Raw genomic sequence first — 144,179 nt, 5'->3', positions numbered from 1 at the left:
GGCGAGAATATCCAGTCAGGGGAATTAATGGGCCGGAGACCCGCCGAGGCGGGAATCGAACCCTGGTCCCTGGCCAGAGCTCTGCATCAAGGTCTGCCTGCTCTAACCATTGAGCCACACTTCTCCAATGTTAAAACCAACTTCACTAAAAGATGTATGTTATCATTCTGAGTTCAGGCATACAAAACTCGAATTTATACCATGTTCCCTGAGTCAGTTAGGATTATAGGATGCTATACTCAAACTGCCCACTCTGGCCTATGGGGAACAAGTAGCCTTGCAATAGTGAAAAACAAACTAGGCTGTAATTCACTATCAGGACATGCCACACACACCAGGGCATGTCCTACCTTTCACATATAATGCACCCTGCCCATGGGGGTATCTTGGGCCTACCTTAGGGATGACTCAGATGTAGAAAAGGGTAGGTATAGGGACTTGCAAGTGTATGCACTTGCCAAGTCGACATGGCAGCCCAGTCTGCGCACAGGCTCTGCAATGGCAGGCCAGAGTTACACTTTATGGGCTGTTTGCGTGGGTGGCACAATCCAGTGCTGCAGCCCACTAACAGCATTTGATGTATAGGCCCTGGCATTCCTCGCAGTGCACTTTACTATGGACTGACACATAAATCAAATAGGCCAATCATGGAAACATCAATCCATAACACATTTATACAGGAGCTTATGCACTTTACCACTAGACAGCAGTGAGGAAAGTGCGCAGTATCCTTACACCAGCAAAAACAGAGTCAAAAGTCAGGGGAAACACGCCAAAAGATTCCAAGTCTGACAATGAGTATGATTTGCATCCATCGTTCTTGTTATGAAATGTAGACTGTCAAGTACATGCAAGTTACTATGCTCAACAACATCACAGGAAAGATGCATACATTTGTCATTTGGGGATTGGAAGGATTAAGCAGGGCTTAAAGCCACTCCTCCTTCTCCCTGTCAATTATTTCAGCTTTTTATGGATAAAACTATAGCACTGAGCAACATACAGCTGAAAATAGCTATCACAGAACTCCTGTTTCAGTAACCCACTTCAGTGATACTAAAGCCCTGATTCTGAGTATTACGGAACAGTGGGTCCTATGTCCCACATCCAAGAAATAATAATAATACCCCTTGAGGGTGATGATCAAAATTAGGCATAACATGTAGATTCACTATTGTTTGAATGGAAATCCACATCTTTAATCAATCAATCAGGGTTTATAAAGCACAACTACTCTCACATAAGGGTCTCAAGTTGCTGAGGAAGATCTGGGGGGATGGACTGCTTGTCCGTTGAAGGCACTGTGGTTCAGTCGAAGAGCCAGGTCGTGAGGTCCTTCCTGAATTGAGGCAGTGACAGTGATTGCCTGAGGTGGCTAGGCAGGGTGTACCAAGTCTTTGCGGCAAGGTAAGAGCAGGATCTTCCTCCGGCCGTGGTCTTGCGGATATGCGGGACGGTAGCCAGGACGAGTTGGGCGGAGTGGAGGTCTCTGGTGAGTACGTGGTATGCGAATATGTGGTTGAGGTACACGGGTCAGGTGTTGTGTAAACTTTGTAGGCGTGTGGGCGTGTGTGAGGAGCTTGAAGGTAATCCTTTTGTTGACTGGGAGCCAGAGGAGGTCGCTCAGGTGGCTGATGATGTGGCTGTGGATGTTGAGGATGAGTCTGCCAGAGGTCTTCTGAACATTCTGGGTGATGCCGGCATAGAGTGATTTGCTGTAGCGATTCTGCTGCTGATGAGTGCGTGGGTGACATCTTTAGCTTTTTTACCTCACATGTTCCCCTGGTAAATTTTGTCAGGCTGGATTTGCACAAATCTGTTGTATGAAATAAGCCTAGATGTGGCAATCACATTCAGTCATGTACTTCAGTATGAAGGGGTTTTATAGGCATAAAACACAAGCTGTAGTATTTATTGATCACTGTTAAATCAAAGACTCCAATTATAAGCTGGTCCGTTGCGGTGAGGTATTTACCTCATTAGGAAAATACCTTTATGAAGGCCTGAATTTCAAACAATGGGTTAAATATCAACTCTGCACGGGGATCAGAATTCAACTTATGTTATATTCATCACAACTCTCACTGTTTTCCATGAGAGAATTTGGCTGGTGGGAAAAGGCACAGAAAAAGTGGCGAACCATACATAATTTGGTATGCTAAATAACGATTCTGCATGTTTCCACATTTAAAACTCAGGAGGTATTTATATAGGTAAGAACTACATCCTAGACTGTATTTACCAGGTGTGGTAAATACCCAATCTTCATCCATATATCATGTAACCAGGGGGTGAACTGCCATTTTCCAGGACTTATCCTCTGATAAAATTTACGAAGTTTCACATATTGAAATCCATGAGGTAAAAACAGTGGGAGCAAGGATCGAAATGTATTTAAACCCCCAAATATAGGGGCCGATTAGGATGCAGGATTTTCCGCCTCCTCCGGGCCGGCGGAAGCCACCTCCGGCCCGGAGGAGGCGGAAAATCCTCTGCGGAGTCACCAAAGACCCACCGCCGCATTACGATGGCTGGTGGGTCTTGGTTTCTGTCCGCCGCAAATGAGAGCTTTTCCGCCGCGGTTGTAATCCGACCGCGGCGGAAAAGCTCTCATTTGGCTGGCAGTGTCTATCAGACACCGCCAGCCAAATTAGGATGCATTTGTAAACATGCTTTTCCGCGGCGGTTTTTCCGCCGTGGAAAAGCATGTGTACTTTTGATTTTGGGGCCCGTTGCGGGCCCCCAGGGTGTAGGCGGGTGGGGGGTGCACATGGGGGGTACCTATGGTACCCCCCAGTATTTACATGCACAAAGCGGCAGGCACCGCGCGGTGCCTGCCGCTTTGTGCATGTAAATGTTAAACATGCACTTTTAACATTGCGGCGGGTCCTGCTTGAAGCAGCACCCGCCGCAATGTTAAATATCCAGGATGTGACCGCCAGGGTGGCGGTCACATCCTAATTTGCACGGAGGGACCGCCGCAGCCCATGCGGACGGTCCCTCCACCTCTGGGATGGCGGACGGACGCAAGTCCGTCCGCCATCCTAATCGGCCCCATAATCTGGATTTAAGAGAAATATTTCAGGTAATAAATAAAGCACACTTGTCAACTCTCTGTCTGAAAATCTCTATAAACACTTCTAAATCTGAGACAAATGTATTTTCGAATTAGCACCTGGAAATAAAATTGAATTCTTCATTAAAAAAATGTAATGAGTACCTGTTAATTTGATTATGATAAAGAACTTGCCTGAACCACGCTTCTGCCTTAACCACGCATATGTGTCTAGGGGCCAGATGTAGGTGGCCGTTTCAGGCCATTTACCGACCGGTAACAGCCGATTTTGGCCGTTACCGATCGGTAAATGGGTGACAGGTAGGTAGGGGGCATTTTTTTACCGATTCGGTAAAATTACCGAATCGGTAATTTTACCGATTCGGTAAAATAAAAATTCGGTAAATTTACCGAATCTGAGGCACACAGATGTAGGTGGGACTCTTCTGAGTCCCAGAGGCCTTACCGAATCGGTATTTTACCATCAAATCCAATTTGATGGTAAAATACCGATTCCGGTGTGCATGCACATGTGTGCATGCACACCTATGCCATGTGACAGGCAGACCTGCCCTTAGGGCATGTATGCCTGCCACATGGCACCCGAGCCTGTTTTGGGGGGACCAGAGGGTGTCAAAGTGACACCCCCTGCACCCTTGTGAAAATCGGTATTTACCGATTCGGTAAATACCGAATCGGTAATGCCCATTCATTCCTATGGGCTTCAATGCCCTTAAGAATGAATGGGCATTACCGATTCGGTATTTACAGAATCGGTAAATACCGAATATTTCCGAATCGTTATTCCAGCACATCTGCAATACCTACATATCCACCCCTCAGATTTACCGATTCTTAATTACCGAATCGGTAAAATTCGGTAATTTTCGGTAATTAAGAATCGGTAAATCTATTCTACCTACATCTGGCCCTAGATGTCCGGATGGGCAGGGAGAGGAAGAGCAAATGTCGGGACAGAAAGCTATAGACGGGGACAGGTAAGTGGGGCTGGGGCCGAGTTGGGGGGGTAATTTTTAGGGGTGGAGGTCAGTTTTAGGGTGAGGGGGGTCAGGGGGTGGGTTAGCTTTTTTAGAAGGGACAGGGTTTTAGGGCTCATGTAGTTTTAAGGGCTGGGGTTGGGTTTTAAGGCTCAGGGCAGGAGGGAGAGACAGTTTCCAGGGGAAGGGGATCAGTTTTAGGGCTCAGGGCAGGGGGCTGGGGTCGTTTTTGGCAGTTGGCAGGGTTTTAGGCCTCAGGACAGGGGCAATGGAAGGGGTAGGTTTAAGGGCAGGGTGGGGATCTGTTTTAGGGTTCAGGGCAGGGGGGCTGGGACCGGAGTAGTTTTGGCAGGGATTTAGGCCACAGAGCAGGGAAAGGGGTAGTTTTGAGGGCAGGATGGAGTTGGTTTTAGGGCAGGGGCCCAGGGTAAGGGCATGATTTTAGGGCTCATGGCAGGAGTGGTCTGGGTAGTGGTAAATTACCCAGCATATCCCTTTAGCAATCATGCTTTTACAAAAAAAATTGTTGTACAAGCATGCACTGTAAAGGTATATGTGATAACGAAATGCATTGTTAAGATGCATTAGTTGTTGGGAGCGCGTTGTTGAAGCACGCATGGTTTAGCTATGCATGCTTCTGTTATACAACCAGGCAACAGTCTCATAACAGGACAGAGGGAAGGGTCTTGCTACATAATAGGAACACAGCAAAAGTCTTGTAACGGGACAGGTCAAAAAGTAAGAACACTACCGTTGTCATTTAGAAGAGGAAGAAGTAAAGCAGTTTCTGAACCCCACCATCACCATAATGATGAGTGCATGGAGTTGATTGAAGTACGACGATCACCAGGGAAGAATCTCTGATGAGGATCAGTAGTGAGGACTGGGTGTCCTAGAGGAATGGGAACAATAAAATGACAAATAATATCTAGCATTGGCATAGCCTATAGGTCGTGCCTTTGGGAACTGGTCTTTTAACGTTTGTTGTGTTCTACTTTTGACCCAGTTTATTTCTGTTGAATTTTTCGTTTTAAGTGGTGCTTAAGTCTGGGTTATTTACATCTACTCTGCCGCCCCTACCTTTTTGATTTTACTTTGCAGGAATTAGTCTGAGCATCTGAGTCCATCTGCTCAGCAACCTTGTTACGCTTACACGCTTGGCTCACCTATTTGTTCCCTCGGGCATAGCTCCCCCTTCACTGCCGGTGCCTCTTCGACACAGCCCGATCCGATGCCGGGTTTTCCCGTTCGAGCGGAGGGCCTGTGAAGAAACGAGTCACCTGATCTTTTGCCACCTGATCCAGGGGGGTGGAGCCTTACCTGAGGCGTCACGCTTGTGGACTACAAAGCCCACATGTCACACAGGCCGCGCGCGAAAGGCAAGCCTGTCTGCGCTCGTCCGCGGCCGACCGGGGCAAGGGGCATGTGATGCTACCTAAAATTCCACCTATTCCTCCTCTGAATTATTGGTGTGTCAAGGAAACTGGTCCATTTCTAAACAAACACAGGCTAAGCTTGTTTCACTGGGTCTTTTTTCTTCTCTTGGCCCCCTCTTTCTGGTACCTGCAGCTGAGGCGGCTTCAGTCTTTAATGACAGTGGGACTCTAAGAACAGTCCCTTCCTCGGTTTGCCCTCCAGGGGTATTTTCGGCATGCCTGCTCAATACTCGATCACTAGCTAAACATCAGCTAGAGACTTTTTGTTTTCTTGACCAAGTTCAGCCTGATTGTTTATTTTTAACCGAAACTTGGCTTACTCCTGCATCCTCTCCTGATATTTTAGCGGCCATTCCCGAAAATTATTATCTTTTGCACTCAGATCGTGCGTCTGGTAAAAGTGGGGGTGGGGTGGCTGCCATTATTCACTCGAGATGGTCTTTTTCTTAAATGTCCTCTCTGACGATTCCGACGGTAGACTACTTGGTCATGAAGACCATGTCTGTCTCTCCTCTGCTGGTTTGCGTCTTGTTTTATCGCCCTCCCCAGTCCATGCCCGCTTTTTCTACCTTAGTAGGGGAGATTCTCGCCAATCTGACAGATAACAATTCGCGTATAGTGATTCTTGGCGACTTTAACTACTGGACTGGCGATTCTTCAGAGGACTCTTATTCTAAGGAGTTTTCTGATTTACTTACCCACTTGAATCTAACACAATTGGTTAAGTCACCTACCCATAAGTCTGGCCATATTTTGGACCGAATTTGGTCAGCTAACTTGGATATTTCTCTACTCTCGGTTCTTCCCTGTTTGTGGTCTGACCATTTTTGGTTTCTTTTTCTTTGTCACTAAAACCTATGGTTATTACTCCTTTACCATCTAACATTAAAGTGCGTAATTGGGGGGCGAGTCAACATCAATTCCTTGTGTGCCTCGCTCTCCTCCTCTAGTCTGATTAATGAGGATTACTCAGATTTGTCCCGCCATGCCCAGGCTTTGGCTATTAATTCCTGGCTCACCTCATCCTGTGACGAGTTGGTGCCCTGGAGATCGATTCGATTTAAGCATCCATATGATACGCAAAGATGGTTTTTTCCCTGCTTACAAGCTAAGAAACTTCAGCTCAGACAGGCAGAGCGTAAGTGGCGTCGGCGCTACGATCTTGCCGATAATATGAGCTATTCCACTATTCTTAGGGGATATAAAAATGATATCCTCACTGCAAAAACTTAATACTATTCTGCAATGATCTTATCTTCTCCTAATAAACCCAAGGAAATCTTTTCCATTCTAAACAGTCTGTCTAAACTTGAGCGAGTCACTGCTAAACTTCTCCCCTCTCAGGACCTCTGTGACTCCCTTCATGACTACTTCTTTACTAAAATTTCCACTATTAAATCCCACATAACTTCTCCTTCTTTTCATTTTGATCCTTCTTTACCTCCCTCTAGCACTCATGTTATCACATATTTTTCACCTATTTCGACAGAGAACTTTCTCAGTTTGGTGAGTTCCACGAAATCTGGTTCTCCCACTGACAGTTGCCCCTCACACATTCTTCGAGAGATCTTCTCGGTTTGTACCGATCTACCTCTTGCCCTTCTTAACAAATCTCTAGCTTTGGGTGTCGTTCCTGATCTTTTCAAATCAGCCAAGATCGTTCCTGTTTTGAAAAAGGTGGGGGCGGACCCGTCTATCCCTTCTAATTTCCGCCCTATCTCCCTGCTTCCCTTCCTGGCGAAGGTGTTGGAGAGACATGTCACCCATTGCTTTAGTTCTTTTATTGAGGCCTCCAATTACTTGGACCCCTATCAGGCTGGGTTTCGTCCTACCCACTCTACAGAATCAGTTATCCTCTCGGTCTTGGATGAACTGAGAGTGAGTGCCGATCACGGATCCACTCAGGCCCTTGTTCTTCTAGATCTATCTGCAGCCTTTGACACGGTCGACCATCATCTTTTGGTCGACCGTGTCCAATGTGCTGGCATTTCGGGTGTGGCCTTGAGTTGGGTCTCTGCCTTTCTGGAGAACCGCCAACAGGCGGTACAGCTCTCCTCTTTCTCTTCCACCTCCCGAGCGGTAACTTGTGGTGTTCCCCAAGGCTCTGCTCTTTCCCCTCTTCTTTTCAATCTTTATATCTTTCCTCTTATTTTTGTCTTACGTCACCGGGGAGGTCACAGTGTTTAATTACGCTGATGACCTTCAACTTATATTCACTTTCTCGTCTCCCCCTGATTCTATTTCCTATTTTCAGAACACTATGATTTTTATCAAGGATTGGATGAGCATGAACCATCTGAAGTTAAATCCCGATAAGACGGAGCTAGTCCTGTTCGGAGGCTCATCCAACCCCTGGTCTCCTACTTTCTGGCCTTCCTCTCTTGGACCAGCCCCTTCTCCGGCTAAAGCTGTGAAAAGTTTGGGCATAAAGATCAGTGATGACCTTTCAATGCACTCGCAGATTAGCATGACGGTCTCTTCCTGTTTTTTGTGTCTCCGCACTATTCGTAGGGTTTCCCCTTTTTTTACCACTGATGCTCTTAAGTTCATACTCCTTGCCCTTGTCATTTCTCGGGTCGATTATGCTAATTCTCTTTATATTGGCATCCCTGCTTATGAACTTTGCCGACTACAGCTTATTCAAAATCAGGCTGCTAGGCTGATTTACAGTCGGTCTAGATTCCACCATGCTCTTCCGCTTCTCAGGCAACTGCATTGGTTGCCGGTTGCCCACAGATGCCAATTTAAACTGGGGTGTCTTATTTTTAAATCATTGGCGGGCTTAGCTCCCCTGTATGTTGCATCTAGGCTCATAACCTATACTCCTTCTAGAAATTTACGGTCCTCTTCCAAGAACCTTTTAGTGGTTCCACGTTTTGTCAGGAAGAAACATGGGGGTTCGAGTTTTTCTTTTTTGGCCCCTCGATTTTGGAACATTCTCCCTGACAATCTTCGAAGAGGGAAGAGGTGTGGCGCCGCGGCCAGGGCGACTGACTCCGGAATCTGGGGATCACGGTTCGATCCCCAGCACCGGCGGCAGATTAGCCCAGCACCATGTAACTCTGGGCAATAGCTTGCTTAATCTTCCTGACGGTCCCCAGCGCCTAGAGACCCTTACGGGTGATTGTGCGCTTTACAAATGTGGATTTACTTCGATTTTCTCAATCATATCCTGAGATCCGCAAAGGTTTGAAGACCTGGTTATTCACCAGAGCTTTTGAGGTCTAATTGTTGCCTACTTCTGTGCCGGACTGCATTAGCGCCATGAAACCTTTTTGGTATACGCGCGCTCTATAAATTTCCCCAACTTCAACTTCAATTTATAAGTGTTTAGCCATGCAGCACATTATTCTGGGTGCTGCAACATTTATTGCTGGGTCATGTGCCAATAGTGAACGGCCACACACACCCAACGTCAGGCTTTCATGCTATTTAATGAACACTGGAAATGCAATTCGTGCCCAGATAGCGCAAGGCTGCAACATAAAGGAATTTAAACAATGAATGAAAATAATCTAAGAAAAAGCTGAGGAAATGCAGAGCTTAAACAAAAGCAGTTTATTTGCAAAAATTTGAACTATTGGAAACAAAAGCTCCCTGTGAGAGAAAGAACACAAGCTTTCAAAAAATAGTCACACTCACAATGTCTGTTTTTTTAATAAATTATACCTGATAGTTACATCATTTATTTTGGGAGTGAAAACATATTACAGATAATTCTGGAATATGGCCTGAATGGCTTGCAGGCTAACTTTCGCAGCCACGCGTCTTTTTTTTTTTTTTTTTAATCATTTAATTTCAAACCTGTACCCATGTTCTGCTTTGTAGCTATGCTAGTGCATAGATATAATAAATAAGAAGATTTCTTTCCCTTTATTTTAGAATCCCATGCTCTTGGATGAAGTAACTCAGTCCATATGTGAAAGGGAGGAAATAGATGTGTGGAATTGGATCGAACATAGAAGGGGGAGTTCTCTATGACAAGCAGAACAAGCATTTACAATGCAATGGTTTCGCCTTTGGAAAAGTTAGAGCTATTGGCATTGTAAATGACAAAATTTGTATTTATGTGTTGGTTTTGAAAACAGATAAATAAATGGCATTGTCATTTACATTGCCATTAGCTTAATCTCTCGCAAATGTGAGACCTATTGTACCCTACGGACGAGCTCAGCAGACATCAATTACTACCACACACACACCCAGAGCCACACACACACACACCCAGAGCCACACACACACACACACACACACACACCCAGAGCCACACACACACACACACACACACCCAGAGCCAGACACACACACACACATACACACACCTAGAGCCACACACACACACACACACCCAGAGCCACACACACACACACACACACAGAGCTACACACACACACACACACACCCAGAGCCACACACACACACACCCAGAGCCACACACACACACACCCAGAGCCACACACACACCCAGAGCCACACACACACCCAGAGCCACACACACACACCCAGAGCCACACACACACACACCCAGAGCCACACACACACACACACCCAGAGCCACACACACACACACAGAGCCACACACACACCCAGAGCCACACACACACACACCCAGAGCCACACACACCCAGAGCCACACACACACACACCCAGAGCCCCACACACACACACCCAGAGCCCCACACACACACACACCCAGAGCCATATATATATATGTAAAGTAATTATCCAAATGTGGGCAATACAAGCACCTACGCTCAACAAGAGCTTTATCAAAGGGCTGGTTGGTGGTTGACCGTTTTGCATGAAGCACAAGAAATGTGCTTTATGGCTCACAGGCACTCATAAATGTCCTCTGAAGGGTAGACAGGCGCAAAGTTTCCTGGGAAGTAATGGAAGAGGAAAGGAAGAGAGGAAATGGCAGGATGAAGATTGAAGCGAGGGAAGGAAGAAAGGGTCAGGGAAGAATAAAAAGAGGAGACGTGAAAAGAGAAAGAATGAGGGTGAACACAGTGGTATAAACGTAGAACACAGCTAAGTATGGTGGCCAGATTTTGAGAAGCAAAAACTGGGACAGGCCAGACATAAAAGTAGGACTAGCCGCCTTTAGTGTTACTTTTATGTTTGGTCTGTCCCGATTTCGCATATCTATCTATCTATCTACACACAAATACAGTGTGTGTGTGTGTATATAAGCACACATTTACAAGACAGCCTTCACATAGCATTATCTTCAGACTTTACAGGCACGTTCTCTGAAAGCCGGGACTGTTCAGAGAAATCTGGGGCGTCTACTTACCGCCGAGGGAAAAGCTGGGAGGGGTGTAAAAAGAGCAACACAGTCGAGACATAACGAAAAGGAGCCATAATTGAAGAAAATAGGGATAGGGGCTGAAGGGAAGGAAGGACCGGTGAAGGTATGAGCAGAGGAAAACAAACAACGAGGAAAGAGAAGAGAAAAGTAGAGAATCCCTGAGGGAGGAAAGAAGCTAGAGGTCCCGAGGAAAAGGAAAGAGCGGAGAATAGAGAAGAATAGGAAGAGGTCCTGAGGGAATGAAAAGCGCTCGGAGGATAGAAGTGCTTACGAAATAATTCTTGCTTGAAAAATATTTTACCATAAATTATCCTCCAGTGCTAACCCAAAATAGTTTGTGAAAGATCATGATGGGGTCGCTCTCCTGCACCGGCTGGCTCGCTGGTTCCCTTGTCGTCTCCGTTCCTGTGCCTCTTCGGTGTCGGCCGAGGGTGGTGACCACCCCTGGGCAGTGGGAAGGAGGTCCCTTCGTGGTCCTTGGAACATGAGGGTCCATGGGCTCCGTTGCGTGGTGCAGTGGGGGGTGCCCCGGTACTCCCACAAGAACTCGTGTAGTCTCTGCTCTGGGTCGGCCTGTTCCACCACTGCTATCCGGAATACCTTGTTGAGGGTCCGCATGAATCTCTCAACGTCCCCATTTGCCTGGGGCCACTGTGGTGTGATGCGACGGTGTTGAATCCCTCTGGTCTGGAGGAATGTGGCAAATTCGGCTCCTTGGAAAGGCGGTCCATTGTCACTCCTTATTTCGGATGGGTATCCGAACATGGAGAATATTTTCTCCAATGCCGGCCCTACGTGTGTGAACGCAGTGGAGGCAACCTTCTCCACTAACGGGTACTTAGAGTATGAGTCGATGGCCACTAGCGTGTGTCCTTCCCCCGGGAAGCTTCCAAAATCTATGCTGATCTTGGTCCAGGGAGACGTGCAGGCTTCTTCCCGTGATTAACGGTGCGGGTCTCTCAGGGTCGCTCGTCAGCTGGCAGGACATGCAGCTCCTCACATATTCCTCCACCATGTTCTCTAGCTCCGGGAACCATACCTTTTTCCTTATGCGCGCCTTCATCTTTGTCGCACCTTGGTGGCCCCCATGGGCGAGTTGTACTGCCCGATGTCTTAGGCTCTGTGGTATTACCAGCCGTGATCTTCTTAGTAGTACTCCTTCTTCCGTAGCACTTAATTCATGCCGGATTCTCCAGACTTTTGTAAGTGACTCTTTATCTTCCGCAGACCATGAATTGGGTGGACGTAGGTAGTCGGCCCATGAGCCCTCTCGAATTGCCTGAAGCGACCTCAAGTAGATATTATCAGCAGCCGCTGCTTCCTTGATGTCTTCTATTGTCATGCATTTCGGACATGATGTGAGCGCCACCCACTGGGCGTATTCCTCACAGTCGTCGTCCACTGATTCCGGGTCCTGTGGTGAGGGATGACGCGACAGATAGTCTGCGGGATTTTTGGCTCCTGGGCGATAGGTTACTTCCATCTCGTATGACTGTAATTGAATTACCCATCGTTCAATGCGAGGTGGCGGGTGTGGGGCAGTCCCCTTGAAGAGGGACACTAGAGGTTGATGGTCCGTGACTATAACAAAAGAATGTCCTTGTAGATATAGATGGAAATGGCTACAGGCCCATTTAATGGCGAGGGCCTCCCTCTCGATCTGGGCGTACCTGGTTTCAGTTGGGGTTAGGGCCTTGCTGGCAAAGGCTAAAGCCGTCCACTGGCCGGGTTCGTGTTCCTGGGTCAGGACCGCACCGAGGCCCACCGGGCTGGCATCGACGATCACCTCCGTACGTTTCGTGGGGTCGTAGTAGGAAAGAGTGGCTTTCTCCAGGAGAGCATCCTTGATTCCCTGGAATGCTTCCTCTTCTTTCAGGCCCCACTGCCACGTGGCATCCGCCTTGGTCAGCGCTCGTAGCGGCTCGCTCCGAGTGGCTAGGCCCGGTATGAACCGGCCACAGTATGTGGCCATACCAAGGAAGCTTCTTACTTCCGTCGGAGACTTCGGCGCTAGGGCTTCCTTGATGGCCTTGGACTTCTTCGGGTCTATCTGGATGCCCTCCTGGTTAAAGACTTAACCGAAGAACTCAATGGAGGGCTGAAAGAATTGACACTTTTCTCTGTGGAGTGTCGCTCCGTGGGTGCTCAGTCGCTTCAGGACATCCCGAAGGTGCTTGTGGTGTTCCGACGCGGTGGCGGAGTGTATCAAAATGTCGTCGCTGACATTTATTACCCCCGGCAGTCCAGATAGGAGCTCCCTGATGGTGTTCGGAAACACCTCCGCCGCCGATGAGATGCCGAAATTTAAACGTTTATAGCGTCGGAGGCCAAGATGGGTACTAAAAGTGGTGATGAATCGGCTTTCCTCCGCTAGTGGTAGTTGATGGTATCCAGCGTTTAAGTCTATTTTTGAAAACCACTTTGACCCGTTCACATCAGCCACTATGTCATCCATCGTGGGGGTCAGATGTCTCTCCCTCCGGATCGCGGTATTCGGTAGCCGCATGTCGATGCATAGGCGAATTTCGCCGGGTTGCTTGGGCTTTTCCACAATGACCATTGGTGATACCCACGGGGTGGGCCCCGTGACCTTTTCTATGACGCCTAGGCCCTCCAATTTTTCAAGTTCTTTCTCCACCAATGGGCGCAGGTGAAATGGTATCCGGCGGTGACGCAGGGCGGTGGGAGCGACAGATCTATCAATGTGCAGTTTGACAGGTTCACATTTTATGCAACCCAGGCCTCTGAATAATTCGGGGAATCGTCCCAGCAGTTCGTCTACTTGGTGTGCTCTGATGCGATTGGCAAACGCTATTAGTTTCAGGTCCTTCGCTGTGTGGCTACTTATCAGAGTGTCAGCCTCTCGGTTGATTATGTGGACTGTCGCCATTACCTCTGACTCGTCGGCTTGAATAGGTATTGTGATTTTTCCTTTGAGGGGTAGCGGTGTATCCGCTCCGTAGGCGAATATCCTCGTCTTGGACGGCAGCACCTGGGGCCGTGGGTGTAGTTTGTTGAACTGTTGCAGACCCATTACATTGACGGTGGCGCCAGTGTCGATTATGGCCTTGACCTTGTTTCCCGCCATCTGCAGGATGCACGTTGGTTGTGGCCGCCGTCGTTGCTTGAGCTCTCGTGCAAATGAGACGATGTAGGCCTCTTCATCCTCCGACTCCGAGTCATCGTACACCGTGGGTAGGTGTTTCTCTGCCTTCGCTGGCGGTGGGTCGGCCAGCGATAGTTGACGGAATGGACTTGGTAGGCGTCCGTGATTTTTTAAATGTCTTTGACGTGTTTCTCCTGCGGCAAACAGATGCGAAGTGGTTCGGGATTCCACAATTTGCACATGTCTTTCCCTGGGCCGAGCAGTCCTTGGCCACGTGGGGCTCATGCCCACAGTACCCTCACCGCGCTCGGGGCGGGTCTCTCCGATATTCTTTCTGGGGCGGTCCACGTGGTTGGGACCGTACCGCATCCGCCCGTTCAGTCTTGATGGTCTCTACCTTGTTTGAGGTTTGTGTAGTGCTTGTTCCATGGCGGTGGCCCTGACATTCGAGAGGTCGTGAGATCTGGCCAGGATTAATATGTCTTCCAATGAGATTCCCGGTTTACGTAGAATCAATCCCCTGAGTGTCTTGTCTCGGCATCCTTGAATGATCTGCCTCCTTATGGCTTTCGGTTGGTCCTCGTCGGTACAAGAACTGGCTAGTTCCCTGACGCGGGCATAGAATTGGTCCATCGTCTCACCTTCCCTCTGGCGAGCCTGACCCAATTTGAAAACTTCAAAGTCTAGGGTCAGCTGAGGGTCAAAATGGCCGTTGAGTGCGGCAACCGCCGCATCGTAATCGTCCGCCGCCCCTGTGTTGGGCAGGTGCTTGAATAGTCTGAATATTTCATCCCCTGCGTAGTGTGGTAGAAGTGACCTCTTCACTGTTTTATCCGTCTCTCTTGCAACCACAAAATAATTTTCCAGTCGTTCGAGCCATATTTTCCACCTTGGTGAGGCTGTCGATGGGTCTTCTGTTTCATTGAACGGTGGCAGCACCCCCGTGGCGGCGTGTTGAAACGGAATGTTAACCGTGGCGGCTGGCGCGTCTTCATCCCCCATAGTGTCGGTGCGTTGGGACAACCTTCTTTCCTTGCATCCTCGCTCTCCGAGATGTTTGGGGTTGGGTTTGTGCTCCAGCTAACGGTCCCGCCCCGTCGTGCCGATCGCTGCAGACCCCACGTGGGAGCTGCTCAGCTCCGCCGAGCGTCGTATTGGCATCCGTCAGCGTATGGCGCTGGGGCACTTGTGGGAGTCCTTCTTATAGTTGCCTGTCAGCATACATTCCCTCCAGGGCGCAGAGAGGTGCTTCCCCGGTCTTCTTCCACCACTCACGCGAGATGCGTGAGCATCGGCAGGGCCTTTTCCCGCGCCTCACGCGTAATGCGTGAGCATCTGCAGGGCATTCCGCGGCTCACGCGAGATGTGTGGGAGACGGCAATCAGTCGCGTCTCAGGCCCAGCGCGGCACACCACAGCGCCGCGTCCTCGCAGCAGCGGCAGGAACGTCCAATCCCCCCACTGGATGGAGGTAGGGGAGGGCAGGCAGGCCCAGGGTGGGTCAGTACTGCAGTCGTCACGTTGCACGGCGGGCACCGCGTGGGGAGCAGGCAGCTCCGATCGTGTCCTCAGTGCACGGGCGAGGGTTGGCCCCCTCCGCTCATCGCCAATGTTGTGGGCAGGTTGCACAGGCATTCCTGACCTCGGATTAGGGGTGCGCTGCAGCGCGGGGGCAGGAGGCGTTCAGCGCAAGGACTCAGACCGACAACTTGCTCACTGTCGGAAGTGACGTGCACGAGCGCCCGTCCTCCTTTTATTTAACGCCGCAGGCCACGCCTGGCCTGCGGATGTAGGGATGCGTGGGTGCGTGCGGCAACTAGACCGCTGACAGCATTACAAAAGGGAACACGGATAACGGGAGGGTTTTGGAAGACAGACAACACAACCTACGGCTAGAGGGGAGCAGGGACAAAGGGAACACGGATATCTGGAGGGTGTGGGAAGAAAGGCAACACAAACAACTGCAGGAAGGGGGCGGGAACAAAAGGAACACTGGCAACGGGAGGGGCGGGAACATTTACAAACCCTGTAGGTCTACAGAGGCAGACACAACATTCAATATACATCACTTTATCAACAAAACATTAAAAACTACTTTATTAACGCAATCAATGTACACTTACTATCAATACTACTACTGTAGAATGGAGAAAACAAAAATAGAATCTAAATAGAAAAGGCGACCTTTGCTAATGATTGTTCTTGCTTACAAGTGCTTCCATGCACATTTACGTATTAACTCTCTAGTCATGTCTTGTATTGTATAAACAATAATTTGCAAAGAATGCAGCACTCACCAGGAAGTCACACTTTAAAAGGTTTGGAAACAGGAAGTTTGATTGGGTCTTCGTTCTATGACAGCATTTTATTGAAAACGTTTGACAATTTGTGGTCGAGTTGTTGTGGGGCCATAGGGTGTCGTGGGTCCACTGGAAAATGACTGAGTGTTATGTGGTATTACCTCATTCCTGTAAATCTGTAGTGTAGCAGTGATTCAATGTGCAGTGATAAATGTGCCACACCTTTTATGATTCCTCTGGCTCTGTAAATCAGGGCAGCTCCGATGGAAGCTTTTTGGGAATTCCATGCAAAACTACTTTTCTCAGTTTTGGTGTTCTGCCTCTCTTAGCCACTGGGTCATATTTGAGTATCTTAGTTGCAATCTATCATCACCTTGTGGTATCTAGGGGTGGATGGAGTTGGCAGAATGTCACTCTGCGGTATTCCGTGATGTTGCATAAAAACTCAGCAAGATTCAACGGAGTTCTGCCAAAGGGCGGAAAAAATGAATCTCACGCTGTGATTTAGCACCAGTAGTGCATTCCGTGAACGGCAGCATGTGATGCACAAGAACGTGTGGCCATTTAAGTTCATTTTCCTGCTGCTCGAGTAGAAAATCTACTCGAGAAGCAGATATCTGACCACGATCGCCGGCGTACGAAAATCGCATCTGAAGGCTTCCTAGAGACTGGAAATCCCGCTAGGGGCTGCCAAATCTTGCTTGCTGGAGCCTCTCATTGTTTTCATTGTCATTACATTGCTCGAATGGGAAAACAAATTCCTCCTCACTATGATTGGCGTAATTTGGCTGGAAGCCGCGTTAAAAGAGTAACGTAGAGATGCCAAATTCCTCTAATTTCACCCAGGCCTACAGGTGTCCTAAGGTGGCAGCCTAGTATGACCTTAATGTACTGCAAGCCCTGTATAAACAGTAAGAAGATAGGAATTTAATTGAAACGTGCGGGTGTAATCTGTGACCAGTGGCGTAACAAACCTTGAGGGGGCCCCCAGCAGAAGTGCGTAGCTGACGGGGCCCTCTGGAGGGTGAGGGCCCCCCCCGCACCGCGGGGGCTGCAGGGGCCTGTGTTACGCCTCTGTCTGTGACCTGGAACGCAAATATAAGTCTATTAGATTCAAATAAAAATGCATGTCAATCTTAAGCCTTTCTTAGCACAAGTTTAATTGAAGTGCCAAATTTGTTCAAAGCGTATTAGCTCCATGTGGAGCAAAGGCTTATAGAAACCTTGTCAAGTGCAATGCTATGAATGTCAGGCAACAAATCAAGGCTGAGCTTCAGGGATGAAAGTTCTACACAGTACAGGGCTTCACAAATCACTGCTGTGAGGCAGGGTTGAATCATGTAACATCAAAGACCTCACTAGTCTTTCACTAAAGCCAGAATCATCTTCATTCAGAGTTGACTCCCTTTTCGGTTGGAAGCACAAACAGCATTGGACAGATCAAATAAAGTAAGCCCCGGAAATACAATTTTTCTAATTTAAGTCATGACCACTGCCACAGCACTGGACTGGCTGGCATCTTAAATAGCTGAAGAGTTGGAGCTGTAGTGTGTTATTTAGGCAGTGATACATTTTGTTTCTCATTGGAACTTTAAAGAAATGTGTTGCTCGTGGAAACGTAGCAGCGTTTGTAAGACTATAGAAAGTAACTACAGAGCAAAATGCAACACAATGACACAATACAAGGGAAAATAACAACACACCAAAAACATAACAGATCACAATAGAAAAAAAATATCAAAACAAAAAGGATTACAACAACCACAGTATAACACAACAATACAATGCAATAATGCAACACAAAAACAAACAACATAAAAAACAACCACAGAAAAATGAATCAAAGTAACAGACATTGACAATACACCCAACACCACACCAAATTGGTCTAAATCATGCAACACAAAACACAATACAAAACTGAAGTAAAAAACACCACAATAACACAAACTAAAATAACAAAGTAACACATATAAATAACACAATAATGATACAGTAGAACACAGAAACATACAAACAGCACAATTCACCACAATAAGACATAAACCTACTTTTAAAAACAGCGCAAGAAGCTGCCACCAAGTAACACAATGGAACTAAAAACATAACCACAACACCAGTAATACTTAACGCAACCCAGCATAGTTGCAAATTTGTGATAATCTGTTTTTTGTGTTGATTCAAGTTTGTGCTGGTGTGTTATACTGAATATTCTGTTATTATATTCATGAGTTGTGTCTTAGCGTTGTCAATGTATTTTGCCTTTGTTTTCTTGTACAGTGTTGTGTTAATGATGGGTGTTACGTTTTATTGTGCTGTAATGCTGTTATTCGAATGTATTTATATATGCACTAATAGTCTTGTCACACATTATCTTTTTTTTTTTTTTTTTTTTTTTTTTTTATAAACCTTTATTTGAGTATGCAATAAAATACAAGGATGGGCCTACAACCACACGGGCCAGCCGCTAAAGAGGAGAAAATACACAATATACACTTCCGTAGCGGTAACGATCAATCGTCAATGCAATACTCCATATAATATACAGAACAAAAACAGATTTTGTTTTATAAAAAAGAACAGACACACAAAAAAGGCGAAAGTGTATTACTGAAGGTCAGCCCAAAGGACGGGAGGGGACAGCAACAAAAATGGAATCAAAGCTATAAGCTCCAAAGAGCCCGGATGGGGGGGGGGACGGGGCACGAAGGAGAAAAAGAAGGGGGGGGGGGGAGCCGGAAAACCAGCACAACCCCTATATGCAAGGTTCCAAGAACGCTCGCCTAAGGAGACCGGGAAAGCTCAATGTCATCCACAAGGGGAGGAGTACAGATGGCACCACGATATTCATTCCATTGACCCCACACCCTAGTCCATGCCCTGGGTCTGCCCCTAGCCACGTAGACAGTCTTCTCACGGAACATAGACCAATCCATGTTGTCTTCCCATTTCGATAGTTCAGGGGGCTTGGAGGCCCCCCAAAGTTGAGCAATATCTCGCTTCGCAACCATATAACCCAGGGTGGCCCACCTAGTCTGGGCCACCGAGCAGTCAGTGGGCTCCCAAACATTCAAAAGACAACGACGAGGTTCCGGACACAAGGACACCCCTGTCACCACAGCCATAACCTCAAGCACAGCCGTCCAGTAAGCAACCACCATCGGGCATTCCCAAAGAATATGTAGGAAAGTCGCACTCAAACCACATCCACGCTTACACAACCCATCGGAAGAAAAACCCATCACAAGCAAACGAGGTCCCGTAACATACACCCGATGAAGGATCTTCAATTGGACCAAACGGAGACGAGCCGGGATAGCCACCTCTTTAGGAGAAGAGAGGGCCGACTGCCAATCCTCGTCATCAAGCTCCAAACCATCACGAACCCACGCCTCCCGAAGTCGGACCAACAGATCAGTCCGATTATTAATCAGTTTCTTATAAATCAGGGAGATAGTGCTGTCAGGAAGATGTCCGTCAAGGACACGGTCTTCAAGGGGGGAAGAATCAGGCGGAATCTCACCAGGAGCAAATACAGCGGTCAAGGCGTGCCTAACCTGTAGGTATCGAAAGAATTCCCGACCACTCAAGCCATATTCAGCCTGGAGGGCCTGAAATGTTCGCACAGAGCCCTTGGAATACACATCTCCCACTTTAGAAATTCCAATCATGTCCCAGCGATCGAAACCCTTGGTAGACCAAAGACCGCCCAGACGTTCGGAAGCATAAAGCGGCGTGGCTAACGTCAAGCGATCCTCCCAGCCCAGGCTCCGAGTCGCGGCCCGCCACACCGCCAAAGCAATCGACGTAGGACCCACAAGATGGCGCCCAGCAGGGCGAGAGTAAAGCACTCTGTTAAAGTCACCTCCCGGAAGCTGAAGTCTATCCATCTCAAACGCCGGATTACTACCCGGCGAGAACATGATGTGGTTGATAGCGGACAAGTGTGAGGCCCAATAATACCTCTTAATATCGGGGAGTGCAATGCCACCGTCATACCAAGGAATGGAAAGCTTAGCAAGAGCAATACGCGGGCGTCCATCCCAGACAAGTTGTCTCTGAAGGGTCTCAATCTCCCGAAAATAGGACTGAGGGACAGGATCATAATAATTCTGGAGAGCGTAAAGAAACCTCGGTAACGACATCATCTTAAACAGGGCTGCCCGACCAAGGGGAGACAAGGGAAGCCTGCGCCAACGAGCAACGTCCAAACGCAGTCGAAGCAACGGAGGAAGGAGATTACGATCAAAGCGAAGAGACGAGTCCAGAGTAACGAAAACTCCCAAGTATTTGAAACCATCCCGGGCCACCTGAAGAGGGAGCCTGCTCGGTAATGGAGGCAAGACACCAGACAAAACATACACACAGGACTTGGTCCAATTGATTACGAGGCCCGAGTTAGCACCAAAGGACACAAGAACGTCAAATAAAACAGATAAAGACTTACGAGGGGAGGTAAGATACAAGAGGATATCGTCCGCATAGAGCGAGACTCGGTCCTCGAAGTCCGGGGCCCAACGGATCCCTTTAAGGGACGGTTCCCAGCGGAGCCAGGCCGCCAACGGCTCAAGGGCGAGCGCAAACAGTAGCGGGGACAAGGGGCAACCCTGGCGGGTGCCCCTGCCCAGGGGGAAGGGAGCAGACACCCTACCATTCACAACAACCTGCGCCAAAGGTTCCGCATACAATAACTTAATCCAGCTAATAAACTCGCACCCGAAACCGAATTTCTCAAGAGTCGCCCATAAATAAGGCCACTCCACAGTATCAAAGGCCATGGAGGCATCCAAGGACGCCAAAATGGCCGGTTCAGTCAGTAGCCCCGCCCTCGCTATCACGCCGTGAAGACGACGTAGATTCAAAGCAGTGTTGCGATGCGGGATGAAACCAGATTGATCCGGATGAACTAAGTCCCCAAGAACCGATAGGAGTCGGGTCGCCAAAAGTTTCGCCAGAACCTTGGGTTCAACATTTAACAGGGAGATGGGTCTATATGAGGAACAAAGGTCGCGAGGTTTACCGTCTTTAGGGATGACGACTATCGTCGCCAAACGCTGATCATAGGGAAGGAGGTTACGCTCACGTGATTCCAAAAACATATCGCGGAGATATGGCGCCATTTTATCGGGTCGCAACTTGTACAACTCAATAGGCAAACCATTTGGACCCAACGCCTTGCCCGAACGGAGCGAACGAATGGCAGTAGCTATTTCATCAACCGTAAAGGGGGAGTCCAAAGCGATACGGTCCAAATCAGAGACACAGGGCAATGCAATATCACGCAAAAGGAGGCGAGAGTCAGCCACATCCCTCACAGACACAGGAGCATACACAACACGGAAATGTTCCGCAAAACGATCTACAATGGCGATCGGATCAATCACATTCTCACCACTCGCAGACTGAATCACAGGCACCACACGATTAGCTCTTTCTTTCTTGTCCAACCACGCCAGGAGTTTACCCGCCTTATCACCAACATCATACAATCTGCCTTGTTGCTCACGAAACATCACTTTTGCAGCGTCAGTAACTAGGGATTTATATGCAAACTGTTTTAGACCCAGGGCATGAAGTTTCTCAGGCGTGACACCAGATCCCAACTCGTCCTCCAAGGCAGAAATTTCCCCCTCGAGGTCCACTACCTCCCTCTTCCCGGCTTTCTTAGCTTCAACAATCAAAGAAAGGGCCTGTCCACGAATCACAGTTTTGAAGGCTTCCCACAGGGACACCGCCGAAGGGACCGACCCCTCGTTTTCCAGGAAATAAGCATCTATGGACTTGAGCAAGAGGGCACGAGTCTCAGGGGAGGAGAGATACCATGGGTTAATGGGAGCCACTCGGCCCACTGCCTCTATCCCAACCTCAAAACGAAGCCAGAGCGGCGAGTGGTCAGAGATGCCCCTTGGCAAATGTATAATCTCACGGACCGCCGACGACTGGGCAGCGGGCATCAGGAAACAATCTAGCCGAGATAGGCTACCATGGGCACCAGAGTGAAAAGTGTATTGAAGCTGAGTAGGATGTAACAATCGCCAGCAGTCCACAAGGCCAAAAGTATCCAAAAACCCACCCAACCAACGCTGGGCATGCGGGGTATCCCTGGGGGGATGGCGATCGTGAAGGCCAGAAAGCACTGAATTAAAGTCACCGGCAAGAAAGAGTACACTATCAGGAAGGTCCAACAAGACACGGCCTAAATCAGTGAAAGTAGCAGTTTGCAAGCCTGGGGGGACATAAACATTAAAGAGGGACAGGGTGCGGCCCTCATATCTACCCACCAGAACAATATATCTCCCACGATCATCCCGAATCACCTCATCTATCGCCAGAGGGAGGGAGTTACGAACAAGGATACCCACACCCCTGGATCCTGAAGTAAACCCCGAGTGTGCCACAAGGCTGTAGCCCCATCTATTCATTGCATTACATACATTCCCAATCAAATGGGTCTCTTGCAGGAAAACAATGTCCGGTGACAAACGTCTTATATAGTTCAACACCACACTGCGCTTGATGCGATCTCCCAGGCCATTAACGTTCCAGGAAACAAATTTCAACCCCCTACCCCCCATCCCACCCACCCGAGCCAGGACCCCCCATCCAAGAGCTAGACATCAGAAACATCAGTAAAGACAGAAGCAATTCGCCTTGAAAACAACACACAAAAAAATAAGAACTTCCCATCCCCCCTCCCCCAAGCTGAAAGGAAACACCCCCCACCCTGCACCCCTGCAAAAAGCTAAAGAGCCACCCCAACCTGCAGTGTGCCTGTCGCCCCATAACCCCTAGTCTACACAAAGACCCCGGAGGAGGAAAGGTCTCCGTTCCACCCGCCCCCAGACTACAGTAAGAGCAAGAATCAACACACAAAAAATAAATAATCACATTGCAGAGGTACGCCGGCCACCACTCCTGGGAACGTATTCAAAACGAGACATCAGAGTCAAACAATCAGATCTCCACACCACCTTCGGCACCACCAGGGTGAGCGGCAGACTCAGTCTCAGGAGGACGGTCAGGCAAGGAGTCCAGCCAGTCATTAACAGCATCCGGTCTATCAAAGAACAGAGTGCGCTCATTATACTCGACACGAATTCTGGTGGGGAAAAGCATAGCATAGCGTAGACCCCGATCTCGAAGACGTTTCTTAGCACCACGAAACTCCATCCGTTGTCTTTGAACCTGTTGGGAGAAGTCCGGGTAGAAGTTCACTGTGGCATTCTCGAAGGCCACCGGGCCCTTCACCCGTGAGGCCTGCAGGATAGCGTCCCGATCCCTATAATGAAACAGTTTAGCCACAATAGGCCTTGGCGGAGCACCCGGCTTAACTTTGCCCCCCGGGACACGATGTGCGCGTTCAACCGTGAAAAATTTGGTAAGCCCGGAGGGGGCAAGATGGTTTAAAATCAGACCCTCAACCAGGAGATCAACAGAGTGGGGTTCAGGGTTTTCCGGTACACCAACCAGGCGAACATTGCAGCGACGTGCCCTGTTTTCAAAATCCTCCAGGCGTCGGGTCATGAAGTCGTTCACCCGACGAAGATTCCCAACCTCTGTCTGGAGCTCCGAGACGTCTTTCGTGAGGCTAGATGATTTAATATCCAATGACTGCACCCTCTCATTCGTCTTGCCGAGATCAGCACGAATCAGATTCACCTCAATGGCCACGGTGTCAAGTTTGTGGGCCAAGGCCTCGTACTGAAGGCCGGTGGATTCCCTCACTCCCGAGATGGCGCCCATGATATCCTGTAGGGAAGGCTCCGCCGACTCTTCCAAAATTCGTTCAGACGCCGTACTGTGGCCAGGTAGGGCAGCTCCGGGGGACCCCTTAGATTGAGTATAACGGTCCATGACGTTCGTCTGAACCGGCGCTCCGCGCAGAGGTGTTTTCGTCTTGCGCGTTTCTCTGTCCCCTCTGCCCGCCATTTTGAAGATGCGTAACGGGACAAGCCACCAGGGTCGACGGGCCAAACACCCAAAACTCAGGATCAAAAGTACACCAAAAAGAAGGGCTCAACTCGGGAGGAGGCCACCAAACCAGCAAATAGACAAGAGGAAAGCCCCGTGTCCGAACTGTCTCCAAGTCTCAGCCAAGCGCGATACGCACACTCGTGGCACAGGTCGAGACAGAATCGAAACCGAAACTCAGGAAGGGGGTCTCACAAGGCCAGATCTCCTGCCGTTGTTGTTCAATTCCAGGACGGCCACAGATCTGCACCCCGTCCCGGGCGCACCTCAAGGGCGGAGCCCAAAAGTTCAGACCACCGTAGCTCAGGAGTACGAGATCCAAAGCAAATTCCGAAAAGTGCCAGGGTAATCAGCCAAACGTCCTCTACTTGAATTCTTACAAGAAATCAGGATCTAGTCAGGATAAATCGCCGGGAGCGGCGAGGGTCCGGAGAGCGCTGTGCTCAAGCGGCCATCACGGATGCCCGCCAAGCTCCTCCCCTCTTGTCACACATTATCATTTTCACAAATCAGCTTTCCTAAATTGTGGTAAAAGGTGTTTGCACCAAGCACTACCTTTGTTCCAACCACTGACATTTAACAGTACCAGCCTAAACATCTTTTGGGATCCAGGCCATGGCGTGTGACCAACAGTTTGTAGAAAACCAAGGAATCTTCTTTGATATCTTCAGCTTATGCATGAACAACTTGAACCATTGAAGAGACTTTTTATATTCCTTTAATTCTTAAGTAATAATGTAACCCTTTTTTTGAAGACATTTCATTTTCTAATTTTTTCACAATTTCTTTAAATCTGAGAGTTATTTTAGCATCTGCAACCATTTGGGGCTTGAAATCATCACTCGTAAATAACCTATCTTAAAATGAATATTCAACCTCGAATTGTATATCTTTGTCATATACAATTTCATCAGAACACTCTTTTAGCTCTACGTATACAAGATCCTGATTGGGCGAAGGTCTGTTACTTTAAGTGTAAAGATGTGTGAACACAGTTCAGTTTGGGAATTAAATCAACTCATAGCACCTGGTACAGCATTAAAAACAATGGGGCTTATTGAAGCCCCTTGCGCCACCGGTGCGTACCAGCGGCACAACCTGCTGCCCTATATTTACAAGGACACGTAAAGCCATCCTGCGTGTCTTTTCATGTCCTTGTAAATATGGTACATTTACACGCAACACTTTGTGTGAAAGGGGTGTGCCATGGGTGTTGCTGTAGGTGTTCCCATGCAACACCATTGGCTTCTGCTGCATTTCGAGATTTACGAGAAATCATAAGCGTAGAAATGTGTCTGAATGATACGCCTCAGGCATAGGTAGGAGCAACAAGGAGAAATGTTTTCATTTCTCCTAGTTTTTTTCCTCTTTGCTCATTCAGCAGCACGGATAGGAAGCAGAAAAACAACTCTTGTGATTGTTTTTGTGCAGGAAGGTGACCCTTCCCGCACAAAAAAATCATCCCAGCAGCTAACTGTGCACCAGCGCAGTGGAGAGCAAAGGGATCCTTCATTATCGTTGAAGATATGACACATCCCTTTGCTTTGGAATTAACGCAAAGTGGCGCAGCCAATTGGCTTGCGGCATCGAGCTGCGTTAATTCCTTGTAAATAGGGCCCTATGGGCCAGATGTAGGTACTTCTAATTTACCGATTCTTAAATACCGAATTTTACCGATTTGGTATTTATGAATCGGTAAATTTGAAGGTGGGAGATGTAGGTAAATTTTAAATTTGATTTACCGAATCGGTAACAATCGGTATTTACCGATTCGGTAAATACCGAATCGGTATTTCCCATTGATTCCTATGGGTTGTGAAGCCCATAGGAATCAATGGGAAATACCGATTTGGTATTTACCGAATCGGTAAATACCGAATCCTGCAAGGGTGCAGGGGGTGTCTCTTTGACACCCTCTAGCACCCGAAATACAGGCATGTGTGACATGTGGCACACATACATGCCCTAAGGGCATGTCTGTGTGTCACATGGCACAGGTGTGCATGCACACCTGAATTCGGTATTTTACCACCCAATAGGATTGGGTGGTAAAATACCGACTCTTAAGGGCCTGTGGCACTCTTAGGAGTGTCACCTACATGTGGATTTACCGAATCGGTAATATTACCGATTCGGTATTTTACAGAATCGGTAAATTTACCGATTCGGTAAATTTACCGATTCTGTAAAATGATGGCCCCTACATGTCAAACACCAAATACCGGTCGGTAACGGCCGAAATCGGCCGTTACCGACCGGTATTTGCTCTCCTACATCTGGCCCTATGTTTCTTTCAACTGTTACCACTAAAAAAGACATAGAAAACAAGTGGGTACCCACCAACCATAAACGTACAACATATCAAAACAGACGACCCAAAAATTACATTTCTTCCGAAAAATAGGACAGGCCACTAGACCTACTAGGAAGTGACGAAAAAGGTATTCATTCTTAAATATATCAGCAGCTATATTAAAAAGAAGCTCAAACAGTTCAACTATCAGTCTACTCCCATCCCCCACCACAAGTTGTTGCAGTATGCCATCACTTTGGCTCAAGGGATTGGTAACGGATTTTGCGAGTACATTTGAAGGTTTTGGCCCTGCAAAATAAGCTCAAATGTTTCAGCCGATATTTCACATGTACTTATTTGCTAAGTATTCATATATGTTATAAACCACGCAGCCCCCTATCTGACTGGAATCATTTTCCGGCAATGGCTTCCAATTTAGGAATCTGCACACCTCGACTCCGCTCATTTGTCAATGGACAAATATTCAGATAGGTAATCGATTCATCGTGAATTGAGCGATGCTGACGCATCCCTGGAATTGATGATTTGTAATTATGCAGGCGCTCAAAGGAAAAGGTGGAAAGTATGGCGGCCTGTTAAGAGACAGCAAAAGAACCACACCGCATATGATTTTCTGCAGATTAGCAGTCTGCACTGTGCAATTGTATGCAAATGGAGCATAACGCTGCACTACGTCGAGGATTTCAAAATTAAAATTCATTTTTGTAATAAGTGTGCAACAAACCGGTTCAGCATCAATTGCACTGCATCCCTTTGAGCTCCACTGATTGGACCCGGTCTTCCTTGTTCAAGCTGAGAGGAGAGTCAGTTGAGTAATCCCCCCCCCCCCAAACCCTCCCACAGCCAAAATATTCATTAATATCAATTCTTTTTTAGAAATGGTTGTCTGGTAAATTGTGATTGCAACAAACCTTGCCATCCGTGTCTTGGGATGAGTCTAATTTCAATATTAATGGGACAGATTTGAATAAACGGAGGTAAAACGGTACTGTCACCTTGGAAATATAATACAATACCCACCATGAAAAAGGGGATTCCATGTGATTTTAAACAGCCGAATTACTGAACCCAATCATCCATGCAAGCTCATCGTTACTGTAGTTATGCATAAATGCTGCAGGCAAAAAAAGCACAAGACGTGTTTGTCACAGAGAATATTTTTTTTCACATATATTTTCAGCATTCGTTTAAAATCCAATAGTCATTTGCAACCTTGCCACAGGGCATTATTACCCTCCTCCCAAAAGCAGTAACATTTCTAAAAGACAATGGTAAGATGTATTTTTAAATACATTAAAACCAATCTAGGACAGAGGTGGAAAGCATGGCTGTTCCTAACAGGCATTTCGTAAAAGGCACAGCACACCACACAACATGTTATTTTAAATTAAACGCAGGTTAACACATTGCGTTTGTGATTGTCATTCACTAATTGTCACAATCTGGTTTTAAAAGAGACTGTGTCCTGCAGTCCCATGCTTGCTTCCTGCTCTATGAAAGAGAGTGGAATTTAACAGTTGTTATCTCATTTGCCCAAATAAAGGTGTGTTTTCCTGATTATCTGAGCATGTTTTACTGTCATTAAACACAGGAAATTGTATTTAAATTGTGTGAAATGCAATTCAAGAATCATTTTCAATGCAAATAAAACCAGCAGTGCTAATATCACTTTGTTGGACTTTACTTTTTCTACAGGGTCACCCCAAAACTTTTTACCATCACCCTTCTGTTTTCTGAACCCGTTTCTGTTGGCTTTTAGGACTCTGCACACTTTACCACGGCTAACCGGCACTAAAGTGCTTGTGCTCTCTCCTTAAACATGGTAAACTTGGCTTACACCCAATTGGTACACTTAAATTACTTATAAGTCCTTAATAAAGTGGTACAACGTGTACCCAGGGCCTGTAAATGAAATGCTACTAGTGAGCCTGCATCACTACTCAAGCCACCCACCTAAGTAGGCTTGAAAACATGTCTCAGACTTGCCATCGCAGCTTTGGTATGTAATTTGAACAGCAAATCCAAACTTGAAAACTAAACCTTTTGCCAGGCCTGAACCTTCCTCTTTCATACATATAAGTCACTCTTAGGGTAGGCCCTACATGGACCACATGGCAGTGTGCTGTGTACTTAACAAGTGGGGCATGTACTTTAAAGTTTTACATGTCCTGTTAGTGATAAATACTTATATTCGTTTTTCGCTACTGCAAGGCCTACCTCTCCCATTGGATAACTTTGGGTTGCCTTATTACATTTAATAAGTGCTAACTGTTTGAAGAATTGTAACTCAAAAACACTCTTCAATTGTAAAGTCGAATTTTAAATCACAGTCCTGAAAATGCCACTTTTAGAAAGTTGACATTTTTTTCCTAACCATTTGATGCCCTGGAGCACATGGCTAGGTTTAGCGGGCAGTTGATCTTTGTGTATTGCTCGCAGACAGTGACACAAAGGAAAATAGTTGTTGGCAGGATGGGTAATCTCTGACTTAAGGAGGGGGAGGAGCTGCCACCTACCACACTTTTACATCACAAAGGTTCTGCCTGAGCACATGCACAAAGGGGTTGACACTAGTCTTGTGTGACCCCAGACAAGGTGGGACCAGGGCAGGAAGGCAGGAAATTCCAAGCACCTCTATGGATAGAAACCTCCAGAACCTTCTCCTCTTAAAAGTGGGGCAACAGGTGTAAATAATGGACCCTTAGACCCAACTCTTCAGTACACCTCATGGACAGAAAAGGCTCCAAACATCTTGAACCTGGACTATGTCTGCTATGAGTCCTACCCCTGAGTGGTATCACCCCAGTTGATGCATCCCCCAACTCTGAAACTCGCACTGCAACCCGTATCCTCCTCAGAACTGTCGTTGTGTGATGCATCCTCGATACAGTCCTCGACATCCCAAGCCCCTCGCCCATGGCATTCTCATTGAGGGCACAAGACTCCACTTCGTAGTCAAGCAGCCTCTTCGGAACCGCCGCTGCGGATTGCATCCTTGATGCGAGATCTTGCAATGCTCCACAACTAGGATTTAATGAACTTTGTTCAGTGGGCTTAACTTGGTCCCTGTATCTGGCCCACACTGTATCGTGGTCAGCCTAAACTTGTGACTTGGTCCCAGTCTGGCACAGCTTGATAACTACAGTAGGTACTTTGTGCTTCTAGGCACGAAATTTTACTTAAAGCTTTAAAATGTCATATCTCGGATTACTGATTGGATTTTTGTTGCTTTGGTCTCAAATGGTTTACTAAATCTTACTCTGTTTTTTCTAAAATTGGTGTGATATTTTTCTTCTGGTGTGTTTTCACTTTATTACTATTTAAAGTGCTGCATACATACTTTACTCATTGCCTCTAAGATAAGCCTGCTTGCTTTGTGCCAAGCTACCAGAGTTAAGCACATGCTAATTTGGGGTTTGCTTATGTTTCACCCTGACAGAGTTTGTGGTTGCTGCTTGAGTAGAGTTTCACCCACCTCAACCAGAATTCCAATTTCCTACACAATTGTATAGCAGTTTGGTTCGAAAAAAGATTTTCTGACGCTATGCTGATACACATAACACAATGGGCAACAGCAGGGGAAGCTTCCTCAACACACCAAACTGGAATGGCACATCGGCAGAAGTGTGCCCCTGATACACAGAAAAAGGTAACACACAGACAAAAACAGTGAAAGCTTCAGTTGCAGAGCAAGTGTGGCACAAGCTGCAGAAGTCCAAGCTTTGTGGTAAATAAATAAATTACCGGTACTATTTTTCTATGCATTAACGGAAAAAGGATAGCTCAATAAATGAGAGGCAGAGTCCGTGGTATCTGAGTCATACGGGCTTTAATTAAGTGGCTCGAGCCAATGGACATCGGGTTCCATCACCTGCTAAGGTTCAGGAAGGGACAGACAATCTCTTATTAACGTCATACAGTATATATAGTAAAACAGTACAGTTGCATTGAATACAGTAGGCGTAACAAGTGACAAACGAAAGATAAGAACATATGGGCGTGAAAAGAAGGCGTGCACAGGGCGTACACGGAGGTGTGTGATGTAGACGTCACAGAAGTGTCATAAGTGGGTGGACACATGGAGGGGGCTTCATGGGCAGCTGGAACCTTTAACCTACTGGTGCGCGCAAACGGGTCATGACGTGTAACTGGGGAGAGCTGGGGGCGCTGACTTCTAGCACTAGAAGAGGAGACTGTAGAGGAGACTGAAGTCTGGAATGTCAGAACGACCTGTACCTATAGCGTATCTGATATCTTGTGTTTAAAGTACATGTTGCTTGATTCTAAAAGTCATCAGGGCAAAGGCTACTTGTCACTAAAGGCTAGTGCATGCATATAATTCTTCATGTATTACGTGAACTATGGATCTTCTATGGATACTAATTCAGGAAATCACTTGCATGGAGACAGGAAGACTAGACGGTAGATGGATATGTTTATGCAGTTCGTTAGCTAGGAATGGGAAGCCGGGGAGCTGAACAGATAACTGTGGGCATAACATATTCTTGGCAGGCAGGCCAGGCCGAGCCGGGCACCGCGCTGCTTGGCAGGAAGTAAGTGAAGGGTCAGGGATGCGGGCGGGGCTGCATCTCTCGGAGTGGTTCAGGAGGCTTGAGGCCTGGATCTCGTGTCCGGGCCCTGCAGAGCCCTAGAAACGGGTGCAACTCGATGATTTAACGTGCACCATTAAAAGACATTGGCAACATAGGCCTAAAAGCCTAATTCATGTTGCTTTCAGGATGACTGAATAACTGACATACTAACTTTGGACGCAACTGTAAATGCGTCTTTATTCTCGACCATGGAAGGAAAATGCATATTAATCATGCACATATATTACATGTTGGGGAATACGTAGGGACACATAACAGGACATTAATTCAATTTTCCTCATTCCCTCCTTGTTCCCTACGTTCCCTTCAGGAAACATCAATATTCATGATGCCATCTATCTGTTCATACAGCATCATTTGCTCGTCTTTTATCTTTTGGGAATGGGACTTAGGACGTGGAATACAAGATGTAGCGCACAAGCCGCAAATCGCTGGGCCACATTGTAAACAGAGACAACAACTGAATATGATCATTACTACTACTCCCAGGAAGGACAGTACTTTCCATCCCCAGGCAGATATTACACTCCAGAGCCAGCCGGACCAAGTCCAGGTGCCTGAATTTTGGTGTAGCTGATGGGCTATTTTATGAAGTCTAGTTATTGCTGAATACACGGACGGTGCGTTATTAGGAATGAAAACGCAACAACTAGATCCGATGACTCTACAAGCTCCGCCCCTATCGGCCAGTATGACGTTAAGAACAAGGCGGTTCTGAAGAACAACAAATCTCATAGCAGATTGTTCTTCTGTTAAGTTACCTAGAGCAGAAGTAGTCTCATTTACTACTGCTTCAAGGGTTCTGGTTAACCTGCGTATTAGTTTACTATTCTGGACAGGACCTATGAAGAAAAAGAAACCTTTATTGAAATCCGTATACTGTTCTAATGCAGTTTCAGTCTGATCGACAATTGGGGACTCGATCTCCCTTCTATGTCTGACGTGTACTTGATGTGTATTTCGGTGATAATCGGATGGGGCTAGGAAAACTGGTGGCAGTAGGATGGCAATGTAACATGTTCCATCCCAATCTAGGGGCAAACGTATATAAGCGGTCTGACCACATATAAAATAGGAATGACGTGAGGTTTTGAAAGTAGACTTCCCACTGTCACTGTACTCGACCACAGTAGTACAATCACTGTGTCCTAGGTGTACTGAACCATTCTTTCTAACACATAATTCGCCTTTCACTGGTAGAACTGTTATAGAAGGCAAGTCTGAATTAGTCTCGGACTGAACATTCAAAACCATGAGGTTAGAGGAAAAATTACCTAGATCATATACTTCATTTTCTAGATCTATCCCTGTCCTATGGGAAAGACCGTCCTTGTCTGGGAAACAGCTTTCATTCATAGCTGTATTCAGAAGGGAAACTGTGGACTTGTCGTCTAAAGATGACGTCAATGTAAACCATGCTCCACACGAACCATTGTGTGAAAACGGATAGGGAAAGAGTGGCAGAGCTCCCTTCACAGTCTGGAAAGGGGGGAGTCGACCACATACCCAGCAATTAGTGGCATTGCTGGTCTGGTGCGAATAGTGTAACATACGAATAAAAGTATTGTTGCGCATTTGCAAGTCGATAGGATAACTCGTGAGGTGGTAGTTCACTAAATGTGTGCTCTACAGTATCATTAGAGGAAAGGTGTACATGGGAACCAAGAGGAGGAAAGAATACGTGTAACAAACAACTTATACATGTGATCGTAAGACTCAGAAAAAACATAAACAATAACGTAACGATACATCTACTTCGGAGACTCTTACAATATTTCATTTTCTTGAAGTTTCGTCTATCTCTCTCACTATGGGGGTCTATCTCATACATGTCAGAAACCTGTCTAACCGCTTCACCCGAGGGGGACTTAAACAATCAAACGCTGTCTGACTTACTAGACCTTAGTTTAAGTTTATACTCCTGCTGCGGAGTTTTCTCTAACAGGGGAAGTTTAGAGTCAGTATCGGGGCAGTCCTTGAAAAAAGTCTTTGGACGCAGTCCATGGAAACGCTTGATGTGACTGGAATGGAGCCAGCCTTTTCTTCCTTCTAGCTTTATGGCGGTCCTTGTGGTCATCAGAACGAGTTTTGGCTCCTTCCAGCGGGGCTCCAGAGGGCTTGAGCGATCAAAATTTCGGACCAGAACGAGATCACCTGGAACGACCTCGTGCGGTTTCACCTGGGTGTTGTCCGGGAAGGCAGCCGCGACCTGTGAACGACAAGAGAGTAGTGCAGACATCAAGGAAGCTAGGTAATCTGTCAGCATGTTACTGTCAATATCGGTGATTTTACGAGGCATAGGTGTACCCCACATGTTCGGGGGACGACCGAAAACGACTTCATAGGGTGACAAACCCGATCTGGAGTGAGCGACCATTCGCATATAGAAGAGGGCAACCGGCAGGGCTACCATCCAATCTACACCTTTTTCGGCACAAACCTTCGCTAATAGTGTTTTCAGAGTTTGATTATGTCGTTCGATGAGGCCAGCTGCCTCGGGGTGTCGTACGCAGTGGAATTTCCACTGGTACCCTAACAGAAGTGATACCTGTTTCATGAGTTCGGATGAGAATGGCTGTCCGTTATCTGAATACACGACACGGGGTAAACCGTATCGAGGGAAAAACTCACGTACCAGCTGCTTGGCAGTGGTCACGGCAGTATAATCTGGGACTGGATATGCTTCTGTCCATCTGGACAAAGCGCATACAACCACGAGGACATACTTGAATCCTCGACATCGATCCATCTGGATATAATCCATCTGGAGGACTTCAAAAGGGTGGTCAGGAGGATGAAATCCACCTTGTTCCACGGGAACACCTTTACCTGGATTGAACTGACAACAGATCATGCAGGTACGCACTTTCTGCTTCGCTGCTGCTCGTAAATGCTTATTAAACCAGAGGTTCTGGATGCTGTCTAACATGGCTTTTTCTCCTAAGTGTGCTGGACTGTGTGCTGTATTAATGATGGCTTGAACCATAGAGTCGGGGAGAAACCATGTGGCTTTTCCCTTTGTCAACCATCCCTGATTTGTCTGGACCCCTCCTTGTTCAGACCATTTCTTGATTTCGTCTGGAGTAGCGTGTGTCTGTATGTCTAGTACGTCTTGTGTAGGATCCTTGACTGTCATGCAAGTCGTCTGGACTGGAACGTCTGTCTTTGATGTGTCAGCTGGAATGTCTGGAGTCTGAGCTGTAAGCTTGGCTGTTCGATCTGCCAGGTCATTACCCTGGGAAATGGTGTCAGTAACTCTCGTATGTGCTTTGCACTTCATAATCGCTATAGCTGTAGGTAAATGTATTGCTTCTAACAGAGCTTGAATGAGGGGGCCATGCTGAATCTTGGCTCCATGAGAGGTCATAAAACCTCTTTCTTGCCAGAGGACTCCAAAGTCGTGAACGACTCCGAATGCATAACGTGAATCTGTATATATGTTTACTTTCAGGTTCTTGGCTCGTATGCAGGCTTGGGTCAGAGCGATGAGCTCTGCTGCTTGAGCAGACAAGGTGTCAATACGATGTGTTTCTATAACTTCAGTTTCAGTAGTCACTGCATATGCTGCTACTAACTCTCCTGTACTTGTCCTCATACATGAACTGTCCACATAAAGTGTCAGGTCTGGGTCTGGTAGTGCAATGTCGGTCAAGTCTTGTCTTGGCTTCGTCATGGTGTTAATAACTTCCACACAGTCATGTGCTGCAGGGTTTGGGGTAATCGAGGGTAACAGTGTAGCAGGATTTAATATGTTACAACGTCTGATCTCTATGTGTGGCTGAAACAGTGTCAGTTCATATCCTGTCAACCGTGCAATTGTCAAGTGCTGAGTCTGTGTTCGGTTTAAAAGAACTTCCACGGAGTGTGGGACCTGTACTGTCAGGGAGTGTCCTAACACTATGGAATCACTTTGTCTGATAGCTAAAGCTGTGGCGGCAACTGATTTAAGGCACACAGGCAAAGCCTGGGCTACTGGATCTAATGTGCTAGAAAAATAAGCACAAGGCTTGTGTTGTCCTGCTTGATCTTGTGTGAGAACAGACAATGCTGTACCATCACGTTCAGTGACAAAAAGTGTAAAAGGTTTGCTGTAGTTTGGTGTCGCTAAAACAGGTGCTTGACATAAAGCTTTCTTTAATTCTTCGAAAACAAGTGTATGTTCCTGGGTCCAAGGGAGGACAGTCGATGTCGCTGCTTCCTGTGTTGTCAACTGTATCAGTGGCTTGGCTAGATATGCGTACTGAGGGATCCATTGTCTGCAGTAAGAAGTGAGGCCGATAAAAGCTCGTACCTCCTTCTGTGTCTTGGGCTGTGGAAGATGTGCAATTAACTGGATACGGTCAGGTGTCAACTGTCTACCCCTCTTGGACAGCAAGTGTCCAAGGTATACTACTTGCTGGACACAGAATTGCAGTTTCAAAGGGGACACCTTGTGCCCCATTTCTGCCAGAAAATACAAGACTGTCAGTGACGCACATTCGCAGTCACGTTCTGTACGGGCAGTGATCAATAGGTCATCAACGTACTGGAGCAGGGCAGTGTCAGTTGGCATGTGAATACTGTCTAGTTGTCGTTTCAGTGCTTGACTGTAAATACTAGGACTTTCTGTGAACCCTTGAGGTGCACGTGTGAATTTATAGCTTCTTCCATTTAAACAGAATCCGAAAAGGAACTGGCTGTCTGGATGGATGGGGACACTAAAGAAGGCGTTCTTGAGATCGATAACAGTAAAGAACGCTGCTTCGGAATCAATAGCAGTCAATAGGGAAGAAATATCTGGAACTACTGGGGTATGATACATTTATTAAGTTCTCGAAGGTCAATTACTAGTCGATAAACTGGAGGTGCATTTGGATCTGTACGTTTAAGAATCGGAATGATCGGAGAATTACATACATTGGAGTCAGTTTCTACAACCACTCCTTGAGCAATGAGCTCGTCAATAATTTTAGATAAGGCTGCTACAGCCTCAGGTGGCAACTTGTATTGCCGGATTCGTGGTAGTACAACTCCTTGTTTCAGGGTGACACGATATGGTGTAATGTGCATACAACCTACATCAGTCGGACCTTGCGCCCATAAATGTTGTGGTACATTCAGTAATCTTGGATCAAAATCTCTTAATACATAATGTCCTTTAAAATCACGTAAAAACAATCTCACTCCTTCCGGAGAACAACAAATTACTGCACCTAATTCTTTCAATGTTTTAATACCAAGTACGTTTTCTGGACATGATTTCGTAAGTAACAAGTCTGTAGTTCGGGACAATGGACCAACTTCTAGGGAAACTGGTTTCGATATTTCATTAACAATAGGCTTTCCTGAAAATCCCAGGGAAACATTTCTAGAGCCTGAGAGAGGAGCCCCTGGAACCTCGTCATGACTGATGGTAGTCCTACTTGCCCCTGTATCAATCAGAAATTTTCTGTCTTTCCCTAATACTTGGCTGTGTACATAGGGACCCTCTTGATCTACAGGAACCTCGATGAGAGGCAAGCCAACCTCCCTCTCTAGGCTGTTTCATGAATACTGCTGATATTCTGGATAATCTGACTGTGCGTACTGGTACATCTGCTGTGTAACGTGTTGTGTGGCAGCTATAGGCTGCGGTACTGTAACTGTCTGTTGTGCGTTCTGCGGTGGTTGCGTATTTTGTGGAACATGTTCCTGTCTAGGAGGACGCGGTCTCTCTTTCGTCTTACCAGTAGCTATGTTGTGTTTCAGAACTGCACATTAGTTTATATAGTGACCTGGCTGTTTACAGTAATTGCATGTCCCTTTAACGGGAGCTGCAGAATGACTAGTCTGAGTCGTACCCCTCTTCTGACTATCTATCGGAACAGACTGTGCAACTAGTACTTTCATTTTCGTGTCTTTCATACGTCTCCTTTCGTGTTCTTGCTCTTCTCTGATTCGGTTCTGGTGGTACTGTAACATTTGTAACATTTGGGACGGAGCATTAGCTTGCCAGGTACTCTCGACTTTCAGTACTCGATTTTTAACTTGTGGTAAAGAATTCTCTACTAGTTTGGTAACAAAAAGATGTGGATACGACTCACTACTTGTTTTCAAGCCGCTATTAATAATGAAACATTTTTCAAATCTGGAATAAAAATCACTAGTGTCTTCGTCTTGTTTCTGTTTACAGGCTGAGATGGCATCCCAGTCTTCCTTTTTCGTGGTTAGTAATCTTGGCAAGACTTGTATTAACAATTCGGGCAATGCTTTGGCTTTTTCCCCGAGACCGGTACCAGGAACTCGTGTATTATCTTCGTTCTCTAATTCGGCCCAGTCAATCTTTTTCTCTCCCACCTCCCATTCTTTCTCTTTAAGTTTTTCATATATGCCCGCAGGCAACAGGACCTTTAGCATTTTAATGATATCGGGATATGTGTATTCTCCCATACGGAGCATGTCTTTTAATTCACGGTGGAAACCTGCTGGATCTTTATCGTGACAGGGCACTAACTTTTTCATTTCTAGTAGTTCTATTTTCGTTAAAGGGGTGTAAACAAATACTCGTTCGAGTGCACCTCCCGTTCCCTTAACAGGATGCACTTCTCGCAAAGGATTCTGTCTATCTATGTAAAATGTCTTCCTTACTGGGGGTGGAACAGGAACAAAATGTGGAGTCAGGAACGTTCTGTATTTGTGACGTTGTTCTAAAATGACATTAATCAAATCGGTACCTAGGCCTTTCCATCGGTTTAGGGTTAACTCGTCCAATACATTATATAGGGGACCTGGATCAGAATGCTGATTTTCGTACAGTGTAATGAGGTGCTGGATCATGTACATACCCACCAGTCGCTGTTCGTCTTGTGAAAGATTCAGAAACGTATGAGCCACTACTTCGTCTCTAAATGCGCTAGAATCACTAGTCCATTGGACTGCTGATCGGGCTAGTTCTTGTTCATGCATGGTACTAAGCTCACTGTAACCTATACGTTGTCTCAGGATTCTATCGGTAGCTTGGAATAAATGCTCAAGAGAACACTGTTCTGGTACGGGAGGAAGAAAAGTTTTCTTACATTCTAGGCGGGTGTGTCTGTCAAAAGGTCTTGTCCTACCTACGTACGCTATTCTATCTGGGCTGTCTGTGTCTGCATCTTCGTCTGAAGTGTCATTCTCTTTCTCGGGTTGTCTTGTTGCTTTCTCCCTTTCGTGTATGCCTAGGATTTCTTTACGAATCTTTCTATACATGGTTTCTATACAACTTTGTTTCCTGTGTTTTCCGTCTGCTATATTGTCACTCCATCTTGTCAGGACTTTCATCTCGTCTTTGTCTTTACCAGGCTGGTCTTGTTCTCTTATTAAACAATTTATTAAAAACTGCAAGAGTATATTTTGAGTCTCGACTTTCCTGTGTGCCATAGCCTCGTGAATACTTTCTGGTCCTTCCCCTGTTCGGATGAAATGATATATTCTGTCTAGATGTTCCCCCATTTCTGGTATGATAGTCAAATAGCTTGCAACTCGTCGTAGACGCACAGAATATAATATCATGTGATCTTCGCCTGGCACTGGATCATATCTACAATCAGTAAGATACTTTTTGAGGGCTGCGTAAGTAGCCACTTTTGGCGTGCGCTGTAATGCTATGTCTCTTAGCGTCATTCGTTTTGTTTGAGGCGGGGTAATAGGGATACCTCCCCCTGCTCCTCCTGAACTAGAATCGTCAACTAATACTGGATGTGCGGTCGTTGGTAGTGTGACTGGTAAAATAGGCAAGCGTAATGTGGGTTGGTCCTGGGTTACTGGTAGATTAAAAGGATTCCCGGGACCAGTGGCTGGAGGAACAGTAATTGCGTTATCAACAGGGTTTTGAGGTTGACCAGGCGGGCGCGGATTTGTATATTCTGGAACAGTGTCGTCTAAATAGGAAGAAAGAAAAATTTCAGCTGCGGTCGGTTTATGACGTAGCTTAGTCGGGACCAATGGTGGCGGTAAATTACAGGGTGCTTCCGGGGTCGCCTTAGGCAGGCCCTTGGCGAGAAGGGGATACATGCCTTTAATAAGGGCATTTCTTTGTCTGTCTGACTGTTCGGTTCTAACTCGTTCACCTTCTTCTAGTAATTCCCTTTTTTGGGCTTTTTCTGATGATTCCCTACTTAGTTCTGCTTTTCTGATTTCTTTTTCCGTTCTTTTATGCGATTCTTTGCGCCACAATTCTATGGCATCTTTCTGGGATTGTCTGGCTTTCTTTTTCCATAATGCTTCCTCTACTCTCATGATGCACTCAGCATCCCAAGTTCCTGAAACAGGCCATCTATATTTCTCTTCCAGATCCTTGGTATAGTCTACCCATAAATCTAAGTACAGTATGGCATCTAAGCCATGTTTATGATACATTAAATGTCCGGGACTGTCCCTAGGTGGGACAGGAACTGATTCTTTGAGTAGCCCTTTTCTGGTTTTTATCTGACGTAACTTTGAAAACAGCGGCATATTTGAACGTACTTGAACTTGAACACAATGAACACAGTAAACACAGTAATGAAATAGCAAACAAATCACTCATACCACGACATCAAAACATATTAAAACTGTTCGAACAGATACTACCTAGTACATCGAAAACATAATACATCGAAAACATAATACTGGAAATCTCGAGAGACTATACTAGAAAACAGAATTACTGGATGCACTGCTAAAACAGTACAGAACATACCGGTCTCATAAAGAGACACGTCATACCGTATCCACCTAGGTGAATACGTCGGACCGGATCTGTGTACCCAAACCCGTCTGGACCGGGCACAAATTAATGAACCCGTCTAGATGCGTCCCCAGCAACGGTACTCACCGGGAAGCAAAACTGAAGGCCTCGGACTGGACTGGACTGGACTGCTACGACGTCTGGTTACTGCTACGCACTACGCATGCGCCTCGGGCTTCGGAAACAGGTGGGCCTCCGGATACCTCGGACCTTGCTCTCTCGGCTTGGGCTCTGGTCGGGACTCTCCGCCTTCCTCACCGCCTCGTCTGGATGCTGGACCGCAGTCTCCGTCTCCTCCGTGGGCCTGAGGGAGTTTTTAGCAGGAAAACCTGCAGGTGCACAGTAGGGGTCCGTCACGGCTGTAGAAGGGGTCAGGGGGCCTGCATTACATCGCCGGCGCGTGGGGAAGGGGCTGGTCCCTGTTCGGGCGCCATTATGTGGTAAATAAATAAATTACCGGTACTATTTTTCTATGCATTAACGGAAAAAGGATAGCTCAATAAATGAGAGGCAGAGTCCGTGGTATCTGAGTCATACGGGCTTTAATTAAGTGGCTCGAGCCAATGGACATCGGGTTCCATCACCTGCTAAGGTTCAGGAAGGGACAGACAATCTCTTATTAACGTCATACAGTATATATAGTAAAACAGTACAGTTGCATTGAATACAGTAGGCGTAACAAGTGACAAACGAAAGATAAGAACATATGGGCGTGAAAAGAAGGCGTGCACAGGGCGTACACGGAGGTGTGTGATGTAGACGTCACAGAAGTGTCATAAGTGGGTGGACACATGGAGGGGGCTTCATGGGCAGCTGGAACCTTTAACCTACTGGTGCGCGCAAACGGGTCATGACGTGTAACTGGGGAGAGCTGGGGGCGCTGACTTCTAGCACTAGGAGAGGAGACTGTAGAGGAGACTGAAGTCTGGGATGTCAGAACGACCTGTACCTATAGCGTATCTGATATCTTGTGTTTAAAGTACATGTTGCTTGATTCTAAAAGTCATCAGGGCAAAGGCTACTTGTCACTAAAGGCTAGTGCATGCATATAATTCTTCATGTATTACGTGAACTATGGATCTTCTATGGATACTAATTCAGGAAATCACTTGCATGGAGACAGGAAGACTAGACGGTAGATGGATATGTTTATGCAGTTCGTTAGCTAGGAATGGGAAGCCGGGGAGCTGAACAGATAACTGTGGGCATAACATATTCTTGGCAGGCAGGCCAGGCCGAGCCGGGCACCGCGCTGCTTGGCAGGAAGTAAGTGAAGGGTCAGGGATGCGGGCGGGGCTGCATCTCTCGGAGTGGTTCAGGAGGCTTGAGGCCTGGATCTCGTGTCCGGGCCCTGCAGAGCCCTAGAAACGGGTGCAACTCGATGATTTAACGTGCACCATTAAAAGACATTGGCAACATAGGCCTAAAAGCCTAATTCATGTTGCTTTCAGGATGACTGAATAACTGACATACTAACGTTGGACGCAACTGTAAATGCGTCTTTATTCTCGACCATGGAAGGAAAATGCATATTAATCATGCACATATATTACATGTTGGGGAATACGTAGGGACACATAACAGGACATTAATTCAATTTTCCTCAGCTTCCCTGAGAGAGTGACACTGATCGAATGTCCATCAGGCGAACCCATTTAACTGTTCCATACACACATACACTGTATATAAGATACAGAGAAAGACACTTTCACAGACCAGGCAGGGCATTCTCTGAGAACCAAAGTGAATACTCAATGCCAACAAGACAAGTGATTAGGTGTGGGGGTTAGTATTGGAGTCAAAAAGGTTGACATTGAAAATAACGTGTATAAACTTTCAGGCACCCGTACTGACCTGGTGGGATAGCTGTTGCCCAGTGCTGTGCAGGAAATCTCTTCGAGTGCCAGAGTTAGCTGTCTGTCCCCCTCTCGCCGCCGCCTTCTACATCAACGCGGCTGCCGAGCAGAGGGGGGCATTGAACTACAGATCCCGCCAGCCCTTGCGGCGGGAATCTCGGCCCCAGAGCGCGCCAGGCGGCGCAGATAAGTCGCGTCATCCCCGCGTCGCGGGAGCGCGCGGGAACGCCCGGGGCGAAGCCCGGGCAAAGGGGGGGCCCTCTGTGGCCCTCGGTGGCTGAGGTAGGCTGGGCTGGGCCCGGTTATTTACTTTTATATAAGTACTAGCATACCGGTGGATATCGAAGTGACAGTTGAGAAGGCAAAGCGTACTTTCATGTTTCCATAGACCTTGTCTGCGGGCCGATTGTTCTCGCCTCTCCATTTTCCCTTTTCTATATCCATTTTTATAGCTCATTTATACATATTTCTATTATTATAACATTACTGGACATACCCTTTTCTTTTCTTTTTGTTTTTTTTTACGGCGTCAATCCTTTTGGAAACACTTGAGGATGACTAAGAAACTCCGCTCTGGGAGATTAGTGGGGGGAAGGACCTGTGCAAAAACAAAATCCAATCCCTTAAGAAATAAATCTGTGATTAACTACTCGCTAAAGGGACAGTGTCAGCTCTTCGACCTTTGGGAAAAAGCTGTGGATAAGAAAGCAGCTGTGGATGCAAAGGATGGTTTCTTACCTATTTTGCAGGCGGGTCCATCTCAAGCGGTTGATAATATGGTCTCTCCTCCAACATTGATAGACCCATTTCACATAGAAATTATTGCAGGGAACAGCCCTGCTCTAGTTATTGATAATGGTCCTATTGGGTCTTTTGTGCACTCCACGGAAGGAAAACATACTAACAACTCTCCGGCGCCACAGGCTCGTAATGTACGTGTCAGGTCAGAGGGAGATCTTTCTCTGTCATCCATTGACCTCGAACTTTGTGGCCGTTATGTGAGCGCAGGAAGTCCAAAACCCTCTGAAATTTCTAAGCCGTTAGTGGGTGCGACTCCATCTGGCCTATTGTTGTATAGCAGTACTCCTTCCATAAATGTGCAGGATATGTCCGCGCTGTTAAATGTTTCTATGTCTCCTGAGCTTCATCTATCAGGTATCTGTCCTCCTCTTGCTACTGGCAAAAAACCAATATCGGAATCTTTTGATTGCCCTTGAAAATCTGCTCTCCTCCATACTATGTCTTTTGGGCAAATTTGTGGGCAGCTCGGACTGTATCTTAGATTCAGTCACTAAAATATTGAATGCAATGCTGCACAAGGTGCCGGAAGTGAGGAGTGCTTCCTGGAATGTGACTGATACCAACCATGCAACGGGGAACACAAAAGTACCCTCGGAGAAGCTTGATATAAAGCCGTCAGCTTTGGTTCAAGAAAATATCTTTACGGCTACGTCAGTCTCTGTGGCAAACAACTGTGTAAAAAACTCCGACTTTGAAATTGAAGAAGAAATGCAGTCTGGTGTATTAAGTTCAGCACAGGAATTATTCCCGATTTTCTAAACCGGTAAAATAGAACTACAAGATGATGATGATCAAGAAATCACCAAAAAAAGCCGGAAACACAGAAACGACAAAGGGAAAAAAAGGAAACCTTTACGTAAATACAGGAAGAAAAGACAAAGGCGGATAATCTTTCAAAGACTCTATTGTTTCAATTAACAACGAGGAGAACACCATTAATCCCAACTTGGGGATCATCAAAATGGCAAGTGAATCCTATCATGTACACTTAGGTTTAGAGACTAATGGTAATACTTTGCCTTTGCCTTTAGAAGAGTTGTCCCAGAAGGGTGGTCATGACCCCATTACCCCGCAGGTGGTTGAGACAGGGAGCACTACCCCGGTGGTACTGGGGGACCTTAATCCTCTGGCTCCCTCTTTTGCCCCAACGGTCAGGGCTGATACAGGCCCGCTCCATTTCCCCCAGGCAAAAAAATCAATGAACTATGTGGACACTTTTGTTTTGGACTTTGTTCCTCTATTTGATGTAAATTTGCCTCTAAATAGATCATGGTTGCTTAAATGTCTTAGTGATCAGGAAAGTCTTCACCTTATTCAATCAAGGGATATTGAGCTAGTGTCTCTGCTTGGTGAAGATAGTGTAACCAGTATAAGAGTCAAATTTTACTCTAAATTTATTGTTAATCTGATATTACAGCAAGTGGAGAGTTTTCAATGCAGAGGTATTGATGTTCTGCCTATTTTCAGTTCTGATGTGACCCTTTCTCCCCACGGGATGACCCGTAAGAGCGACAAGTTAGATAGGGCATCCTCTCCGTTTGAGGATCTAAAGATCTGGGTTTCAAAGGGGAAACAGTCAGTCTCTAAAGCACTGCTTCTTCCACCAATCCAGAACTCCACACCATTAGATGAGACTCACCGATGGAATTGGCTGCATGGTGCTCTCGCAACTAAGAGCACAGATAATTCCAAATTATTCCATCATCTTTAATAATCAATTAAAAATAATCTCTTGGAACGCAGCCGGGATACACAGTAGCCCCGAGAAGCTTGATTTTTTATTCTCTCTAGGAGCAAGTGTGATCTGCATCCAAGAAACATGGTGCATTGATAATATCTATGGAGGGAAGGAATACTATGTGTTGGAAGCACCTGCCGCCCCTTCTAGGAAAGGTCACGCTAAAGGGGGAATAGTTTGCTTGTTAAAATACTAATAAACTGTGCTGGAGATTTTCGCATTACATTGATTCTAGTAATCTCTTCCAAGCCATAAGAATTTCGAATCTCCCAAATTTTCCAAATAAATCGGGCGTTGTAATTATTAATGTGTATGTCCCCCCTGAAGAGTGTTATAATATTTTATTGAAGCAGGTATTTCAGTATATTGGACAGATTAAGAATGTTTCTTCTCCACCTGATGTTATTCTAGTTGGAGATTTGAATTGTAAAATCTCGAACGCTAGCTTAAACTTATTTAGAAATATACCCAAAGAAGAGGCTTATTTCATCCCACAATCGATTTTCCCCGATAAAATAATAACAAACAAAAGAGGGAAGATTCTCCTGGAGGAACTATTTGCTGTTGAGGGGCTTATCTTAAATGGGAGATTTCCCTCTGATGTGCCTGCGAAATTTACTCATAAGTCCCCATTCAGCTCCTCTATCCTTGACTATGTGATCTCTGACTTTGACATTTTCCCTTATGTTCAGGACCTAATGATAGCTCCCACCTCTTTCAGTGATCACAGTATAGTTTCCATAACGCTTTCTTTTAAACCTCCACCCACTGAGTCTTGGTCGCTTGGTAACAATGAGGTCACCTTCCAGGGATCTTCGGGTAGGTGCTGTTGGAACAGCACTTCAATAAGAGGTGTACATGAAATTTTATGCAAAACTATACTAGAATTAAATAGCTGGTGTGGTTCCGAAATTGCTAATTTCGAAAAATTTGTGAGAAAGATCACTCTAGATGTAAAAAAGGTCAGTGGTCCCGGAAAAAAGCCTTTTGTCCCCAGTGCATTGCGCATCCTGAATAAGGAAATAAATAAATTAGTGCGAATGCAATTTATAGGAAGATCAGGGGAACTAGCTAAGGAAATATCGAGGTTAAAAAGAAGGAGAACCAGATTAAGAAGGAGTCTAAAAAAGGAGAAGGAAGACTTAGTATGGATAAACTTGCGGGAGGCAGTTGTGCATGGCAAAACTAGAGAATTCTGGTCCATAGTCGGGAGGGGCTGTGGTACCAGAAGCAGTCCTCTTCCTATACCCATCTCTGAAGAGGTATGGTCCTCTTATGTTAGGAAGCTGTATGCAGGGAACGAAGATACGGCTTTAGATAGTGTACCTGAACTCCTATCTGAGGATCCGATCGACTATCCAACTGTGAAAACAATAGAAATGGCCATAAAGAATATGCATTTGTCGGGCGCAATGGGACCTGACGAACTACCCATGACGGTTTTAAAGCAGGAACTTTACTCTGGAGCAAGATTCTTTACCCAGTGTTTAAATCCTGCTTTGTTACTAAAACTGTCCCAGCCTCCTGGAAGGGAAGTATATTGATCCCTATTTTTAAGAAGGGATCTAGGGATTGTCCCATGAACTACCGTTTGATCGCTCTCCTAGACTCAGTTGGAAAGGTCTTTGCTAAATGTATTTTGGGCTTGCTTGAGAATTGGGTCGAGGAGAATAATATTCTACCATGTGAACAGACTGGTTTCCGTAAGGAACACGGTACATTGGACAATCTCACAACCCTCCATGTGATCACTGATAAATACTCACGTGTAAGAGGAGGAGTGGTGTTCGCAGCGTTTATTGATTTCTCCACAGCGTTCGATAAAGCCGATCGTCGAACGCTGTGGAGAAAACTGGCCGCCCTTGGTTTACCATTATATCTACTAGAGCTGTTACGAGCTCTTCATTCTGAAACATGGTGCAGTGTTCTCCAGGGGGGTGAGAGGGGACTTTCACACAAGATTCCCTCCCAGAATGGCCTTAAACAAGGATGTCTCCTGGCACCTCTATTGTTCTCACTTTACACTGCAGACCTTCCAGCTCATCTATAAGCGTGTGTGGGTATTGCTCCAGTGATAGGTGGGACCCCGATTTCGTGTCTCATGTACGCTGACGACATTCTTGTTTTAGATCTAACTCCCATAGGTCTTGCTAATCGGCTGGAAGCCTTACACGTTTTTGCTGATGCACACTGTATGAAGATTAATATATCTAAAAGCAAGATCATGTGTATTGCTGGAAAAAAGAAATGCCGTTCTGTAAATTTTGGATGGTTTATTGGTGGCCAAAAACTAGAGGTTGTTAAAACCTACACTTTTTTGGGTAAAATTATTGCCGCCAATCTGAGTGAGAGGCCCCATATCGAGCACTGCTTACGTAAAGCACTTGCCCACGGCAAAGGCTTAAATTCCCTTTATGCCGCTACTGGAAAGAGACACTTCGTTTGTCTTCTGGAAGTGTTTAGGGCTAAGATTCCTCCTACGTTACTGTATGGTATAGAACTTTTAGAGTTGAAGCATTGGGAGTTTTGTAATAAAATTGAGGGGAAACTCCTAAGATCCCTATCCAGCTTTAATACCTCCTGCTCTTTGGCAGCATGTAGGCTGGATTTCGGCCTTAGGAGCAGCTGGGTTCAGGGACTATGTGCCCTGGTAAGATGGGTGGCCTGCTTGGCTAGAGCCGAATCAGGGACGATGAGGGCCCTTCTTAAAAAGGAATTGTTGGGCAACTTTAACGAGTTCTCACGTTTGGTAAGGAATTTCAGAAGAGCTGTGTCACTTTTAAAGTTGGATGAAAGTGTGTTATTCCTGTATTCATCGTCACAGCTAAAACTTGTGTTAAAACAGGCATCGTGGGAACTTTGCTATCAAATGGATAGGAACACAATACAAGGGAAAGGGGGTAGTAATCTTCTCCTTAATTCCTATACTATGAAGTTGGCCCAACCTTATGCCACATGGAATTTACCCCATGGTATTCGTCGATTATGGTTCTTGTTACGATACGATTTATTGCCCTTAAATTCACTTCTTTCTAAATGGCCTGGAACCTCTCCCACGTGTAACTTCTGTAGCTTGAGTACTCAGAATTGTATCCATGTTATGTTAATCTGCCCTGCACTTCGTCCATTGCGTTTTAAATGGTTAAAATCGATATGTCTCCAATTGGGTATCTATGATGTTAATGCTTTTCTACGATTTCTATACTGTCCCCCAAATGAAATGTTTTGCTTCTATATTTTTAATTTTTTTAAAGGTTTTTAGCTATTTATTAAGGCAATTTGGAGAGGTCTGACTTTGTGCCCTCATGTCATTGATTCTATGGATAAAATCAGTTTTGTATGTGTGATGTATTTTATTTTTTCTGTTTGTATTTGTTCTGAATTTTATGTGGCCCTTAACCAGAGCCAAACATAATAAAATAAATTGAAATTGAAATTGAATATATATATAGTCAGCCAAATTGATGGTGAGATGTTCTTTTTCTCCTTTGAAAGCTCAAATGAGTTGGGGCCAAAGGCCAGGCTCCGGAAGTGAAAAAAAAACAGTGTGCAAATTGCTTGTGCATAAAGAAAGAAGGTGCAAAAGACATAATTCAAATATGATTGCACAATTCATCATATGATGCCTAAAAAAGAGACAGTCCATCTTTTGAGTGATGTCAGAACCGCCACTACTAAGTAGGAGGAGTAATCATACCTCGAGCACTTAATTAATATGATGGTTTGGGAAGAGGACATTATGCCTTTGGGTCTTTGACTCCATATTGTGAAAGGAAGCCCATGTTTTCCAAAGAGTTTAAAACGGGCCCCTTGAAATAAAACAGTTGTCACAAATGGAGAAAACTAAAAAGTGATGGGTGGATTACTTGAATTAATCTCAGACTCTAGTATTTACTATTGGCCACAACCCAGTCTGTGTTGTTTTTGCCCACCATTACATATCAGACACAAACTAGCCATATGCAGATCAGCCTTATTTGTGCTCCGAAATTTACAATCCATTTCAAACTCCCAGATCATATCCCTGCTGAGCAGGACCACAAGCAACTCCAAACGTGAGCCATATGACACAGGGAGCATGAGGCCCATGTCTGGCCCTAACCATTGTTCTTAGGATTTCACAATGAATAAAAGAAAATTATTGGTGGATTGCCTGACTTATTCTCAGCCCTAATAATTACTCGGGGCAGCAATCCAGTACATTGTATTTTTATCCACTATGCCACCAAAGACAGGAACCAGCCCTATGCAAATAAGCCTTGATGCTGTTTGAATAGGAAAGGTCCAGCTCAAACTGGCAGGTCAGGTCCCTCTGAACAAGAGTACATGCACCCTGAGACCGGTTTCAGCCTATTTGAGCTTCACCATTAGAGAGCAGCTTTGGTCCTAAGGTACTGTGAGCACAGGAACCATATTTGGGCATACCTTTCACACATGGAGTGCAATACTGATGAAAATGAAAATGAGTTGGGTGGGTTGCTTGAACGAATCTCCGGTGCTGGTACTTACTCTAGCCCACATTTCAGCCCTCTGTTTTTTGCCCAATCTTTCTCCTCAGACAGGACCCAGCCATATGCAAATCAGCCTTGATCCAACATGACCTGGACCAGTTTCATACCATTTTAAATAATGTAGAATTTCCAGTACCAGTTACTGTCAGTTTTCGGCTGGGGCAGAGGTCTTTATGAGGAGTTTGTCCAGGTAGTGATTGACGTATTGCTAATGTTTGCTGGCAAAGGTATCAGAACATTTATAAACACATGGGGTGCCTGATTTAAACCAAAGTGGACGGTTCAATTGTATTCTGAAAACATCAGATTGGTATATAATGAAGGCAATAAGTAGGCTTAGTATCTAAAGGTAGTCTTTTTCGAGAACTGAGGTTCTTTCCACAGTTATGCATCTGAAGTAAAGCCTGGCTCTAAATTCAAACTGTGGTCTATGTTGTTTGGCGATCTTTGAAAGTGGCATAGCATAATACCTGTACGAAAAGCAGCATGCGAGAGAGGTGAATGAGCCTTACTTCATCATTGATGGTTCTTGGGGTTCTCGCCTCTCCCCTAAGATAATTTTTTTTAAATGGTCACATAGTGATTTTTACAGAACTATGTTCACATGAATTTGATCAAATCTAAAGGCTCATAAAATCCAAGTGCATACCTGCTACAAACGTCCTGATTTTAAACCAACATAACCTCCTTGTCTTCCTCCAACAGGCATTCTAATCGTACCACTCCCAACTTAACGGTTTTTAACCTCGCACACCCTCGATAATCCATGAAGAATGCGGGGGGTGAGACGATCATGGCATTGTTGGTTTGTTTTTACTGATTCGAGGGATTTAGTGGTTGGGTGTACTTTAAGAATAGAGGTGAGGCACAGATAGCACGTGATAGTCTTTGAACACAGGTGGGTGTACGAGGTTAAAAACCGTTAAGTTGGGAGTGGTACGATTAGAATTGCTGTGTCCTGCTAGGACACAGTCTAGTTGTTCTGTGTGTAACCCTACACTAAACACCCACCCACCACAGACGTCACTGGGTCAGGTGACGCTGGTAATAAAAGAGCCAGAGCGCACGTGCTCGTGGCCAGATCTGCTATCCCCTAACTGGTGTCCTGTGTCATGCTTTCCTACACCATGTGGGCCTAAGGCCCAACACTACATTGGCGACGAGGCCGGTAGTGAAGCCACGCGTGCCACTGCCAAAACATCCTGAGATAAGGGGGAGAGAGCTGCCCGCCTGCAGGGCACCCCCTGTAGCAGGGCGCAGCAGCGCCGAGAAGCCGGTGGGCACGTCGGAGCCCCGCAGCCTGCAGCGACCGTGAGGCCCACCGCACCAGCCTTCAAGGCCGAGCCGACCGGAGCCCACCCGCGTCGGCCGCCACCATCCAGCGCCACCAGAGAAAGAGCGGACCGCCCAGTGCCCACCTGAGACGGCCGCGAGGCAGAGACCCCCACCGGAAAGGTGTACCGGTCGGGCGGAGCCCACCCACCGCGACAGAGCATCAGGCCCGCCGGCCGGAGGTGAGCGGAGGGGGCCACGAATGCCAGGAGCGACCCCCTCTTATCCTGCACAACTGCGGTGCCCACCCGCATGGCCTGCGTGCAACGCGGCCGAAAAATAAACTGTGAATAAGGCAAGACCGGCGGTGCCCACCCGCGGCCTGCCTACAGCGCCCCCCGCCCCGTGTGTGAAATACAGCGCCCCCCCGCCTCGTGTGTGAAATGCGGCAGAGGGGTGAAAGACTGTGAAATAAGCGGAGCCTACCCGCGTTGTCCAGCGCGCCTTGCCGGGCGTATGTGCAGCCTCATTGAGTTCCCGGTGACGCAGCACCAGCGGAGCCCACCGGGAGCGGCCGCAAGTGACCCCAATCGATTCAGGGCCAATCCGTTCTTATGGCCAACAGCATTGCCCAAGCACAAAGGGAGTGCACAAGCGGAGCCCAGCCGCGACGCCAGCCAGAGCCAAGGTGAGCCCGCAGACCGCCCCAGGAGCTGTGACCGCCCCAAGAATGCCTAGCTGAAAGCGGAGCCCACCCGCAGCGAAGCAGAGCGGCGCGGACACCCCCTCTGCGCAGCCTGCAGCGTGGGAAGGTCTGCTGCATGGGGCGGGTGACCTTCATGGTCGATGGCTGGCCGCCACGCTGAACATTAGGTGGCGCATACCCCCAAGACTCACCGACAGGCGCCATACCCTCCTGCATGGTCCGAGTGCAGGACTTCACCAAGAGCAAAGACGGCCGTCCCCAGCAGCTAAGCCGACTCTCCCTCGCCCAGCGCCGCGTTTAAACCGAGAGGCTGCTGCGGGCGGGGAGAGCGAGGAACAAGGGAAATAAAGCAGCCTGCCTGAGGACATTCCGAGCAGTGCCTAACCCCGCGGCCCCCGCGCAGCAGGTGGACACAGAAGGTGCAGCGGACGGGGAGAGCTAAGGGGCAAATGACAAGTGACTGAATGCGGCCTGCGCCGCTGTGCAATCAGCTGGGAGACCATCCCACCCCCCTCCCTGCGCAAACAGCAGTGCACCATAAACACTGGTGTGCCCCATAGCCCCAAACCCTAAGAGAAGTGACTTACCTGGGGTCAGCAGTGGCTCCAGCCCCCCTTCTGCATACTCCTGGCATCAACAGGTCCTGCAAGCAAACTCGGGACTCCAAGCCCAAACAACATGGGAAGGAAAGTCACCAAGAGGAGGCAAGCTGTTGCTGAAGGGAATCCAGCCCACACTGCCATCTAGTGGTCACTAGGTGGTATTGCACCCAAAAGAAGCCACAAGAACAAACAAGCACAAGTAAGCACAAGGGACAGCCTACAGAGGTAAAGCAAGCAGCTGCAGCAAGGGGCAACAGACTGAATAGCGCCCCCAAGGAAAGCATCTAAACTCCCGCAGCAAGTAAGTGCGCAATCACGCAGAAGACACCCACACACACCAGCAAAGGGTCTGCAGATGCCACTTCCAGCGCGACGTGGGAAAGAGGCACGAACGCCTCACCAAGCATCCAAGCACTGACAGAACGTCTGGAGGGAAACGCCTGCCAAGCACTAGAAGAACGTCCAGGGAAACGACTACCGAGATCAAACGACGGAGAGAGCAGCGACGCCTTGTGGCCACAGGTGTTCACCGCAGCATCAACCACTCCCGCCAACGGTCCAAAGCAGCAAGTCCCTGACAACAGCCAAAGCAGCAAGTACCCAACGACTCGCAACAAGCGTCCAAGAATTCCACACCCGCACGACAGGACTGCGCAGCACTGCGCCGGAACGTGCCAGGAATCAAGAGCGCCAAAGTGACGCTGCACAGCGACACGCCAACGCCACAGGACCGCACACAAAGGTCCCCAACAGAGACAGCGATGTCTCGCAGCAACCGGAGCGCCATCGTTAGCACGCATAGCAGCATGCACCAGAGTTGCACCAGGAGCGGTGACGCAACCCTCCTCCGCGCAGACAAAGCACGCCAACGCCAAAACACCGTGACGGTGAATAGCGACCACAAAGAAAATAGCACAGCATGACAACTCATGCCCAAGATGAAAACCGACCGCCCAGTCTGGTCACCAAGGAAAGGAAAGCAACAACAGAGAAGATACGACGACAGGTCTAGTCACCAAGCCAAGTGAAGACAGTGTCCTACCACATGGACAAGACCACGTAGACGACATGTAGAGGGCCCGCTATATGGAGAATCCTGGTTAGCATGAGAAAGCAAGAAAGAAGACCGGACCGCGTCGAGGAAGAGAACGAAGAGGAAGAACGGAGTAACACAACATCACTCCACGGAGGAGGAGAACCACAGCACACAGGAACATCGGTGCTGTCCAAGGAGCATCGCAACATCCGTGTGGATCCCAGTAATCCCTACAACCTGCATTCGAGGAGACCAACCACTGAAGAACTGCATGGGTGCCCCGTGAACCTGAAGCTTACCGAAGCAGAGCATACCCGAGCACTAGACAATCCACCCTTGTGGACTACACAAGACTCGACTGTGGCCATGTCCGAAGTTCGGCAGCGACCCGCACAGCCCGCGCGATCAAGTGGCGGTCCAGGGGACAAGGGCCTCGGCCGCATATCCTGTGAGAAAGGAATCCGGATGGGAGAGGTGCAGCAGCGGCAGCTCCACGACAGGCGACAGGAAGCATGAAGGCCCCAGGTAATCACCTGCACCGAGAAACGGTCTGTTGAAGACACTGAACCCATGTCCTAACGGCAAGACCATCCTGGCGGATGACATCAACAACCCCGAGGACATCATGAGAGACTTGGCGGTGAGTCCGTTGGCAGTTCGGCAGCGACGCCTTTGCGCGGCTCATGCGAAGCCCGCACGGCCCACCCGGTCCCGTCGTGTCCGGCAAGAGGGTCCTCCCAGCGTCTCTAGTGAGAGAAGAGTCCAAGCAGGAGAGGCCAGTCTTCGAGGCTCCAGTGAGAGAGGAGTCTGGCAAGGAAGGCAAGTCGGAAGTTACTTGGCCGGACGGAGATGTGAAGGCATCAAGATCAGCAAATCCAAAGAAAGACCCCTCGTGACATAGTCGTCTCCTACAACCAACAAGCGTTGTCATCTACTGGACTTGGAACACCTGCGAGACCCCTCAAGGGTCACACCCATCCTGCTCCCAATGCTCCAAGTGATGAACACTGTATATAAGCGTCAACACAGCAAGACACGGATGATCTGAAGTACACCGCCGAGGTGAAGCTCATCTGACTGACTTTGTAGTTTTGGAACTTTCAACATTCTCCTAGCTGATCGCCTGAAGAAGATCTGTTGGGGCTATCAAATGTTATTGTTCTGTTTTTCTTGCAGGTCGGACATTCGCTTTTCCTTTCATTAAAGTTTGGGAGGAATGTAGTGTCCTGCTAGGACACAGTCTAGTTGTTCTGTGTGTAACCCTACACTAAACACCCACCCACCACAGACGTCACTGGGTCAGGTGACGCTGGTAATAAAAGAGCCAGAGCGCACGTGCTCGTGGCCAGATCTGCTATCCCCTAACTGGTGTCCTGTGTCATGCTTTCCTACACCATGTGGGCCTAAGGCCCAACACTACAGAGGAAGACAAGGAAGTTATGTCGGTTTAAAATCAGGACGTTTGTAGCAGGTATGCACTGGGATTTAATGTTTGTTTAGCGTGTTATTACCATGGGTGGAGATTTGACAGGATATTTGTTGGGGAGCAGAGGTTAATTTTCACATGGAACTTAGTAGTTTTTATTATTAATTTTGAAAGGGTCTCGAGCGCGATGTTCACTAGGAGGGCACATCGAGTGATGTGTCATGAGAAATGGGGCAGTTTCAGTGGGGAGTGTAAAGATTACTGGATGGGGCAGTGTTTAGGAGCCACACATATGATAATATTATACATTCAATGGGTACAAAGGGGAGTTGGGGCTAACTGCTTATTGTAAAATTAACGTGTATATGAACTGTTAGTGGACACATTCATTGAAATATGTTTTTAACATCACAGATACCTCCGAAGAAGGTCGTGAGGACCGAAATGCATTGGGTAGAATCAAGTGGTCGGGAATCATGACGTATCAGTATTTGCCTGTGAATAAGCCTGGATTGGCAATCTCAGTGTATAAAAACGCATGAAACATAGAAACTTTGGGCCTCATTTATGAGGCCGTGAGTCACTTTGACGCTGCCGGCGCGTCACTTTTTGTGACGCACCAGTGGCGTAAAAAATGCGCCTTGTTGCGCCATATTTACAAAGTGACGCATCTAGGTAGATGCCTCACTTTGTAAACCCCTGTGCCACATTATACTTGCGACAGGTATAATGTATGCAAAGGGGCGTATTGACGCAAGAAAGGGTCGTAGAAGTGACACAGTGAAATCTATGTGATTTCACTGCGCCACTTCTAGGACACAAATGCGTCAGTTTCTTTCGCCTGCCTCACAGCAGGCATAAGACTGACGCAGGCCCTTTCACATGGGGCTTGCCCTGTGTGAAAGGATACATTGCTGGAGTTGCGTCACTTTTGTGACACACTCCAGCAATGCGCCTCTTTTGCGCCATACAGAGACGTCAGAAATACTGACGTATCTGTAACTCCTTGCGCAATGATGCGTCATACTGTAAATATGACGCATCATTGGTGGTACAAGGAGGGCGCAGTGAAAAGTGACGCATCGCTGTTTTCACGCAGCGATGCGTCACTTTTCATAAATGATTCCCTTTATGTCTTTGATGTGATGGCTGAAAAACTGACTAAATTCTGGAATAAAATTGGATGATCTTGGTTAAATTATGGTATGCTTGTGAATATTGTTTACCTATGTGCATATTGCTGTGCAACTCCTTCGTGACACAGACTTTGCTGTGCCTCCTTAGGGCACCACACAGCACAAGACATAATCAAATCAACCCTTTCAGGGCATTATGGGGTGCTCCAGGCTCTCAGCTCCCCAAGTTAGCTCCCTGCAAGACATTGTCCCATGCCAGCGTGAGAGCATCCTTGTGGGTATGTGGCTACTTCGGCTGGGCCTTCTTGCTCCCCCCAGTCATGGGCACAGGTAGCAGAAGCAGCCCCAGCTACTTGTTGGAGCATGGTGGCACTCCCCTTCTCATTATTGGAATCTCAACATCTTCTCCATGACTCCCAGTCCGGGTTTAGAGCTGGCTATAGTACTGAGACGGCCCTCCTTGAGGTCTCGGAGACTATCCGGGAATGCCTGGATTCGGGCAAAGCCGCCATGCTAGTGCTTCTCGACCTATCAGTGGCATTCGACGCGGTCACTCATTCCATCATTCTAGAGAGACTCCACAATGTCGGGATCCAGGGCACTGCACTGTCTTGGATTCAGTCCTACCTTTGCTGCTGGACTCAACAAGTCACTCTGTATCCTTTTGTCTCTTAAGAGAAATCCTTGAGTTGTGGGGTGCCTCAGGGATCTGCTCTGAGCCGCCTCCTTTTTAATGTCTACCTTTCCCCCCTGGCGGCACTCGTAGGATCCTGTGGGGTGAGAGTGATCTCTTACGCCGACACACCCAATTGGTGTTTTCTTTTAAAGATCACTCCGAGGCGGCATTCGCTAATTTTTGACACGGCATGAGCAACATCTCTTCATAGATGTCTTTGAATACTCTCAAGCTCAACTCGGACAAAACATAAGTTCTCTTTTTTAACCAAATGTGCCCCCTTCCCTGGCATTGTGGTGACCTTCAGTGCTTAATCTTCCTCCCATCCCTGCGAACTAAGCCAGGAACCCTGGGTTCCGGTTTGATAATGAGCTGTCTTGTAAATCCCAAATCAGTCCGGTGTCCTCTTCCTGCTTTGCTAAACCTCATAAGCTCTGTAAAATTCTCCATCTTCTCGCCATGGAGTCCCCCCGGACTGTCATCCATGACTTGACTGCCTCTCATCTTGACTACGCAAATAGTCTCTATCTCGGGGCACCAGCCTACTTAATCTGATGCCTATGATCATTCAGAACGCAGCAGCCAGACTGATTTTTAAAATTCCTTTTCGTCACTCGATCTCTCCCCACTTGAGGAAAGTCCACTGGCCTTCCGTGCTCAAACGTATTCAATTCAAGGCTCTTGTTCTGGCTTTTAAGGCTTTCCAAGGACATGGACCTGCCTACCTTTGAGCTCGACTCAAGCACTCGCAACACAGTTGTACCCTTAGGTCTAACTAATTTTGCCTTCTGGCGACCTCCCGCTTTCGCCATTCTAGAATGGGTGGCAGAGCCTTTGCAGTGATTACTGCCAAACTTTGCAACAGCCTGCCACTCTCCCTTCATACTGCTGAGTCCGAAACCATTTTCCGACGAATCCCAAAGACCTGGTTGTTTTCCACCACCTAGACCCCTCCTGGTTCCCACTTTTGCCGTCTGTTATAGTGCCAGGACACCCCCGTTGGGGGTAGCTGTGCTCTCTATAAACTTCTTAATAAATAAATACAAATCAGAGTGGGACCTCCTTTATACCTTAGGGTCCGGGGATTGGGTCCTGGGCCTCATTCAATGTGCTCCGGACCTCAATGTTCGCATGGACGTCCGAGGATGGGGTTCCGGACCACAAAAATTGTTGGGAAATGATGGATGCCCCCGGGGTTAGTAGAAGGCTCAAAGACGGGACCCACGCAAGCCCCCTCCCAAAAGGGGAAAAATAAATAAAGATGCGCTGAGTCTCAGGTGCCTTGTCTTACTCAGGGCAATAGTGGAAACAGTGTCGGATCTCCACACACTAACAACATTTTTTAGGGTTAAAGGTCAAAACTTTATAGAAGCATAACTTGGGCCTGCTGTTCCGATTTCATTGATCTTTGGCCTGTTTTGCTCATTGTGGTGAGCTGCAGCCCCCAGGAGCATGTTCGGCAGGGTTCCTGCCCTCCAAATGATGCACTTTTATGGGAGCTGTTTTTACTGTCTCCGTATGCCAGTCTGCTTTCCTCCTGTGACCTTGTGTTCCTCCACTGCTGGTGGGGGCCTATGCTCCCTGCCAGCAAAGTACTTCCATGCCCACACTTCCAAGCCTCAGCCTTCTGGCTGTCTTGCAAGGAACTTGGATTAGCAATGGTCTCCAGATCTTTCCCCAACTGGCCCTCAGGGGCAGCACCACTGGCCCTGGAGAGACCCATCCAATCCAGGGGGTCAGCTGAAGACAAAATCCTTAGCAGGGCATCAGGTGGGTTCTCCTTCCAGCTGCCCATGATGCTGATATAATTGCTATCCAGGTATTGGGTCTTGTTCTAGGTCTCTCTGCGTTCAGGGATTTATAAGTGGGGTGTGCAGTTCTTGACCCTAGGCACCCCTTGTGGATCCTAGGATGCACATCATCCTTTCACACCTGTCCTAACCCTCCTCACAGCCTCCTGGGACAATTCAAAATGGAGATGTCAAGTTTTCTCTGTGAACAGCTCCTCTGAGGGCCTCAGCTTCAGCCTTAGCTGATATCATTGCCAGATACATTCTAACCAAACTCCAAAAAGGGAGCTCATCCTGTGTTGGCTGTAGATGTGTGGGCTTCCTCCTCTGCACAGTGAGCTTGGGCTGATTTATGCGGGCTGCTGCCCAGGAATACTCACACAAGTTGGTATGTGCTCTAAGAAAGTTTATTCCAGCATTTATTGTTCATCATCAACTGCCCACATCCTAACAGCTTTCCTTCTCAGTTCATTCTCCACACCTCTCAGCACATTGCAGAATGGAACCCATAGGGGAGAAGTGTGGCTCACTGGTTAAAGGAGGCAGACCTGGAAGCAGAGGTCAGCCCGGGACGAGGGTTCAATTCCCGGCTCGGCGGGGTCTTGAGTCCTAAAATGTCCATGGACTCGACAATTCTCGCTCCAGTGCCTACTCGATTCACGGGTTCACACGCTGCGACTCTGGGCAATAGCTTGCTTAATCTCCACAATGGCCCCTCGCGGCGGGATGCCTGGCTTTCACCTTGCGGATACCCTGCCGGGGTTATCTCACAGGGGAATACCAGGACGGGTTCCCTAAGCAAGCGCTTAGAAACCGCTTGGTGATTTTGCGCTATATAAATTCCTGTACATTTACATTTACATTTACATTTACATCATATAATTCCCCACTAATCAGATAACACAGACCAACCCAGGTGACAGCTAATTATCAGATGCAGATTTTGCCCACACCCTCTCCCTCTCCCAGGAACTGTGTAATTCATTGATAATTGTTCTCTTTGTGGGAGTCAGCCTTTGTTCCCTCTGCTGGGGAGTAGAATAATTAACTTGGCCCAGCAGCTGGTACAAAGGCCTGGAATCTGGTTATGAGTTGAGCAAGAGAAATATGACAATCCTCAATGTCCCTTAAGGTGTTTATATATGTTATTGGAACCTGTAAAATCAAATTTGGTGTGCATTTTTTGCCCCAATTGACATGTTGCTGGACTGTCAAGGCTTAAGTGGCGAGAAACTGCAGACTAAGGTAGAGTTCAACTGTATGTACTATACAGTGAAAGGACTACAGATTTTCTAGTAAACCCTACTGACCTATCTAAGAATGCTGAATAATATTATAGGGCCTACCACAGGTCAACACCTATTCTTTCCGAGTCTCATTTGTGCCAGGCTACCTGTGTGAGACCACCAGGATGTGCATAACAGTAGTCTCTCACCTGGGCACACGTATTCATGTGTTCCCATGTAACCGACCCACTGCAGCCTACCGTAGCTAAGGCCTTATCCTAAATGGCCTACACTGGCGGTAAGCACACTTAGTCCAATTACTGTGAAATTAACATGACTGATACTCAGGTAGTCAGACTCACCCACAGTAAAGGTCCAAAAACCAGGTGATTAAAACTGAAAAATCCTAGTGAACGAAACAGACTGAACCCAGTTGCAACACAAAATTGAATGTTGAGGTGGATAAAAGATACTTTTTTATCACTGTTGGGTTGTATATTAGATCTAAGCCAAGACTGCAAAATATTTAAGCTCAGTCAAAGCTAGCAGACATTGGGCAAATGATAGCTTATTCAGCGCTTGTCTTGGGGCCAAGAGCGCTGCTGCAGCAACAGTACCTTCCGGTAGCTGCAGTTTCTTTCACCATCCTCTGCTTTCCTGCCACTTTCTGTGGCTCAACAGTATGCTGTGGCATGTATTCCCCGGGAAGGGCTGCACACAGATGGTCGGAGAGGTGATCCAGCACTGCCAATAAATTCTAGGCAGCTCCCTCAGGACAGTGTTAAGGAGCCGAGAACAGGGCATCACAAAGTCATCGTCGGGTGGGAGCGAGCAGTGTGTGGGAGGTGATGTCTCACAGAAGCTGCAGGCCTCCTGACACAATGTTTAGTATGCAAGCCGCCATATTGCCCCAAGTTCCAGTAAGCTGTAAGTTAGCACACCAGAAGCATTGTTTGGGGAGCTGGTGTATGCCCTAAAAAATAAAAAATAAAATAAACAAGCATTTACAATGCAATGGTTTCGCCTTTGGAAAAGTTAGAGTTATTGGCATTGTAAATGACAAAATTTGTATTGATGTGTTGGTTTTGAAAACAGATAAATACATGGCATTGTCATTTTACATTGCCATTAGCTTAATCTCTGCAGTCACTCTGCACTCTCTAGCACTCCCTACTCACTCTGCACTCCCTAGCACTCCCTACTCACTCTGCACTCTCTAGCACTCCCTAGCACTCCCTACTCACTCTGCACTCTCTAGCACTCCCTAGCATTCCCTACTCACTCTGCACTCTCTAGCACTCCCTACTCACTCTGCACTCTGCATTCCCTATGCACTCCCTATGCACTCTCCACTCCCTATGCACTCTCCACTCCCTATGCACTCTCCACTCCCTAAGCACTTTCCACTCCCTATGCACCCTCCACTCCCTATGCACTCTCCACTCTCCACTCCCTATGCACTCTCCACTCCCTCTGCACTCTCCACTCCCTCTGCACTCTCCACTCTCCACTCCCTATGCACTCTCCACTCCCTATGCACTCTCCACTCCCTATGCACTCTCCACTCCCTATGCACTCTCCACTCCCTATGCACTCTCCACTCCCTATGCACTCTCCACTCCCTATGCACTCTCCACTCCCTATGCACTCTCCACTCCCCATGCACTCTCCACTCCCCATGCACTCTCCACTCCCTATGCACTCTCCACTCCCTATGCACTCTCCACTCCCTATGCACTCTCCACTCCCTATGCACTCTCCACTTTCCACTCCCTATGCACTCTGCACTCTCCACTCTCCACTCCCTATGCACTCTCCACTCCCTATGCACTCTCCACTCCCCATGCACTCTCCACTCCCCATGCACTCTCCACTCCCCATGCACTCTCCACTCCCCATGCACTCTCCACTCCCCATGCACTCTCCACTCCCCATGCACTCTCCACTCCCCATGCACTCTCCACTCCCTATGCACTCTCCACTCCCTATGCACTCTCCACTCCCTATGCACTCTCCACTCCCTATGCATTCCCTACTCCCTATGCACTCCCTACTATTAAAAGTTATTTCTTCCAATGCAGTTTGGGTGCAGTGTGCGCTGCACTCTATACAAAGGTGGCGTCTAATCCTGCTCTACTCAAGTCACATTTTCCAACGTCATCTTTTCAAAAAATATTTAAAAATGTAAAAAAATATGTCAGAACCCCAAAATCACATGAAAATGTACTACTGGCGATGCTCTACCGAGCTGTGCTGTTTAAGAAGGGGTCAGAGCAAGGGGTCCCCCCGATCTGAAAGGCCCTTGGGTGCCCCCCAGGTCCCTGCCGAAAGCATGCGACATTTGCAAGGAAGGAGCTCGCCGAAGTTTCAAAAATTAATAAAAAATATTTAGAAGTCAGAAATAGTCACATCCGACCCATCAAAATGTACCCCTGAGTGTGGAGCTCAAACTGAGCCGGGTCCAAGAGTCGGATCCTCAAAAGAGCTCCTCATTTGGAACTTCTTTGGACTTGCGACCTTGCAAGTTTAGTCCAAACAAGCATGTTCTGCTTGTAAGGACTGAGAACACAGCCTTCAACAAGGGAAAGTCCCCTTGAAGTGGGGCACAGGCTGTTCTAACCTAGGGCCACATAGGGAGGACCCTCACACCCCAATGCAACCCCCCCCCCCCCCAAAAAACCCACATGTATCCACTTTTACAGAATTGGGAGCAAACTTTTGCTTGGAAACAAGAAGTCATCAAAGATGGCGTGTAATACTGGCACGGGGAGCGCTGCATACGTGTACATGGTATTACATTAAAAACTACATTCATAGTATTTCCAGACCCGGTTACTGGAGGGTGAGACTGCGGGGCACTGGGTGTAGTCTCTGCTTCCAAAGCAGGTTTGACCGGCACTCTTCATAAAGGGGACCAGGCTCTACAGAGCGGCGGATAGGGGTTGCCCCACATGTATGCAAGTTCGGTGCGCCCCTAGTATAAGTGTGTGTTTATAATGTTACTCTGCTGGGTTGTGGGGGGCAGGGGTGATTCGACCTGGGTGGCAGTCATGTGGCACGTGCACTCCTTGCTCCACAAACCTCCAGCATCCAGGTGGCCACGATCTTCCACATGTAGGGTTGCACTTCACGCTGCACGCACTTAAAGTAGGAAGCGGACGGCGGGCGGGAGCGCTGCATACGTGTACATGGTATTACATTAAAAACTACATTCATAGTATTTCCAGACCCGGTTACTGGGGGGTGAGACTGCGGGGCACTGGGTGTAGTCCCGGCTTCCAAAGCAGGTTTGACCGGCACTCTTCATAAAGGGGGCCAGGCTCTACAGAGCGGCGGATAGGGGTTGCCCCACATGTATGCAAGTTCGGTGCGCCCCTAGCATAAGTGTGTGTTTATAATGTTACTCTGCTGGGTTGTGGGGGGCAGGGGTGATTCGACCTGGGTGGCAGTCATGTGGCACGTGCACTCCTTGCTCCACAAACCTCCAGCATCCAGGTGGCCACGATCTTCCGCATGTAGGGTTGCACTTCACGCTGCACGCACTTAAAGTAGGAAGCGGACGGCGGGCGGGAGCGCTGCATACGTGTACATGGTATTACATTAAAAACTACATTCATAGTATTTCCAGACCCGGTTACTGGGGGGTGAGACTGCGGGGCACTGGGTGTAGTCCCGGCTTCCAAAGCAGGTTTGACCGGCACTCTTCATAAAGGGGGCCAGGCTCTACAGAGCGGCGGATAGGGGTTGCCCCACATGTATGCAAGTTCGGTGCGCCCCTAACATAAGTGTGTGTTTATAATGTTACTCTGCTGGGTTGTGGGGGGCAGGGGTGATTCGACCTGGGTGGCAGTCATGTGGCACGTGCACTCCTTGCTCCACAAACCTCCAGCATCCAGGTGGCCACGGTCTTCCGCATGTAGGGTTGCACTTCACGCTGCACGCACTTAAAGTAGGAAGCGGACGGCGGGCAGTTCTCCTCCGCCTTCAGCATGGGGTTTCCACCTCGCAGCACAGCAGCTGATGTTCCATGTCTCCCCCGGCGCGCGGTGCCTGCTCTTGAGAGGGGGTGCGGGGTGCCCGTGCTGTCCTGTGAGTGAGAGAGCTCCGTTCAGTGCTTGCTGCTGCTTCCGCTGCTGGAGCTCTCTGGAGGCTCCGGCTCTGCCCAGCTCTCAGCTCAAGTCTCCTCCTGCGGCAGGCCCACACGGCCCTCCAGTGCTCACATCAAAGCCGGCGCCGACTTAAGGAGGGGGCGGATTCAGCAAGCAAATATGTGTGTCATTGTGAGAATTAGTGAGTGGTTAAGCGTGTGGCTTACTCTGAGTAAGGGAGTGAGTGCACGATTTGGAGGAGACACCAAGAGAGACTGGGGGGGGCAGGAACGGTTAGACGGACAGCGGGAGGGCGGGAACGGACAGCGGGAGGGGAGGGGGGTCGGGAACGGGATAAAAACAAACAAAGTAAAAACACATTTATAAACAAAATGCTCCTTACCTGATTGCCTCGTGGGAACTCGAATCTTGCAGCCAACTCCAACAACAAACACTTGTAAAAAGACGAAAACAGGCCGACTCAAAAAAAAAAAAACACACACCCACCGCCGCGATGACGATCCGAAGTGGGTGGAGAGCGAAAAAATCGCGGGAACGCCCCCGAATCTGGTCTGGCCTTGACGGACAGATCCGGCACCCAATGGCTAGCCTCCATTTATGGAGCTAGCCAATGGGAGCCGGGGGACGTTCCTGAAGTCCTTATTGTAATCAATGGATTTCACCTGCGCCGAAAAGCTGCGCAGAGCGCAGCCTTCGGCAGGCGAAACACAAAAAAGCACCGGCATTGTTTGTGCTGATTGCTGTCTGGATGACTGATTGCCAAGTGCTGTAACGATCGCAAAGGAATTGTGGAGCGGTGCAGGGGCTTTTTGGCAGGGTACAGAACTATTGAAAACTTCATGTTGGTCTTCAGAGAGCAAGATGAACAGCCATAGCACCTCATTGATTCTGCAGTGACTTCGCAAGGGGCACAAAACGTTACATAAGTCATGCAATGGACTAGAGCTTGAAAGAGAAAAACTTGGGGCCATATTATCAAGCAAGGGTGATACATTATCGCCGCTTTTATCGGCAGGAAACTGCCGCTAAAGCGGCGATAATGGGCTTGATAATATGCCCTTGTGAATTCCCATAGAAGCCCAGGTTAAACCCAGAACCTGGGCTTCTATGGGAATTCACAAGGGCATATTATCAAGCCCATTATCGCCGCTTTAGCGGCAGATTCCTGCCGATAAAAGCAGCGATAATGTATCGCCCTTGCTTGATAATATGGCCCTTAGTTTTTTTCCCTTTATTTGGTTTTACACCTACACCAATTTGAGAAGTCACCTGCATGATGACTGGTGTTAAATCCAGGGCTGGCAGCTCTAGAAGCCCTATTACCCTTAAAATAGACTCGCACAAACCTAACAAACTAAGCAGCAGCAGAGGCAGGGAACAACACGAAAGGCATCGACTTTCCCCAGGGCCTGCCACATTTTCAAATTGATGTAGATAAGCAGAAAAGGCTGAACATACCTTCCCTGGCCTCTACAAACTTTAACTAACCTTTTCCCAAGGGTGAGCAACAGGACAGTAATACAAGTTGTGGCAATCAGCCTTGTGTCGCAGAAGCAATGACTCCCATAAATACATTACATAGAGCAGTACAAGGGAGACAGAGAGTCATGGTGACTGTGCCTGAAATATTTAATTCCACAGATGCAGATCCTGTGGTTGTGAAAAACAGAGTCAGCTTAAAGGCTACCGACTCACCTGCAATGCCAACTCCATTTTCTGCCGTTGTGGTATCCGATCTTCTCCTATTATCTTCCTTACCTCTGAGCCCAGGTCTCGATGGCTCAAAGAGGGGCTTTACTGTGCTTGAGAAATCAATGCTCTCTCTCAAGATCCTACAAATCAGCCTATCACTGCTCCTAATTTATTTACCACGGCAATGGCAGGAGAGGCAGAAGCTATAGATGCTACAGTTAAATCCTCCACAGCAAGCACCACTAATGATAAGGATGATGAGCTGCTGATCCCAGAGGCTTGTGCTGGGGCCCCCTTGATTGAAAGGCCAATAGAGCCCTTGCGTTCCTCAGCTAGATAATTATATAAGCTAATGTTCGCAGCTAACCCAAATTTGTAAGGAACTGCTGCTTTGTATGGACCCCAAGATACTGGCAACGACAGACAAACTAAGATTCTAATACCAAGACGCAGCCTGCCAAATGCACTGAGCCATACTGTCGACGGGACAGACAACTCCAATGCATCCAATTTAAGCCAAGGCGCAGGAGATAGTGATTAAGCTGCGTCAGTCCCAGGATGCTCAACCTAACACCAACACGTCGTTAAGATATGCTGCCTATGCCCTACAAACAGGATTCCCTGACAAAAGAGAAGAAGTCAGGCCACTGCTCCCTGTTTTATCTGATGAAGAAAAAAGACTAGAGCCTGCTCAGGATAAGATCATCCTCCTGGCCACTATACGGACTCCTCTCATTTCTGAAGCAGAGAAGGCAGAGGCAACCTCTTCTTGCTCTTCAACCTTAACAACTGCTAAATCCCTGTTGAAAAATATTCTGAAAGAAATGCGCTCTGTTAAAAATAGCCAAGCAGCACAAGCCAATAGATTCAAGAGTCTGCTGCTCAAAGTGTCTTCTATGGAACTACAATGTAGCGAATTTGAAAACTCACATAAAGTGATTGACACAAAGATACAGAGTTTGGAAACACAAACAACCCAGGTGGAGAAGAAACAGGAAGTAATGATTGAGCAAATTAAGTTCCTCAAGTGCAAATGCAAAGGCCTAGAGGACTGAAGGGCGCCACTGTGGTAGCGGTCTAGTTGTTCCGGAGACGGAACAGGAAGCAGCTAGACCGGAAGCGGAAGGCGGCCATGTTGTTTTGCTGGCGCCGACCGTAATAGGAGTCACGCAGCCCCGGCGCTCCCGAATAAATACTTTAAATTAATATATATGGAGTGTAGCGTCATCATTACAATGGCGACGAGTCGGGATCTCTAAAGACCCGCGAAAGCACACGCTACCTCGGCGATTACACCCGCATTGTGCGTGAGGCACAGAATAAGCTCCGGAGCGCGGCAGAGGAGCTGGGACCAGGGACATTGTGGCGCGAAGGCACACCACCACGTCCCCATGCCAAGCAACCAACAGCCAGCCAGCCAAGCATAGTGCACCACCCTACCAAGCTGGGAAAACGCCCAGAAAAACGTCCAGACAGCAGAGAGCACCAAAGGACAGTGAGGGACCACTGCTGACAACCAGGAGGGCACGGCTGTGTGCTGCACTGCGGAGGAACATCGCCTGGTGACCAGGTACCCGGGCAGGGTGACACACGCTGGCGCAAAAAGCAGGCCCGTCACGTCCAAGGGCGGTAGGGGCAAGGCAGGCGACATCCGACACCACTAGGGGCACGCTAGTGGAGGAGAGTGAAGAGGAGACAGGGGGAGACGAAGGAGTGGAGCAGGACGCTCCAGGCAGTCCGACCAGGCAGGCAAACGCCGCTTCCACTGGAAGGAGGAACGCACCAACCATGGCGAACCCGAGCAATTCCCTCACGCAGCTGGTGCCATTTCTCACGAAGAGCGGTGAACCTGAGAGAAAATGGGAGGACTGGAAGAGGTACTTCCTAAATTACCTGGAGGCATTAGAAGAGGAAAGCGACACCCCATTCTCAAGCAAAAGAAAAAAGAAAATTTTGCTCCACAATTTGGGCCCAGAAGGGCTAAGGATCTACGACACCATTGTGAAAGGTGAGAGGACGGCGGGGGACGCGGAAGTGTTTGATCACGCCATTGAGGATCTAGACGCACATTACAGGCCAGTGGTGTGTGTCGCGATTGACAGGTTCAATTTCTTTCAGAGAAAGCAGAGAAATGGAGAATCAGTGGACGAATACGTGGTTGCACTGAAGAAGTTGGCCATCACCTGCAAGTTTGGAGCCCTACATGATGAACTCGTCAGGGACCAAATAATAATGCATACCACCAGCTCTCACATTCAGGAGAAGCTGTGGGTCAACGGCGACGCTCCCCTCAAGGAGATCTGGGCGATGGTAAAGAAGGCCGAGTTGTCGAAGAGGTGCGCTCAGGCGGCGAAGAGAGAAGCCCAAGAATCTCAATCGGTGTGCAGAGTGATGACGCCCAACAGAAATGACCGATGGAAACAGAGTGATGCGAGGAGGAACCAAGGAGGTAGCAGGACAGAGTTCCATGCAAGACCGCAGTCGGACGGCAGGACACACAAAGCGGGCAAAACACAGTGTTACCGGTGCGGTAGCAACTCTCACTTGGGCAACGACAAGGCATGCCCCGCCTTCAGGGCCAAATGCTCCTACTGCAACATATTCGGACACTATGAGAAGGTGTGTCGCAGGAAGCCCAAAAGCGCAGTGGTGCGGCTGGTAGACCACGAGCAAGGAGGAGATCCCAGCGACCAGGAAAGTGCAGTGGAAGAGGAGGAATTCCTCTACATCGACGTACAGATTTTGGAAATGGATGGCTCCAACACGGATAGACCCAGGCTAGACATGCACATCGGGGGAGTACCCCTGGAGATGATTGCGGACAGTGGAGCACCTATATCTATAATCCAGAGACGTGTGTGGGAGAACGATTTCGCACCCATTCTCAAAGACACTTTGTTACCCATGGATGTGAGACCGGTGACGTACACAGGACAAAAGATTCCCATGCTGGGCTACTGTCCACTCATGTTCGAATTTAGAGGCCGGCAGGCGCAGTGTAAACTGTATGTTGCTGAGAAAGGCCCATCTGTACTAAGTTGGAAAGACCAGGGGGCATTGGGAATTCAACTCAACCCGGGTGGCATTGAGAAAATCCTACTGATGGACATGGAAGTCAAGGAGAATGTGCAGTTGTGGCGGGCAACGTATCCGAAAGTCTTCAACGGGCAGATTGGTGAGCTAAGCAAATACACGCACCTCATCAAAATCAAGGAAGGAGCGGTGCCGGTAGTGCACAAGGTGAGGAACATCCCGTTCCGCAGCAGAGAGGCGGTACAAATGGAACTGGAAAGGCTTGAGAGGGAAGGCGTCATCAGAGCGATTGAAAGTGCGGAATGGCTGTCTCCCCTGGTCGTTGCACAGAAGCCCAACGGCAAGGTACGTCTATGTGTAGATCTGAGGGAATTAAATAAGAACATTGTCGTGGATAAATTCCCCCTTCCGCGCATCAATGAGATGTTGGCAAAAACTAAGGATGTCACATGGTTTTCCACGGTGGACCTATCATCCGCCTACCATCAAGTGAAGCTTCACCCATCGTGCACACACCTCACCTCCTTTATCACGCCATTCGGGTGTTATGAGTTTGTGAGGATGCCGTTCGGCCTTGCCTCGGCAGCGGCCGTATTCCAGAAAATAATGCACAAACTGTTAAAAGACCTGAAGGATGTCCTTTTCTTCCAAGATGACATTTTGGTGATGGGGAAATCAATGCATGATCACAACGCAAAGCTTCACAAGGTGCTACAGAGGCTGCAGGAAAATGGGTTGACGGCTGAGTGGTCCAAGTGCAGTTTGGGAGTTCAGTCTGTCACGTATCTCGGTCATGAGATTAGTGGACAGGGAATAACACCCAAGAAGGCAAACATCAGAGCCATCGAGGGGGCACCAACTCCAGAAAAGAAAGAGGATGTTCGGTCATTCTTAGGGATGGCTGAGTATTACAGCAAGTTCATCCCACAGTTCGCAACCAAAACACACTGTATGAGACAACTGCTTAAGGACAGGAACAGGTTCCAGTGGTGTAAGGAAGAGCAAGCAGAGTTCGATGCACTCAAACGAGAAATGAGCACTGCAATTCCCCTCAAGGGCTTTGATCCCAGAGCTGAATCCGTTCTCACCACGGATGCAAGTGAACGGGGCCTAGGGGCAGTCCTGATGCAGAGAGAGGATTCAGGTGTGATGTCCACGGTCAGCTTTGCCTCCCGTTCGTTGGCGCCTAGTGAGGAGAAGTTCAGCGTGGTGGAGAAGGAAATGCTGGCTGTAGTCTGGGCAGTGGAGAAATTCAGGCAGTATCTATGGGGGGCCAAGTTCCTTGTCAAAACGGACCACAAGCCATTAGTTCGCGTCTTGACGTCGAGCGGACATGATCATGCCACACCCAGAATCGCCAAGATGACCCTCCGATTATTGGACTTTGTCTATGATGTTGAACACATACCGGGTCCACAGAACAAAGTGGCTGACTTTCTGAGCAGGGCGGCGGCCATGGACGAGGCACAGGATGAGGAAAAGAATGAATGGGAAGGATATATGGTAGCGACCATTCAGGACACTGAGGAAGTAATAAGTGCCCAAGACTGGGAAAGAGCCTACAAAGAAGACACAGATCTGGAAGCAGTGAAAGGCTACGTAGTACATGGTTGGCCTGAGAAGAGACATTTGAAGGAGGAGTTGAAAAAGTACTGGGAAGTTCGGGAGGAGCTGTCTATAGCGGACAACCCTGTGTTCCTACTTCGTGGTGACAAGGTAGTACCACCCCAGAGCATATTGGAACGGCTGATGTCCTTACTCCATGAAGGGCACCAAGGGATCACGAAGACTAAAGCGTTGGCCAGGCAGGCATACTGGTGGCCTGCCATTGATGCACAAGTTGAACGGCACGTGCGCAACTGTGAGTCCTGTGCCAGGGCTGACAAATCTCAAAGCATGCTCAGGCCGCCATTGGGAAGATTTCCTATTCCAGAAGGTCCATGGGAAATGTTATCGGTGGACATAATGGGGCCAGTCCTGGACAAAGATGGTACTCCGAAGTATGTACTAGTGGCAATTGATAAGTATTCCAAGTGGCCGGAGCTGCAAGTATTGGAACAGGTGGACACTGAGGCGGTGATACGCTTCTTGCGCACCACGTTCGTCAGTGAGGGCATCCCAAGGATCATCACCTGCGACAATGGTCCCCAGTTCACGTCTGAGAAGTGGATCGCCTTTACCAGCAGGAATGGCATTGAAGTGAAACACTCACCGATCTACCACCCCGCGGGAAATGGACAGGTGGAGCGCTTCAACCGGGTGATAATGGGTACCATACAAGCAGCCATTGATGATGGCCTAGATTGGGAAAGAGAGTTGGAAAAAATGATTTGGGCATATCGCATTACACCTGGAAGTACGGGTTATAGCCCCTTCAAGATCTTAAGAGGCAGGGAAGCATTCACCAAAGACAATGCGGCCTGGAAGAAATTGGTGGTGCAGAGCAAGTGGTCACCAGCGGTGGTAAGAAAGAACTTGGAGAGAGCACAGGACATATACACTGTGCATTACAACAAAAGGAGGAACACGCGCAGTACGGAATTGGACAAAGGAGAGTGGGTGAGGGTTAAACTCGCCATCAAGAAGAAGAAAGGGGAAAGTAAGTTTTCTCCACCCCTCAAAGTAGTGGAACCATACTCCCGATCTGCACTGCTGAGCGACGGAAAGGTATGGTCTATGGACAGAATGGCCAGGTGCAGCAAGATAATGAAATGGGAGGAGGAGACAGAAGAAGGAACGGAACAGGTCATTGAAGAAGGAGAAGGTGAAGTGAATGTGAGACAGGAAGAGAATGTCGGAGGAAGTGGTGAGAGACAAGGAGAGAACGTCGACGCGGCTGTTGGGAGATCGGCAGGTGAAGGAAGAGAAAGGGGGAAGCCTACAAGAGAAGGAACCGGAAGAGAAGGATGTGGTGAGAAGAGAGAGAGAGATAGAGAAGAGGAGAGTAATAGAGAACGAAGAGACAATGGTATGATGGAAGGTGAGAGGAAGGAAGAGAGAATGGAGACTCGTGCAGGAAGAAAAACCAAGGTACCGGAGAGATTCAGAGATTTCGTAATGGACTAGAAGTAAGACATTGTTTATTGTTGTGTGATTAAAAGGGGGGAGATATGTGGTAGCGGTCTAGTTGTTCCGGAGACGGAACAGGAAGCAGCTAGACCGGAAGCGGAAGGCGGCCATGTTGTTTTGCTGGCGCCGACCGTAATAGGAGTCACGCAGCCCCGGCGCTCCCGAATAAATACTTTAAATTAATATATATGGAGTGTAGCGTCATCATTACAGCCACCCCACCATCGGGGAGTGGTGCCGTTAGTGGCTGCAAATGCCTGAGCCAGGGTAGGAAGGTCAGCAAGCGCCGAGACCGGACACAGGTCACGCGGGGGACCCGGATGTAATAAGTGGCCAGGGGTTTAAAAGAAGGAGGGGCAATAACAACGCCCTCTTTATCCACTTTCCTGCAACAGGGTCGGAGGTCACGTGAAGAGTTATCCAGGTGGACCACGTGGGCACCAGCGGCCCGAGAGGAGCGACCGCGCGATTTGTTTGCAGGTGAGTGGGCCTCACAGTGAGAACAGCTGATGGTTGAATGTGGTATGTTAGGGCGCTGAATGGTAGCCGAGTGCAGAGGCATGAGGGGCGGTGGCCGTGAGTCGTGAAATGCCTGGTGCGTGAGTCGCGTAAATGGTCGGCGATTCGCTGGAGGATGGCAGGGAGAGGTCATGGTCATAGGCGGCAAGCGCTGTAACGAGCTCTGGTTAAGGGGGCATTATGAAGAGGAAGGTGTAAAGCGGTCAGAGGGCGCGGTGAGCTGCCGCGGGGCGAGGCGTCAGGCACCGTAATGAGCCATGGCTAAGGGGGAAAAGTTAAAAGGAATTTACGAGCGGAGAGACGGGCTACTCGGGGCAATTTTAACAACACTAGATGGCGCCCTGGACCTGGGCAGGGCGCCATAAAAGGAATAATTAAAAAGCATTTATGAGGCGGAAAGACAGGCTGCTTGAGGGGGGGGGGGAGTCAGCTGCTAACCAGGTTTTCGCTGAGTCGGGCAATTTTTAACAACACTAGATGGCGCCCGGGCCATGCGCAGAGCGCCATAAAAGGAATGAGTAAAACGCATTTACGAGGCAGAAAGACGGGCTTCTCGTGGGGGGGAGTCGGCTGCTAACCGGGTTATTGCCGAGTAGGACCATTTTTAAGAGCGCTAGATGGCGCTCTGGACCTGCGCAATCATGGAAGCGCTTTTTAAGTTAGCAACACGCTGCTAAGGAACCAAATGGCAGTGGGAATACAGTGGTTTTGGGTTTAGTATGGTGTTAGGGATTAATTACACGTAATACAGAGTGAGCATTAGCGGCATACTCTACTCAATTCAACCAAGGTTGCTGCCTTCATTCAATCAGAGCTGGGGAAAGAGGCTCAAGGGCAGCATGGGCAAAGGAGGGGCGACAAATGGGATTAGGATATGGGTTACCAAAAAGGATGAGCGAAGCGAATGGTATGCAGGGTGAAGGTGAGTGCTGGTGAGGATTACCGGCACCGGTAAAGGGGTGCATGCGTCATGGGGGAGCCTCAGGTCCCAGGGCAAAGGAGGCAAGAGAGAGAAGAGAATGAACACTGATGCTTTTCTTTTTCCATTAAGTGCAGAATTCCACCTAGACGGGCCCGAAAGGGCAAGGACTCTCAGGCCACAAAGGACGACTTTTGCGCGCTGGCAGAGCTGTTGGAGGTCACTAAAGAAAAAGGCATTGACTGGGCGTTAAAGACACTGAGGTAAGGGGCCGGAACGTGCACACTGGAACAGGCAACGTGGGCCAAGCGGGTGTGGCGTACACCGGAGAGATTTAAAGATGCACAACCTGAAAAGCGCTATAGAGCGGGGGACTCTCAGGCAACTACCTCAGGTGAGGCAGGGGTGATAGACACAACAGTCCTGGTGGCTGACACAGCACAATCGTCGAACGTTCCTTCCATGGGCCTGGCTGGGGGATCCAATACAATGGACGATGTCTCCCAGACGGGGGGGGGGCTACCAGTCACAACGGGTGCGGCACCCCTGACGCATATCGCTCCGCAAACCGCTCCACCGGTGGTCGCGCATCAAGGCAGTGGTATAGCCCAAGTGTAAGTTCAGTCAGGGGGTGTGGCTCAATACCCAGTGGTGGTGGCGGCAACGTCACAAGGGCAAGCGCACAGCTTAAGCGCAGCAGGTTCAGCGGTCCCCGCAATGGCTTCTCCGATGGCCGTGGGGTCAACAGTCACAGGGCAAGCATCACTAGCATACAGCCCACTAATTTATGGGTCGGCCTGCATGGGGTTATCCCCCTTGGCGGGGTTCACATGGCACGTGCCAATGGAAATCAAAGCGAAGATATTGAGGGGAGAATATATAGATGTGTTTGACCTCGCCAGGGTGGTCCCGGGGAAAACAAGGGTTGGAAAGAAAGGAGCGTTCAGACAGAAAAAGGTATGGGTAGACTGGTCTATCAAGAACTGGATTACAGGGTTCGCAATCTACGCGGCCGTTATGGTAGAGAGGTACCCCGCAGTGGCAGCTCAATTAATCAGTTACATACCCAAGATTCATTGGGCGGCGTCAGAATTCCTGGGGATAGAATGGCTCCAGTACGACAACAAATTCAGGCAAATGAAGGCAGTTCACTCAGAGATAGCGTGGGACCAACGCGAGATTAACATATGGTACTCAGTATTTCACTCAACAATACCCGCGAACAAGACTAGTCAGCCCTTAGGGTGGACAGGGGGTCTGGAGATAAAAAACTGGCCTGCTGGCAGTCCAACAAGAACGAGTGCAACCGAGGCGCAGCATGTACGTTTAAACATTGTTGTTCCTTCTGTGGCGGCCCGGCACACTCAGAGATTAGATGCTACAAGAAATTGGGAAGGCCAAAAGAGCAGCCTGCCCACACCCAAGCCCATGGCAAAGGACGCCCCCCACAAGCATCCTAGGTGCTTACCAACGCCCATCCACCTTCACGTTCTGACACACCTCCTTTGTAAGTATGACAAGTTACAAGATGCTCAGTTTTTGCATAATGGCTTTTGTTTTGGCTTCTGCATCCCATCCTTGGCTACCCCGTCCACAGCTCCACCACGCAACCAGCGATCAGTGCTCCAAAACCAAGAGGTTGTTAGGCAGAAAATCGCGAGGGAAGTTTCATTTGGGAGGGTGGCGGGACTCTTCCAACATTTGCCGAGGCCTGACCTTGTATGCTCACCATTGGGGTTGGTACCTAAAAAAGAAAAAGGGAAATTCCGTTTGACTCACAACTTGTCGAGCCCCCCAGGGTTGCCAGTCAATGACAAACTTGACCCAGACCTGTGCACGGTATGTTATACCACCTTTGACATGGCAATCCGGAAGTTGCAGCCGCTAGGGGAAGGATCGTTGATGGCTAAATCAGACATCGAAGCAGCCTTCCGCCTCCTGCCGGTACACCCTGACGACACCAAGTTCTTGGGGTTCACCTTTGAAGGGGATTATTTCATTGACCTCTGCATGCCAATGGGGTGTTCAATCGCGTGCGCGGTGTTTGAAACTTTCAGTAGATTTTTAGAATGGGCGTCTGTGACATCTTGCGAAGTGGTACATTACCTGGATTATTTCTTGTTTCTGGGACCACAGGGCTCCCTTGCATGCAGGAAGGCCCTGATGGGCTTCCAGCACCTTGTAAAAACGCTGGGCGTGCCTTTGGCCGCAGGGAAAAGAGAGGGGCCAACTACTCGATTAACCTTCCTAGGCATTGAAATGGACACCAAGGAGGGGGTCTGCAGGCTTCCCCAGGATAAGGTAGCAGCTTTCAAGTCAGCCATCAAGTCTTGTTTGTTGGCACGGAAGGTGACACTGCACCAAATACAGGTTCTGGTGGGGCAGCTGAACTTTGCGCTTCGAGTCATACCCATGGGCAGGGCCTTTTCTAGGAGTATAGCGAGGGCAATGTCTGGTTTGCGCGACAAGCATCATCACACCATGCTATCGGCGGACGTGAGGCACGACTTAGCTATCTGGAAAGGTTTTCTGGAAGAATACAACGGGACGGTAGTCTGGCAACAGCCGAGTCTCCCCAATGCTGATTTGGAATTGTACACAGATGCAGCGGGCAGTGTGGGCTTTCGGGCTGTCTTAGGTCCCAGGTGGTATATGCAGCATTGGCCGGAGGAGTGGGCATTGTCAGGTCTCACCCTCAATATTACCTTCTTAGAATTGTTCCCAATCATTGTGGCGTTGCATTTGTGGGGCGACATTTTGGCAAACAGACACATTGTATTTTGGTCAGATAGCATGTCTGTAGTAATGGCTATTAACAATCAGAGAGTGAAATGCACCTGGGTCCTGCGCTTATTGAAGGAACTGGTTTTGCGATGCCTGCAGCGAAATGTACATTTTACTGCCAGACATGTGCCGGGGGTGTACAACACAGTCGCTGACGCCTTGTCCCTTTTTAAGTTGGCAGAGTTTCGCACCCGATGGCCGCAGGCAGACAGACAGATGACGAACTTCCCGGAGGGATTATGGAAGCTTGGTGCACCACAGCCCCTGAGTTGATAACGGCGTCTTTGGCCCCTAAGACCAAGAGTATGTATGAGAGGTCATGGCAAGCATACCTGACTACTTTAGGGGGGCGGGGGCAGTAGAGAAGTTCTTACCACAAAATGTCCTGGAGTTCATAGTGCAGCAGAAAGCGAGCGGAAGATCTCCAGCAATGGTGAGGAGACAATTGTCGGCAATAGCATTTTATGCGGGGTTAGGGGGTGTGGCAGACCCCACAAAAGACCCAAGGGTGAGAAGAGCTATGAGGGGTTGGGAGCGATTGGCACCAGGAGTGAAGGACAGTAGGAGACCCATAGATGCGAGCAGGTTTACAAGTATCTTGGAAATTCTGCCTTGAATTTGCTTCACGCCCTACAAGAAGCAGTTACTTAGATTGGCAAACTCATTAGCGTTTTTTGGGGCTTTTAGGTTCTCGGAATTGTTACCAGCGACAAAATCAGACAAGGAAGGGGGCATACGCTGTGAGGACGTAATCCTGACCAGAGAGTCCCTTCAGGTCAGGGTGCAGAGATCTAAAACGGACCAGTTGGGTAAAGGAACCTGGGTCCAGTTAGGGTCAATGGTGGGGGCAATATGTTGCCCAGTAAGCTTGGCCAATAATTTTCTCCAGATTAGACCAAAAGGGGGTGACAGCAGGGTATTATTGCATGCGGATGGCATTCCTCTCACCAGATTTCAGTTCACTAGGATATGTGAGCGTGCTCTGGAAAGGCTAGGGGTGGGCACGACGCATTTTACATCTCATTCATTCCGCATCGGCGCAGCAACGGCGGCGGCCGCCCTAAGCCACCCTGAGGAAACCATTAAGAGGGTGGGTCATTGGAAGTCGACGTGTTTTGAGCATTATGTATGCCCTCAGTTAGCATGAGTACGCAGTCAGTCTCCTCCACTTGTCCTGTATCACGCTGATTGTTTCCATTTTCAAATTTGATCTAGGTCCAACGTCACAGAGGGCCCAGATATGCTGGTGTGGCCACTCTTTTATTCGCAGATCAGGGCACATCTTCAAGAAGTCGCGTGATGAAAGAGTACAGAATGCAAAGGGAATTGACCACCATTGGGTGGGGGTAGGCGGACAGCGACTAGCGGAGATGCCTACCGATCTGCGGGGTGCCATGGCCAGGGGCATGCCGAATCTATTGGTGATCCATTCGGGGGGCAACGATATGATCCCAGCAGGAAGGAGGGGTGTAAAGGAAGCCCTTTTTTCAGTTTTGTCGGTGGTTAAGAACATGTTGCCCAACACAAACATACAATGGTCCGAGGTGATACCACGTCACGTATGGGAGAAGGGAGCGCCTCCGAAGGCAGTGAATAAGTCAGTGAGGAGACTGAATCAGTCAGCGGCGGAAATTCTAAAGAAATTCAGCATTCGTACCATCAGGCACAAGTTAATACAATCATCAAGGGCAGAGCTGTATGCGGCGGATGTGGTACACTTGTCCGATGCAGGTTGGGATTTGTTTATACAGACGGTATTGGGAGCCCTGGCCGAGGAGTTAGAATGCGCAGGGGGGGGGGATGTCGAGTCCGCCAGTGAGCGCCTCGCCCTGTTGTGGGGTCCTGGGCAAGAGAAATGACAGGGACTCCGTTTGTCGGTGGATGCTTGGCCCCAGAACAGGGCATGAAGTCTATCGGGGCTCCTGGCTGGCGGGAGAGGGGGCTGACCTGCTGGTGACTCTGGACTCTCTGGCTCTACCCAGGAAGCCGGTGCTCGTCACAAGCAGTGGCAATTTATCGACCTGCTGCTCTGTTGGCCGGGGGGCGGTCAGCATAAGGAGAGCAGGGTATATTGGTTGTGGCCTGCTGGCACAGCCCGAATACAAAGCAACAGGACCTGTGGAGAGGCAATTGTAAATACAAGGGAATTGTATGACCTGGATATTTTATTTGCGTGCTGCGGTGTTTTAAATAAAGCAAGAATAAAGGATGATCACAGATTAATAGAAGAGAGGCCAATGGAGAAATTGGCCGTATCTTCTAGTTATTAAAGTTTACACTGTGAAGACCAAAGACTGACTCAGTTGTTCCTTGTGTAGGGGAATGGGAGGAGATGGGGAAGTGCACTTTGTATGCCATCTCTGACGGGCGCCACCCCACCTAGGGGACGTGGCACCTTTAGTGGCAGCAAATGCGTGACCCAGGGTAAGAAGGTCAGCAAGCGCCGAGACCGGACACGCGTCACGCGGGGGACCCGGATGTAATAAGTGGCCGGGGGTTTAAAAGAAGGAGGGGCAATATCAACGCCCTCTTTGCCCACTTTCCTGCAACAGGGTCGGAGGTCGCATGAAGAGTTAACCACCAACCCATCCCTGAAAGCAGAGTTTGGTTAGGCGGGGTCCTGGGCAAGAGAAATGACAGGGACTCCGTTTGTAGGTGGATGCTTGGCGCCAGAACATGGCTTGAAGTCTATCGGGGATCCGGGCGGGCGGGAGAGGGGCTGACCTGCTGGTGGCTCTGCTGGCACAGCCAGAATACAAAGCAACAGGACCTGTGGAGAGGCAATTGTACATACAATGGAAATGTATAACCTGGATATTTTATTTGCGTGCTGTGGTATTTTAAATAAAGCAAGAATAAAGGATGATCAGAGATTAATAGAAAAGAGGCCAATGGAGTAATTGGCCGTATCTGTAAGGTAATAAAGTTTACACTGTGAAGACCAAAGACTGACTCCGTTGTTTCTTGTGAAGGGGAATGAGAGGAGAAGGGGAAGTGCACTTTGTATGCCATCTATGCTCCCGCAGATTGAACCTGCGCATTGTAGGGGTACTAGAAGGTTCCGATACCGCAGGTGGCACCGACCGCTCAGAGGCTGTGATGATCAAATGGACTGCTAACCTTCTTCTCACCTATGTTCTGCCAGGCTGCCAGGACTGTTTCTTTCAGCTCCTGGGTTGTCCTGTCAATCTTTACACAATCGACTTCCTTGGCGGAAATGTTCCTTTTCAAATAGGTGATGGCTTGGCTATATTTCTTCATCACCTCAGGGGATGGTCCACCTGTACGAGCATTCCTACCTGGTTCTGTTTCAGACCAATCAACAGTAATTATACATTTTGCTCACAAAATACTCACGATGACAAAGTCAAACAAAGTATCTAAATCCTTCAGCAAGACCTTTGAAACTTTCACAAACCATTCAACTTGTTTACACCATTCAAAAGGATTCTCCCTCAATTTCAGGAAATTATTTGTAAAGGACAGGATGTCTGGTCTGGTCCAGGGGACATGAAAATATGCCCCACCAGGTACTTCTCTCATATGAATCATTCTTACTCCCTCGCTCCCATTGCCTTCAATGACCAGAAACATTTGCATAGTAACCCTTTTAGTTTCCTTCTTTTTGGACCATCGACCTTCCCATTTTTCTAGTTCTCCCCTTTTCTTGGGAAGCACCAGTAATTCTTTCATTTATAATCTCATTCCTGAGGGTCTCATGTAATTGAAATCTAGTATATAGGTTTTTCGCAATGTTTTTGATTGCTGTGTATTTACTCCATATTTTTGTGCAACTTCAGATAATTTTTCATGTCTGTTTCAAGCACGTCTAGTAATATCTTTACAGACAAACAACAATTTGTCATCCTAATATGTAACTATCCTAGCAGGGCATATGGTACCTATAATGATTTCCTCTAATTTCACCTTGACCCTAGCAACATCAATTGACCTATCCTTTTTTCGCTTCCTAATATTTTTCCCTTTTGCTCCCACAGTTGTGTCATTTGTAGGAATAGTTATACCCTTAAGCCTGTCATCAATTTCTTGAGAAGTAGGACCCATTTGTCCTTCTGCTGTATTCCCTAACAAATTCTCATCTTGACCTTCCGTTCTTGCAATAAGGGTAGAGTGGAGAAGAGAAACGTCAGAATGTGGCATTCCCAACGGGAGAGTATATCCCGTAGTACTCTGTGTTGCCCTGGGTGGAGTCATCATGCCATTTTCAGGCACATAAAAAGTCTGACTTTGTCCTGCGCTTCCACTGAAGAAGTTAATCGAGTGGAACATGGATTCGATCCATTAGGGGCTCAATCAGGAGGGTCAGCTGGGGTCGGAATTAGAGGTACCTGTGTAGACTGTCTCAATCTCACATCTGTAGAAGTGAAGTTTGAACCATTTATTCCAGTAGAAACAGCCAGTGTGTATACATTTTTCCCCTATTCCCAGATTGATACAAGGGAACTACAGGACCTACAGCCACTGAATAGTCAAAGCTTCAGGGGCATTTAAACCAGTCTAATTGTTCACATCAGGTGTCTCTGCATTACCACCCACTGGTGTAAAAGGGGTGTGAGCAATTGGATCTATAGGTATTGCAGATGCATCTGGAACTATCCTGAATAAGTTTGTTAAACTCTGGGGTTGGTCTTCATTATAAGGTGGTGGACGTTTCATATTTGGTATACTAATTTTCAAGCCATGTACATGTGTGATATCCTCTCTCTTGGGTCATATACAATGCTGGGGGACCCTCAGGATGTATGTGTGCAGCACCCCATATAGGCATTGGTGCATCCCCCTGCATTAAACCTTTTTAATTTCTCAGAATTCTCATTTTTTAAATTTTGTCCTTTACAAATAATTTTCTTGGATCTAATTAATCTACACTTACCTGTTTAGTTCCCGTACATCCAATACCAGCATGGCGCTACACCAACCGACCAATAACAATGTGACACACTATGACCTTGAGCTCATTCCGTGCAGCGCCTACCCTCCTTTATAATCCTTCAAGCACATTTCCTCTAAACAAAATTCACACCTCGCAAGCTTATTCCAATTTCTCTGACTGCTTCACTAAAGAAATAGCAGATCATTTCACACTAGAAACCTAACCTACGACAATAATGCAATCTAATTTCCCATACACTTCAAGTGAAACCTCGACCAGCGCAATCTCACTCAAGCTGATACAATATGTTTCCCATGCACTGAAATCAATTGTAACAACTGTAGCCCTCACCTAAACAGACAGAATTCCCTTCAGATGACATCTTATGAACAGCACCTTCAAAACACAGCACACAACTTACTCAGCATATGCCACACTGAGACTAACTGCAGGTGTGTATACAGGGATCTTAGGTCACGATGGACCTGATAACAACTTCAACTCATTTGCACTGTGCATCACTAAAACATGAACTCTAACCACTTCCCATAACCTCATGAAGCCATTTAACAATACCGCAATCTAAGCTTAAAGCACTTGCAGCGCGCAACCCTATTGATACTCACATCACTGTATTAAACCATCTTCATCGCACGCCATGCTGACACCAGCCCTTGCTCTTCTGCAACTGGACATGGGTTTTGAGCTTGGGGCTGGGTTGGGCAATTTTGGAATAGGGAATTTCAATAGGGATCTCAGCAGGGACCCACGGTATCCTAACTTCTACATACGGATAAACCATTTGACACGCTACCAGACAATACTGCTGTAGCGCCACTGGACCTTTTTACTTTGATCTTAAATATTTCTGTCACTGTACCTCATAATCATTTTTTTTGGTCCTCCGGTGGATCTTGAACTGTGCCAAGAGGGGATGAATATAGGGAATCCAATCCTGTTATCCAATGAGAACCAGCAATTGGATAACTGACTTACAAACTAGTAATTAGATTCATGTATATGACTCTCAATATTATGCTATACAAGTAAAGAATTAATACTGCTAAACCAAATCTCCTCAAGAAATTTGGACAAGCTCGGATCATATATACAAGTAATTCAGTTAAAGCTATGAAAAATAGTAGCATTAGGACCTGTTGTCTAGAAACCACTCTATTAGACTTCCCATCCCTCATTAAGACTATGGAGATGCACAATCAATCACTGGAGACCAGTCATAGGGAGACCGAAACAGGATCTTTAAATGGTTAGACTTTATCACTTAATTTAGGAAGGAAATACACCAGTTTTAGGCATTTAAATTTAAGAGTACAAATTAATCAGATTAATCATTCTCAGGCCATCAATTACCAAAGTTCTAGATTGAGAGTTCAGGAAAGGGCATGAATCATATCCGCTCATAGATTCTCTCCCAAGGGAAAAATGTCCGGGAATAGCACACACACACACTGTATGAGCCAGCCTGGAGAGTCCACAACTTCAAAAGCTGTCTCTCTGTCTGATAGGAAGGTATCCTCATGGCAAAGATGGCAAAAGCAATGTGTATCCAATTCATAATATAATTTCTAAGTTCCGGGGTGGCACCTCCTGGGCACCTCAACAGATCAGACCACTTAGTCCATTGGTCAGTTTGTATAGGTTGCTTGCCATGAGACATAAAAAAGACACATTTTATGTGAATATAGGCGTTCCAGGTTACGTAATGATCGGATCATCTGGTAGAGGTGGACCTTTAAAAAAAGGTCCTTTAACATGGCACGTGAACAAGTTTGAATAGGCAGCTTCCCAGGCAGATGTCCTGGTGTAACAATAAGTGTATCCAATGGTCCTTGTAAGAGCATGGGAACTCCTGAAACGGGATACAGTTGCAATACATTTGAAATATTGAGATTATCTCTCATGGAGACACAGTCGAGCAAGAGGAAAAGGAAAAATATGCAAGAATAAGTAGACAGGCTTATTTGAATTGAGGCTAATATAAGCAAGAATATAAGCATTCAAATATGCTTTTTCATTATGAATTATGACATTCAGAGATGATTTGCGGTGTATATATGCTTGAGGTATGTAAGTCCCTTTGTAAATGATGTGTAACTATAACATACTTCTACAACATTTAACTTTATTTCAAAATCTCAAAAACAATTTTCGATTTAGGCACATTACATTCGTACATATATAAAGATCGCACTGAAAAAGTTTTAGGTCATTATTATGTAGTGCATAAGTGCAGCACCAATTTTACTTTGTCTTATTTAGTGCACATTGTCACATAAGTACAAGATGGAGTTTGGAATGAAACTCCCCATTTGCACATAATTCTTGTTAATGCTACATTAGTTATTCGTAAGTTAACACATACTTCATTATTAAAGAGGATGATTAATGAAACCAGTTTAACACCTAAGTTACTCTATCACATTCTATATGAATATTCCAAAACAATTTAGTAAACATGAACCTATGTTATTCAACATATTGTTTCACCTACTCTACACTCTTCTTAATGCTTTTACAATGCAGTAACATGGGGCCAGATGTAGGTAATTCTATTTTACCGATTCATAAATACCGAATTTTACCGATTCGGTATTTATGAATCGGTAAAATAGAAGGGGGGAGATTTAGGTAAATTCGGTAATTGAATTACCGAATCTGTAAAAAACGGTATTTACCGAATCGGTAAATACCGATTCGGTAATGCCCATTGATTCCTATGGACCTTGAAGCCCATAGGAATCAATGGGCAATACCGAATCGGTATTTACCGATTCGGTAAATACCGATTTTTGCAAGGGTGCAGGGGGTGTCACTTTGACACCCTCTAGCACCCCGAATACAGGCATGTGTGCCATGTGGCACACAGACATGCCCTCAGGGCATGTCTGTCTGTCACATGGCATAGGTGTGCATGCACACATGTGCATGCACACCTGGAATCGGTATTTTACCACCCAATTGAATTGGGTGGTAAAATACCGAATCTGTAAGGCCTTTGGGACTCAGAAGAGTCCCACCTACATTTGGATTTACCGAATCGGTAAAATTACCGATTCGGTATTTTACAGAATCGGTAAATTTACCGATTCGGTAAATTTACAGATTCTGTAAAATAAATGCACCTACATGCCAATTCTTAAATACCGGTCGGTAACGGCCGAAATCGGCCGTTACCGACCGGTATTTTGGCTCCTACATCTGGCCCTAAGTCTTTCCATGATCTTATTCTCATTTTCCCACAACACATAGTTTGTCATTTTTCTTTCAAAGAGGTGTCAAAATCGGTTTTACTCATCATGTAGCGAATCAGCAGTTTATCTGCTTTATCAGTGACACTGTGTCAACTTGATAACTGATTTCTCAATAATCATAGAACTGATATATGACCCACTTCCTCATGGCTCTGAAAGATATGCGGGCAAAAACAACAGGTGATGGACAGAATGCAGAACATTGTCATACATTCACCCCAGTACAGAGATCTGAGCCTAAATCCATCGTTTTTGTGCACTCCACACAACCCCAGGTCAGACATGGCCATATGCAAATCAGCCTTGACCCTGTGCCTCATGGGAACAGTCCAGCCCAAACTGCCAAGCCATGTCTTTCCTGGACCGGAATCAAGCATCCAAGGACCGGGTTCTGGCTATCAGCCGTCATCAGCCTGGATAGCTTGACTCCAGTGGCGTGGAGAGCATGGTACTCACGTCTGAGCATACCCATCCCACTCGGGGCGACAAAGGCAAAAACAACAGGCGATGGACAGAATGCCGAACATTGTCATACATTCACCCCAGTATAGAGAATTGGGCCTAAATCCATCGTTTTTTTGCACTCCACACCACCCCAGGTCAGACATGGCCATATGCAAATCAGCCTTGACCCTGTGCCTCATGGGAACAGTCCAGCCCAAACTGCCAAGCCATGTCTTTCCTGGACCGGAATCAAGCATCCAAGGACCGGGTTCTGGCTATCAGCCGTCATCAGCCTGGATAGCTTGACTCCAGTGGTGTGGAGAGCATGGGACTCACGTCTGAGCATACCCATCCCACTCGGGGCGACAAAGGCAAAAACAACAGGTGATGGACAGAATGCAGAACATTGTCATACATTCACCCCAGTACCACTGGAGTCAAGCAAGCCCGGCTGAAGATGGCTGTAATGCCAGAAAACGGTCCTGGGAAGCTTGATTCCGGTCCAGGGAAGATATGGCTTGGCAGTTCGGGCTGGACTGTTCCCATGAGGCACAGGGTCAGACTGATTTGCATATGACCATGTCTGAACTGGGGTGGCGGAGTGAGCTAAAGAACGGTGATGGATTAAACCCAGATCAGTTGACTGGGGGTGAGTGTTTGTATTGTCAACGCTCCGTCCATCACCGCCTTTGGTTTTTCTTTGTTCGCCCTAAGTTGGCAGGGTATGCTCAGACGTGAGTCCCTTGCTCACTTTGCCACTGGAGTCAAGCAAGCCCGGCTGAAGACGGCTGTAATGCCAGAAACCGGTCCTGGGAAGCTTGATTCCGGTCCAGGGAAAACATGGCTTGGCAGTTCGGGGTGGACTGTTCCCATGAGGCACAGGGTCAGACTGATTTGCATATGGCCATGTCTGAACTGGGGTGCCGGAGTGAGCTAAAGAACGGTGATGGATTAAACCCAGATCAGTTGACTGGGGGTGAGTGTTTGTATTGTCAACGCTCTGTCCATCACCACCTTTGGTTTTTCTTTGTTCACCCTAAATTGGCAGGGTATGCTCAGACGTGAGTCCCTTGCTCACTTTGCCACTGGAGTCAAGCAAGCCCGGCTGAAGACGGCTGTAATGCCAGAAACCGGTCCTGGGAAGCTTGATTCCTGTCCAGGGAAAACATGGCTTGGCAGTTCGGGCTGGACTGTTCCCATGAGGCACAGGGTCAGACTGATTTGCATATGGCCATGTCTGAACTGGGGTGGCGGAGTGAGCTAAAGAACGGTGATGGATTAAACCCAGATCAGTTGACTGGGGGTGAGTGTTTGTATTGTCAACGCTCCGTCCATCACCACCTTTGGTTTTTCTCTGAAAGATATGCTACTCAAGTGAATTTTCAATTAACTTTACCTTGTGGACAGTACTAAAACTGTTTTAATAAATAAAATTATACCAAAGCAATAAAAATCCTATCAGTAGAACTGAAGAAATGCAATTTCAAAGTTTTAGGTAAGTATAGCACCTAAAAGTAGAAAGCACCACTTGTGGTCATCTGGTCATGCTAGACCAGAGGAATTTAAAAGTTCAGGCCAACCGCGATGGAGCTCTGGATGGATACAGGGACCAGGCTAGTCTAGCTGAAAAAGTTACCTTCACAAAGTCCGGTGCAGAGTCCAGTATGCAGTGGAGGAGCCAGCGAGGAAAGCGTCATGGATGGTTACTGCTGTAGTGCAAAGTGTAGGCCTGGTGTCGCAGATGGTCGTCACATTAGTGCGGGTCAAGACTGATTTGCATATGGCTGGGTTCAAACTGGAAGGGCATGGTGAGCAAAAAACAATGGATTTAGGCCCAGACCTCTCTACAGGGGTGAATGAATGACATGGTTCTGCATTCTATCCATCAACTTTTGTTTTTGCACTTTAGTGGGGGCACAATGAGTGCTGCAGACCCACAATTTGAATTTAATTTACAGGCCCTGCACACATGGGGTACCAATTACTAGGACTTACATGTAAGCTAAATGACCCAATTAGCTGTAGGTCAATTGCGCTATGTTTAAGCTCCCTTAAGTGCACAAGCACTTAAGCACTGGTTAGCAGAGAGAATGTGCACAGGGTTCTAAAGCCAGTAAGACCGAATTCAGCAAAACAGGAGAGTTGAAGGAAAAAGCTTAGTGGGACTGCCAGCCAAGGGTGTCGGGTTTAATAATGGGTAGCCCAGCTTATCACACATCTGCAATCTGAAGGCAGAGCAGGTACGATCAGAGATTGAAGCTAAGCAAATATGTTGGCCTCTACGAGGAAAGGTGGACTATTTACTGTGGTACAATGTAGTGTTCGTTAAAGAACAGTGTCACTGCTCTTCCCAAAGTTGAAGAAAGGTTGTGGAGGTCTGAGTGGATATGGCGATCAATCAATTAAAGTACTTGTAGAGCGTGGTACTTACCCGTGAGGGTCCCAAGGCACTGAAGGGAGGGGGGTGTGCTGCTACAGCTCGAAGAGCCAGGTCTTGAGTAGTCTTCTGAAGGTGAGTAGGTCTTGGGTCTGCCGTATGTGCCAGGTTATCTCCACTGGATCCAGTTGTTGCACTAATGGTTCCACCTCCAAATGTCACCAACACCCTGAAGTGTAAACACAAGGTGTTCGAGTCATTAGGCGAGGGAGAAAAATAACAAACTAAAATAATAAAGCAGGGGAAAGGAAAGGGTCTGCAGGGAAAGGATGCCTGTAACAAAAAACAAGACACATTCAGTAAGAGCTGTACATTGACACAAGGCTACACTCATAAAGTCTCGCTATAAATGCACATAGATACCTGCATGTACTTTGGAGTAAGGACCATTGCTCATGAACCCAAAACCACTACTCCAACACAATCTGTGGGAACTCCTATGTGAAAAGGTAAGCAATAAGTAAATGAGGTCTGTATTCTGTTTTGACTTCCCCCTCAGTAATGAGATCAGCCACAATATAGACTCTACATACCCCCTAACAGGTCAGAGGTCGCTTTGTGCTTTAGATCCATGAGGAACATCCTAAAGGAAAACAGTATCATACAATGTACATGAGATACGGTAGTGTGTAGGAGGCAAGAACCACAACACTCCGCTCCTCCTCTGCTTTTGAGAGGATTCCAAATAACCAAGATAGACCATATTATCAGTAACACGTAGTTGCGACCACTACCGTGTTCTGAAAGTGTGTGTCATACAATTATTTCCAGAAGAGGTAAGCGGTAACGCGTAGTTACTTCACTACCACGTTCCACTCCAAGTTCATTGAAACAAAATAGCCAGGAATTCACGGTAACACGTGGATTCGACCACCACCGTGTTCCGCATTATCAATTGCCCCCACACAGTAACAATCACTACGTTCTATACTTCAGAAAAAAGCCGAAAATTAATGGCAACCATAGAAAGCACCGGAAGATCTTTAGGTGCACAGCAACACAGTATATAAGCAGCGAGGCGGAGTCTCCGTTCAATAATAGCATAACACAGGAAAACAAACAGGAGACGGTTCGATCACTGCAAACGGAAAAAACAGAGAAGGCATATTCCGCGAGAGGAGAACAAAACGCCCTCGCTCTCGTACGTGTCAAACCCGACTCACCGCACAGCCGAGGGGAGAAAACAGGAACCAGGGACAGGCGCGCAGAGCAGCCGCTCTCACGCCGAGGAACCGGGGCTCAGAATAACAAGCACCCGGAAGCGCAATTCCCACACTGAAGTACTTCCTGATTTCTCCCGGAGGTTCATGGGATACGTAGTTTATGCGGGCAATGCAGGCGCAGGGCAACGGAAACCTGACAGTACACCCTCCCCCCTAGCGCCTCCTAGGCCCAGGTCGCAGGGGGAACCTACGATGGAAGGAACGGATAGCTGCAGGGGCATGCACATGCGACTCAGGCTCCCAGGAATCATCCTCAGCCGAGTAGCCTTTCCAGGACGCCAAGTACCACAAAACCCCCCTACTCCACTTCGAGCTTTTTATACACCTGACTTCATACTCTACACCCGCATCCCCGACCACAGGCGGAGGGGCCCTACACCTAGCATTACGAGCAGGTTTCAAGAGATTACAGTGAAATACCGGATGAATCCGTAACGAACCAGGCAATTTCAGTTTAAAGGCCACCGGATTGATCCGTTTAATGATGGAGTACGGCCCAATGTAACGGGGATGAAACACACTGCGCAGCTTGAACCTGATATTACGAGTGGACAACCACACCCTGTCCCCCACCTGGTAAGAGGGGCCCACCACACGGTGTCGGTCCGCCCATTTCTTGTACACGGCCTTAGCTCTCTTCAAATGCCCCCTTATTTTTCCATGTAAGGCCTGAATCCTCCGCACTTGTCCCAGAACCGTAGGTTGCCGTGCCACCTCTTCAGGCACCTGTACTGGAAGGATACGTGCATCAAACCCATAGGTAGCAAGAAACGGAGAAACCCCAACCGAACTATGCCATGCATTGTTATACGCCACCTCAGCCATCCACAACAGAGACACCCATGATTCCTGAGCATCAGCGGCATAACAACGGAGATATTTCTTCAAAGTTTGATTTAACCTTTCCATTTGTCCGTCTGTCTGAGGGTGAAAACTGGTGGAGAGTGAGGACTGTATATGCATTGCATGACACCATGCCTTCCAGAACCTGGCAATAAACTGAGGCCCCCTGTCAGACACGATAACCTCAGGCACACCATGCAAGCGGACGATATTGGTAAGCAACAGTTGAGCCGTTTGACCAGCCGTGGGGAGATTCGCGCAAGGGATAAAGTGCCCCAACTTAGTGAGGCTGTCAACGACCACTAAGATGGCCGAATTACCCTGCTCTAATGGTAGTCCAGTGACAAAATCTAAACTGATGTTTTGCCACGGTCTTCTGGGCGAAGGTAAAGGCATCAACAGGCCTTTCTTTTTTCCTGGCATGGTCTTTGCTCGCGCACAGGCCTCACATTGTGCAATCCAGGTGGCCACATCGCTGCTTTCAGTGTCCCACCAAAAATGTCTTTGCATGAGCTGTAGAGTCTTATGTAGGCCTTGATGACCTGCCAATGGAGACACATGACACCACTCAAATGCCTTCCTTTGCAATTCACCCGTGGGAAGGTACAACCTATTATTCTGAAAAGGGAGACCCTGCTTTAATGTGCGATTCACCCCTTTCGTGGCCCAAAGAATCCAAGCATTATGATCCTTGTTTTTCCGGATGACATCCAAAAAAGAATTGGCCTGAATCACACAAATCACCTTTTCAGGACTCACGATTGCCCTCTTTGTGTCTTCATTCCCGGAATCATCAACCAGATCCCGACGAGATAGAGAGTCTGCTTTAAGATTCTCTGCTCCTGGTCTGAACGTAATCGTGAAGTCGTATACAGAGAAAAACAGCATCCATCTCATCTGTCTTTGCGTGAGATGTTTGGCAGTCTTCATATACTGAAGATTTCTATGGTCAGTAAAAACAGTGACGGGATACTTGGCCCCCCAGAGGTATTGTCGCCATTCCTGAAAAGCCCTTTTGATCGCTAGCAATTCTTTTTCAGCTATAGTATAGTTCCTTTCGGGTATGCTCAGTTTTTTGGACAAATAAGCCACAGGGTGGAGTTGTCCTGTATCCTTATCCCTCTGAGACAAGACAGCTCCTATGGCCTCATCAGAAGCATCTGCTTCCACTACGTAAGGATGTTCTGGTTGTGGATGAGCCAATATTGGGGCTGTTGTGAATGCTTGTTTCAGATACTCAAAAGCCTCAGTAGCCTCAGAAGTCCACACGAACTTGACTCCTTTTCTGAGCAATCTTGTTAAAGGAACAGCCACCTGGGAGAACCGCAAAATGAACCTGCGATAATAGTTCGCAAAGCCTAAAAAACTTTGTACCTCTTTTACACTGGTGGGTGTAGACCAATCCTGTACAGCCTGTATTTTCCTTTCAGACATTTGCAGCCCCTCCTGACTCAGCAAGACACCTAGGAACTCTACCTTGTCCACGCTGAACTCACATTTACTGAGTTTACAAAACAGTCTATGTTCTCTCAGTTTCTGTAGCACCTCCTTTACATGGCGAGAGTGTGCAGTGGTATCCTGGGAATAGATCAAGATGTCGTCTATATAAACCACCGCACTGATGTCCACCATGTCCTTCAAAACATCATTTAAAAAATACTGAAATGCCGCGAGGGCATTGCACAACCCGAACGGCATTACCGTATATTCATAAAGACAGTATCTTGTTTTGAAAGCGGTCTTCCATTCGTCCCCCTCTCGTACGCGGACCAGATGGTAAGCCCCCCTCAGATCCAGTCTGGTGAACACCTTGGCTTTGCGTACCTGGTCTAACAAAACCGAGATGAGGGGCAGGGGATACCTATTTCTCACTGTGTTCCTGTTTAACATTCTGAAATCAACACAGGCTCTCAAATTGCCATTAGCCTTCTTGATGAAAAACAGGGGAGAGGCTGCAGGAGATTTAGAAGGTCGAATAAATCCTATGTCTACATAGTGTTCCAGATATTCCCTCAAATGCTTGGTTTCGGGCTCCGACAAAGCATACCCCCTGCATTACGGGATGGTGGCCCCCCCTACCAGATCTATTCTACAATCGTACAAGCGATGCGGAGGTAGTGTCTCAGCCTGACTTTCACTAAATACGTCCCTGTAGCTGAAGTATTCAACTGGCAACGCCACCTCCTTTTCCGCGGCCGTAGCCACCAACAGGGGAATACTTGTGGGCAGAAGCGCAGCAACGTTCTTTTCTTCCATATGAGATTTACATTCCTCAGACAGGAACTGAACCGTTTTCTCCTTCCAATCAATGGAGGGATTGTGATGACTGAGCCAGGGCATCCCTAATATCACCTCATATTGTGGGGCTTCAATAATGTTAAGAGTTAGTTCTTCCCTATGTCTGCCTTCTCTCACATCCACGGTCAGTGATATCAACTCTGTTTGTTCGGTTATTAGCCCGGATATCAAAGGTTTTCCCGTCTACCGCTAGTACCTCCTCTGGTCTATCTCGGGGTACTCTGGCTAATGACAAGGAGGTCACTAACCCGCTGTTGATAAAGTTCCCAGTGGCCCCTGAGTCAATCATAACCATCACTTGATATACCTGCAACTGACATTCCAACCTCATGGGTAGTAATATATGAGAGGCGGGAGGAGCTTGGCGGGCATCCGAGATGGCCGCTTGAGCACAGCGCTCTCCGGACCCTCGCCGCTCCCGGCATTTTATCCTGGCTGAATCCTGATTTCTTGCAAGAATTCGTGTAGGGGACGTTTGGCTGATTACCCTGGCACTTTTCAGAAATCGATTTGGATCTCGTATTCCTGAGATATGGTGCTTTGAACTTTTGGGCTCCGCCCTTGAGGTGCGCCCGGGACGGGGTGCGGTACTGTAGCCGTCCTGCAATTGAACAACAACGGCAGGAGATCTGGCCTTGTGGGTCCCCCCTTCCTAAGTTTCGGTTTCGATTCTGTTCCGACTTGGGCCACGGATGTGGATGTCGTGTTGCGGCTGAGACTTGGAGGCAGATCGGCTGTTGGGCTTTCATGTGACCTATTTGCTGGCCTGGCGACCTCTACCCGAGTTGTGCCCCCTTTTTATGTACTTTTGATCCTGTACTTTGGGTGTCGGGCCCGTCGACCCTGGTGGCTTGTCCTGTGACGCATCTTCAAAATGGCGGGCAGAGGAGACAGAGAGACGCGCAAGACGAAAACACCTCTGCGCGGAGCTCCAGTTCAAACAAATGTCATGGACCGTTATACCCATTCTAAGGGGTCCCCCGGAGCTGCCCTGCCTGGTTCTAGTATAGCGTCCGAACGAATTTTGGAAGAGTCGGCGGAGCCCTCCCTACAGGATATCATGGGCGCCATCTCGGGTGTGAGGGAATCCATCGGCCTACAGTACGAGGCCTTGGCCCATAAACTTGACACCGTGGCTATTGAGGTGAATCTGATTCGTGCTGATCTCGGCAAGACGAATGAGAGGGTACAATCACTGGATATTAAATCCTCTAGCCTTACAAATGACGTCTCTGAGCTACAAACAGAGATTGGAAATCTCCGTCGGGGGAACGACTTCATGACCCGTCGCCTGGAGGACTTTGAAAATAGGGCGCGTCGCTGCAATGTTCGCCTGGTTGGTGTACCGGAAAACCCTGAGCCCCACTCGGTGGATCTCCTGGTTGAGGATCTGGTCTTGAACCATCTGGCCCCTTCTGGTCTCACAAAATTTTTCACGGTGGAACGCGCACATCGTGTTCCAGGGGGCAAAGTCAAGCCGGGAGCCCCGCCGAGACCCATTGTAGCGAAGCTTTTTCATTATAGAGACCGGGACGCTATCCTGCAGGCCTCGCGGGTGAAGGGCCCGGTGGCCTTTGAGAATGCTACGGTGAACTTTTACCCGGACTTTTCCCAACAGGTTCAGAGACAACGTATGGAGTTTCGTGGTGCTAAGAAACGTCTCCGGGATCGGGGCCTACGTTACGCCATGCTCTTTCCCACCAGACTCCGGGTCGAATACAATGAGCGTACCCTTTTCTTTGATCGGCCGGATGCTGTTAATGACTGGCTGGACTCATTGCCTGACCGTCCTCCTGAGACGGACTCCGCCGCTCACCCTGGTGGTGCCGAAGGTGGTGTGGAGATCTAACTGTTCGGCTCTTATGTTGAATACATTCTCAGGAGTGTTGGCCGGCGTCCCTCTACATTGTGATCATTCTGTCTTTCGTTTGTTATTTTTGTTCTTGCTGAGGTCGGGGGGTGGATGGAACGGAGACCTTTCCTCCTCCGGGGTCTTTGTGTAGAATAGGGGTTCTTGGGCGACAGGCACACTGCAGGTTGGGGTGGCTCTTTAGCTTTTTGCAGGGGTGCAGGGTGGGGGGTGTTTCTCTTCAGTTTGGGGGAGGGGGGTTGGGAAGTTTTTTCTTTTCTGTGTGTTGTTTTCAAGGCGAGTTACTCCTGTGTTTGCTGCTGTTTCTGATGTCTAGCTCATGGACGAGGGGTCTTGGCTCGGGCGGTTGGGATGGGGGGTAGAGGGTTGAAATTTCTTTCCTGGAACGTTAATGGCCTGGGAGATCGTATTAAGCGCAGTGTGGTCTTAAAATGTATACGACGTTTGTCACCGGACATTGTTTTCATGCAAGAAACCCATTTGATTGGTAATGTTTGTTATGCAATGAATAGATGGGGCTACCGCCTTGTGGCGCACTCGGGGTTTACCTCCGGATCTAGGGGTGTGGGGATTCTTGTTCGAACCTCCCTCCCCCTGGCGATCGATGAGGTGATTCATGATGACCGTGGGAGATATACTGTCCTGGTGGGTAGGTATGAAGGCCGCACCCTATCTCTCTTCAATGTTTATGTTCCCCCGGGTTTGCAGGCCTCTACTTTTACTGACTTGGGCCGTGTTTTGTTAGATCTCCCTGATAGCGCTCTCTTTCTGGCCGGTGATTTTAATTCGGTGCTTTCCGGCCTTCACGATCGCCATCCCCCTAGAGATACCCCGCAGGCTCAGCAGTGGTTGGGTGGGTTTTTGGATACCTTTGGCCTTGTGGACTGCTGGCGACTGTTGCATCCTACTCAGCTCCAATACACCTTCCATTCTGGGGCCCATGGCAGTCTGTCTCGGCTGGATTATTTCCTGATGCCCGCAGCCCAATCATCGGCGGTTCGCGAGATTTTACATTTGCCGAGGGGTATTTCTGATCACTCGCCGCTCTGGCTTCGTTTCGAGGTTGGGGTAGAGGCGGCGGGCCGAGTGGCTCCCATTAACCCTTGGTATCTTTCCTCCCCTGAGACTCGTACCCTCTTGCTCAAGTCCATTGATGCATATTTCCTGGAAAACGAGGGGTCGGTCTCTTCGGCTGTGTCCCTGTGGGAAGCCTTTAAAACTGTGATTCGTGGACAGGCCCTTTCCTTGATTGTTGAAGCTAAGAGGGCTGGGAGGAAGGAGGTGGTGGACCTTGAGGGGGAGATCTCTGCTTTGGAGGACGAGTTGGAATCTGGTGTCACGCCTGAGAAACTTCATGCCCTGGGTCTAAAACAGTTTGCATATAAATCTCTGGTCACTGACGCTGCGAAGGTGATGTTTCGTGAGCAGCAGGGCAGATTGTACGATGTGGGTGACAAGGCGGGCAAACTCCTAGCGTGGTTGGACAAGAAAGAAAGAGTTAATCGTGTGGTGCCCGTGATTCAGTCTGCGAGTGGTGAGAATGTGATTGATCCGACCGCCATTGTTGATCGTTTTGCGGAATATTTCCGTGTGGTATATGCTCCCGTGTCTGTGAGGGATTTTGCCGACTCCCGCCTTCTTCTGCGTGATATCACTTTGCCCTGTGTCACCGACTTGGACCGTATTGCTTTGGACTCCCCTTTCACGAATGATGAGATAGCCAATGCAGTTCGATCGCTCCGTTCGGGCAAGGCACTGGGCCCGAACGGTTTGCCTATTGAGTTGTACAAATTACGCCCCGATAAGGTGGCGCCGTATCTCCGCGCCATGTTTCTAGAATCTCGTGAGCGGAATATACTTCCTTATGATCAGCGTCTGGCGACAATCGTCGTCATTCCCAAAGAGGGTAAACCGCGTGACCTCTGTTCCTCGTATAGGCCCATTTCCCTATTAAATGTTGAACCTAAGGTGTTGGCTAAACTTTTGGCGACCCGTCTCCTTTCGGTTCTTGGGGAGTTGGTCCATCCGGATCAATCTGGCTTTATCCCGCATCGCAACACTGCTCTGAATTTACGTCGCCTCCACGGCGCGCTGGCGAGGGCGGGGCTTTTGACTGAACCGGCCATTTTGGCGTCCCTGGATGCCTCCATGGCCTTTGATACTGTGGAGTGGCCCTATTTATGGGCGACACTTGAGAAATTTGGATTCGGGTGCGAGTTTATTAGCTGGGTTAGGCTGTTGTACGCGGAACCTCTGGCGCAAGTTGTAGTGAACGGTAGAGTGTCGGCCCCCTTCTCCTTGGGCAGGGGTACCCGTCAAGGTTGCCCCTTGTCCCCTCTGTTGTTCGCGCTCGCTCTTGAACCGTTGGCGGCCTGGCTCCGTTGGGAACCGTCCCTTAAAGGTATTCGTTGGGCCCCGGATTTCGAAGACCGCGTCTCGCTTTATGCGGACGACATCCTCTTATATCTTACTTCTCCTCGCAAGTCTTTATCTGTTTTATTTGATGTTCTTGCGTCCTTTGGCGCTAACTCAGGCCTCGTCATCAACTGGTCTAAATCCTGTGTATACGTTTTATCTGGTATCTTGCCTCCGTTGCCGAGTAGACTTCCTCTTCAGGTGGTCCGGGATGGTTTCAAATACTTGGGGGTTTTTGTTACCTTGGATCCGTCCCTTCGTTATGATCGTAATCTCCTTCCCCCGTTGCTTAGGCTCCGTTTGGACGTTGCCCGCTGGCGTAAACTTCCCCTGTCTCCACTGGGTCGGGCGGCCCTGTTTAAGATGATGTCACTACCGCGGTTTCTCTACGCTCTCCAGAATTATTATGATCCTATCCCCAAGACCTATTTTCGGGAGATTGAGAGCCTTCAGAGGCAACTTATTTGGGATGGGCGACCGCGCATTGCTCTCGCGAAACTTTCCATCCCGTGGTACGATGGGGGCATGGCGCTCCCCGATATTAAGAGATACTACTGGGCTTCCCATCTGTCCGCTATTAATCACGCTATGTTCTCTCCGGGTCGTAATCCGGCGTTTGAGATGGATAAACTTCAGCTTCCGGGAGGTGACTTTAATAGAGTGCTCTATTCTCGCTCCGCTGGGCGCCATCTTGTGGGACCTACTCTGACTGCTTTGTCGGTGTGGCGTGCTGCGAATGTGAGCCTGGGCTGGGAGGATCGCTTGACGTTGGCGACGCCGCTTTATGCTTCAGAACGTCTGGGCGGTCTTTGGTCTTCCAAGGGTTTTGACCGTTGGGACTTGATTGGGATCTCTAAAGTGGGGGATGTATATTCTAAGGGCTCTGTGCGCCCGTTTCAGGCCCTCCAGGCTGACTATGGCCTGAGTAGTCGGGAATTCTTTCGTTATTTACAGATCAGGCACGCTTTGGTTTCGGTGTTTGCTCCTGGTGAGATTCCGCCTGACTCTTCCCCACTTGAAGACCGTATCCTTGACGAACATCTTCCTGATAGCACTATCTCCCTGATTTATAAAAAGTTGATTAACAATCGGACTGACTTATTGGCCCGGCTTCGGGAACAGTGGATGGGAGATGGGTTGGAACTTGATGATGAGGATTGGCAATCGGCCCTCTCCTCTCCAAGGAGGTGGCTATACCGGCTCGACTCCGTCTGGTCCAATTGAAGATCCTTCATCGGGTGTACGTGACGGGACCGCGACTGATGGTGATGGGCTTTTCCTCCGATGGACTGTGTAAGCGTGGATGTGGTTTGCGTGCTACTTTCCTGCATATTCTTTGGGAGTGCCCGATGGTGGCTGCTTATTGGGTGGCTGTGCTTGATCTGATGACAGTGGTGACAGGGATATCCTTGCGTCCGGAACCTCGTCGCTGTCTTTTGAATGTTTGGGAGCCCACGGACTATTCGGTGGCACGGACTAGATGGGCCACCCTGGGCTATATGATTGCGAAGCGAGATATTGCGCAACTCTGGGGGGCCTCCAGGCCCCCAGCCCTCTCGCAATGGGAGGATAACATGGATTGGTCCATGTTCCGTGAGAAAACTGTCTATGTGGCCAGGGGCAGACCCAGGGCATGGGTGAAGGTGTGGGGTCAATGGAACGAATACCGTGGCGACATTTGTACTCCTCCCCTTGTGGACACTATCGAGATTACCCTATCTCCTTAGTCTAGCGTTCCCGGAATTTTCATATAGGGACTGAGCTGGTGTCTCCGGCTCTCCCCCCTTCTTCTTCCTGATCTCTGCCCCCCTCCCCCCCCCCCCCCACTCCGCACTCCTTAGTGCTTAGGATATTGCTACTGCACTTCCGCTGCTGTCCCCCCCTTGCGTCCCTTGGGCTGACCTTCAGTGATACACTCTCGCCTTTCTGTGTGTTTGTTCTTTCATATATATAAAACCTGTTTTTGTCCTGTATATAATGTGGAGTATTGCATTGTTGATTGACGGTTACCTCTGCGGGCATATATGATATGTGTCCACTCCTTTTTAGCGGCTGGCCCGTGTGGTTGTAGGCCCATCCTTGTACTTTTTGCTTGCTCAAATAAAGGTTTTTATAAAAAAAAAAAAAAAAAAATATATGAGAGGCGGATTCAAGCAGGGTTAGCACAGTCAACGAGGGAACTTTCCACGGCTGAGCCTCGCTCTGGTGTGCTTCAGCCCTACTGCCTGTCTCTTCCAGAGCGCTTCCTGTAGTGACTGCCACTCTCTTAGTTCTATTCCATCCCCCTACAACCTTAGGTTTGGAGGGGCATTCCCTAACGTAATGGCCTTTTTTGCCGCAGTACATACATAGGCCCGCTGTTCTACGGCTCTCTTTTTCCTCTCTGGTTAAGGGGGCACGGACTGCCCCTATTTCCATGGGTTCTGCGGAAGTCTCATTAGAAGGCTAGGCCCTGCGGGGAGTCCATTCAGTTCTAGGAGGCCCCCTATCCCACTTTCTCCTGTCCCCTCCTCTATCAGACATCCTACCATCCAATCTCAGGGTTAGGTTTACCATGTCCACACACGTAACCGGTTGGGGATCAATTTGGGCTATAACATCTTTAAGCCCATCCCGTAACCCTTGATAATACAAGGACATTCTTTTTTCCTCAGGCCATGCCGTTTCGGCCACCAACCTGTTGAACCTGGTCAAGTAAGTTATGAGGTCCGATCTACCTTGTTTTAATTCCAAGAGTTCTCTGTCTGCACTCAACGTGGTAGCCCTTCTGTCAAACACCTTCTCAAACTCTGTGCGAAACGCCGACCAATCGGACAGAATAGGATCGTCGTTCCTTACCAATGGCATAGCCCAGTTAGCTGCATCGCCTACCAGATATGATATTGCAAATGCCACTCTTGAATGGTTGTTCGGAAAAGAAGCTGGCTTGCATGAAAAATGGAGCATTATCTGCGTTAGGAATACCTGAGTTTTTGCTGGATCCCCTGAATACCTTTCCGGACTAGCTAAAGGAATAGGGGGGGGAACAGTAACCTGGACCTGTGTCGAGGAAGCATCAAAGGGATTCCGAGACAGTCTATCCACTTTCTCTCATAGAGCAGTGGCTTCGGCTTTGGAAGCGGCCAACTCCTGTTGGACCAAAAGCAAAGCCTGCATGACATCATCCATGGTAGCCATTACGCAACAACTGGACCAGGCAGAGCAACGTTCGTGGGCTTGTTATTCTGTCAGGTTATCTCCACGGGATCCAGTTGTTTCACTAATGGTTCCACCTCCAAATGTCACCAACACCCTGAAGTGTAAACACAAGGTGTTCGAGTCATTAGGCGAGGGAGAAAAATAACAAACTAAAATAATAAAGCAAGGGAAGGTAAAAGGAAAGGGTCTGCAGGGAAAGGATGCCTGTAACAAAAAACAAGACACATTCAGTAAGAGCTGTACATTGACACAAGGCTACACTCATAAAGTCACGCTATAAATGCACATAGATACCTGCATGTACTTTGGAGTAAGGACCATTGCTCATGAACCCAAAACCACTACTCCAACACAATCTGTGGGAACTCCTATGTGAAAAGGTAAGCAATAAGTAAATGAGGTCTGTATTCTGTTTTGACTTCCCCCTCAGTAATGAGATCAGCCACAATATAAACTCTACATACCCCCTAACAGGTCAGAGGTCGCTTTGTGCTTTAGATCCATGAGGAACATCCTAAAGGAAAAAAGTATCATACAATGTACATGAGATACGGTAGTGTGTTGGAGGCAAGAACCACAACACTCCACTCCTCCTCTGCTTTTGAGAGGATTCCAAATGACCAAGATAGACCATATAATCAGTAACACGTAGTTGCGACCACTACCGTGTTCTGAAAGTGTGTGTCATACAATTATTTCCAGAAGAGGTAAGCGGTAACGCGTAGTTACTTCACTACCACGTTCCACTCCAAGTTCATTGAAACAAAATAGCCAGGAATTCACGGTAACACGTGGATTCGACCACCACCGTGTTCTGCAATATCAATTGCCCCCACACAGTAACAATCACTACGTTCTATATTTCAGAACGAAGCCGAAAATGAATGGCAGCCATAGAAAGCACCGGAAGATCTTTAGGTGCACAGCAACACAGTATATAAGCAGCGAGGCGGAGTCTCCGTTCAATAATAGCATAACACAGGAAAACAAACATGAGACGGTTCGATCACTGCAAACGGAAAAAACAGAGAAGGCATATTCCGCGAGAGGAGAACAAAACACCCTCGCTCTCGTATTTGTCAAACCCGACTCACCGCACAGCCGAGGGGAGAAAACAGGAATCAGGGACAGGCGCGCAGAGCAGCCGCTCTCACGCCGAGGAACCGGGGCTCAGAATAACAAGCACCCGGAAGCGCGATTCCCACACTGAAGTACTTCCTGATTTCTCCCGGAGGTTCATGGGATACGTAGTTTATGCGGGCAATGCAGGCGCAGGGCAACAGAAACCTGACTGTATGTGGGAAGGGAGGGTTTTCCAGGTCTTGGCGGCGAGGTAGGAGAAGGATCTGCCACCGGAGGGCATTCGTTGGATGCGGGGGACAGCGGCGAGGGCGAGGCTGGCGGAGCGGAGCTGGCGAGTGGGGGTGTGGAAGCTGAGTCTGCTTTTCAGGTAGGCTGGTCCGGTGTTGCGGTGGGGGATGTTGACGATCAGTCGGGCGGAGGTGTTTTGGATGCGTTGCAGTCGTCGTAGGTGTTTGGCTGGGATTCCTGCGTAGAGTGCATTTCCGTAGTCCAGTCTGCTGCTGACGAGGGCCTGTGTCACCATTCTTCTTGTTTCGGTCGGTATCCACTTGTAGATCATGCGGAGCATGCGGAGGGTGTTGTAGCAGGAGGAGGAGACGGCGTTGACCTGCTTAGACATGGAGAGGGAGGAGTCGAGGATGAATCCTAGATTGCGTGCTTGGTCGGTGGGTGTTGTTCCCAGTGTGGTCGGCCACCAGGAGTCGTCCCAGGCTGAGGGGGTGGATCCGAGGATGAGGACCTCCATCTTGTCCGAGTTCAGCTTCAGACGGCTGCTCCTCATCCAGTTGGAGACAGCCTTCATTCCCTCATGGAGGTTGGTTTTGGCGGTGTGTGGGTCCTTGGTGAGGGAGAGGATGAGCTGGGTGTCGTCGGCGTAGGAGATGATGTTGAGGTCATGATGGTGGGCCACTAATGCGAGGGGGGCCATGTAGATGTTGAACAGCGTCGGGCTGAGGGATGAGCCCTGGGGGACGCTGCAGATGATGTCGGTGGCTTCGGATTGGAAGGGTGGGAGGCGGACGCTCTGGGTTCTGCCAGTGAGGAAGGACGTGGTGCTGCAAGGGCCTTCTCTTGAATGCCGGCTTCTAGGAGGCGTGTCTTTAGAGTGCGATGGCAGACCGTGTCGAAGGCGGCCGACAGGTACAGGAGGATGAGGGCTGATGTTTCGCCATTGTCTAAATGGCGCCTGATGTCGTCTGTGGTGGCAATGAGGGCTGTCTCGGTGCTGTGGTTCCGTCTGAATCCGGACTGGGATGGGTTCAGGATATTGTTGTCTTCCAAGTGGCGGGTCAGTTGCATGTTGACGATTTTCTCAATGACTTTAGCCGGGAATGGGAGATGGGAGATGGGCCGGAAGTACTTGAGTTCCTTGGGGTCTGCTTTGGGCTTCTTGAGGAGGGCGTTGATTTCGGTGTGCTTCCAGCTTTCCAGGAATGCCGCTGTTTCGAAGGAAATGTTGATGACCTTCCGAAGTTGGGGTGCGATGGCTGCATCTGCTTTGTTGAATACCTGGTGTGGGCACGGGTCAGACGGAGATCCTGAGTGGATGGAGTTCATGACCTTGCGTGTCTCGTCGTTGTTGACGTTGGACCAGGAGGTCAGGCGGTTGGTGCTGGTGGTGTTCACAGGGGAGGTGGAGTCTGGCGCAGTCGGGGCAGTCGTGGTGTTGAAGCTGTAGTGGATGTCAGCAATCTTGCGGTGGAAGAAGATGGCCAGTGAGTCGCACAGTTCTTGTGAGGGCGGGATGTCGTTGGCATTGGTGCTGGGGTTGGAGAGTTCTTTTACAATGCCGAAGAGCTCTTTGCTGTCGTGTGCGTTGTTATCCAAGCTGTCTTTGAAGGAGGATCTTTTGGCTAATCTGATGAGGTGGTGATGTCTGCGGGTAGCGTCCTTGTTGGCTGCGTGGTTGTCTGGTGTGCGTTCGTGGAGCCATGTCTTCTCCAGTTTTCTGTATGCGCGTTTGGAGGCCTGGAGCTCGTTGGTGAACCATGTGGCTCTCTTGCTGGTGTGGCTGTTGGAGGGTTTCTTGAGCGAGGCGAGGGTGTTGGCGCAGTTGTCGATCCACTGTCTGAGGTTGAGGGCTGCAGCGTCAGAGTTGGTGGGGTCGGTGGGTGGGTTCTTGGCGAGGGAGGTGAGTAGCTGGTCTTCGGTGACTTTGCTCCAGCAGTGGCGAGGCAGCTGTTGAGTGCGATGGTGTGTGGTTGGTTTCTTGAAGGTGAAGTGGATGCAGCGGTGGTCGGTCCAGTGGAGTTCGGTGGTGTGATTGAAGGCGACGTGGGTGGCTGTGGAGAAGATGGGGTCAAGCGTGTGGCCGGCGGTGTGGGTGGGTACGGTGATGAGTTGTCTGAGGCCGAGGTTGGCGAGGTTTTCGATCAGGGTGACGGAGTTGGCATTGTTGTTGTTCTCGAGGTGGAAGTTCAGGTCCCCGAGGAGGATGTAGTCTGTGGAGGCGAGTGCGTGGGTGCTGGTGAGGTCGGCGATGGAGTCGCTGAACTGAGCCCTGGGTCCGGGGGGTCTGTAGATGAGTGTTCATCTGAGGGTGGTGTTGGGGTCATTGTGTATCTGGAAGTGCAGGTGTTCGGTAGTGATGAGGGTGTCGTCTGCGTGGGTGGCGACCTTGAGGGTGGACTTGTGGGCGATGGCTATTCCTCCTCTGATTCCGTTGGCGCGTTCCCTGCGGGTGATCTTGTAGCCGTCCGGGATGGCTATGGCGATGTCGGGCGCCGAGGAGTCGTTCTACCAGGTCGGGGTCAGTAAGGCCACGTCTGGGGCGGAGGTGTCGAGCAGGTCCCAGAGCTCGACGACGTGTTTGCGTGCGGAGCGGGTGTTGAGGAGTGTGCAGCGGAGGTGGTAGGGTCGGTCCTTGGAGGTTTGGTGGTTCTGTCGCAGGTGAAGCTGAGGGTGTGGCAGAAGAAGGGTCCTTTTCGGGGCGGCCTCGAAGCAGGTGTGGTTTTGGCCGGCGTTGAGTGTGAGGAGGCTGCTGGCGTCGTAGTGGAGTCTGGTGTTGTGGCGTTCGTAGGGTCCAGGGGTTCTGGCGCTGGGCGCGGTCCAGGTGCGGACGGGCGCAGACAGGCTTGCCTTAGGCGCGCCTTTGGTGCGCCTAAGGCACGCCCGCTGCACGCGGCCGCTTCTTGGCCTACATAAGAGGAGGCTTGGGAGGGAGGAGCAGCTGGGAGGCGGGAGCGGGGGGTCAATGGGTGTGCTGGGGGCGGGGCCACAGGGAGGCAGCGGCGGGAAGGCTGGGTAGAGGGTGGTGGGGGGGCAGGGGAGAAGACGGCGGCAGAAGGGGAACCAAGAGTAGCAAATCAGCGGGTCTGCAGGCGACGAGTGGTGTGGGGGCGACCAGCCTGCAAGCAGGGTCAAAGGTCGCTCCCTATCACCGTCACTCTGCCTGTATAAGAGGAGGTCTGGGAGGGAGGAGCAGCTGGGAGGCGGGAGCGGGAGGCCAATGGGTGTGCAGGGAGGCAGCGTCGGGAAGGCCGTGTAGGGACGGTGGGGGTGGGGGGGAAGACGGCGGCAGAAGGGGAACGAAGAGCGGCAAATCAGCGGGTCTGCAGGCGACGAGTGGCGGTGTGGGGGTGACCTGCCTGCCAGCGGGGTCGAAGGTCGCTCCAGAATCTGGTTGTGTAGGTGAAGAAGGCCTGTTGCTTAGCTATTTTCATGCAGTTCTTTGCTTACAGTCTAAAAATGCCAGTCCTGGCGTTGGGAGTGCCACAAGAAAGGAGCAGAGCTTGTGAGCCTGTTATAAAGAAAAATATTGTAGATAGTGCAGTTGGCCTTAAAAGTGGGGCAGGCCAGCAGGTGTATCCAGTGGTATGCCATTAGGTTGGGCATGCAGTGGTCATATTTCTTTTGGCCCTTGGTAAGGTGTGCTGTCGCAATAAAGATACATTTAATGTGAGCATGTGCTGTGTCTGGGAGTCCGGGGAACAAGGCTATGCCACCATCACTATGCATAAGTCTGAAAGCTTGAGCAATTGTTTCCATGTCCCTTTCTGGGCGTTATTTTCAGGCTTATCCTTGATCTGGACTCCCATGGGTCATAAGTCACTTAACTATGGCAATATAAAACAGAAACTCACTTGTTCTGTCTGTCTACCGTTAAACACTTTAATACCATGCATAGCCTTAAACAGGATGAGTACAACATGTATTGGCTAACTATAGGCAGCACTCCAAACCTCTGGAGTGAATCCTTTAGCTCTAACACTCAGCTTTAACAGGGGCTCTCAATGTTTAGGGGAATGTTTCCCTTACCTGGGCTTTCTAAGTGATGTGGCACTCTAAATGGCCGAGGATGCAAAGAATTAAAAAAAAGAGAAACTTTGTGCGGAGCATAGATTTTGTTCCAGATAAGTAAGCATACCCACCCAGACAAACTAAGCTCCCTTAGAACCCTCTTTAAAAAGCACAAAGGAAGCTACTGACAATAGGGCCTGCTTTATCGGTCCCTGCACAATTTGGCCTTATATGAGGTCATGCATTTGTGCAGGTATTCTATCTCTAATAGTGTTTGTGTGTGCGTAAAATTAGCAACCAAGCATTGAAAGAGGTGATCCCTTATGTAACAGGTGCCTGCACCATGTACATGAGGGATTCCCATTAGCGATTGGCTTCAGTCGATGAGGTACTAACCGTCCCATGGAGTACCACACGTTTAGCTCTCCGCCGTGGTAAGGCTTTGCATAAGGATTCTAAGAAACACTTTCAACCCCCCAATGCATCCACAGGCTGCACCCCACATTCTCTTATGGTGATCAAACCCTCTTTCACAGCGTAACACGGGTACACCCACCAGCATTACTAATTATGAGAGATAAGTACAATATTCCATTTCTTTCTTTATTTATTCATTTATTGTATTTACTATAGCGCTTTTACTCAAAGTGCTTTATATGCATTCAAGAATAGGTCCAATAATTTATTGTAAAGATAATGAGATACAGAAAATACAGCACAAGTGTACAGTAGAAAACCGAGGCAAAAAGTCGGAATTCTATGTAATGGTTAAAAACACACTAGAAAGTGAAAGTGCAGTTAGCAAAAAAATCTAATTTAAAGTCCCACATGCCTCTCCTGAATGAAGATGGAAACAACAATCACATCGGGAGAAGAAAGATGAATAATGCCACTTCCGGGCCCTGTTTCTGCAGTCCTGTGCCCCAAGTATAAGAAGCTCAAAGGAAGGTATTCACAACACCCCGTAATTTGGTACATGGGTAATGCAAGCCTCTAAGTAAGATTTATGAAGCCACGCAAAGCCACATTGCCTGGCTTTCAATGGATTCATACATTTTGGAGTAAGACAACCCAGTGCAAATCGCTGCTTTGCCTTGCTCTGTGCAAGGGAGGCATTCCATTGGAGTTGCGGTGAGAGTTCCCATGCAACTCCCATGCTTTTTGACGCATTCCCAGATTTACAAGGACTTGTAAACCTGGGAATGTGTCAAAATCTTGCACCTCCCCAGGAAAGGGGTAGCAAGGAGAAATATCTTTATTTTTCCTTGGTTTTTCCTCTTTCTATGTGTGCTGCATTGCTGCTATAATTTTTCATATATCATGCAGAGGTGGTTTAGTTTTCAAACAACATTCTATATACATTATATTGGCACTGCCAAAAAACTTGAGAAAATAGAGACTGCTGGACAGGAAATGAACAAAGGAAACTTCTTAAACTTCCACTTAATGGTATATAATTTGAGTGCAATGTTATCTTCTTCTGCAGCCCACATAGAAAGAGGAAAACCCCTTTATAGATTGTTTTTTTTGCAAGAAGGTGCCGCGAGTTTAGGAAGCTCAAAGGAAGGTATTGGCAACAGCCCTTAAAGTAACAAGTTCAGGCAGCAAACTGTGTAGTCCATCCAAAGCAGGGCGAGATACCAAGTGTGAGGTCAAACTGTGGTAGCAGAGAAACCATAAGGTCTGTCAGATGACCAGCAACTCCCAGCCACACTGACATACCCTTACTACCACTAATCCCACAAACTTGAAGCTGAGTAGTGGGTAAGAGGAGAGATAAAAAAGGAAGCAACAATCTTATCGGAACAGAATGCACATTAAGGACTCGTCGCTCTGCACCATAATGGACAGCACATGCCACATGCCCCAAAGCTGCTCCACAGCCATGTGGCACCAGTCAAACCAGCAGCAGCCCATGCACCCTGGGGCATATTTATGAGAAGCTTGTGTAACTTTTGCACTACGCAAAGTGGTACATGTGTGAAGCAAGCCTCTAAGTAAGATTTATGAAGCCACATTGCCTGACTGAATGGATTCATAAATCTGAAGTAAGGCAACGCAGTGCAAATCGTCGGGGAGCCACTGGATGAGGTTGCAATACATATTTTTAGCTTGGGACTTTGTCACTTTCTTGGAAGTTGAAAACCTCCATCAGGACGAAGTTGCAGGTTGTAGTTGACGAAGGCTCCAGGAGGCCGGATACCTTCACTGAGAGGTCCTGCTGAACAGGATTTGCTGCTGTGGAGAAGAACATAACGAGAGTTAATGGGAAGTCAGGCCTACCGGCGATGCACCTTGGGCAGATCGGTCAGCAGGTAGGTTCCAGTCTTCTGTTGGTCTTCAAAGCTGTTTTTGATTACAACATTTCTAAGTCTCTAGTTTTAGGGTTAGTCAGGAGCAGCACCTCTAACACCACTTCCAATGGTCCAGGAGCTGGAGCTCATTACTTGGGTGGTGGGAGGACTCACTCAAGCAGAAACCAGATACATGGTTCAAGGCCCTGGAACTTGTTTTGTCTATGTATTTCCCACAGGAGGCCAGCCAACAAGCCCTTGGAGTAACTTCTGGTGGTCCTGGGTTCAAGGAGATGGTCCGGTTCTAATTCAAGTAATAATTCAGGAATTCAAGCAGCAGGGCAGACCTCTGATAGGTGCAATGCAGGCCTCTAGGGGTCCAGGCAGTCCTTCTGAAGTCTCCCTCAGGTCCAGGAATGTACTGAAGAGTGGCTCTAAAGTTCCTATATTCATACTAGGTACCAGCCTTTGTGTGTGGGGATTCTCTATATGACCCGCACATCTGGTTCTGGAAAGGTCTTCCCTTCCCCTGTCAAGGTTCCAAGAAGTCTGGGGCTACAAAAGCTCTGTCAGGTTCCTTTGTGTTTGCTGGAGGCAAGCCCTGTGAAGTGAAAATGGTTAGGGCACAGTTCCACCCCCAGCTATCCTGGCAGGATGGCCCATCTTGCCCACACCTAATCCCCTTTGTGCTACTGTCTGGAATCAATACACAAACCCCAACAGCATAGCCATTCATAGTGATGGCAGGCCACTGGCAGGAAGCACAAATGGTAGGACATGAAAATGGCAGCTCTCTAAAAGTGCCATCTTCAGAATTTTAACTTAGAATCCGACTTTACCATTAAGGAGGATTTTTATTACAATTCATTTGAGTGTAAACGCCATCTCTCTATCTGCTCCCCATTAAAGGTTAGCACATATTAAATGTAATAAGATAGCATCATTGTTACCCAATGGGAGGAATAGGCTTTGCAACAGAGAAAAACTACTTTGGGTCTTTTTCACTACTAGGATATGTAAAGCTTAAACACACATCCTACTTTTTAAATACAATGCACCTGGCCATATCAGCCCTTATGGCCTCCTTTAAGGATAACTTACATGTATTAAAAAGGAAACTTTAGACCTGGCAAAAGTTTGAATTTGCCAGGTCGAAATGGCAGTTTAAAACTCCTCTACAGGCTGCCAAGGCAGGCTTGAGACATATTTTAAAAGACTAGTTTGGTGGGTGGCACAAGGAGTGCTGCACACCCACTAGTGGTATTTAGTTTACTGTCCCTGGGTACATTTAGTATAATTTAGTAAGGATGTACAAGTCAATTAATTGTGCCATCTAGGTTTAAGCCAATTTGACCATTTTAGAAGGAAAGAGATCAAGCACTTTACCACTGATTAGTAGGGGAAAAGTGCACAAAGTCCTAATGTCAACAAAAATGGGTTCAGCAAATGAAGGCAAAAATCTGGGAGAGACTGCAAAAAGGGCAATGCCTAACAGCACTGCTACCGGAGCAAAAGGGCAGTGGCACCAGTGGGACACAACAACTCCACCAGGTCATGCCACATCCTCAAGTAGCAACAGCGACTATCTCACCTACCACTGGATGATTTGAACAAAGGTGGGTAGATTTCTAGCACGCCTCCTGCTGAACTCTTTGGCAGCATGGAACTTGGTAGATGGCTGACATTGGTGGGGCCAAATTCAGATTTGGACACATCCCAAAATTCCATCCATCACATTTTTGTATACTAAATATAATGACTTTTTTACTTCAGAGTTACTCAGGGAAAGCAGGTAAAGGCATGTATTTTCACTGCAGAGGTAGATAATAGGAATAGTTTGATGTTTGTCTTCCAGTCATCGATGCCTGAAGTCTCTATATTTACTCCTCTCCCCTGCTCTTAGGTGCTCATTGTCCCGCTTCCCATACTGCTTCCCATCCTCAATAGTTTTATTTACTGTGTTTATTTAGTTTTTTTGCCATGTGTCTGGCAGCCGCAAAATTAAAGCTCACACGCTTCCTTTTTTCTCAGTGGCGCACACTTTCAATTCTTTGATACATTTTTATATTCTTTACTTATCCATCTAAAATGATTACCTGCCATGTTAGAAGTGTAAAACAAGCATTTGCAATGCAATAGGTCTCGCATTTGAGAGAGTTTAAGCTATTGCATTGTAAATGACAATCAGCCTGATTCATGAACGGGCCGTTTTGCGTGTCCCTAATAGCGATTAATAGCGACTCGCTATTGAGGAAACGCAAAACGGCATTCATGTACTTTTCGGGGAAAAAATAGCGACTCGCACGCGGGCGCTAAATCCGTTAGCGACCAACTAAAAACGCAGAATAATCGCTATTCCCGGCTACCTGCGACCGGGATTGCGATTCGCATTCCCGGTCGCACGGGATAGCGACTCGCAATCCCGTGCGATCGGGAATGCGACTCGCAATCCCGTGCGATCGGGAAAGCGACTCGCAATCCCGTGCGATCGGGAAAACGGGAAGTCGCTTTCCGAGCACAGTGATGACATCACAACCAGGAAGCAGGCAGTTCCCACCCCCAAACACCACAGCGAGGCAAACCTCCGAGGGAGCAAGTCGGAAAGCAGACGCTAAACCAGCGACAGCGACTTCTCTACCGACTGAAATAGCGACATATCTGCTGCCATGTCCGAGGAACCTGTCCCTGGCCCCAGCAACAGCGCAGGATGAAAGCGAAAGCTCAAGTTCTCAGAGCAGGAGCTCGAGAACCTTATTGAAGGGGTGGTGGCCAACCATGACCGGCTCTTCGGGACCAACTCCAGAAAGGTCCCAGAACAAGACAAGCGGAGGATCTGGCTGGGAATAGCCTCCAGCGTGAACTCGGTGGGTGTGGCCGATAGGTCATTGGAGGAGCTTAAGAAGCGCTGGTATGACCTCCGAGGTCGTGCCAAGGAGAGGGTGGCGGAGCGCCTTGGAGAGGCATCGGGCACTGGAGGTGGCGGACCGACAGTCCCACCCAACACACCCTTGGAGGACCAGGTCGAGGACACCCTTGAGAGGGAGGCGTGTGCGTTGGCGTGACCCCTCTGGACTCCTCCCGCCCCACCCAAGACACCCAAGGTAAGTGACATGCGACTGCGACCCTGTCCCCTATGACCGTCCCTGACCAAATAGGCTCACTTATTGGCCCTTAGCCATGCCTTTGTTGCGCATCAGGGAATGCCCTGAAGCATTGTGGGAGATGTAGTATGTCCACAATGTAGTAGTACCCCAATGCAGCCAGACAGGTCCCAAAGTACGCAAATCCACAGCCATCCAGGGAATTTCACCCAGCATGCATGTAACATCAGCACGTCTGCCAGTCACATGCAACTAATGAGTATCCACTTACCCTCACAGGTGGCGCAGACAGCAGTGACAGCGAGAGGCTGCAGATAGATGAGGAGGCCCAGGAGGATTCACAACCAGAAACCCAGGCACCAGCTCCTGCCGCTGCAACAACACCAGCAGCCAGGCCCCCCACCGTTGTGGCCCCTGCATCTGGCATCCCACCCGCAGCCAAGGCCAGGCCCCCCACCGTTGTGGCCTCTGCTCCTGCCATCCCACCCGCAGCCAAGGCCAGGCCCCCCACCGTTGTGGCCCCTGCATCTGGCATCCCACCCGCAGCCAAGGCCAGGCCCCCCACCGTTGTGGCCTCTGTTCCTGCCATCCCACCCGCAGCCAAGGCCAGGCCCCCCACCGTTGCTGCATCTGGATCTGCCGTCCCACCCGCAGCCAGAGCCAGGCACCCCACTAATGTGCCCCCAGTCCCTGCCGCACCAGCAACGCCTGCTGCAACACCACCTGCAGCTGGTGCCAAGAGATCTGGGCCTGCGACAGCGGCAACACAGCGGGCAATCAGCAGGAGGGGCAATGGACATCGCTATGCCTGCATGAGCGTAGAGAGACGCATGCTCCGGATCCACCAGCGCCAGTCACAGCAGCAAGGTGCCATCCAGCTCCAGCTGCACAAAATTGGGCGCAATGTGGCGGGTGTTGTAGACCGCATTGACCGCATGACGGCGGCCATGGGCCGCATGACTGCAGCCATGGAGGAGAACACTGCTGCGCTGATCAAGCACCGCAGTGTAGCGAGCCGGCGCCACCACCAGCTGATGAGCCGGCTGTCCGCCTATAGCAGGTCGAATTATGTGGCAGCAAATGCCACCACCCAGTTGTCGCGGCGCTCTCTCACACAGCAGCACCAACTAGTGCAGTGCTGTGAGGACATCACCAGGGTCCTGGAGCACCTAACCACCGCGGTAACGGCACTACACACACCTGCGCTACCGGCCACTGTAGGGGGCGACGATGCCAGTGAGGGTGCCTCCAGCGTGAGCAGCCAATCGGCCACACTGGTCCCGCCACCTAGGCGCAGCACCAGGGCAACGCCTGGTACAGGTGCCCAGGAAGAGGAAGAGCCTCAGAGGCGCTTGGGCATTACGCGCAGGAGGCGCCATTGACACTGTCTGCATAACACTGGCACAGGCTGACGCTAAGCCTGCCATGTACATGCACACTGCAGTATGAAGCAATACTGTTATTTGTAAATAGTTGGACTGATTACCTTTTTCTTGTGAATGAAACAAATATATTTATTTTGCTGCATACATTAGCCTTGTGTAATCATTACATTTTGCATGCAATTGTGATATGTGGGGTGGGGGAAGAGGGTGGGCTAGAAATTGTTCAGTGTGATGTGGTTGCGACGTCTGTGGCCTTCAGCTGGGTTCTCCCCGCGTGCATGGTGCACATGTGCTGGTGGCCGGTCGTCCCCTTCAGATTCACTGCCTGAGATGTCAACAGGTATGCGGCGCTTGGTTGCAATGTTATGGAGCATTGCACAGACAGCCACAATGCGGCAGCACGCAGCAGGACTGTAATACATGGCCCCACCTGTCTTGTGCAGTATACGGAACCTGCTCTTGAGCAGGCCAAATGTCCTTTCTATACAGTTTCTTGTCCGGATGTGCGCAACATTGTAGCGCCGTTGCTGAGGTGTGGCAGGGTTGAGGTAAGGGGTCAGGAGGTATTCCCGTAGGGCGTAGCCACTGTCACCTGAATGAGAGGAGCAGATGTTGATTGCCTGTGCAGCGCAGTGACTTCATTGCAATGTGACATTGTCGACAAAGTGTACTTACCAAGTAGGTGTCCTTCCCCAAACTCTCCTCTGAGCAGTCGTGTGTGGAGTCCACTGTGCCTGAAGATAAAGGAATCATGGGTACTCCCTGGGTACTGTGCGACAATGTCAGTGATGATGGTCTTGGCATTGCAGACCATCTGTATGTTGAGGGAGTGGTAGGACTTCCGGTTGCGGTACATATACTCCGTGGCAGCTGGTGGGCAGATGGCGACGTGGGTACAGTCGATGCAGCCGAGGACATGGGGAAAATGGGCTACATTGTAAAATTGTAGTTTTGTCAGGTCCAATTCCTGTTGGCTCGTGGGAAATGTGATGTGGCGGTGGAGCTGGGTGAGCATGGCGTCAACGAAAGTGTGGAGGCAGCGTGACATGGTGGGCTGGGATATCCCCCCAGCAGCCGCTACTATGCCCTGGAAACTGCCGGAGGCCAGGAGGTGCAGGCTGCACAATACCTGCACATGTGTAGGCACAGAATTGTTTCGCCTTGTTGGGTGCTGCATGAGGGGGTCAAGTTCTTGTATCAGCCAGGTGATCATTTCCCCATTCAGCCTGTATTTGGCATAAATCTGTTCTCTGGTTTGGCCCAGCAAGGTGACCCGCTGCCGGTAAATCCTTTCCTGCCTCATGCGTCTCCTCCGTGCTGCTTGCTGTAGCCTTCGCCGCCTCACCACCATGTACATTCCTGGCATTGTGGAACGCCTAATGCTGCTGCTGAATGTCCTTATGTGTGATTGGTCAGGCCTGGACCTGTTGGTGATTGGCCAACTGTTTTTCAAATTTTACTTAATCATGGCTTTTATGGTTACCACCTGCTTTGAGTTGTCCTTAATTTGCGCCGCGCAAAATAGCGATTTTGGGGTTTTCCGCTATTGTATATTTTTCATGAATGCCGATTGGGAATAAATTGCGTTTCGCTATTCATTTCGCAGATTCCGTGGTTGGTCGCTATTTCTGTATCGCTAATGCGCGACTACCGGGACTCTGCGACTATTATAGCGTAATCGCTATTTTAATCGCTATTCTGTGTTTGCGAAATCGCTATTTTGTACTTGAATGCCGATTCCGTGTTTTGCACCCGCAATTGCATTTTCGCAGCCATTGCGGGCGCAATTTCGCTTCATGAATCAGGCTGAATGCCTTTTATTTATCTGTTTTGAAAATTACAGATAAATAAAAGGCATTGTCATTTACAATGCCAATAGCTGAAACTCTTGTAAATGCGAGACCTATTTCATTTCAAAGAAGCAACCTCCATTGTCCCGGCTGCTTGGAAAGTGAAAGCGCGTATGGTGCGCTGAATGTTGCAGGAAAGCATGTTGTGCCTGCAGTAGGATAAACTCATTAAAGAAAATAGTGCATACAGACTAAATAAGACATATCGTGTAACAACAGAAGTAAAAGGGCCAATCCTTATAGGAGGTTACAAATGAAGAAAAGGCAGTACTAAGGAGGGACTAACAAGCCTATTAACGAATCAGAAGCCAGCATTTACAAAGGACAATGACGCAAGCCAATGAAAAATATGGGCGGGGCTTTTAGTCCATACTCGAATACAGCATGCCTCGCAGAGCAGGGCATGCACTGCCCAGGCTCGGCCTAATAAAATGTCAAATTGACTGCCACGGTGTCAAGACGCATGCATTCATCACAACGCACTTCTATGTATTTACAGACATCTTGGAACGGATTTTCTAAAGAGAAAAAAACATTATTCACCATCAGACTTTCACCCAGAGCAAGTGACAGGAACTCAGAAAGCAAGAAAGAAGTAGGAAGAGAAAGATTAGAAAATGGTGAAAGCAGGGATTAAAAGACCCTGCAAGGCGGAGATAAAGTGATGCAAAGACTAGCGTAATAGAATAAAGATGCGCGAGGAGGAATCACTACATGTCAGTCTTTGTATTCGCAACCCCTACAATGAAATCGGTGGGGGTCTCTATATATGATATTATTATTTCTTTATTGTTACAAACTAAGCACTGCTGCATGGCCACGTACTTGCACCCTATTCCCCCTCGATGAGCACATTAAGGGCTGTTGGATAACCCTCCTTAATTATGTGGCCTTGTTTGAACCTGGGGCCATATTCCTGGGCAGCCGGTTTACAGTTACCATATAGGTGCTCCACCTAAAGAGACCGCCCGCCCACCTCCTATAATCAAAGCTAGTGAAGCAGCTCAACATTGTTCATTTAATGTTATAGTTTATAGGAAACCACCATAGTACACGTAATTTTGACAGTGTTTGTTTATTTGAATGAAAACCAGACAGTACGAAACCGCCTGTGAAAACGCGTTTAACATTCGAGTTTAATTTAATTAGAATCTAAAAGCACGCGCTCCTGGTTTGAAGATATTTGGGTGCAGTTTCTTGTATGTTTAAATGTGAATTAATTGCACCTACTCAAGATACCTGGCAATGCCCTTTAAATTGTATTTGGGCTCATAACAGAAATACATCATCGAGGTAGAAGAAACCGTATTGCCTCCCTTCTGTACTCCTTTGGGAAGGACATGATTGATTACCTCATAGGCTGCGCGGAGCTTAATATAATTGTGAGGAACGGTGTTTGTTTACATTTTTTCAGCCATTTTACTCGTGTGAATCCTGCCACAGACATACTATGCGGAGTCTACACATGTTACTGCCGGTAATGAAACACTCATCATACAAGGACACGTTGCGAAATTATCCTTTCACATTGCTACATTTTCTCGTGTGGAATAAATTAAGGGTAATGCGATAAAAATAAACATGTTGCACTCTTTCATCACAACTCGCCACATTTGCTCTAATTAATCCCAAGGGCAGCCTCAGTCTGCTGCGGACATCTGCTCTCACGTTTGTTAATGAGTAACTTGGGGGATAGCTCTTTCATGCCAGGCCCATTCACGGCTCTGTGATGGTGAGGGGGGAGGGGCGTGAGTCTAAGAAGAGCAAGCTGGGGGAGGGGTACCTGTGAGACTTTGTTTCCACATTGAAATTGGCCTTTACACCTTTCCTATCTCAAGGACATCCACTTATCCCAAACAATTAATGGTCTGACTTCTACCTCTGTCTATGCAAATCACTATTTAAGATGCTACTGCAATACATTTAAACGGGGTGCAGGAGACCATACGCCCTAGGGACTCCAGTGACAGTTTGTTAAACACTCCTTTCAGTACAACTATTGAAAGAATGGACTAAAACATGTTCCCACATTTGAATGAAGTTATTCTCTTAAGCATAGCTATGTGATGAGAAGAACTGATTGTCTATTACCATGCCCCTTGCCACTAAAGCAGAGATAAGTTACACGACCTAAGTTTATCATATGACTAGTATGCTTGCTCCAAAACATGAACGTGTTAAAAGAAGGACTTATGTACGGCAAATACCACCATGAGACCTAGACACAAACACACACAGGTTCTGAAGAAAGGGAGTAACATCTAATCATAATTTGCATACTTTTGCCGATTGAAAGACATTCTCTTGAATAAATTATGTGTGGAGTATTTTATATAGACAGGTGAGTGTTATTTACAGAAACAGATTTTGTCAATACTTGTTTTGTTTTGTCGTGGGATTTGTAAAATGGTATAATGTTTTTGTTGGATTTGAGCTGTCCGGCTCCAATATATATATACTAGCAGCCCGTCCCGACCTTGTCCCGGAGCAATCAGGCTTCCCCGACCCCCGCCTGCCCCGACATTGTCCAGCATTTCGGGCCCCCGCCCACCCCATCCCCCGCCTGCCCCGACCCCCGCCTGCCCCGACATTGTCCCCCGGAGCCTTAAAAAGGCGACATATGATAGTCACAGCAGTGCACTATAATGTAAAACCGTCTCACTGTATTGCAGCTATTACTCCAGCCTTCGCCTGGAAATTACCATTTCCATGTGTTTAGAGTGGGGATAAACCGAACCAGATTACCTGGCTTTCCTTCAGGCTGCTTGCTTTCCCCGTCCCCGCCCGCCCCGTCCCCCGCCTGCCCTGACCCCTGCACGCACCGACATTGTCCCCCGGAGCCTTAAAAAGGCGACATATGATAGTCACAGCAGTGCGCTTCGGGCTGTTTGCTTTCCCCGTCCACATGAAAAGTACCACGAAAAGAGGGCACATTTAAACACGGCTCCGAGGTTGACGGATCACTTCCGCCTGTGGGGTCTCTTTGAGCGGGGTTTACCCTTGATGGAGCTCGGCGTGCAGAGATTCCAGCATGTGAACATAATGCCCGCATGTCAACCTAATGATCCTTAAAGCTGAAACGCTCTGCAGTTCAACTTCCTGAGCTGTTATGAGCGTGATCGTGGTAGTTTGGAGCCTTACATCACCCCGTCCCCCGCCTGCCCCGACCCCCGCTGCCTTACCTCAGCCGCTGCTCCTCAGTCCACCGCTCCTCGCCGATCGTCACCGCTCCTCCCCCATGCCATGTCCGCCGCTCCTGGACGCCGCTCCTCCCCGTGCTCCTGACGGAAGCACGCAGGTCGCGTCCGGCGCTACTTCGAGGGGACTTCTTTTTTTATAATGTAAATTTTTTAAATATAACGTATTTTTTAACTTTATATAGCCTATGTCCATCTGCACACCCTAAGGATTCCAACGATGTATCGGGTGTGTGGATTGGCGCTGTGGTTCCTGACTTTACCCGCCTCAAAGCCTCAAGGTTCTTCCTTTATAATAGTAGTATAGATATCTATTGCAGAGTGGCAGTAGTTGTAGTTAGGGTGACCAAAGATAGGAAATAACTTTGCACCCATTTGACTAATGTTTGCGAAACTGTGCAGTCCTACTGCCACTATTTTATTGTTGGAGTAGTGAACGTTTTGTGGCGTTTGGTTACAGGGGTGCAAAGAAAAAAGGGGAGCCTTAAACAGGTACAAAATCCAATGTATTTTACATAGACATTTGTATTCTGCGTATCGGAAAAAACCATGAGTTGCATTTGTGTAAAATTTCGTAGGATGATATATTATGGTGCGCAGAAGATTCTGTGGGGTACAACAGGTAAATAGGGCATGTATTTCTTAACTTTTAAGGCCCTTATTCACGAGAACTGACGCATTGCTGGGTGATGCAGTCATGCATCAGAAAAAGTTGCTCTGCGGTACAACAGTTGGTGCATCAAAAAAATGATGTTTCCCTGGGACGGCTGCTGCAGAGAAAACTGACACATGTGCAGCCAAGGAGATGCTAGGCTGCGTTGTGGCACATAAAGCAACGCAAATCACCCTAGCATCATATTAGAGTCCGTGATGCATCAAAAATCCATTAAAAAGTGACGCATTTGAAGAAAAAATACGTTTACTATACCTCAAAAGGTAGAGGAGGAGATTGCAGCAGGTAGCAACAGCCAAGGCAACAATACAATCAATATACATTTCAGACGGCTTTCATGGAGTACTCTTAGGGGCATATTATCAACAACTAACGATATTTATCGCTAAATGAGCTTACCGACATTTTTTTTATCGCCGCACATCGCCGTATTTTATCGCAGATATAACATGCTATTAGCAATGTTTATCTCCAATGCGATAAAATATCCGGCGATAGCGGCGAAATGCGTGAATATCCCTGGAAATACTGCGATATTCGCGCATTATCGCTAAAAGGGACTTAACCTGAATATCCACCTCCCATTGGATATACAGGCTAAGAAGTGGTCTGACCAGGCATTAGGTTTTGGCGATATTCGCGCTTAGCGCAAATTTTTTCATCGCTACGCCTGCGTTGATAATAGGCGATAGCAATGTTAGCAACTGCTTTCAGTCGCTAACAAGTTGGGTATGCCCACTTTGCATGTCATTAGCGATAAATATCGCCAACATGCAAAGCGGGCCCCAAACCGCTTGCTATCGCCTACAAGCTGTCGCTAACTGCTGTTAGCGACAGCTTGCTAATAGGGCGATAGAATTACCGCCGCTTTGCTGCCGAAAACGGCTGCTAAAGCGGCGATAATCTCATTTCGCCCGCCTTGATAATATGCCCCTTAGTTCTGCGTGTGCATACTGCTGCTTTCAAGAATGAGCTGACACGGAAAATGTATTCATCTTCTTCCAGTTTAATGATTTCCATGCAGGCTACTTTGTAATCAATAATATCACGTTTTTCTAAAAATGGCATCAAGAATCCTTTTGTAAATTTAAAATAAAAATTACAAAAGAATAAAAAGTGTAACGATGTTTGATTGCTTCGTTCAGCAAATGGGCCGGGCAATTCATCGAGATTAGCATTATATCCTAAAGAAAAACATAATAGGAATTTCAGAGTGCCAGCCTTTAGGCGAAGAACAATCCTTCGGACATGTGCAGTAGAGGTGCGCCACAGGGCCATGCCTCCAGACAAACCCTGCACCTCATCATCCATGTGCAGCCACCCTGGCTGCGCCCAGCCGTGCACAGCAGGAGTGAGGCACAGGGTCGGATCTCTGACCTGGCCGTGTGTCCCGCCCAATACAGGCATTTAAGCCCCCCTTTCGAGTCATTAGAGGTAAACAAAACCTGGACATTCGAATTCCAGTCAGTGTCCATTGCTACCTGCACCTTGCAGAGAAAAGTTCTTAATTCTAGAGAATGCGTTTTTATAAAGAAAGCAACGTGTGTATGTTTTCATTCTCATATACGTGATTAACTATTTTTCTCATCTTTTTTTCGACAGAAACCCTACCATTATAGACCCATATTTCACTTCACATTTTCAATAAGAGTTTGAAACACATTTTTCAAACTAACTGCCTTAAAATAAGGATGTAAAATAAAACAAATGTATAACGGATAACTGATAACATTGTCCTATATTGCCATATTTCAACCTGGGGTTCTGGTGATATTTGCAATTGGTAATTGCCACAAGACTTGTTAAAAAAGTACAAACACCACAGAATCCCCCCCCTCCCCCAACAAGAAAAATTGTTTTTTCATTTTCTATGGTTTATTATGATATATATCGTTCACCTTACACATAGTACAGAACCTTCAGCATTGATTGGCAGCACTCCATCACCCAACCCCAGAGGCAGACAACCCTCATTGTGTATGGCTTTTGGTACTGTGCCAAAGGGATTTAGCCTCTGCTGTGCCCTGTACCCAACCCTTCAGAAACAAAGGACCAGGCTACTTTCATGACCCTTTCACATTGCCATCCCTTACACAATCTGCATGAAAACTAATAGGTTTGTACAAGGATTAATTTGTTGACTGTCTGACAAATTTCATACTGCAAAATCAAAACACCCAAGGGCCTCATTTATGAGAAATGACGCATCGCTGCGTGAAAGCAGCGATGCGTCACTTCTCAGTGTGCACTCCTTGCAACATGATTGATGCGTCATATTTATAATATGACGGATCATGTCGCAAGGAGTTACAAATACGTAAGTATTTCTGACGTATTTGTAGGCGCAAAAGTGACGCATTGCTGGAGTGTGTCACAAAAGTGACGCAACTCCAGCAATGTGTACTTTCACATGGGCAAGTCCCATGTTGTAAGTGCCTGCGTCAGTCTTACGCCTGCCATGAAGCAGGCGTAAGATTTTGACGCATTAGCGGCCAAGAAATGGCGCAGTGAAATCTTATAGATTTCACTGCGTCACTTCCATGACCCTTTCTTGACTCAAAATGCCCCCCCCCCCTTGCATACATTATACCTGGCGCAGGAATAATGTGGCGCAGGGGTTTACAAAGTGACGCACCTACCTAGGTGCGTCACTTTGTAAATATGGCACAACAAGGTGCATTTTTTACACCACTGGTGCGTCACAAAAAGTGACGCCCCGGAGACATAAAAGTGACCCATGGCCTCATAAATGAGGCCCCAAATTTATTAGTGAATGCACCTTGCGTTGCCCAATTTATCTTTGCTCCCCTTGACAGATCTGCTCAAAACTTGAAATACCGGAGAAAGCTGAAGTTGCTAAACATCATCCACATTCTATGTGGATTCATCAAATGGTGTCAAATATATTAGCAAATGAACACTTTTGAGACCCGCCCCTTCCATTCCAATGTGCCCACTCTTGTTGCACCTGCATGACTTTCAATATACCAAGAGTAAGTTAAAGATGCTAAGCCTTTTCCAAACTTCAAGGAGATCCAGCAAATGGCCACGCAGCTATTACAAATCTGAAATGTTTTGACTCCTTTTTAAGCTATCTCGTACCCCTTTATTGGATCTGCACGAAACTGAGTGAAACATGCTAACTGCCAGCCAAATTTCATGCAGTTTCCTCAAACAGCACCAAAGTATTAGGAAATTATATATTTATAGTCCCAATATTTGGACCAATAGGTAACAATACCCAAAATCACAATGTAGTAAATCAATAATGCATTCTGAAACCCAAAAAAACTGCATTCCTAGTCATATACCCACCTTTCAAAGCACACAAAGTAACAAACTCCAATGCCAAGCTTTCACTCTTCCACCACACCTAACACAGATACAGCAATACAGCACCTCTCTTCTAACCGCCTCTCATCCATTGGACAATTTAGAACATTACAACATCACCCACATGCTGCACCACCTCCCTTGACTCATACACCTTCCGCCTTTAACACACGCAAAAAATATAAGCAACATGCCAAAGTCTACCTCACAACAATGTTACACCACAAAAGCAACACAGCACTCCAACTCATTCTCAAACACCATCTCCAACACATACACATGCAGACCCATCAAAATGTCTTCTTAGCATGCTGGATGAGGAACACGATAAAGAACTGCTACACGATTGCTATCCTAATACAGCTAATACCAGCACTAAAAACACACCTGCTACACACCCACACAATACTGATCACTCTTCTACAAAACAAAGTCCCACTATCACCAAAGGCCACTCTCTACACTGTCTACTAATAAATGCTCGATACCTCTCTAAAAACAAGCATCACATCTACGACCTTCTCACCGATGCAAAACCAGACATACTATTCATAACCGAATCATGGTTGGGAGAGGATATGGCTCCAGTCCTGCATGAAGCCATTCCTCTAGGCCATCAAAAAATCACCCAAAATCGTATAGCAAAAAAGGAGGTGGTCTAGCTGTTGTATTCAGGCAAACAATACATATCAATAAAGTTGACAATATCTCCATAAACAATAATCACCGGCCTAGACGCATTGAACCTGCATCAGATTGTCCCCAATGAGACAATGAGATTTCCAGCGGTGTGTGTCGGATTGTCCCCAATCCGACACACACCGCTGGACATATCCTAGATGTCATTTTTGCTAATACTGAACTAGTTACCTTTCAAACTATAACTCCAGTCACATGGTCAGACCACCACTTGCTTACTTTCCAACATAAAACAATACTAAGCGACTCACCTAAAACTACCTTACATCCATCCACCTATCAGCCTTGGAACAAACTCAATTTGGAACACTTGGAAACACAACTAACTTCCACTATAAATCTGGAAACCATAAATTCTGTTCAGAATCTATATGAGTGGCTACAGGAAGCTTTTGACATCCTGATACCACTCAAAACCACACAACAAAACAAAAGGAAAAAAGCGTCTTGGAGAAACATAGAAATAAAAGACATAAAACATCAAATTAGAAAGCTGCAACGTACCTGGCTCAAAACAACCGCCAAATAAGACAAACTTCACCTACAAAAAATTAACATATTATATAAGTCGGCTATCAAAAAAGCTAAGAAAAGGTACTATTCAGACAGAATTCAAAACGCTAAATGTGCAAATAAAGAATTCTATAAAATACTCAATGGATTTCGAAAACCAACCCCCAGATTCATCATTGTCCCGATTTGCGAGTCCTTAATAGCGATTATTAAGGAATCGCTATTAAGGACTCGCAAAACGGGATTCATGTAGAAATCGCAATATTATTTGTGATTTCCACAGCTTCCTTATTTGCGATTAGCAAATTGCTAATCGCAAATAAGGAATGACTCCCCATTCCTTCCTATGGGCCTTTAGGCCTTTAGGCCCATAGGAATGAATGGGGAGTCATTCCTTATTTGCTATTAGCAATTTGCTAATCGCAAATAAGGATGCGATTTCAAGGGTGCCAGGGGTGTCCAAAGGACACCCTGTAGCACCCCTGAAATGTCAATGTAGACTGATGTTGCGCACACACATGTCCAAAGGACATGTGTATGTGTAACATCCAACTTTGAAAAATGCACTAAAGTGCATTTTTCTAAGTTTTCGCTATTTACCACGAAGTCAGACTTCGCGGTAAATAGCGGCCAAAAATAGCGAATTCGCAGTTTGAAAATGGTTAATGAATTGCATTTAAGGAATCTCAAATAGAGATTCCTTAAATGCAATTCCTCGCAATTTAGCGATTTCGCAATTAGCGATTTTTGCATTTGGGATGATGAATCCCAAATGCAAAAATTGCCCTCGCAAAGGGCCAGATTCTCAGAATCTGGCCCTTTGCAAGCCCATTTTTCAATGATGAATCTGGCTGCCTATTGCCTAGAAGGAACTCATCTTGTTACTCAAGATTTCACAGACAAACTGGCAAATCATTTCACGGACAAAGCAGACACGTTGGACTTGTACTTACAACAGAAACAAAGCACCAGCACTAACCCTTGTACAAAACAACTATCCAAGAATGCTCTAATCAAGCCTCTCCGTTCCTTCCAACACATCTCACACGATGAATTTATGGACCTAGTCAAAGCAAGCAGGCCTGCCGGCAGCCCTTCTGACCCCTGTCCACCACAAACTTTCAAGACAATTCTTTTAACAACCTCTGCTGCCATTCCAGTAAGCAGAATCATCAACGATTCCTTAACTACTGGAATATTTCCAGAAAAACTCAAAAAGTCATACATACACCCTTTACTGAAGAAAACAAACTTGGACCCGCTGAACCCTGAAAACTACAGACCCATTAGAAATGGACCTTTCCTGGGCAAACTGATAGAAAGAGCAGCGTTCGCCCAGATGTCACAATTCATTGAAGAGAATGACATACTTTCAGAGTTCCAAACAGGATTCCGTCCGGGAAGAGGCTCTGAATCTGCCCTCCTTGCCTTCTGGGATGACCTAAAGAATACAGTTGACCCCAACGGGGTTGCTGCGCTACTCCTCTTGGACCTCTCAGCTGCCTTTGACACAGTTGACCATGACACTCTGAAACAAACACTTTATGAAGCCGGCATAGAGGGAACTGCTCTAGACTGGATCGCGTCCTACCTTCGAAACAGAACTAATGTCATTCACACCCCACCTTTCTCGTCCAAACCGTACTCCACAAAAGCAGGGGTCCCTCAAGGTTCTATCATCTCGCTCATGCTTTTCAACATCTACATGAAGTCTTTACCAGTACTGATCAATACATTTCACCTCGCGTGCTACAACTATGCAGATGACATGCAAATACTCCTTCAACTGGAATGCCCCAAAGACATTGGAAAATCACCAATTTTCAGCTGTCTCAGAGCCGTGGATCAGTGGATGACTTGGAGCCATCTCAAATTGAATGCTTCAAAAACTGAAATACTCACATGTGGCGATTGGAAAATTACAACCCGCTTGCCGCATGGCCTGATGAACTGGGATCACTGCCTAAAGTATTGAAGGAAGTAAGAAACCTCGGAATGACCATGGACTCCAAGCTGTCGATGAATGTCCAAGTGGATAAACTAGCAAGATCAAGCTTTGCTACTATAAAAACGCTGCAACAAATTTTCCCTCATTTGTGATTTCCACACAAGGTCCAAGCTACCATCTCCCTTGTTCTATCCAAACTCGATTACGCCAATAGCCTCTACCACGGATCACCTTTAACGAACATGAAAAGACTACAACGGATTCAGAACTCGACTGCCAGACTACTCTTGTCTATCAAACCATGAGACCACATCTCCCCTGCCTTGAAAGCCCTGCATTGGTTACCGGTTGCCAGAAGATCCACGTTCAAGCTGCTTTGTATTACCCACAAAGCAATACATGGAATAGGACCACTCTTCATCAGGAATAAAATCACCAAACACATTCAACAAAGGAACCTCCGCTCTAAAGGAGCATCTCGCCTAAAAATTCCACCACACAAGATAAAAACCATGGGTGGCACATCCTTCTCTGTTCAAGCAGCCAAACTATGGAGTTCTTTGCCCCCCAACATAAGATCCACCGACAACCACCTTATCTTCAGAAAACTACTCAAGATCTGGCTCTTCCCCACATAAGCACCATACGGAAACAGAAATTTACAGCATATCCCTCTGTATATAAGCATTAGTTTTCACTATAGATATGTACCTATCTTTGTGTATTACTTTATAAAACATGTAAAATAATTATGTTGCTAAGAGAAAATAATAATAATAATAATAATAATAATAATAATAATAATATTCATCAATAAATAAAAATCATCTTTTGTCAACATGTACATACTTCCATTGTGCATCCATGTACCTTCCATTTACTTGGATCTGTGTGTCTGTTACTTTTCTCCTGAAAAAGCATATCCAATGCACTACCCTATTTCTCATCCTGTGCCCCTATCAATATATTTAATCTAAATATACTTACTTCCTTTATGTATCTATATACTTTCAATGTACTTATGGATCTATATATTTATCACTTTCTTCTAATTTAGCATTTCCAATGCACTAGTCTATTTCTCAGCCTATACTTCTCTCAATATATCTTCTAGCCCAACCTTCTGACTCATCTCAAACTTCTTTCTACTACTCCTTCTAATGCACTACCCTATCTCTCATCCTATACATATATCAATATATCCTCTACATCCACTCTCTCATTTATCCCAAACCCCATACCACTACTATGATCGCCAAAATAACCCTTTCTAGACTCTCTCCTGCTCTACCCCTTCTTGCATCATCTGACACCTCTTTTTACTACACCGATATCCTAAAACAAACCTTTCTAAACTCTCCCCTCTGACTCCTTCCCTCCAAAACGCCTTTTTACTCATCCAAAAGCCTCTTCCTACTGCTAAGACCTAAAAAATAAAATCCTTCACTCTTTTATCCCTCCACTATCCTTTTCAATCAAAATTAACAGACTAACATGTTCACTTCTCAAATTCCATATTCCATATTCAACTATACTAATGTACTGCCCAAATAACTGAATACCATATCTACTACTCAAATTACTTCATATTTATACTATACTAATTTTCAACACTAATCCTTTATGGGTTCCGGAGTGGCGTGCTACTCGCCAGAAACGATTCAGAAAAGGGGGTGGTGATGAACAGAGTGTCTGAATTAAGCAGACCACTCTTACCCAGTCCAAAGATCAGGGCTTGATCCATCACCGTTATTTATCTCACTGCCCCATCCCAGCTCAGAACCTGGCTATATGCAAATTAGTCTGTCCCTGGCCCAGTGCATCATGGGAACAGGGCAGACCAAACTACCAAGCCAATTCTTCACCAGAAAGGAGACAAGCTACCGGGGACCGGTTTCTGGCATTTCAGCCTCTTCGGCCCGGCTTGCTTGAATCCTGATGGAGCAGTGAGAAAGGGACTCATGTCTGAGTATACCCTGCCACACCTATAGTGGCCAAAAACGATTCAGAAAAGGGGGTGGTGATGAACAGAGTGTCTGAATTAAGCAGACCACTCTTACCCAGTCCAAAGATCAGGGCTTGATCCATCACCGTTATTTATCTCACTGCCCCATCCCAGCTCAGAACCTGGCTATATGCAAATTAGTCTGTCCCTGGCCCAGTGCATCATGGGAACAGGGCAGACCAAACTACCAAGCCAATTCTTCACCAGAAAGGAGACAAGCTACCGGGGACCGGTTTCTGGCATTTCAGCCTCTTCGGCCCGGCTTGCTTGAATCCTGATGGAGCAGTGAGAAAGGGACTCATGTCTGAGTATACCCTGCCACACCTATAGTGGCCAAAAACGATTCAGAAAAGGGGGTGGTGATGAACAGAGTGTCTGAATTAAGCAGACCACTCTTACCCAGTCCAAAGATCAGGGCTTGATCCATCACCGTTATTTATCTCACTGCCCCATCCCAGCTCAGAACCTGGCTATATGCAAATTAGTCTGTCCCTGGCCCAGTGCATCATGGGAACAGGGCAGACCAAACTACCAAGCCAATTCTTCACCAGAAAGGAGACAAGCTACCGGGGACCGGTTTCTGGCATTTCAGCCTCTTCGGCCCGGCTTGCTTGAATCCTGATGGAGCAGTGAGAAAGGGACTCATGTCTGAGTATACCCTGCCACACCTATAGTGGCCAAAAACGATTCAGAAAAGGGGGTGGTGATGAACAGAGTGTCTGAATTAAGCAGACCACTCTTACCCAGTCCAAAGATCAGGGCTTGATCCATCACCGTTATTTATCTCACTGCCCCATCCCAGCTCAGAACCTGGCTATATGCAAATTAGTCTGTCCCTGGCCCAGTGCATCATGGGAACAGGGCAGACCAAACTACCAAGCCAATTCTTCACCAGAAAGGAGACAAGCTACCGGGGACCGGTTTCTGGCATTTCAGCCTCTTCGGCCCGGCTTGCTTGAATCCTGATGGAGCAGTGAGAAAGGGACTCATGTCTGAGTATACCCTGCCACACCTATAGTGGCCAAAAACGATTCAGAAAAGGGGGTGGTGATGAACAGAGTGTCTGAATTAAGCAGACCACTCTTACCCAGTCCAAAGATCAGGGCTTGATCCATCACCGTTATTTATCTCACTGCCCCATCCCAGCTCAGAACCTGGCTATATGCAAATTAGTCTGTCCCTGGCCCAGTGCATCATGGGAACAGGGCAGACCAAACTACCAAGCCAATTCTTCACCAGAAAGGAGACAAGCTACCGGGGACCGGTTTCTGGCATTTCAGCCTCTTCGGCCCGGCTTGCTTGAATCCTGATGGAGCAGTGAGAAAGGGACTCATGTCTGAGTATACCCTGCCACACCTATAGTGGCCAAAAACGATTCAGAAAAGGGGGTGGTGATGAACAGAGTGTCTGAATTAAGCAGACCACTCTTACCCAGTCCAAAGATCAGGGCTTGATCCATCACCGTTATTTATCTCACTGCCCCATCCCAGCTCAGAACCTGGCTATATGCAAATTAGTCTGTCCCTGGCCCAGTGCATCATGGGAACAGGGCAGACCAAACTACCAAGCCAATTCTTCACCAGAAAGGAGACAAGCTACCGGGGACCGGTTTCTGGCATTTCAGCCTCTTCGGCCCGGCTTGCTTGAATCCTGATGGAGCAGTGAGAAAGGGACTCATGTCTGAGTATACCCTGCCACACCTATAGTGGCCAAAAACGATTCAGAAAAGGGGGTGGTGATGAACAGAGTGTCTGAATTAAGCAGACCACTCTTACCCAGTCCAAAGATCAGGGCTTGATCCATCACCGTTATTTATCTCACTGCCCCATCCCAGCTCAGAACCTGGCTATATGCAAATTAGTCTGTCCCTGGCCCAGTGCATCATGGGAACAGGGCAGACCAAACTACCAAGCCAATTCTTCACCAGAAAGGAGACAAGCTACCGGGGACCGGTTTCTGGCATTTCAGCCTCTTCGGCCCGGCTTGCTTGAATCCTGATGGAGCAGTGAGAAAGGGACTCATGTCTGAGTATACCCTGCCACACCTATAGTGGCCAAAAACGATTCAGAAAAGGGGGTGGTGATGAACAGAGTGTCTGAATTAAGCAGACCACTCTTACCCAGTCCAAAGATCAGGGCTTGATCCATCACCGTTATTTATCTCACTGCCCCATCCCAGCTCAGAACCTGGCTATATGCAAATTAGTCTGTCCCTGGCCCAGTGCATCATGGGAACAGGGCAGACCAAACTACCAAGCCAATTCTTCACCAGAAAGGAGACAAGCTACCGGGGACCGGTTTCTGGCATTTCAGCCTCTTCGGCCCGGCTTGCTTGAATCCTGATGGAGCAGTGAGAAAGGGACTCATGTCTGAGTATACCCTGCCACACCTATAGTGGCCAAAAACGATTCAGAAAAGGGGGTGGTGATGAACAGAGTGTCTGAATTAAGCAGACCACTCTTACCCAGTCCAAAGATCAGGGCTTGATCCATCACCGTTATTTATCTCACTGCCCCATCCCAGCTCAGAACCTGGCTATATGCAAATTAGTCTGTCCCTGGCCCAGTGCATCATGGGAACAGGGCAGACCAAACTACCAAGCCAATTCTTCACCAGAAAGGAGACAAGCTACCGGGGGCCGGTTTCTGGCATTTCAGCCTCTTCGGCCCGGCTTGCTTGAATCCTGATGGAGCAGTGAGAAAGGGACTCATGTCTGAGTATACCCTGCCACACCTATAGTGGCCAAAAACGATTCAGAAAAGGGGGTGGTGATGAACAGAGTGTCTGAATTAAGCAGACCACTCTTACCCAGTCCAAAGATCAGGGCTTGATCCATCACCGTTATTTATCTCACTGCCCCATCCCAGCTCAGAACCTGGCTATATGCAAATTAGTCTGTCCCTGGCCCAGTGCATCATGGGAACAGGGCAGACCAAACTACCAAGCCAATTCTTCACCAGAAAGGAGACAAGCTACCGGGGACCGGTTTCTGGCATTTCAGCCTCTTCGGCCCGGCTTGCTTGAATCCTGATGGAGCAGTGAGAAAGGGACTCATGTCTGAGTATACCCTGCCACACCTATAGTGGCCAAAAACGATTCAGAAAAGGGGGTGGTGATGAACAGAGTGTCTGAATTAAGCAGACCACTCTTACCCAGTCCAAAGATCAGGGCTTGATCCATCACCGTTATTTATCTCACTGCCCCATCCCAGCTCAGAACCTGGCTATATGCAAATTAGTCTGTCCCTGGCCCAGTGCATCATGGGAACAGGGCAGACCAAACTACCAAGCCAATTCTTCACCAGAAAGGAGACAAGCTACCGGGGACCGGTTTCTGGCATTTCAGCCTCTTCGGCCCGGCTTGCTTGAATCCTGATGGAGCAGTGAGAAAGGGACTCATGTCTGAGTATACCCTGCCACACCTATAGTGGCCAAAAACGATTCAGAAAAGGGGGTGGTGATGAACAGAGTGTCTGAATTAAGCAGACCACTCTTACCCAGTCCAAAGATCAGGGCTTGATCCATCACCGTTATTTATCTCACTGCCCCATCCCAGCTCAGAACCTGGCTATATGCAAATTAGTCTGTCCCTGGCCCAGTGCATCATGGGAACAGGGCAGACCAAACTACCAAGCCAATTCTTCACCAGAAAGGAGACAAGCTACCGGGGACCGGTTTCTGGCATTTCAGCCTCTTCGGCCCGGCTTGCTTGAATCCTGATGGAGCAGTGAGAAAGGGACTCATGTCTGAGTATACCCTGCCACACCTATAGTGGCCAAAAACGATTCAGAAAAGGGGGTGGTGATGAACAGAGTGTCTGAATTAAGCAGACCACTCTTACCCAGTCCAAAGATCAGGGCTTGATCCATCACCGTTATTTATCTCACTGCCCCATCCCAGCTCAGAACCTGGCTATATGCAAATTAGTCTGTCCCTGGCCCAGTGCATCATGGGAACAGGGCAGACCAAACTACCAAGCCAATTCTTCACCAGAAAGGAGACAAGCTACCGGGGACCGGTTTCTGGCATTTCAGCCTCTTCGGCCCGGCTTGCTTGAATCCTGATGGAGCAGTGAGAAAGGGACTCATGTCTGAGTATACCCTGCCACACCTATAGTGGCCAAAAACGATTCAGAAAAGGGGGTGGTGATGAACAGAGTGTCTGAATTAAGCAGACCACTCTTACCCAGTCCAAAGATCAGGGCTTGATCCATCACCGTTATTTATCTCACTGCCCCATCCCAGCTCAGAACCTGGCTATATGCAAATTAGTCTGTCCCTGGCCCAGTGCATCATGGGAACAGGGCAGACCAAACTACCAAGCCAATTCTTCACCAGAAAGGAGACAAGCTACCGGGGACCGGTTTCTGGCATTTCAGCCTCTTCGGCCCGGCTTGCTTGAATCCTGATGGAGCAGTGAGAAAGGGACTCATGTCTGAGTATACCCTGCCACACCTATAGTGGCCAAAAACGATTCAGAAAAGGGGGTGGTGATGAACAGAGTGTCTGAATTAAGCAGACCACTCTTACCCAGTCCAAAGATCAGGGCTTGATCCATCACCGTTATTTATCTCACTGCCCCATCCCAGCTCAGAACCTGGCTATATGCAAATTAGTCTGTCCCTGGCCCAGTGCATCATGGGAACAGGGCAGACCAAACTACCAAGCCAATTCTTCACCAGAAAGGAGACAAGCTACCGGGGACCGGTTTCTGGCATTTCAGCCTCTTCGGCCCGGCTTGCTTGAATCCTGATGGAGCAGTGAGAAAGGGACTCATGTCTGAGTATACCCTGCCACACCTATAGTGGCCAAAAACGATTCAGAAAAGGGGGTGGTGATGAACAGAGTGTCTGAATTAAGCAGACCACTCTTACCCAGTCCAAAGATCAGGGCTTGATCCATCACCGTTATTTATCTCACTGCCCCATCCCAGCTCAGAACCTGGCTATATGCAAATTAGTCTGTCCCTGGCCCAGTGCATCATGGGAACAGGGCAGACCAAACTACCAAGCCAATTCTTCACCAGAAAGGAGACAAGCTACCGGGGACCGGTTTCTGGCATTTCAGCCTCTTCGGCCCGGCTTGCTTGAATCCTGATGGAGCAGTGAGAAAGGGACTCATGTCTGAGTATACCCTGCCACACCTATAGTGGCCAAAAACGATTCAGAAAAGGGGGTGGTGATGAACAGAGTGTCTGAATTAAGCAGACCACTCTTACCCAGTCCAAAGATCAGGGCTTGATCCATCACCGTTATTTATCTCACTGCCCCATCCCAGCTCAGAACCTGGCTATATGCAAATTAGTCTGTCCCTGGCCCAGTGCATCATGGGAACAGGGCAGACCAAACTACCAAGCCAATTCTTCACCAGAAAGGAGACAAGCTACCGGGGACCGGTTTCTGGCATTTCAGCCTCTTCGGCCCGGCTTGCTTGAATCCTGATGGAGCAGTGAGAAAGGGACTCATGTCTGAGTATACCCTGCCACACCTATAGTGGCCAAAAACGATTCAGAAAAGGGGGTGGTGATGAACAGAGTGTCTGAATTAAGCAGACCACTCTTACCCAGTCCAAAGATCAGGGCTTGATCCATCACCGTTATTTATCTCACTGCCCCATCCCAGCTCAGAACCTGGCTATATGCAAATTAGTCTGTCCCTGGCCCAGTGCATCATGGGAACAGGGCAGACCAAACTACCAAGCCAATTCTTCACCAGAAAGGAGACAAGCTACCGGGGACCGGTTTCTGGCATTTCAGCCTCTTCGGCCCGGCTTGCTTGAATCCTGATGGAGCAGTGAGAAAGGGACTCATGTCTGAGTATACCCTGCCACACCTATAGTGGCCAAAAACGATTCAGAAAAGGGGGTGGTGATGAACAGAGTGTCTGAATTAAGCAGACCACTCTTACCCAGTCCAAAGATCAGGGCTTGATCCATCACCGTTATTTATCTCACTGCCCCATCCCAGCTCAGAACCTGGCTATATGCAAATTAGTCTGTCCCTGGCCCAGTGCATCATGGGAACAGGGCAGACCAAACTACCAAGCCAATTCTTCACCAGAAAGGAGACAAGCTACCGGGGACCGGTTTCTGGCATTTCAGCCTCTTCGGCCCGGCTTGCTTGAATCCTGATGGAGCAGTGAGAAAGGGACTCATGTCTGAGTATACCCTGCCACACCTATAGTGGCCAAAAACGATTCAGAAAAGGGGGTGGTGATGAACAGAGTGTCTGAATTAAGCAGACCACTCTTACCCAGTCCAAAGATCAGGGCTTGATCCATCACCGTTATTTATCTCACTGCCCCATCCCAGCTCAGAACCTGGCTATATGCAAATTAGTCTGTCCCTGGCCCAGTGCATCATGGGAACAGGGCAGACCAAACTACCAAGCCAATTCTTCACCAGAAAGGAGACAAGCTACCGGGGACCGGTTTCTGGCATTTCAGCCTCTTCGGCCCGGCTTGCTTGAATCCTGATGGAGCAGTGAGAAAGGGACTCATGTCTGAGTATACCCTGCCACACCTATAGTGGCCAAAAACGATTCAGAAAAGGGGGTGGTGATGAACAGAGTGTCTGAATTAAGCAGACCACTCTTACCCAGTCCAAAGATCAGGGCTTGATCCATCACCGTTATTTATCTCACTGCCCCATCCCAGCTCAGAACCTGGCTATATGCAAATTAGTCTGTCCCTGGCCCAGTGCATCATGGGAACAGGGCAGACCAAACTACCAAGCCAATTCTTCACCAGAAAGGAGACAAGCTACCGGGGACCGGTTTCTGGCATTTCAGCCTCTTCGGCCCGGCTTGCTTGAATCCTGATGGAGCAGTGAGAAAGGGACTCATGTCTGAGTATACCCTGCCACACCTATAGTGGCCAAAAACGATTCAGAAAAGGGGGTGGTGATGAACAGAGTGTCTGAATTAAGCAGACCACTCTTACCCAGTCCAAAGATCAGGGCTTGATCCATCACCGTTATTTATCTCACTGCCCCATCCCAGCTCAGAACCTGGCTATATGCAAATTAGTCTGTCCCTGGCCCAGTGCATCATGGGAACAGGGCAGACCAAACTACCAAGCCAATTCTTCACCAGAAAGGAGACAAGCTACCGGGGACCGGTTTCTGGCATTTCAGCCTCTTCGGCCCGGCTTGCTTGAATCCTGATGGAGCAGTGAGAAAGGGACTCATGTCTGAGTATACCCTGCCACACCTATAGTGGCCAAAAACGATTCAGAAAAGGGGGTGGTGATGAACAGAGTGTCTGAATTAAGCAGACCACTCTTACCCAGTCCAAAGATCAGGGCTTGATCCATCACCGTTATTTATCTCACTGCCCCATCCCAGCTCAGAACCTGGCTATATGCAAATTAGTCTGTCCCTGGCCCAGTGCATCATGGGAACAGGGCAGACCAAACTACCAAGCCAATTCTTCACCAGAAAGGAGACAAGCTACCGGGGACCGGTTTCTGGCATTTCAGCCTCTTCGGCCCGGCTTGCTTGAATCCTGATGGAGCAGTGAGAAAGGGACTCATGTCTGAGTATACCCTGCCACACCTATAGTGGCCAAAAACGATTCAGAAAAGGGGGTGGTGATGAACAGAGTGTCTGAATTAAGCAGACCACTCTTACCCAGTCCAAAGATCAGGGCTTGATCCATCACCGTTATTTATCTCACTGCCCCATCCCAGCTCAGAACCTGGCTATATGCAAATTAGTCTGTCCCTGGCCCAGTGCATCATGGGAACAGGGCAGACCAAACTACCAAGCCAATTCTTCACCAGAAAGGAGACAAGCTACCGGGGACCGGTTTCTGGCATTTCAGCCTCTTCGGCCCGGCTTGCTTGAATCCTGATGGAGCAGTGAGAAAGGGACTCATGTCTGAGTATACCCTGCCACACCTATAGTGGCCAAAAACGATTCAGAAAAGGGGGTGGTGATGAACAGAGTGTCTGAATTAAGCAGACCACTCTTACCCAGTCCAAAGATCAGGGCTTGATCCATCACCGTTATTTATCTCACTGCCCCATCCCAGCTCAGAACCTGGCTATATGCAAATTAGTCTGTCCCTGGCCCAGTGCATCATGGGAACAGGGCAGACCAAACTACCAAGCCAATTCTTCACCAGAAAGGAGACAAGCTACCGGGGACCGGTTTCTAGCATTTCAGCCTCTTCGGCCCGGCTTGCTTGAATCCTGATGGAGCAGTGAGAAAGGGACTCATGTCTGAGTATACCCTGCCACACCTATAGTGGCCAAAAACGATTCAGAAAAGGGGGTGGTGATGAACAGAGTGTCTGAATTAAGCAGACCACTCTTACCCAGTCCAAAGATCAGGGCTTGATCCATCACCGTTATTTATCTCACTGCCCCATCCCAGCTCAGAACCTGGCTATATGCAAATTAGTCTGTCCCTGGCCCAGTGCATCATGGGAACAGGGCAGACCAAACTACCAAGCCAATTCTTCACCAGAAAGGAGACAAGCTACCGGGGACCGGTTTCTGGCATTTCAGCCTCTTCGGCCCGGCTTGCTTGAATCCTGATGGAGCAGTGAGAAAGGGACTCATGTCTGAGTATACCCTGCCACACCTATAGTGGCCAAAAACGATTCAGAAAAGGGGGTGGTGATGAACAGAGTGTCTGAATTAAGCAGACCACTCTTACCCAGTCCAAAGATCAGGGCTTGATCCATCACCGTTATTTATCTCACTGCCCCATCCCAGCTCAGAACCTGGCTATATGCAAATTAGTCTGTCCCTGGCCCAGTGCATCATGGGAACAGGGCAGACCAAACTACCAAGCCAATTCTTCACCAGAAAGGAGACAAGCTACCGGGGACCGGTTTCTGGCATTTCAGCCTCTTCGGCCCGGCTTGCTTGAATCCTGATGGAGCAGTGAGAAAGGGACTCATGTCTGAGTATACCCTGCCACACCTATAGTGGCCAAAAACGATTCAGAAAAGGGGGTGGTGATGAACAGAGTGTCTGAATTAAGCAGACCACTCTTACCCAGTCCAAAGATCAGGGCTTGATCCATCACCGTTATTTATCTCACTGCCCCATCCCAGCTCAGAACCTGGCTATATGCAAATTAGTCTGTCCCTGGCCCAGTGCATCATGGGAACAGGGCAGACCAAACTACCAAGCCAATTCTTCACCAGAAAGGAGACAAGCTACCGGGGACCGGTTTCTGGCATTTCAGCCTCTTCGGCCCGGCTTGCTTGAATCCTGATGGAGCAGTGAGAAAGGGACTCATGTCTGAGTATACCCTGCCACACCTATAGTGGCCAAAAACGATTCAGAAAAGGGGGTGGTGATGAACAGAGTGTCTGAATTAAGCAGACCACTCTTACCCAGTCCAAAGATCAGGGCTTGATCCATCACCGTTATTTATCTCACTGCCCCATCCCAGCTCAGAACCTGGCTATATGCAAATTAGTCTGTCCCTGGCCCAGTGCATCATGGGAACAGGGCAGACCAAACTACCAAGCCAATTCTTCACCAGAAAGGAGACAAGCTACCGGGGACCGGTTTCTGGCATTTCAGCCTCTTCGGCCCGGCTTGCTTGAATCCTGATGGAGCAGTGAGAAAGGGACTCATGTCTGAGTATACCCTGCCACACCTATAGTGGCCAAAAACGATTCAGAAAAGGGGGTGGTGATGAACAGAGTGTCTGAATTAAGCAGACCACTCTTACCCAGTCCAAAGATCAGGGCTTGATCCATCACCGTTATTTATCTCACTGCCCCATCCCAGCTCAGAACCTGGCTATATGCAAATTAGTCTGTCCCTGGCCCAGTGCATCATGGGAACAGGGCAGACCAAACTACCAAGCCAATTCTTCACCAGAAAGGAGACAAGCTACCGGGGACCGGTTTCTGGCATTTCAGCCTCTTCGGCCCGGCTTGCTTGAATCCTGATGGAGCAGTGAGAAAGGGACTCATGTCTGAGTATACCCTGCCACACCTATAGTGGCCAAAAACGATTCAGAAAAGGGGGTGGTGATGAACAGAGTGTCTGAATTAAGCAGACCACTCTTACCCAGTCCAAAGATCAGGGCTTGATCCATCACCGTTATTTATCTCACTGCCCCATCCCAGCTCAGAACCTGGCTATATGCAAATTAGTCTGTCCCTGGCCCAGTGCATCATGGGAACAGGGCAGACCAAACTACCAAGCCAATTCTTCACCAGAAAGGAGACAAGCTACCGGGGACCGGTTTCTGGCATTTCAGCCTCTTCGGCCCGGCTTGCTTGAATCCTGATGGAGCAGTGAGAAAGGGACTCATGTCTGAGTATACCCTGCCACACCTATAGTGGCCAAAAACGATTCAGAAAAGGGGGTGGTGATGAACAGAGTGTCTGAATTAAGCAGACCACTCTTACCCAGTCCAAAGATCAGGGCTTGATCCATCACCGTTATTTATCTCACTGCCCCATCCCAGCTCAGAACCTGGCTATATGCAAATTAGTCTGTCCCTGGCCCAGTGCATCATGGGAACAGGGCAGACCAAACTACCAAGCCAATTCTTCACCAGAAAGGAGACAAGCTACCGGGGACCGGTTTCTGGCATTTCAGCCTCTTCGGCCCGGCTTGCTTGAATCCTGATGGAGCAGTGAGAAAGGGACTCATGTCTGAGTATACCCTGCCACACCTATAGTGGCCAAAAACGATTCAGAAAAGGGGGTGGTGATGAACAGAGTGTCTGAATTAAGCAGACCACTCTTACCCAGTCCAAAGATCAGGGCTTGATCCATCACCGTTATTTATCTCACTGCCCCATCCCAGCTCAGAACCTGGCTATATGCAAATTAGTCTGTCCCTGGCCCAGTGCATCATGGGAACAGGGCAGACCAAACTACCAAGCCAATTCTTCACCAGAAAGGAGACAAGCTACCGGGGACCGGTTTCTGGCATTTCAGCCTCTTCGGCCCGGCTTGCTTGAATCCTGATGGAGCAGTGAGAAAGGGACTCATGTCTGAGTATACCCTGCCACACCTATAGTGGCCAAAAACGATTCAGAAAAGGGGGTGGTGATGAACAGAGTGTCTGAATTAAGCAGACCACTCTTACCCAGTCCAAAGATCAGGGCTTGATCCATCACCGTTATTTATCTCACTGCCCCATCCCAGCTCAGAACCTGGCTATATGCAAATTAGTCTGTCCCTGGCCCAGTGCATCATGGGAACAGGGCAGACCAAACTACCAAGCCAATTCTTCACCAGAAAGGAGACAAGCTACCGGGGACCGGTTTCTGGCATTTCAGCCTCTTCGGCCCGGCTTGCTTGAATCCTGATGGAGCAGTGAGAAAGGGACTCATGTCTGAGTATACCCTGCCACACCTATAGTGGCCAAAAACGATTCAGAAAAGGGGGTGGTGATGAACAGAGTGTCTGAATTAAGCAGACCACTCTTACCCAGTCCAAAGATCAGGGCTTGATCCATCACCGTTATTTATCTCACTGCCCCATCCCAGCTCAGAACCTGGCTATATGCAAATTAGTCTGTCCCTGGCCCAGTGCATCATGGGAACAGGGCAGACCAAACTACCAAGCCAATTCTTCACCAGAAAGGAGACAAGCTACCGGGGACCGGTTTCTGGCATTTCAGCCTCTTCGGCCCGGCTTGCTTGAATCCTGATGGTCCCCGGAAGCTTGTTTCCTTCCCAGTGTAAGAATTGGCTTTTGTAGTCTGGTCTGCCCTGTTCCCATGATGCACTGGGCCAGGGACAGACTAATTTGCATACAGCCAGGTTCTGAAACTGGGATGGTGCAATGAGCTAAAAAACGGTGTTGGATCTAGCCCTGATCTCTTGACTGGGTGAGAGTACTCTGCTTAATTTAGAGACTCTGTCCATCACCACCCCTTGTTGTAAATAACTACTCGCCAGAAAAGCGCTTCAACACCCATCAGGGGTAACAAGTGCTATATGAATGCAAATTGTTCTTCCCCTTTTATCCAGCCGCTATCCTTCTCACTCCAAGTAACAGACTAATATCCACCACTGAAATTACCTCATATTTCACCATAATAATTCACCACTAATCCTTTATAGGCTTCCTGAATAGCATGCGTCAACAAGCGAGCGATAAATAAATACAAACATTTGTCCTCCTCTATCCTTCTGCTATCATTCCAAATCCAAATAACTGACTAACCTATCCACCACTTAAAATGTACTTGCATGTTTCACTATACTAATTCAACAGTAATCCTCTATGGGTCCCGGAGTAGCGTGCTACCCGCCGAAAAAGCGCTTTGACGCCTCGTCAGGGGTAGTAAGCGCTATATAAATGCAATTACAATACAATACAATCTATCAGCGTCCTTTCCAAACCGGACCTGCTAAGCCTGGGGTGGCTTGCTTTACCTCCTTTCGCCAGCGGGACCCTGCCAGCTGTCTCCCCCCGCCGCCGCAGCCTCTGACACCGTGCTGCGGGGGAGACTACAATCCCCGGCGTGTTTTTTTCTTTTTTTTTGCAGAGTTTTATATAGCGCGAACTAGACCCGAACCGAATCGGGTATCAGAGCGCTTTACATAGCACCAGTTACATTACATGAGGACAGACACACATTCATTTTAGGTACGGGGAGATTAAGTGTTTTGCCCAGAATCACAGGAGGTTTTGGTGTTTGCGGCAGGAAGCCGCGAGAGCAAACTTCTGCGCCTGGAGGCGCTTAAAAGTCCCACACCAGACCCGCGTCGCGGGAGCGCCGGGCGAAGCCCGGGCAAAGGGCGGGCCGTCTACAGCTGTCATCAGCAGGAAGAGGCAGGGCAGGGCCCATCCTCTAACTTCTACAACAAGACCCCCTCATCACAGCTTGGACATTATATCCTGTTAAGAAGGTACTTTGGGGTCTTAAGAGGGGGAACATAGTAAGGTCATTGCTGTTGTTCCATTGTATAACCATCAGTATAATGGGCAAGCGGAAATCTATGGAGGGGGGTGCCCAGCAGTCGAATACAAAGAAGGGGAAAAAGATAAAAAAGTCTATTGTCACTAGTTCCAAATCCACCTTGACACGCATTGAAAATCTTGTCAGCGAATTTGAGGAAATCTTAGCTGATAACACACCACAACTCGATGTGACTACTACCCCCAATATAGAAGAGCCAGGTAAATGCAGAGGGAAAGGGATCCCAGATATCTTTAATAAAAAAAATTATACTTCACAATCTTTACCTATCTGCTTAGTTCTTACTCAACCAGAGAATAGTTCTGCCCTGGCTATAATGGGGCCATCAGGCTCTACAGATAACGACCCACCAATGGTTAAAGGCTCTATCACCGACAATGGGTCTTTACAGCCAAGCCCTGGGGATATCACAATTCTATGTAGTAATAAATATGCTGTCTTGGAGGAGGAAACAGGCGATGCAGTAGATGTAATCGCGCAGGCGGCAAAAAGGGGTGTAATTGACAATGTAATAGGCACTTGTGTTGAAAGGTCTGAGGGCTGCCCAAATTGTTCTGGCTCGACTAAAGCTATCTTGTCTAAGCTAGAGAAACTGGAACAGGATATGGTGGATATTAAGAAAATTCTGGCGACATTACACCATAAAGGGAATGCAGCTCTGTCAAATAAAAGTCTGCCTTCTGGCAGTCCCACCCTAATTCCTACACCACTACAACAATTATTGCACCCCGCTCCAAGGTCCTCATCTGTTTGTGAGCGCCCAAAGAACACACCATTAAGCACCAAGTCTTATACTAAATTATACGCTGATGTTATAAGACCGCATGGGGCAGACTTGCAAAGTAAGCCTGGTCCTTTAATTGCCCCATCATCTAGTAATGTGAGGATGATGAGAGATAGATTTGCCAAGGGGAGCTCGTCTTTTTCGTCTGTGCCTAACACCACAAGAAATACTAACAAGATAGTTTACATGACTGGGGTCCCAAAATTAAACAACAAGCAGGGCTTTGAATCCAGGGAATCCATACATAATAAAACCATACACTGGCTTAGAAATGTTAGGGGCTGTAGATCCATCATTAGAGAGGACTTGATAAGTGTCAAGAGATTGTCGCTATTTATCTCCAGTACCGACTGCATCGAAATTCAATTTAATATCCAAAGTATGGCGGACAACCTGGTGAATCTGGAGTTCCGGTCCTCCCCACCTAGTCATTCTAACATCCAGATCAGGCGTCTGCCCTTATGGGTTACTGAAGGGGCAGACGACGACTCAGGCCTTAATAGAATAGACTGACTAACAGGTAGCAATTCTAGTTCTCTCCAAGTTTCTGACTCTGAGGGGAGCCCGGCGGCAAATATTTCAAAGGCACCGAATGCTTTTCCTAATGTTCCCAGCTCGGACCCTCCAGACCAGATCATGAGAGAGGCAGGTGGGGCAGGAGAGGGCAACCACGGAATAATCCATATTTTGTCCTGGAACATTGCAGGTCTCAAAAAGAAACTGGCCACCCCCGATTGGCATGAATTTATTAATAAACATGAAATCTGCATGTTCCAGGAAGACTTGGAGCCTGGAACCCCTGTATATCCCTGGTTATTCCACCTTTTATATACCTGCAGTAACCAAAGGCATGGGCCGACCCTCGGGGGAACTTCACATCTGGGTAAAAGTATCACTGAACTTGAATATTAAAATCCACAATGCCAACTCAGAAGATATCCTTCACTTATCCTTTAAAGGGCCATGGAATGGTAGCAGAATTGACCTTTTCAATGTATATGCAAGAGGAGGCCCTTCTAATCAAAACTCTGTTACAATCTCCTGTTTGGAAATGGCCCTGGCAGGTATCCCCCCCGCATTCTAACATCATCTTGGGAGGGAATCTAAACTGCACATTTGAACCCCTAAGCAATGAAGATCTTCTAGGGTCCCAGGAGGAAGATATTAAATACCTTGTCCCCCCCTAAATCTAACTCCCATTAAGAGGTGGACGGTGAGGGCACTACAAATCAATGCCCTGACTATGGAATTTAATTTACGGGCACTCAATGGGAGAACTACTTCGGACCCTAGTGGGGCCATGACCTTTAACAGATTGAATGGGCCTTCACGTATTGACTACATTATCCTAGATGTAAATTCACGGGATCATGTCGTTGACATGAAGGTTAAGCAGATGCCAGATAGTGGTCACAATCCACTCTGTGCAGACATTAGATGGGGAACTAGTGAAAACTCCATAAACACTCATTTAGCTTCAAAAGCAGTGATCCCTACCAACTGTAATCGAAAGCTCAAATGGAATAAAGTAGCATGTCAAGAGGATATATTAGTCGGTATAGGACTTAAAGTGGCTTCAAAGGTGGTAGAATTTTCCCAGTTTAACTCTGCGCCTGAACCAACAATCAGTGCAGACCTTAGCAATTCCTATAAGGAACTTATGGAAAACATAGGTTCTCACTTCAAAATTAGGGGGTCCAAGGTAGGGATAAAACATGTACCTAAAAAAGGTAATCCATGGTTCACTAAAGAATGTAGAGATCGAAGGAATGCCATCTCCTCAGCCCTACAGAAAAAAGATCCTGTAGCTGTAAGGCTTGCCAGACAAGAATATAAAAAATCTACAGAATCTGCCAAACGGGTTTGGGAGGAGGACCATTGGCAGGAATTAAAAAAGGCGGCTTACTTCAAAGACTCTACTATTTCCTGGGCCTTAATAAATCAATTAACTAGAACGGGCTCAGATCCCATCCCTAATACCATAACTGAACAACAATGGTTTATGCATTTTTCAAATCTTTATTGCAGCGAGGTAAGATCAGAGCAACCCCTGATCGTCCGCCCTGACCCCGAGATAGCGCCTATGCCACCTGCACCCGCTGATTATTTTACACTTCTTGAAGTCCAGTCAGCAATCTAAAGCATAACCCGTGGGAAGGCCGCAGGCCCAGATGGGCTGCCAGGTGATCTAATTCTTCATGACCCTACTTTATGGGCCAACCTTATCCTTCATCTGATGAATTTACTGCTAAAGGGCTACCCAGTCCCAGATTCATGGAAGGGAGCGGAGGTAGTCGCAATTCACAAGAAGGGGGCGAGAGAGGACCCTGCCAACTACAGGCCAATAAGCCTAATTGATGTTATCCAAAAGGTGGTTGGCAGGGTTCTCATCTCCAGAATGGGGGCCTGGCTAGAAGAGGGGGACTTTTTAACACATTTACAAGCGGGTTTTAGACAAAAAATAGGTACAATGGACCAAGTATTTAGATTCACAGCGACCTACTGGAAGACCGTTTCTATTGGCAAAGGGTCATTATACCTGGCCTTCATTGACCTTAAAAGCGCTTTTGATCTTGTCCCCCGGGTCAAATTGTGGCAGGTATTGCACGAGATGGGCCTTCCACGATACCTCCTGGAACTAATCAAAAGATTGCATGATGGTACATATGCGAGAATCAGATGGGGGAATGAAGGTCAGCTGACAGAGAGAATACCTGTGCAGAGGGGGGTCCGACAGGGGTGTGTGATGGCTCCGACTTTGTTCTCCCTCTTCATAAATGGGGTGGCAGACCATTTGAGGGAGGATCCAGCGGATGCCCCCACCCTGGCTGGGGAAAAAACACCTACCCTCCTCTTTGCTGATGACACTCTCCTCATGTCCAAAACCCCCTCTGGTCTCCAGAAACTTCTAGACAGGTTTAGCGGCTTTTGTAAAGATCGTGGCCTTACAATTAACACCACCAAAACCAAATTAATGGTTTTGTCTAGAAACAAAAAATCGAAGAAAATCCACATTGCACTGAATGGCACTTTATTGGAGGAGGTCGATGCATTTGATTACCTTGGGGTCAGAATAAATTGTAAAATGAAGTGGGACCCTCATATTGCTAAGATGTTGCTTAACTTTAAAAGGGTGACAGGAGCAATTGCCAGAGATCATCGTCTGACATCCAGCAAACCCATTAGCCCTGTCCTAGCAGTGTACGAGGGCAAGGCACTGTCTGCTGCAACCTATGGCTCCGAACTCTGGGGGTCTGAAAGAGTTACTGATCTAGCCACAGCTGAGCACAAATTTATGAGAGAGCTAGTGGGTCTCCCGGTCTCCACCCCTATCAAACCGTTACTTTATGACTTGGGACGCCGTTCAATCAAAGACATTGTCGGCCTCCGCCCTTTATTATTTTGGGTTCGCCTTAGAAGGACGCAGGATCTTAGCCACTACGCTGCAGTCCTTGATGAACTTATTGAGTTGAATGGCTTTGGGGTGATTCCTTGGTTGAAAAACCTAAGGGACCTGGTGATTAACTTGGGACTTAAAGAAGAATGGCTATCACAGCAGCCCCCGCCGAAAGACACTGTTAAAAAACTGTATTGGGAGAGGATCCAAGAAAGGGACTCGCTAAACCCAAAGTGGGGTGCTATAACCGACCAATTTCTGACACACAAGCCAATGCCGAGGCTGGAGCCATTCCTCGATTTTATCACCTCACCAAGAGACAGATCCTTGTTCCTTAAAATGAGGCATGGCACCTTACCCCTGAACATTTTTACCAGCAGGTGGAAAAACTTTAAACATCATCAAGCGGCATGTCCGGGGTGCCCTAATCCCATTGAAACGCTTGGGCACTTCTTGTTTGCCTGTAGGGCATACAAGGGGGCAAGGAAAAGATGGCTAAGCCCAGTTTGTAGAGAATTGGGGACAAGGCAGTGCTCAGTGGCCCTCCGCATCCTGACAACGGACACTACCTCCATGATTATAATTGCTGGGGTTGCAAAATTTCTGGGGAGTGCATGTCAAATACGATCCAAGCTGGTGCGATTGAGTATTGGGTAGATGTTTAAAATCTGTAAAATTGTTCAAATTAGCACTTTACCAATTAGCACCTTTTTTGCTGTGACATACCCATCTGGGCTCTCGTCCCTTCTCATAACTATGAATTTTTAGAAAATTTCTTTTTTAAACAAAATCTATATCTGAATATCCTTTTAGCAATTTTTATTCTTTTTATGATGTTATTGTATCTTAATTCAACTTATGATGTACTTACTTTTATGATACCTTGCTATCGAATAAAGTATTACAACAGCTCAATCTATCAGATTATTTACAATATTTGTAATTGCATCTGTCACATCGAGGGCGAGGACATGAGTATTGTATATGGAGTACAAAATGATTTGCATGACTGTTGTGTGAGTGCATTTTAATTGTGTTTTTCAAACATATGTTAAGGTGTTATAACCAATATCATACCTTCACACAGGGCTTTAAGTGGGCCGGGTCTTGCCGGTGGTGAGCACCGGTACTTCTTAAAAGCAGGTGCTGGGACGGGTCCCTATCGGGCTCTCAATTTTTGCTTCCATCCACAGGTTGGAAAAGAAAATCTTAACTCTGTAGCAGTACCACTGCTCAATGACTTTGATGTAACTTCAAAGAGACTCGTTTTGGTTCATTCACAGTGTCATCATTTCAGAACTGAAGCATTGTCAATATTATATACAACAAAGCCATAGTCTTGCTTATTATATGCAACTAACAAGCATTGACAAAGCCTGGCTTGTGTAGGTGTAATGTTACTTGTATTATATATCTGGATGCAATAACAGAGCAGCAAATTACCAGTCAGGCGGCACACTATGCTAAGCACAGATTTTTAGCATACGTGATTTTAAGCTACACTGCATACGTCTTTTCAATCCACGCCCTTTATTACATCGGCCAGGCCCCTTTGAGCGACCACCCCAGTTTTTTCATCCCACTTAAAACCCTGCCTTCACTAATGGACAAACGGTAAGGACTGTGAATGCTTATGTTAATTTGGAAGCGATAACCTTTTCTCGAGTGTTAACACAGCTCCGTGGAAGAAATAGCAGTACCATGATATGATCTGGTGATGATTTTCAATAGGGCTCTTGACAATAGTCTAAACAGATTTATATTGCTAGGGGTAACAAGGTCAAAGACGAGACATGTTTCTGCTGAGTGATATTTGGCTATACTAGACCAGCAGCATGAAAATCAAAGGTACTCTTCTATTACCCAGGAGCCCTGAATATATCTTCATTATATCAGGATAGTCACAGTGACCTTCAATAGTGGGTTAGGGTGCTCTTCGGTCACCTCTGTCTGCCGAGTAACCAATAGTGGCTGCCACTAGAGGGCGCCAGGGCATCAACCCACTGTCTCCTTTTGCCACTACTGCCCAGCATGTTACAGCTTTGAAATGAAAACAAACGATCTCATAGATCACTTGTTTGCATGTAAAAGCTGAAATATTTCCTTGCTAGCAGAAGAGGGCTCCACTAGCTGTATTGTGCATTTGTCTAGTGGTGGCTGTTACAGCCTGGCCTCACACAAATGCAGTACAGATCTGACATGCTGCTCTAGAGTTACGCAGTGCAACATGTCAGATAATCAGTGCTTAATTTGAGTCAGCGGTTTCCAGTGCTCGGCACTGGCACTTAATTGTCAATGGCACTTGTGGCAGTGTGCCACAAGTTGGCGCTGTATGAGATGACCACAACATCAGTCAATTATTAATTCAGTATACATTAAAAATGACTATTACTTGCCTCCCAAGCCACTCTTATATCTTTGAGGGCCTGGAATGGTCCGAATTGTCACACTTGTAGGAGTATGATGGTTAGTAGTTGTGTATCATTGGCAGCATAACAGGGGCAATGTTTGGTGCAAGCTGCGGTAGCCTCCTGACGAGAGCCCTGGCACTTGTTTTTTTACAAATTAAACAATGCAGATAATGGAGCTTCATGGCTTGACAATCAAATGCCCTCTTGCCCTATCAGAAGTTGGAATAGATAACAAAGCTCTACCATGTGTACTTTCACCCATTCAAACTTCTGATTGGGTCTGCCTCTAGTATGCTGCAGAGTCAGAATCCGCAGGCCTACCCCTGGTAAGATTTTGTGTTTAAAAGGATTTGCAGATATTTCCGCTATGAAGGATCGGGTCAAACACAGATACACTCTTGAGACTGGCGTTTGTCCTGCGTTGAATGCCTTTTTATTGGGTTGTCCTCCCCCTGCCCCTGCTGCCCTCCCCTCCCTGCCCACGGCCATTTCACAACCTAAAACTGCAGCGCTGTTTTATTAGCCAGTCCAGTGCAGGCAGTGAAATGTCCTTTGGCATTAAAAACTTGTCTCAAAATCTGCGTACCGTTTAAAAGCATGAATGTACCTGTTTGTCTATGTGCTAGGGAGTGCATCTGTATGTCTGTGTGACTGTCTTGCATGGGGGCATGCAACTGTGTGTGCTTGTATGTCTGTATGCCTGAGTGAGTGTTAAATGTATATATGAGTTGTAGTG

This window comes from Lissotriton helveticus, chromosome 6 (assembly GCF_964261635.1).
Source record: "Lissotriton helveticus chromosome 6, aLisHel1.1, whole genome shotgun sequence".
Lineage (NCBI taxonomy): Eukaryota > Metazoa > Chordata > Amphibia > Caudata > Salamandridae > Lissotriton > Lissotriton helveticus.
The sequence above is the reverse complement of the archived record's forward strand: the minus strand, read 5'-3'. Positions refer to the sequence as shown.